The following is a 144179-nucleotide window of genomic DNA, read 5'->3' as shown; positions in this document are numbered from 1 at the left end:
GATTCCTGGCACTCACGTTTCTGGCTCCTTGGTGAGAATAGGAGATGATGTCTGCCCCTTACCTGTGGACCTTTCCTGTCTCGTAGGTCCCCACAGGCAGGAACATTCCCTTAATCCAGGTTTCTGGGAGATGAATACGGGAAAGCTGATGGGTGTAACTTCAAATAGCCCTGGTTTCTTAATTTCAACATCTGTCACGTTGGCTGGCTCCAGGGCCCAACACATGGTTTATCTTTATTGATTTCCCACCATTTTTCTTTTCTTTTCTTTGCTTTTAAAGATTTTATGTATTTATTCATGAGAGACACACACAGAGAGAGGCAGAGACACAGAGGGAGAAGCAGGCTCCATGAAGGGAGGCCGATATGGGACTTGATCCAGGGACCCCAGGATCACATCCTGGGCCAAAGGCAGGCGCTAAACCCCTGAGCCACCTAGGAGTCCCTCCCACCATTTTTCTTAGGAACCCCAGATCCTGCAAAACTCTCATGGACTCCCTGAGTTCATCATCTTATGTCAAAATGTCACCCCCTTTCTCTGACCCCATTAGAGCACGCATTATCCCGGGCCAGTAGAACAGAACCAAATTAGGTTTTTAGTTGACTAATGCACAGGGGCTTGTTCAATAAAGAGGAGCATACAGGGAAGCTAGAGTTGTTAATCAAGTAGAAATCCAAGTCAGGGCATTCTGAGGACAGCTTATTTATATGCTGTAATAATTTTTCTGACGAAGACTTCATACATCTATTAGGAACTTTTCATTTTTTAAAAAAAGATTTATTTATTTATTTGACAGAAAGAGAGCAGGAGCAGGGGGCAGGAGGAACAGAGGGAGAGGGAAAGCAGACACCCCACTGAGCAAGGAGACTGACGTGGGGCTTGATCCCAGGACCTGAGGCCATGACTAGCTGATGGCAGATGCTTAACCAATTGAGCCAACTGGGCGCCCCTATGAACTTTTTATAATTTTTTTTTAAACCCTGGGCTATTGTTCTTAGATACAGGTCCTCTTTTTTCTTTTACAAATGGTGGCCCTCACATGATACAAAAAATCTATTCCAGATATAAGTGTAAAAGGCTCCCTCCAAAAAATCCTAAGTCAAAAACATAGGAGGGGTGCCTGGGTGACTCAGTTGGTGATGTGTCTGCCTCTGGATTAGGTCATGATCTTGGGGTCCTGGGATCAAGCCCTGCATTGGGCTCCCTGCTCAGCGAGTGGGGAACCTGCTTCTCCCTTTCCCTTGGTCTGCTGCTCCTCCTGCTTGTGCTCTCTATCTGTCAAATAAATAAATAAATAAAATCTTTAAAAAAACCAACAACATAGGAAAACATACTGGAACAGACAAAAATGTTACAAAAAGGAAATAAAGAGCATTTCACTCACCAAAGAAAAATGAATAAATTGGATTATATTAAAATTAAGAAACTCTGTTTATCAAAGATGGGATCCCTGGGTGGCGCAGTGGTTTGGCGCCTGCCTTTGGCCCAGGGCGCGATCCTGGAGACCCGGGATCGAATCCCACGTCGGGCTCCCGGTGCATGGAGCCTGCTTCTCCCTCTGCCTATGTCTCTGCCTCTCTCTCTCTCTCTCTCTCTCTCTGTGTATGACTATCATAAATAAATAAAAATTAAAAAAAAAGATGGCAATAAAGAGAATAAAAAAGTAAGCCATAGATTAGGAAAATATATTTACACTATGTATATCTGACAAAGGATTACCAACCCCAATGTGTAAATTGATTAGAGAAAGGAAGCCAAATGAATACAAAATGGGCAACATATTTGAATAGGCACTTCATTAATAAGGTAATGCAAAATGTCAAAAACGCATGCAAAGTTTTTCAACATCACCATAACTAGAGAAATGTAAATTAAAACTACAAATGTAAACTAAAACTACACCGGGACCACAGTGGCAAAAAATTAAATGGCTGATAACAAGTGTTGGCAAGGACGTAGAACAATTAGAATGCTCATACTGTCCTGATGGGAATGTAAATTGATGCAATCATTTTGGAAAAAAGTTTGATATTATTTCTCAAAGATGAACACACCTATAATCTATGACCTAGAGATTTGACTCCTAGGGATAATTCCAATGGAGATATGTACACGTTTACCAAAAGACATGCCCAAAAATATTCAGAGGAGTATTATTTGTAATAAAAGCTAGAGGCTAGTGTTCATCTTCAGTAGAACAGAAATATGAATTATGGCATATTAATACAATGAAAATATACACAAAATAAATCAATACATGTTACAGAATAGATGCATTTCACAAACATAATATGAATAAAAAGAGCCAGACCCCGAAGAGTATGTGATGTATAATCCTTCATATGTAAAGATCAGAACCAAGAAATGAATCTTTGGTGTGAGAAGCCAAGCAATGGAAATGATATGGGGTGGGCTTCTAGGGGCTGTTGTTATTCTGTTTCTAGGTCTAGGTGTAACTAAAGGGGTATAGAACCCATTTTGAAAATTCACTGGAGCAGCCGGGGGTGGGGGGGGTCAGTGTTTTAGTGCCGCCTTTGGCCCAGGGTGTGATCCTGGAGACCTGGGATCAAGTCCCACGTCCGGCTTCCTGCATGGAGCCTGCTTTTCCCTCTGCCTGTGTCTTTGCCTCTCTCTCTCTCTCTCTCTCTCTCTCTCTCTGTCTGTCATGAATAAAATAAATAAAATCTTTAAAAAAAAAAGAAAATTCACTGACCTATACATTTAGGATTTGTGCAGGTTCCAGTGACGACTGGACTCCATTAGAATTTTCCAAAAAATATTGGATATTTATTCTCCAAATTCTTGCATTTCTTCAGGATGGTTTTGTCAAGAAATTTTCCTCAGGCTCTTCCTGCTTTTCACTGTCATTTTTCTTAGATTAGTTTTTGTTTGCCTGAGTATTGGTGACGAGGTTTTGCACACAATAAATGGTGGTGTTTTATTTCCCTCTTACATAATGGCTACAAGCCTTCTCTCTCTAAAACAGGAAGCTTATCTTCCCAGAGCAGGACAGGGTGAATGTTTGGCCTCTTTATCAAGGTGAATGATTTAAAATTAGTGTGGCTAGGGAGAAGATGCGGTGTTCACTCCCGAGCTTCTTTTAGCCCCCAAGAATGCAAGATTGAGAGCCAGCAGCCCTGCCATGGATCTAAAGGGATGAGGGTAAGATGACCCCACTGCCTAGATCTCCTGGTCAGGGGCCAGGTGGACAATGTGGTAGTGATTCAGTGGAGCCTGGGCCCTGGCTTCTGGTGCCCATAGCTGAACCCTGTGCTTGTTGTAACCTAGAGTCCAGCCTTACTTCTCCTGGTTAGAGCCTGAGGGTTGCTCTCCAGCTGGCTCCACCTCGTCTTGGTTTTCACTGACCTGTGGGCTTGGACTAATTGTCCTGGAAGAGACTAGAACACATTTGTTTCCTTGTAATCTGATCAGTAGGATCTGGAAAGACCAAATCACTTAAAAATAAATAAAGGAGCTGTATTTCTTCAGCACTTCTGACGATAGTATGAATAAATTTGCAGCTCTCTTCCTCTCTTTTATTTATTTTTCTTTACTTTTTCCAACTTGTAAGCTTTCATTGCTGCTGAAAAGAGTTAGTTTTAGGAATTTTTCTAAGTATTTGAATAGAATTTGAGAAGAAACCTCCTGACATTGCAACTCCCCACCATCATCCCTTTATTCATGAGTATAACAATTTAATTGTGTCTCTTACTTTGTCAATTCATCATCCAGCCATCAATAATCATGTGCAAGGTTTGTTTGTTTGTTTGTTTGTTTGTTTTTAAAGATTTTATTTATTTATTCACGAGAGACACACAGAGAGAGGCAGAGACACAGGCAGAAGGAGAAGCAGGCTCCCTGCAAGGAAACCAATGTGGGACTCAATCCTGGATCCCGGGATAATGCTGAGCCAAAGGCAGACGCCCAACCGCTGAGCCACCCAAGTGTTCCACAAGGTTTTGATCTAGAAGATGAATAGTAGTCTTGGGGCGCCTGGGTGACACATTCGATTAAGTGTTCAACTCTTGGTTTTAGCTCAGGTGATGCTCTCAAGGTTGTGAGAGAGAGCCCCACATCGGGCTCCATGCTTAGTTCAGAGTCTGCTTAAGACTCTCCCTCTGAAAAAAAAAAAAAAGACTCTCCCTCTGCTCCTCCTCCCTACTCTCTCTCTCTCTAAAATAAATAAATAAATTTTAGAAGATGAATCACAGTCCTTGCCATCAAGTTTCAAGTACAGAAGGTATGCAGACAACGAACACTGCTCCATGGTCACCTTTCCACCTATCTCCATGGACTTGTTTTTGGTTTTGGTGTCTAGGCATTTTCATTGTCAGTCATCGCTCAAAACACTGGGTTTCTGAATCGTAGGACACAAGGGCAGTAGTCTTTGAGAGCTTCCTTGCTTTGTAGTATGTCAAGATGTACATCTGCTGTCCCAGAACTGGAATCAGCCTTTTCTCTAAGGAACCTCAGTTCCCTTTAGGAGAAATATATTTAGAAACCAGAATCTGTCCTCTAAGGAAGCTCATTTATTCTGGGTTGGTTACTATTTCTAGTTCCCCTCAGATGGGACAGAGATGAAAGAAAGAAACTCAGGAGAAGAGCAGATTTTGGAAGGTAAAGGAAAACTAACTTTTCTCAGTGATTTGTCTATTACTAATCATTTAGATGGTATTTTTATTATAATAAGAAACATATCTACATATCTTTATTTGTAGTTTTTTTCTCCCTCTCAATGAATTTGCTTAGGATGATTTACTTTTGTAGGTTTATTAGGACATGGGCAGGAACACGCAAGTGTCTTCTTAATCTTCTTAATTATTTCCTCAGAGACTCTATACAGGACCAGCTGCATGATTTATAGCCCCCTAAAAAATGAAAATGCAGGCCCTGGTCCAAAAACCATTAAGTTACTAATATTAAAAACTTTAAAAATTTTTCTTGTCTTTCCCTTTTATCCCCTCTCCACCTGTCCTGCTGTTTTCTATTTGCTATTTAATTTGCCTATCCTCTAGACACAGGGATACGAACAGGTCAGCCCACCTCCCGGTGCCCCCAGGGCCCATCCCCTGGCAATATATAAGGACCATACCAGCTGATGGCATCTTCCTTCCAGCCAGGCCCCTGAGTGATGCCAGGGATGTTCCCCTCCCATAGATCTGCTCCCCAAGCCACAGAGATGGGCACTCAAAGGCACTGCAGCCTTCATGCCAGGACTTGGTAGGTAATACGTCTGGGGATGGGTGAGGGATTTGCCCTGTTAATTGTCTGCTTAATGCACCACAGCATTTCCACTCTTGGGTGGGGTCAGCTGCCACCAGGCCTTCCCCTGAGTCACCATAGGGTGTATGTGCCTGACTGGGATCCTTTCCATTCTAAGCCAAGGCCCCCACCATGGATGAGGGTGACAGTGGTTGCTGGGCAGAAGCAGGGAGGGGAGGCCAGGTAAAGCCTGGGGCATCAGGGGGTGAGGAACAGGTGGCTTGAGTTGGTCCCTGGGAAGCAGGGAGGCAGCAGGAGGTGGGGCAGTGCATGAGCCAAGGCTCTGAATCTCAGTGCAATCCCCCATTGTCCCATTGGTCTTCACCTACAAAACATAAATCAAAGATAAAATTCTTAGGAATTTGGGCAGCCTGGGTGGCTCAGGGGTTTAGTGCTGCCTTCAGCCCAGGGCATGATCCTAGAGACCTGGGATTGAGTCCCAAGTTGGGCTCCCTGCATGGAGCCTGGTTCTCCCTCTGCCTGTGTCTCTGCCTCTCTCTGTGTGTGTCTCTCATGAATAAATAAATAAAATATTAAAAAAAAATTCTTAGGAATTTAAAGATGAGGATTGTAGAACATAAAACCCCAAATTTAGGGCTCTCCAAGCATAGGGTCCCTGTGTGATTGTGCTGGTCCCATGCCTGTGAAGTTGTCCCTTCCTATACAGCATTCAGCGGCAGGTTTTAAAATATGATTGGGGCCCCTGGGGTTCTTGGGGGACCCTTCCAGGGGTTCTGTGAGGTCAAAACTACTTTCACAGTAAGGCAAAGACATAATTTACCTTCTTCACATTTATTGCCTCAGGAGCACACGCTGAGGTTCTTCTAAAGTTGCCTGACAAAGGAGAGGTATAGGAGAGATGGGTCATCATTAGATGTGATGTCTGCAAGGGAAAGAGTGCAGCTAACCCGAGGAAGGCTTGAAAAAGAGGTATCCTTGGGTCGATCTAGACTCAGGTTTGCCAGGCTGGCACGACAGTAGAACAGAAGTTAGGATAATGTCTGGGATGCCTAGGTGGCTCAGCAGTTGAGCTTCTGCCTTTGGCTCAGGTCATAATCCTGCCATCCCAGGATCAGACTCCCTGCTTGGAGCCTGCTTCTCCTTCTGCCTCTCTCTGTGTGTCTCTCATGAATAAGTAAATAAAATATTCTTAAAAAGAAAAAAATATATAAAGTTGCCTGACAGTGGGATATTTTATTTTATTTTATTTTTTTAACTTTTCCTCTTTTAATGTTTGACCCCGGTGCACATACCCAATATACATCTGAACTTTTTTCACTCGGATCCCATCTTGCCACAGGCCAACTTTCTGTTTAAAAGCCGCCACCTTATCTGCCTCGAAGGAACCTAAGCCCTGAAGCTCCTGTAAAGATTCGGGTATTTCTCAGGTCTCAGAGTAATTCTAGAGCTGAAGGAGTAATCATCAACTTCAGATTCAGAATACATGCCAGCTCATCATCGACCACAGTGGGGTATTTTAATAGGTTGAAAACAGAAGAGAGAATCCTGCTGTCTTCCATTAAGCCAGGCATTCAAGAGGTTTTTAAAAATGTAAAGCAATATTACTCTTTTCACTAATCTCTGTCGTGGAAAATGTAGTTATTTTCCATAAAATCATTTTGCTGTTATTTTAAAATTTTCCATATTTATTTCTACATATTCGTTTTTGTTTTTTGCTTTGTTTTGTTTCTGTTTTCATTCTTATTTTAAAACGAATACCTAAAGATATTTTACATTTCCCAGTTTTGATTCCTAACACAACAAAAATTGATAGATATAATCCGTGTAAATAAGAGCTGATGCGCATCCTCAATACTTCCTTAAATGAACACATTTTAAAAATTAAGGTTAAGGAGGACGCCTGGGTGGTTCAGCAGTTGAGCGACTGTCTTCGGCTCAGGTCATGATCCCGGGGTCCTGGGATGGAGTCTCACATCAGGCTCCCGGAAGGAGCCTGCTTCTCCCTCTGCCTGTGTCTCTGCCTCTTTCTCTGTGTCTCTCATGAATAAATAAATTCTTAAAAAAAAAAATGCATCTGCCTTCTTTCACTTAGCACAATGTTTTTGGGGTTTACCCACAAGGTAGCATGTATCAGTACTTCATTCCTTTTTATATTCTGTTGTACGACCAGTATACCACATTTTGTTTATCCATTCATCAGTAGATGGATTGGGGTTTTTTCCATCCCTGTGAATAGTAATGCTATGAACATTTGTATGCAAGGATTTGTTGGAATGTGTGTTTTGAGTTCTTTGGACTATGAAACCTAGAATTAGTGGATCATATGATAATTCTACATTTAATTTTTTTGTTTGTTTGTTTAGAGAGAGACTGCATATATGAGCTGGAGGTGGGGTGCAGAAGGGAGGGAGAGTGAGAAAATCTTAAGCAAGCTTCACACCCAGGGTGGAGCTGGATGCGGGGCTCCATCTCAGGACCCTGAGATCTTGACTTGAGCTTAAATCAAGCCACCCAGGTGCCCCTTTAGGTTTAATTTTGGAGGGAACTGACAAACTGTTTTTCAGAGCAGCTGCATCATCTAACATTCTTACCTGTAATATAGGATGGTTCCAATTTCTCCTTGTCTTCCACACTGGTTGTCTCCCATTTTTTTTTATTATAGTCATTCTACTGGGTGTGAAGTGGCATCTCATTTGTGGTTTTGATTTGCATTTCCCTACTGATTAGTGATGAACATCTTTTTATGTGTTTACTGGCCATTTGTATGTCTTCTTTCCAGAAATGTCTATTCAAATTCTCTGCTCATTTTTAAATTGGGTTGCCTTTCATTTCAGAGTTGGATTGCCTTTTTGTTACAGAGTTTTAATAATTTTCTATATTACAGATACCAGACCTTTATCAGATAGATAGATGATTTACAAGTATTTTCTCCAATTTTGTAGGTTGTCATCTTTCTTGATAGTCTTTTTTTTTTTTTAAGATTTTATTTATTTATTTATTCATGAAAGACACAGAAAGAGAGAGGCAGAGACACAAGCAGGAGAAGCAGGCTCCATGCAGGGAGCCCAATGTGGGACTTGATCTCAGATCCCGGGATCACACCCTGAGCCAAAAGCAGACGCTCAACAGTTGAGCCACCCAGGTGTCCCTAGTAGTGTTTTTTGATGTACAGAAGTTTTAATTTTGATTAAGTCCATTGGTTTGGTTTCTTTTTTGTCACTTGTGTTTTGGGTATCATTTCTAGGAATATCTTGCCAAATCCAAACTTATGAAGATTTGCCCCTATGTTTTCTTCTGAGAGTTTTTAGTTTTAGCTTTCATATTTAGATCTATTAGCCATTTTGAGTTACTTTTTGTATATTGTGTGAGGTAGGGGTCTAACTTCACCCTTTTGCATGTGGATACCCAGTTCTACCAGCACCATTTGTAAAAGAAACTTCTTTTCTCTACTGAATGGTCTTGGCACTTTGTTGAAAGTCAATTGACCAGAGATCTTTGGACTTCTTTCTGGACTCTCTCAGTACTATTCCAATGATCTATATATATATATATATATATATCTGTCCTTATTCCGGTACCACACTGTCTTGATTCCGATAGCTTTGAAATTGGGAAATAGGAGTCCTCCAGCTTTGTTTTTCTTTTTCAAGATTATTTTGGCTATTCAGAGCCCCTTGCAATTCTGTATCAATTTTACAATCACCTGGTCAATTTCTGCAGAAAAGAGCATTAGGATTTTCCCAGAGCTTGCAATGAATCTGTAGATTACGATGGGCAGCTTTACCATTTTAACGGTATTAAGTCTTGTAATCCATGAACCCAGAATGTCTTTTCCATATTTTTAGATCTTAATTTTCTTTCAGCAACATTTTGTGGTGTTCGGTGCATAAGTATTACACCAACTTGGCTGAATTTATTCCCAAGTATTTTATTCTTTCTGGTGCTGTTATTACTGGAATTATTTTTTTGAAAAATTTTATTTTCAGATTGTTCATCGCCAATACATAGAAATACAACTGATTTCTACGTGTTGATCTTCTATATGATGATTTTGCTAAATCCATTAATTAGCTCTAATAGGTTTTTGTGTGTGTCTTCTTTGGGATATTCTATATATGATGCTATCTGTTAATAAAGATAATTTCACTGGGGCGCCTGGGCTGCACAGTCAGTTTAGCATCTGACTCTTGGTTTTGGCTCAGGGTCATGATCTCAAGGTTGTGAGATGGAGCCCTGCGTCAGGCTCCGTGCTCAGCATGGAGTCTGCCTGAGAATCTCTCTCCCTCTGCCCCCCACCCCCTTGCACACACTCTGTTTCTCTCTAAAATAAATAAATAAATCTTAAAAAAATATATAATTTACTTCCTCTTTTGCTTTTATTCCTTTTTTTTTTTCCTTCCTCTTTTCTAATTTGGATGCCTTTGCTTCTTTTTCTTCCATAATTGCTCTGGCTAGGACTTCCTATACAGTGTTGTTGACTAACAAGTGGTGAAAGTAGGCATCCTTACCTTGTTCCTGATTTTAGGGGTAAAGTTTTTCCTCTCTTATTGTTGAGTATATGAGCTTTGGGTTTGTTGAGTGTTTTTATCATGAAAGGCTCACTAATCTGAAAGAATGTAAAGGAGTCCTGCTGGTAGAGAGTATTAGCTAAGAACAGGGCCTTTGAAATCCATCTGCCTGGTTTGAATCACAGCTTGGTCACTTCCTTGTTTCAAGACCTTGGACAATTTGCTGAACTCTTCCGTTTGTTTATTGGGACAAAGTTTCCTTATATGGAAAATCGAGATGCCAATAGGGACATAATCTACCTCGGAGAGTTAAGTGAAGATTAGATGAATACTCATCGAAACAGTGCCTGATACGGAGCAAATGATCAGTAAATGTTAGCAATTACTCAAAGAACTGAACCAACTTAAATATTTACTGGCACTTTCTGTATTGCTATTTTCCTGAAGTCTACCTCTCATAAATTTGATAATTTGACTTCACTTTTGATTATTTAATAAATGGTACCTCATTTTCAAATTAGATTTACATTCCTGTAATTACGGTGGAGCTTAAACAGTTTTTACTTTTATTCACTTTTTTTTATTCACTTTTTTAAAAAGTTTTTGTGACAGAGAGGAGAGAAAGACATGTCGAGCTCAGTAGTGGTAGGGGCAGAGGGAGAGGGAGGAGACGACTCCTGGCAGAGCAGCGAACCTCCTTAAGTCTCCATCCCTGGATGCTGAGGAAGTTAAACAGTTTTTAGATTTTTGCCACATTTGCGACTTTTTCCCCTTTTCACTTGATTTTAACCGTCCAGTTGTACTCTCATTATTAGCTGGCTCACATCCTATTTTGATGCAATCAGGAATAAGACAAATAACCAAAATTAGTCCAGTTTACACCCCATTATCAAGGCTGTTGTCATGTTCATAAAAATAGTATTAGGGATCCAAGGACAGTCAGGACCTGGAATGATCTGCCCCACATGTTCTGAGCCTCTGAAAGAAGCCACTGAGACTGAGCAGTTGCTGCGACTCTGCTGCAGGGATCTAAATATGACCTTCCACGAAAAAGCATGTCATGTCCAGAAATGTGATTCAAAACAGCAGGCTGGGTTTCAGAGTCCACATCCCTAGGACATGCTGCCTCTCTGGTTACAGGAAAGTAAATATAGACCAGGCTGCTGATGTGAACACATTTCATTTCACTTTGCCCATCTCTACTCATTTCCCAGCAACAGAAACTGGATTAATCCAGTTCTAAGTAGGTCTGCTTCTTATTTTCCCTTCCACCTCTGAAACTAAACTTTATGAGGTTGATTTTTCCCTTTGCTCTCACGTTCATTCCCTCCCAATCTTTTTTTTTTTTTTTTTAAGATTTTATTTACTTATTCATGAGACACACAGAAGGAGAGAGGCAGAGACACAGGCAGAGGGAGAAGCAGGCTCCATGCAGAGAGCCCGACGCGGTACTCAATCCCGGAACTCCAGGATCATGCCCTGGGCTGAAGGCGGACACTCAACTGCTGAGCCACCCAGGCGTCCCCATCCCCTCCCAATCTCATTGTGGTATCTCTTTTCTCTCTGGCGACTTCAATGTCCCCACTGCTACTGACACTTTTTCCTGGTCCCCACAAATATTTAAGTATGTTCCCCAAAAGAAAAGATATCTTCAACTGGATATTTATGGTATATTGCTGCTACTTGGTTAAAAAAAAAGAAAATCCAGCTGAAATCCTGGCAATCAAGTAGAAAGAATGTTCTGCTGTTTGATATTAGCCTTTGGCCTCAATAGATAGATTGATACCAGAATGCAACAGAATTATGTTCTGTATGTCATAAAACTGTTCAGAGACGAGGGAGGCCACGAGCTGACACCCCTATCTTGGGTAATGGGTAATGCCAACCAGTCAGCAGCATGCTCTGGCCGCAAGTCCCTGAGCCCTGTTTCCTGGCCTGGTGGGCTCGTTGCTCACTAGGTTGCTTGAGGATCAAGAGAGACACCGGCAAGGACGCATCAAGCCCATCACAGAGCCAATATTTCCTACAACTGCTGCCCAACAGTTCTTCCTTTCTCAGTTTATAAAACTTGGTTTATTTGGGCAGCAGCAAGCACAAGGGAGGAGAGAGGACTGTCTTCCAGCCTTAGAGAGGAACCACAGTAGGTCTGAATATCTCTTTGGCCCTTGGTTCCCTGACTCTCTCCTTCCTGCCACCAGCTGCCATCTCTACATTCTTCTCTGGCCTGTGTCCCTCACATCCAAGTAGCCTCAAGCTCTGAGGAGACCAGTCCTAATTAGTTTCTCCTTTCTACCGTCACTGTGTCTGCCCTGGTCCCAGATCCCCTTTGTTTTTTGGCTTAGATAGCTGCTCCTCTCTCCGCTCTGCTTCCCATTTCATCCTGTCCTCTGCATCTCTGCACATCTAGCAGGGTAAGCTTCTAAAATGGCCCAAGTGAACATGTCCCTCTCCAGCTTCAAACCCTCACTAGGTCCCCTACCCCCCAGGGGTGGGGTGGGGGTGGCTGGTAGTTTCCACATTGTGCTGTGGTGTTTTAGTCTCTGTTCCATATATTCTAGGGAACTTCTTTCTGAGATGCTGTCTCTGCCCTGGTCCTTCCGGGATCACTTTCCTCTCTTTCCTCTCTGACTTGCCTGCCAACCTGGCTAAATTAATCACTCCTGCCCTCCCTGTGTGCCTTTGAACCTTATTCTTTTTGTCCTTCCCAGGTACAACTTTGTGATAATTTGTTTACAGGGCTGAGTCACCTGTACATTGTGAATGGATTGGTAACTCAGTTCAGACTTTCCATTTTTAGAACTACAGTGCCTGCTACAGGGTGTAGCACACTATATGCATTCAATAAATAAACATGTATTGGGTAGGTGAGTTTTTTTTTTTTTAAGATTTTATTTCTTTATTCATGGGAGACACAGAGAGAGAGGCAGAGACATAGGCAGAGGGAGATGCAGGCTCCATGTAGGGAGCCCAATGTGGGACTCGATCCCAGGACCCCGGGATCACGACCTAAGCCAAAGGCAGATGCTCAACCGCTGAGCCACCCAGGCTGCCCTGGATGATGAGTTTTAAATGTGGTCATTTGCATGGGCATTAAGCTAGCTCTCCAGTGCCTGGAGCTGGTTGTAAACTGTAGAGCTTGTGTAGCCCTTACCTATCTTTCCTTCCTATTTCTCCTTTCTAATGCATGTGGTTTTTTAAAAATTTAATTTAATTTATTTTTTAAATATTTATTTATTTATTCATGAGAGACACAGAGAGAGGCAGAGACATAGGGAGAGGGAGAAGTAGGCTCCCTGCAGGAAGGAGCCTAATGTGGGACTTGATTCCAGGACCCCGGAATCCTGACCTGAGCTGAAGGCAGACGCTTAACCACTGAGCCACCCAGGTGCCCGTTGGCTGCCTGCCTTTATGTTAATTTCTTTCAATCCTGTGTGTCAAGCTGGTGGTGAACCAATGAGCAAGCTGTGACTGTGCCCATGAGGTCAGCCAATTTTACCACAAACAGAATTCTTATGGAGTATTCATTTTTCAAGACTCCACAGTTTGAGTGTATATAAAGTGCCAAATGTCATCAACCTTCTAGCCTGTTCTCTAATGAACTGGTCCAGTATGAATATGATCCTCACTGGATTAGCCTCAGAGTCCACGCCTGCCCATTGAGTCAATGGCTATTTTTTTTTTCTAGTGGTCAGTCTGCCTCTCCTGGATTGTTGGGTTGCAAAATTTCATAAAGTTGATTAAAGCAATGTTGGGGAAGGGCTTTTCACAAATGAGATGTGAATAAAACTAATAAAACTAACAAATGAAGAACAAAGTCGCAAAGATAAACATGTGGTGTGTGCCTCCAAGATGGTGATTCAAACATCAAAGGATTAAGAGCGGCCTTTGGAAAATCAACTAATCTCTTGAACACTTACACCTGAATTGGATCTTGTATAGAATCTTGCTGCAAAACTCAAAAATGAAATGAATGTTGGGTCTTATGCCATCATACCGATTCTATTTACGTATTTGTTTTTATCAAAGTTATACGTGTATTTAATGAAAGTAGATTTAGAAGGCTGGATACAAAGGCAGGAATACCTTGCCCTCCTTGGCCCACTCCTGATTTCTGCCTCCAAGGTAATATCTTCCAATGCTTGCTTTTGCCCTCATATTTCCAAGTAACACACTGACACTGCTATTTCATGATTTTTTCAGGTTTTGATGTTATTTTTTTACTTTCTCCTATGGGGAAATGAGATGGCATGCTTGGTTTCGACTTCCTCTCACTACTTCAGCCTTAAACTCTGCTGTTTCTCTTCTCTAAGTACCTTCGCACACACTTAGCCACCTAACAATTCCATCTTTTTCTAGACACAGCTCTCCTGGAGTTGCCTTCCTCCTGCCCTAAGCTGAGCTGCTCATTCTCTCAGTGACACAGCTGTTATTCCTCATCCTGGGGACCCCTTGGACTCATTCACGAGCTGGAGCTCCTGCTTCTGAATCTCACATCCTCCTCTGTGTTGGATACTTCCTTGTTTGGATATACCATGTTCTCCAGTAGCTTTCTGAGAAAAGGCTCAAGGGGAGGTTGATTTTTTGAGAACTTGCATTTCTGAAAATGTCCTTTTTAGGGGCACCCGTTACTTGATAGTTTAATTTTAACTTGAGAGTTAAAGTTCTGGGCGCCTGGGTGGCTCAGTGGTTGAGCATCTGCCTTTGGCTCAGGTCGTGATCCTGGGGTCTTGGGATGGAGTCCAGCATTGGGGTCCCCTGCAGGGAGCCTGCTTCTCCCTCTGCCTGTGTCTCTGCCTCTCTGCATGCATAAATAAATAAATCTTTAAAAAAAGAGAGAGTAAAAGTCCTGAGCTATCCAGATAAAATTATATTTAAACTCTCCCACTAAAATACTCCTGAAAGGGATGCCTGGGTGGCTCAGTGGTTGAGTGCCTCCCTTCGGCCCAGGTTGTGATCCTGGAGTCCCAGGATCGAATCCCATATCGGGCTCCCTGCATGGAGCCTGCTTCTCCCTCTGCCTGTGTCTCTGCCTCTCTCTGTGTATCTCTAATGAATAAATAAATAAATAATCTTTAAAAAAAAATACACCTGAAAAAACTCATATACGATTCATATAACAGAACCACTTAAGCACATGACCAGAACTTGCACAAACCTAAGTGAAGCCCACAGAGGCTAAGAGGAAATCAAATTCAGGGGCCTGGGGTCTGTGAGTGATGAGGTACATGCACTCTAAGGGAGGTTGTCATTTCAATAACCTGGAAACTTGATTTTTATGTCTATACTAGGCTGGAAGACCTGGCTTTGAGTTCACCAGGTGAAGAAGGTTGAAGCTGCTGTCCCTGAAGACAGTTGGGACCTCTAAGGAGATACATTCCTGTGTTAAAAGAGTGAACCAGTAAAACATTTCCCATCACATAAGAGTTAAAAATGAAGCTTTTATGTTATGACTTGAATTCAGAGTAGGGGGAAAACTCTCCCTTGTAAAACTATAGCCATTCAATACTGCTGTTTGAGATCTGAATTTCTGCTACCAGCATGTTCTGGGGAAAATGACTGACCTTTCCCATCGGGTTCCTCTGATGATCAATCGTACCTTTTCCCGATGTCTGATTTAGGTTTGAAGGTGTTGTCTGTCTCTAGCCGTGGATTAAGACAGTTTCTTAGAGTACAGATTGGAGCAATTTGTTTTCCAGGCTCTGATGTTGTTACTGTTAGATGACAGTTCTGTTTCTCATCCTTTTGCAGGAAATCCCCCAAATTCTAGAATTTCCTATTTATATTTGGAGTTAAGAAATTTTACCATGATGTGTCTATCTAGATTTTATTTATTTTTAAAATTTTTTTAGATTTTATTTATTTATTCATGATAGACAGAGAGAGAGAGAGAGAGAGAGAGAGAGAGAGAGAGAGGCAGAGACACAGGCAGAGGGAGAAGCAGGCTCCAAGCCGGGAGCCCAACACAGTACTCGATCCCGGGACTCCAGGAGCAGGCCCTGGGCCAAAGGCAGGCGCTCAACCACTGAGCCACCCAGGGATCCCCTCTATCTAGATTTTAAATCAACACAAATATTTACTTATGCCTACTAGATGTCAGGTGGCAGGCTTCACCAAACAATGAATAAATCAGGAAAGATTCCTGTCCTCTTGGAGCTTACAATTTAGCAGGAAGAGATAGGCCATAGATTATATGCATAATGGATAAGAAAGTTGTATAGCATGCTAGCAGGTGGAAAGTGCTCTGGGAAAGGGGGATGAGTAGATTAGGGTAAGGGAGGTTGGGAGAGTTTAGTGGGAAGAGTTTAGTCTTTTCTTTAATCTTGTTCAGTGGGCCTTCTCAGTCTTGAATACTCATGTATTTCTTGAGCTTAAGAAAATATTGTTGTTTCTTCTCTGGTTAGTTTCTCTCCACTTTCTCTATTCTTTCCTAATCAGTCAGATGCTGGACCTCTTGATTCTTCTCTATTCTCTTATATTTTCTGCCTCTTTACTTTTCTTGCTTTATATTCTTTAAGATTCCATGATTCTAGATTAACTGCTCTTTAGCTGTGTCTAAATTATTATTCAGCTCATTAATTGAATTTTTCCTGTTGTGTTGCAATCCCATTTTTTTATTTTTATTTTTATTTTAAAAAGTATTTAAATTCGTTTTAGTTAACATACACTGTATTATGAGTTTCAGAGGTGGAATTTATGTATTTATTTATTTATTTATTTTTTAAGATTTTATTTATTTGTTCCTGAGAGACACACACAGAGAGAGAGACACACACAGGCAGAGGGAGAAGCAGGCTCCATGCAGGGAGTACAACGTGGGACTCGATCCCGGGTCTCCAGGATGTGCCCTGGGCTGAAGGCAGCACTAAACCACTGAACCACCGGGCTGTCCAGAGGTGGAATTTAGTGATTGATCAGTTTCATATAACACCAGTGTTCATTACATGAAGTGCCTTCCTTTTTTTTTTCATGAAGTGCCTTCCTTAATGCCCATCACCCAGTGACCCCGTCCTCCCCATCCCCCTCAACTCCAGCAACACTCAGTTTGTTTCCTAGAGTTCAGTGTCTCTTATGGTTTGCCTCCCTCTCTATGGTTTTCCTCCCTTCCCTTATGTTTATCTGTTTTGTTTCTTAAATTATACATATGAGTGAGATCATATGATAATTGTCTTTCTCTGACTGACTTACTTCACTTAGCATCATACCTTCTAGTTCCATCCATGTTGTTGCAAATGGCAAGATTTCATCCTTTCTGATGACTGAGTAGTATTCCATTGTGTATATACATTACATCTCCTTTATCCTTTCATCTGTGCATGGACACCTGGGCTTTCTCCACAGTCTGGCTCATTTGGACATTGCTGCTATAAACATTGGGGTGCACCTGCCCCTTTGGATCACTATGATTATGCATTCCCATTCTTAATTTCCAAGAACTTTCTCTTTTTCTCTGTTCCCTTCTGATGGCCACTCCTTCTGCTTTCTTGGTTGACACATCTCAAGTTTCTCTAAGGATATTCATTGCAATTTTTATAAAGTCCTCTCTTCTTTCCTAAATTGCTCTGTTAACTCCAAGGTCAGTTTTTCTATTGTTTCAACTTGAGTCTTCTCTTCCATGCTATGGATTTTCCTGATATATTTAGCAGACTGCCCACCTTCTGCAGAGAGAAGTCTTCCTGATTAATGCCCATGGTTCTGCCTATTCCATGTTATTGCCTGGAGATAGAGAAGGGCCAACCGCCTCCATGCTGTACCTCCCTGAGTGCTTGTCCAAAGCCTCCTCTACTTTGCATCTATTATACTCTGAACTGGGACTTGCTCCCTGTCTCTCTTGGGAGGAGTTTTGGTGTGTGAGGCTTACATTTCTTCTGCTCTTCCTCCATCACCACTTTCTGTTTCTCAGTTGCCTGCGGCATGACAAACCACCCCAAACTTCAGTGCTTCAAACACCAAAAACATGTTATTTTTAAATGATTCTGTGGGTTGATCATGCACTTGTTTTCCTTCATGGGGTGTTGACATTGAGATGGTAAGAAATTCTGAACCAACCTTCTCCCATATGGGTGCTGGCTACTGGCTGGAATCTCAGCTCAGGCTGTCAGCAAGGCCCCTTGTTTTTTTTCTATATCTGCCTTTCCATGTGGCTGCTTGGGCTTCCTCACTGCATGGTGGCTGGACTCCAAGAAAGTATCCCAAGAGGACAAGCTCTAACATGCAAGCCCTTATAAACTTCTATTTCAATTATGCTTTCTAAGGTCCCATTGGCCAAAGCGAGCCAGTCACACACCAAGTCCAGAGTCAATGCAGAAGGGATCTAAGATAGGGCACGAACAATGGGAAATGCGGGTCATGGGACCACCAGAGTAAAAGCCACCACAACCTTCTAGGTATCTGTCAAATTTCTGGTCTACCAGGAGCATCCTCTCCTGTTTTAAGCATTGGATTATTTCTTCTTTCTTGAAAAAATATATTTATTGGGAGCACCTGGGTAGCACAGTCAGCTGAGCATCTAATTCTTGGTTTTGACTCAGGTCCTGATCTCAGGGTCATGAAATTGAGCCCTGCATCGAGGTCTGCACTCAGCAAGGCATCTGCCTGAGATTGACTTTCCTTCTGCCCCTCTCCACTGCATGCACATACACGTGCTTTCATTCTCTCTCAAATCAATTAATTAATTAATTAAATTTTAAAAAATTTTACTTATTTATTTGAGAGAGAGAGAGTATGCACACATGAGCGGGGGGCGGGGGGAGGGCCAGAGGGAGAGGGAGAAGTAGGCTCCCCACTGAGCAGGGAGCCCAACCAGGGGCTGACCTGAGCCAAAGGCAGATGCTTAACCAACCAAGCCACCAAGTGCCCCTGCCCCCATAAATATACATTCATTGGCCAGTTAATTATGTTAATTATTCTATGTTACCTATCATGCCACCTCTTGAATCAGAGGTTAAAAAAGCATCTAGAGTAGGGAAGTAACTGTCAAGGAAGCCCCTCAACCTCCTCTCCAATCAGTGCTGTCTAACCCACACCCTAGCATATGAGGTCTTTTTGTTATCCCTCAGGAAAAGTCTGAATCCTGCAGCAACCTTGGGTTTGGATTTAGTCCTTGTCCAATGCTCAGCCCTTTCATGCAAGAATGTCAAGTTGCCCTCCATTTGTTTGCCTGTCTAACCATAATGTTCTGTCCTTCCTTATCAATGCAGATGATTTCTTCTTTCTTGACAGCTCCTATAATTTCAAACTCCCTATTGCCTCATTTGTGAAACATTATTATATGAATCAATATTCCTAGAACATTGCCTGAAGGATATTCCCGAATACCCTTTGATCAGAGCTGGCAGATGGATTCAGGTTGGCAGGTGAGAAGAACCCTACTGGTGTGCCCCATTGAGGTCTGTGGGGTGACGCTCAACCTCTGTGGGAGAGTTCAGTGATCACTGGTGATGTCTGCCCTGGGAAATGATGGTGTGCCTGTCAGGAAGGTATTTTCCAGCTTTTCCCCCAGATATTATAAAATGTTATCACTGCAGCACACCAAACCTTCAGAGAGTTGCTTATCTGTATGAAATTCTTTTGGCTCCTTGAGTATATTGAGTGGGTCTTGGCACCATGCCGATCACCTGCACTGAGGGTGTACTGAGAGACAACTGTGCAGAATTTGATTCTATATTTATTGTAGGAATGTTGCTAAGGACATACTGTATGACACAGTGTTCCCTTTAAGAGGAGCCATGGAAGAGCTCTTCTGAACATCTGATCTGTTTTTATCCTATGGATACTGTGAATGTTATATTATGTTTCCCTCTTTGCTTTGGTTGCTAGGAAACCCAGGGGCATGGTACAAACCTCATCTGGCAACTGCACTAGACCTTTTGACAAAACATTTTTTTTTAAATTTTTTTAAAATTTATTTATGATAGTCACACACACAGAGAGAGAGAGAGAGGCAGAGACACAGGCAGAGGGAGAAGCAGGCTCCATGCATCGGGAGCCCGACGTGGGATTCGATCCCGGGTCTCCAGGATCGCGCCCTGGGCCAAAGGCAGGTGCCAAACCGCTGCGCCACCCAGGGATCCCGTCAAAACATTTTATATCCTAACTTTATCTCTCCTTTCAACTTGTTTTCTTATCACTTTCCTACAGACTTATGTCCTTCCTTCCCCATCTCTTAACCTCCTTTTTTTTTTTAAACCTCCACCTTCCCTTCTTCCTCTCCCCTTTTTTTCTCTTCAGCTAACATTTATTGGGCATCTGCTCTATTCTTGGCACTGTGTTACATGCTGGACAGACAGCAGTCATCACCCCATAATATCCACGTTACTAGCTGCAGCCCTTATCAGGGCACTCATGGTTACCAAAGAGAAACCTACTCTTTAGTGTGACTAAGTGTTTAGAGTAACTTAGTGTTTCTCTGAGGGGACTCATCACTGTCTGGTGCCTTCTCAGGACAGGATCCTAGTGATCTACCCACCAGGGTAGGTAGGGTAGGCTATACCAGCCTTACCCTGGTCACTTTCAGGTTGTTTGATTACCCCTTGCACATTCATCTAGAGTGTGCAGCCTTTCTTAAAAACACAAACACAACTTCTATGGGAAGGATTAAAAAGGGTGGAACTGAAGCATGTGCAGAGTGAGAGCTCTGGAGTTGGGGGCCAGAGCAACCTGTGGGCTGACTTCTACTTTACTCTTTTAGAAGAATTATTCTGTGCTACCCTCAGCCCCCACCTGTGACATTCATTCTTAGTTCCTAGTGACCAGGTTACCTCATGTTCTGCTTTCACTTCCCCTCTGTGGCAGAAATGGGCATCATGAGGGGTGCTTCAATTTAATTCCTGATTTGTCAAGTGTTTTGAATCAATGTAACAAAAATCTGTGTCTTTCTCACCAGAGAAAGTCAGTGTGTGTACCTCCAGGGGTCTATTTTTGCTTGCAGGAAGCCTGGAGTCAAATTTCACAGCTACAGTATTAGTCTTCATGGCTTGCAAGGTTGATACTCCTTAAAAAAAACATACACACATACAAAATAAAATACAAACAAAATAAAAAAACAACTCTATTGTCTGAATACCTTTTAAGTCATATCCAACCCTTTTTCAAGAGGGGAATTTAATACTTACTAATCAGCATGGAGTAGAACTCCAGACCTCAGCTTCCTGAGCAACGAGTCCACTGGCTAAATCTGTGGTGTGTCCATCTGCTATTTTTAAGGCATCCAATGTGGTGCTTGGTTAGCCATGGCATCGTGGGGATAGTGACTTAGATTCAGTTACTGGGTATATATTCATGGATATAGTGATTGAATTCAGGTTCACCACCTCTCTTAGCCTTTTGAGCTTGTGCAAGTCATCTTGAGCCTCTTTGAGCCTCAGTTTGTCCATCCATAAAGGGCTTTCTATATTCTTCAGAGAGGTGCTGTAAAGATTAGAAGAGGTAATATTAATGGCAATACACTTGACCCTTGAACAACATGGGTTTGAATTGCATGCACTTATATGTGAATTTCTTTTTTGATAAATACAGACTAGTCCTGTAAATGTATTTTCTCTTCCTTATGATTTTCTTAACATTTTCTTTTCTCTAGCTTACTTTATTGTAAGAAAACAGTGTATAAGACATATAACATACAAAATATACATTGGTCAACTGTTTATGTTATTGGTAAGGTTTCTAGTCGACAGTAGGCTATTGGTATTATGTTTTTGGGGAGTGAGAAGTTATATGCAAATTTTGACTATGCGGGATGGGGTGGGGTGCCTCTAAGAACCCCCCCCCCACACATTTTTCAAGGGTCAACTGCACTTTGGAGTCTATAGAGTATATTACTATTGCAGAATGAGATTATATTCACTAGGTTTGTACAGGTTTTCTGGGGAGGGTTCCTATCATACAGGGTCCTCAACCACAAGTATTCTGACCACTCATATTTTCAGCAGTAAGAAAAATTGTTATCAAGAAAATCATAATCTCCAATATGTATATCACAGTATCCAAAGCTTTGCTGTGGCCTTTGGGTCTCTTTCAGACTCTGAGGGAACAGCTCTTGGGGTTGAGATATTGGATGCTTCTGGCATTGTATTCAGATGACCTTGGGCTGCTCTGCTGGCAGCGGTGCTCACCAACCCCTCTCTAGTGGTGGCTGTTACTATTCTCTTTGACTCTGCCTTCTTTCGGGGACAGTGAATTCATTGTCTTGATATTCAGACACACCTCTAGGCTCATGGCTCCCCAAATCTGTATCCACAGTTTGTACCTCTCTTGGTGCTATGGGCTAGTATCCCCTAATTGCTTAGTAACCCCATGGGCACTGGCAACCCAACATGTTCAAACCCAAACATGTGCTCAGTCCCTGCCTCCTGACTTTCTCCCCTTAAAATCCCTATCTAGAACTTTCTGCCCCTTTTCTTCCCTCACATTGCTTTGATTCTGGTTCTCATCATCTCTTGCTGGACAATTGTCATAGCTTCCTAATTGACCTTCCTGCCTCTTTCTAAACTGTGGTCCACACCAGCTGCCAGGCAGGGCTTTAAAGATGGTACTCTCTTCCACTCATAAATCTTAAATGCTCCCTGCACAGGTCTTCTGAGGTCAAGGCCCTGGTCACCTGTCTATCTTCATTTCCTGCCAGCCCCTTCATGCATGGCATCCCAATATTTTCAACCAGAGAAAATGACTTGAAGTTCACCAAGTGTCATGCTCCCACTCATTTCTGCCTTTAACATGTGTTGTCTCCACTGCCTGGGAAGCCCCACCTATTCCTCATCTACTCAGCTAGCTTCTGCTTGCTCTTCAAGTCTGGGCTTAAGCCTCACTTCCTCTCTGAAGCTTTTCTTGACTCCATCAGACAGAACTGGTGGTTCCTATAGCAATCTGTACATATATCTTTTACACTTTTTATAGTAATATTTTACATATCTCTTTCTCACACTGGATTGTGGTCTTCTTGGGCAAGATGTGTCTGTAATTCATCTTTGTGTGACCACTTCTTAGAACAATGCTAGAAACATGGTAGACTCTCTAAGGATATTTGAATAAGCTTATTAGTGATTTAACATCGCACCCATTCTTAACAGTAGCTAATAGAGAGCACAGCTGGAGTCAGTCAGTATGGTAGGAGGAGTAAGTCTAGAACCATGAGTCCAGTACAGATGCCACTTGCCACGTGTGGCTGTTGAGTGCTTGAAATGTGACTAGTCTGAAACAGGATAACTGTGAGTGTAAAAGACATAACATTTCAAAGACTTAGTATGAAAAAGAAATAAAATATCTCAATATCTTTGATATTGATGGCTTGTTAAAACAATAATCTTTTGGACATATTGGCTTAAATAGAATATATCATTAAAATTAATTTCACCTGTGTTCTTTTATGTTTTAATGTGGCTGCTATAAAATTTAAGAGTATAGGGGCACCTGACTTACTCAGTTGGTAGAGTGTGTGACTCTTAATCTCGGGTCTTAAGTTCAGGCCCCATGTTGAGTATAGAGTTTACCTAAAAAAAAAATTAAGATTACACATGTGGCTCACATTATATTTCCATTGGACAATGATGATCTGAGCATTCATTCATTGAACGAAGATTTCTTGAGCACCTCCTTTGCACCTCCTCTGCTAATCTAAATGATAGGAACGGAACTATAAAAAAGATAGACCAGGGCAGCCCAGGTGGCTCAGCGGATTAGCGCTGCCTTTGGCCCAGGGCCTGATCCTGGAGACCCAGGATCGAGTCCCACGTCGGGCTCCCTGCATGGACCCTGCTTCTCCCTCTGCCTGTGTCTCTGCCCCCCCCCTCTGTGTGTGTGTGTGTGTCTCATGAATAAATAAATAAAATCTTAGAAAAAAAAAAGATGGATCAGTACCTGACCTCAAGGAGCTTACATCATAATGGAGAGAGAGACACACACAGAACAGGAAACAGACATGTAAACAAGATGATTTTGGATAGTATAAATGCTATGAAGAAAGCAAAACTTGAAGGAGAGAGTGAGGGAGGTTCAGGAGGGCGTTCATGTGAGGTCTTCTTGAGTTGGTGGGATCAGAACCAGAGAGACAAGGGAGGGTGTAGGACATGGGATATGGTACAAATCTGAATGGACAGTTTGGATGCAAATTTAAAAGGTATTTGGACAGGAAAACTCATAGGACTATTGTAATCAGAGGAATTTGGGATTGGCCAGAACTGAGGTAGATTCCCAGGTGTCTGGCTAGGACAGCCAAGTGAGTGGTGGTGCCACAATATGCGAGAAAGCTGGCATGGTCTTGTGGCAGATGAGGAACTCCATTTTGGCCATGTTGAATGTGAGGTGTCTGTAGGATGCCCATGTAGCAGGGCTGAGGGAGGAGGCTGGTGCTAGGGACCGTTAATCTGGGATCTCTCAGCATAAGCATGGGCACCAAAACCAAGTGTGGATGAGAAAGCAGAGAGAAAAGGTGGCAAATGGAGAGGAGCCTCTGGCCCAGGGAGCACATGTGAACATGTTTGTGCATGTGCCTACATTGAGGGGAAGTCACAAGGCAGCCAGGGAGTTCAAGATATGAGAGAGAAGGTAAAACTCACACAGCCAGGTTTGGGTGTTGGTGGAGGGGCTGCATTGGCCTCAGGGATTGGCTGGGAGGAGACAAGGGGGCTCAGAGGAGGTATTTGTTGTCTAGAGGAAGAGGGAGTTTAAGGATAGTGACAAAGGAGTAATTGTGGAAGAGGGTGATATCCAGGTCAGAGGTAAGGACATCTCTCGAGAAAACTTGGATGTATCACAATTTGGGCCAAGCTTTTTTTTTTTTTTTTTTTTAAATTCATGAGAGACAGAGAGGCAGACATAGGCAGAGGGAGAAGCAGGCTCCATGCAGGGAGCCGGATGTGGGACTCCATCCGGGGTCTCTAGGGTCACACCCTGGGGCTGAAGGCGGTGCTAAACGGCTGAGCCACCTAGGCTGCCCCTGGGCCAAGATTTTATCATTATGTCCTCAGAGTTGGACATAAGCCTCCCGGAAGTACCAGGAGAGGGGATTAGGAGAACTGGCTTTGGAAAAGTTGAGTGGCCCAGGAGCAGGTAGGTCACAGCCTCTTTGTGGCTCATTTTCCTCATCTCTAAAATGAGCCGAATGATGTCGTCAGCTCCCTGGCAGCTGCACGCTTAGCACACTAAGTACATGTCACCTCTCTGGGTCGCTTGAGCTGCATTCTGTCTAAAACTCTCGGTCCTTCCTTTTCGGGGACAGTAGACCAATCCAGGCTCAGTCCCAGGGGGCTTGCTGAGACCTAGTTACCAACATGGTCAAGCAGCCAGGGCGATACTTGGCACCCTTCTTCTCTACAAGCATGGGGCTTCTGTGGGACTGTGGTCTGAGGGCAGAGCCTTTGCCTTCCAGTCCTGTTCCCTGCGTAGGATCTCCCGCAGCCTGTCCTGTGGCAACCTGGCCTCCAGGAACCCTGCCTGGAATAGAAACGAATTCCCCACGCTCTGGTCTCACTAAATCCGCATTTCTCCCAGTGTCAGTTTCAGTCCAAAAAGTGGGAATTGCAGGAGACAGCGGCGTTCCGAGCAGCGCAGGGTGACCACTTCGTGCCTACCAGCTCAGCTAATCCCACCCTACCCTGACCTGGGTCACGCCCGTTGGACACAGAAGGGAAAAGAGCCGTGGGTTAAGTAACTTGACCAAGGTCAACAGCAAGTGAGCGAGCACCAGGGTTTGAACCGGGGATTCGGACTCTGCACCGAGTTGTGCCTGCTGCCCGCTGTTGGCTGCTCTCAGAGAAGATCCAAGGTTTCAGGATCCTCCGTGCCTCCTGTCCCTGGGCCTAGGGCTCCCCACGCGGACGATCCCGCGGCCCTTCCCGCTCGGACACCCCGGGGGGGCTCGGCCCCAGAGCCCCCCAGCTGGTCCACGACCGGCTCCCGGCCGGGCGCTCCCCGCCCCCCAGGGCGCGCGCCTCGGGGGACACCTGTCCCGGCAGGGTCTGTCTTCCCCTCCCCCCGGCCCCGGCCCCGCACGGCTGCACGGAGCTCCCGCGCGGCTGCGGGCCGGCGCGTCGAGGGGGCGCTGCTGAGGGCGCGGCGCGGCGCGGGACGCCCCGAAGGGCACGGCCGAGGGGCGCGGGCGCTGCCGGAAGCTGGGGCGGGGCGCCGCGCGGGATGCGCTGAAGGGCGAGCGGCGCGGCGGCGGCGATGAGTGCGTCTGCGGCCACCGGGGTCTTCGTGCTGTCCCTCTCGGCCATCCCGGTCACCTACGTCTTCAACCACCTGGCGGCCCAGCGCGAGTGAGTGGGGCGCGCGCGGCGGGGGTCGCGCCGGGGCGGGGGGTGGCGGCCAAGTGGCCTCCGCGCCGCGCGCGCCCCAGCAACTTTTCCGCTGGGGCAGGGGCAGGGGCAGGGGCAGGCGAGGGGAGGAGAGGGGAGGGGAGGGGAGGGGCGCGGGGGGCGCGGGGCCGGGGCCGGGGGCAGGGGTCGGGGCGGGGGGCCTGGCCCGGGCGGCGTCCTGGACCTGCGGCAACGGTGCAGGAGCCAAGGCTGGGGCGCGACCCTGCCCGCGCGGTGCTGGGGGTCCGTGTGACGGAGGTCAACGAGGCCATGCCCCTGCCCTTGAGCAGCTCTGGGGCAGGGCTGTGGGGGTGCAGACCCCATCAGCGACCAGTGTGGCCAGGTTCTCTCGGGTCATGCCGTGCGCCTTTGCCATTTCCCAGGGACCTTTCCATGTATGGACACACACATACTTCTCATTTCTTATTAATTTTAGAAACTGTTGTGAATGACTAGCAGAAATAGCCGTGGACCAGCAGGCAGAGACCTGGGTTCGGGGTGTGGCTTTGGCACTACCCGGGTGGCCTGGCCTCAGTTTTCTGGTCTGTCAAATGGCCCGTATTTGTATTGTGTTGTCCGGATCCAAAGAGACCTGTTTGTGGAGGAGCGGAGGTGGGGCGGGGGCGGGGGGAGGGGGGAGTGTAGGACAGCGCAGGGAAGTGAGGCAGAGCGGTTCAAAGCCAAGGAAATGGGTGGGGCTGGCTTTTGGGTTTAGTTCAAAGCAGTGCCTCAGTCTTGTGTGAGGGATCCCTGGCTAAGCCACCCTGCACCAGGCAGCTGCAGGCCTGCCCAGGCAGCGGGAAAGGTGCCAGGCCTCCGTGCCTGCTGGTGCTCCTTGTTGTCTGTGGGGACGAGGAAGTTAACCTGTTATGTTTCCCACAGCAGTTGGTGCTAAGGAAATTGCATCAGTCTGCATGCAGCAAACCCTCTCCAGACCTTCAGGCTGCAGATAAGTGTCTGCCTATAGGGCAGGGACTTCTTTCTCCCCTTCCCTCTCTCTGCGGGGACCACCACTTGGGGACAGCCTTATCCAGATGGGCCCCATCCATAGTGAGCACTCCAAGGAACTGGCAGTGACTGCCCTTGGTCTGTCCCAGTCTAGGGGTGCAACTCCTGGAAGACACAGCTCTGGGCAGCAGATGTCACATGGCTGTGAATATAGTGCCCTGCATTTCTACAATGGCATTATAGGCAGCTCAGCAAATATTTATTGAATACATATTCTGTGCTTGACACTGTTCCAAGTGTTGGGGATATAGCTATGGACAAGCCAGGAAAGGGGGAAGGCAGGTGTTGAGACAGACATCACTAAAATGTGGCAACATGAGTGACTGAGAAGGGGAATGGTGGTCAGGGGAGGCTTCTTGGAGGAGGTGACTTGAGGTGTAGGAGGTGACACACAGGAAGTTGTGGAGACAGAACCTTCTAGATAGGGGAACGGGGAGCAGTAAGAGGAGATGGGCATGGTGGCTAGGCAAAGGGGTATTTTGGAGGGGCAGCAGGGCCAGTTTGAGGATGACTCTGAGATTTTGGCCTCAGCCGCTGGCAGGATGGTGATGGCATTTACTGAGCACACACTGAATTATGTATTGCCGTATATTATTGAGCACATTGCTAACCCTGCAGAGTTTTGAATAATTGGTTCCAGTCATTCTTCTCCTCCCCTTGCAGGTTAAAATCGCAGTGGCTCTGGCTCCTCTGTCTTCTTCCTCCACTCCCCTCTCCCAAGTCCCCTTACACATTGGCCCCAGGGCTGGACTAGCATGTTTCCTCCCTGCGGTTCCCCCTGGCACTGGCACTCTCTGCCCCGGGGCCATGGCACAGCCTCCCCAGGAGCTTCCTTGCCCTGGCCCTGGGATGCTTCTTAACTTCCTGCCCCCTTGCCCTTGCTCACGCTGTTCCCTCAGGACCTGACCTGAGATCTGACCTGACGGTTGAAGCCATTCCTGGACTTCATGGCCTGGGGTAAAATGCAATGTCTTTCTTTTCCAGACCCTCCCCCCAAGCACGTGTGTGCTCTCCCTCCACCTAGCCCTCTTGGATTGTACTTTTCCCACGGGAGTTACTTTCCTGTGGTCAGAACGTACCTTCCCAGGCCACAGCTCATCTTAGTATCGTTTGGCCCTGCTCAGGGCCTTGTGCACCCCGGGCATTCGCTTAGGTCTGTATTAGTTGGATTAGTCGAAGCTTTCTTCCCACCACACCTTTTACAAAAGTCTAAAAAACAAGAAGCAAGGCAGGGTAAGGAGTCAGAAAAGATTGGGATCTCTGTCTCTGTTTCTGTTTCTCTCTCTCTCTCACACTTTCTCTCCCTCTACTCATGCTCACCCATAAATATCCCCTCTGAGTGGGTGTCCCTCATGGAAGGACGTCAGTAATCCCCCTCATTCCCAGACTAGCAACTTTTTCACCCTTGGGTTTGTCTCAGCCCTTCCCCACACCTCGCTCCCCCCGCCCCCCAGTCCCTGCTGGATCCATCTCTCCCTGTTCTAGGAGGTTCTGTACTTGGTAGTCACTGGGATGCATACAGGATCTGCTGCCCCAGTTTCTCTTCATTCTGTGCTCCTCCCCTAGGTGGCGAATGTGAGAGGACAGGTGAAACAGTTTACACTGCTCTTGTATACTTCAGAATAGTGCTAGCTGCGTGGTGGTGCTGGTGTAAGTGTAGGCCCTTAGTAGGAGCAGGGATGGGGTTATTCCCTGGCCACCACCTGCCTTGGGCTGTGATTAAAATGCTTGTCAGCTTACACAGCACACCTAACCTCTTCCCTTTTCATGGAATGCTTCAGTCCAGTATCATGTTCCTGACCCCGATCAGCTTCCTTTTCCATCCTCTGCTCCTTTGGCTTTCCCCTACTGGAGGAGCCTAGAGCAGGCACTAATGTGCACCACTAGAAATTTCCTATTTCAACATCTTACCTGGACATTGACACAGTCATTCTCATCCTTATCATAGAAGTGTGTCATCCATCCACCATCTGTCATCCATTCCTTCCGCCATCCATCCATTATCCATTCATTCACCATCCACCATCCATCTATCCATCACCCATTCATTCACCATCCACCATCCATCATTTGTCATCTATTCATGTATCTTTCCATCATCCATCCATTCATTCATCCACCATCCATTCATTTGCCATCCACCACCCATTCCCACCATCAATCATCCACCCATCATCCGTCCATTCATCCAACATCCATCATCTATCAATTCATCCACCCATCCACCATGCATCATTCTTCCATGCACCATCCATTTATCTATCCATTCATCCACCATCCACCATCTGTCATCCATCTGTCCATCTATCCATCCATCATCCACCATCCCCCATCCATTATCCAGTGTCCATTCATTCATTATCTACCATCCATCCATCCATCCATCCATCCATCCATTTCTCCTTCCTGGCTTCTTTTCCCCCTCCTTCCCTCCCTCATGCATTCATCAATTCTTATATGCACTCATAGAAGTCCCCAGACAGACTTTCTTTGTCATACTCATCCAGGTATCCTGAAAAAAGTTGCATGTTCCCATGCCCCACTCCAAAGCATTTTGTAGGTGGAGGGTGGCATTTGGAAATCTGGGTGCTCCTGATGTCCAAAGCCTTTTTTTCCCCCAACTCTTGGGGCCTGGGGCCAGGGGCCAGGGATACAGCTTTCCTGTACGTGTGACCAGTCTCCTGGGGGCCCATCTATCTGCAGGTTGGATGGATCGCTTCCCACCTCCTGACTGACCTCTCTTATGCTGAGGGCAGGTTTTTAACACCCATTACAGCTGCAGGGGTGTGGAGTGAAATCTAGCATGAGTGTGTCCCTCAGCTGTTGGTAGGTACTGTTAGGTTGTAGAACCCGTGACTGAGAAAGGTACTTTCAGAAGTTCCAGGGGCATATGGCAAAGGTTATCCAGAAGTTCTCTTGTCAAACTGTGGTTCTGTGCAGGGGTTTCAGCTGAGGAGTGGTGCTTGTGGCAGCCCTCAAGGGCTTTGAAGAGGCTGTGGTGTGCAGGCCATTGGAGAGGGCCACAGGATCCTTTGTCTAGAACTGAAAGCCCTGTTTGGTAATGGAGCTGTAAGAGAGTATCCCTGTAGGACCAGAGGTGACATCCTGGGTGAGAGAGCTCAGAGTCCATTGAAGTAGGACCCTCCACATAGACAGGGACATCCTCCATTCATCCTCAGTGCCTGGCAGATAGGAGTGCATCATAAATTTTATCCTTACTATGTTTTTTTTCCCTTACTATGTTTTAAGATTAATTAATAAGCAGATGATGAAATGACATGACTTTACTAAGGTTGCAGAGTTAGGCGGTAGCATAGTAGGTGCTGAATCCAGGTGTCTTGACTGCAAACTCAACCAAGCCTCATGCCCTAGTGCTGCCCCACTAGGGAGGGGCCCTGGCCCCCGGTCTTCTCAGTATGGTGTCTTTTCCCTATGCCCATCCTTGCCTCACCTTACTGTCTGGGTGAGGGGTTAGATGCTGGCTTGCCGGCCCTGGGTGTGGGCAGCTGGCTTCATTGTGGCTGCAGGTCTGGCCCAAACTTTTCCTTGTTCATCCTTTGGCTCCTTTGATTATACACATGACCTGTGGCCCTCCCTCCTTGTCCTCCTGGAAGATATGTGTAGTCGGGACTCCTCTGGATTTCCTGGAGCTCAGTCTGAAGGTTTCTGGCTAACCCTGAGGGAGGGGGCAGATTCAGTGGTTAGGCCCATCAGCCACTGGGGAACAGGATTTGGACGAGCAGGTAGGTAGAGGCAGGGGGGCAGTGGCCATCTTCAGGGGTGGGATGGTGTGGAGGATGCAGGTCTGTGCAGGTGCACAGGATGGGAAGATTGAGGACCTGGTGGTTCCAGTTTCTGAAAGTCACATGGGTGGCCTGGGGGGGCAGGGGCAAAGTGCTGCAGCAAAGCCAAACCTCACTAACCCCACAGCTCTTGAACTGTGGGCAGAGGCAGAGGTGGGAGCGAATGCATTCAATAGCCAGGAAATTCCACGCACCAACATGTTTATTTCGATAAGTGACCACCTCCCTGTTCTGGTCGTTGCAGTTCCTGGACGATTGTAGGGGTTGCTGCCCTCATCTTGCTCCTGGTCGCCCTGCTGGCTCGTGTCCTCGTCAAAAGAAAACCACCCCGGGACCCCCTGTTCTATGGTACGTCTCCCTTGGAAGGGAACTGTTGGTGTCCATCAAACGGCACAGCTCTTGGGCCTTTGCCTTCACTGGGTTGTGCCTCCATGAAGTTGGTCTCCAATTCCCTGAGCTCCCTGGTGAAGTGGCAGGAAGTGGAGGAGTAATTCAGGACAACACAGTCCTCAGCTCCAGACCAACAGGGCCTCCAGGCCACAGACCCCGCCCCTTCCCAGTGGGGATCATGGAGGAAAGTCTTTGGCAGGGCTAGGCAGGATGCCCCTCCATGCCTCCCCCCACCCCCTACTCCCCAGCCGTGCTCTGACCTCTGACCTCCACTCTTGCAACATCTTACTGTGCTTCCTGCCTGTGCTTTGCTTCTTGCCGCCCCCTCCACCTGGCCTGGAGCTTTGCTGCACAGTGTCTTGGTCTACACGTTTGTATAGTGAGGAAAATAATATTGCTCGCCATGGACGGTTGCTACAAACATTCAATAATATTTATAAAATACTCCCAACAGTGCCTGAAAAATACACATGTGCATTGCATAAATAAAAACTCCACCAACCAAGCACCTGGTCTGGCCCTGAGCACTGTAGCCATATCAGCTTATTCAGTTGGCATAACAAATACCCTCCACTTACAGATGAAGAAGCTGTCTCAGAGACACTGAGAATTGTGGTCAAGGTTTTCACTAAGAACATCATTGACCCCAGAACCCAGAACCCACACTCTGCTTTGGGCCACACTGCCTCAGGCTAAGCTGCCCCCGTCTTCAAGTGCTTCCCTTGCCAGAAACTTGACCTGGCATTTCCTCCTTCAGTTTCTGCTTCAGGGATGCTGCATATCAGATGCCCCCAGATCGTGGTGTCCTGGAGCAGAAACAGACTTTTTCTGTTATCTCCCCCTGCCCCCCTGCCAGCTTTACTGAGATGTAATTGACATCTCACACTGTACAGGCATGAGGTCTACACTGTGATGATGTGATAGGCATCTACACTGTGAGGTGGTGACCACAACAAGGTTGTTCACCATAGGGTCCCTCGCCTCACATAATGACCTTTTTTTGGTGTGTGATGAGAAGAGTAAGTATGCAATGAGGTGTCGTTAACCATAGTCACCACACTGTAAAGTAGATCCCTATGACTTACTCATCTTTGAACTGGAAGTTTGTAACCTTTGACCAGCATCTCCCTATTTCCTCCAGTTGCCAGCCTCGCAACCACTGTTCCAGTCTCTGAGCTCAACTTGTTTAGATTCCACAGATAAGTGAGATCATATAGTCTGTCTTTCTCTGAATGTCTTATTTCACTTAAGATAATGCCCTTGAGATCCATTTATGTTGTGATGGATGGCAGGATTTTCTTCTTTTTTTATGGCTGAGTAATATTCCATTATGTTTATGGATATCTTCCTTATCCATTCATCCATCCATGGATGCTTAGGCTGTTTCCATGTCTTGGCTACAAACATTTATTTTCTTTGCTCATGGGTCTGCAGGTTGGCTGAGACTGCTGTGCTTCGGGCTCTGGGGCATGTTCAAAGCTGTACCATGTTTCTCCTTGTTCCTGGGCCAGTAGCTCCCCAAGATGTCCCCTTCTCATGGCAGAGGAGACTTAGAGTTGGCCATTCCATTGGCCAAATCAAGTCATGTGGCTGAGTCCATCATCAGTGCCATGGGGAATATTCTCTGCCCACAGTGGATCTTGGCAAAGATGGGGAGGGAAGAATTCTAAGTAACTAATTTCCCAACTTGCGTATAAAAACCCTGGCCCTTAGGTCAATGATGTAACTTGCCCAAGGTTGGATAGCCAGTGGGTAGATGAGCTGGACCTGTCTGACTTCCGGGCTCACACCACCTGCCTTTGTCTGACCCTAGACTACCTTTCTAGGGTGGTCTCCTGCCACTGTCTTTCCACTCCACCCCATGGAGTCTACACTTAGCTGCCTTCTGTCTCTCCCAGCTCCCCAGGGTTGGGCACCTTTGCTCCAACACTCTTAGTCCTGTGCCCTAGCGTGAGCACACTGTGGCCTCAGAACCAGGGCCTGTCACCTCTGACCCAGCTCTGACACTCCCGTCAGCCTGTGATCAGATGCTGAACGCTTTCTTTCCCTGGAGACATATGGTGGCTGACTGCCTGCTGGCTGATCTCAACTGCAAGATCTGGGTCACAGGCCTGGGAAGCGCAGGGAGGCAGGGCCTACAGGGCAGGGCACATGGGGGCCTTGCACTCCTGTGGAGGGTGTGAACACTGAGGCCCTGGCTGCAGACTCGGAAGGGTTGGCTTCCCTTCTCTGGGACGTCACCTCTCCATTTATTTTATCGTGGCTGTTCGTATGTCCACCTTTGAATTCTTGTACTCCCCGTGCCCACCACATGGCTTCTGGTTTGTTACAGTTTGAAAAGGTAGCCTCCCTGATAAACTGACAGGCACAAGTTTGATCCCTTGCCTTATAAAAAGTCTAATTCCTTAGCTGTTTGTTGCTGGTGGTTTTAAGCCTGTTTAGGAGATTCTCACCACCTGAGAGATTCTTAGAGACAAGGTGGCTTTGCTTCTTTCATACTCAACTATGCCATCTCTACCCATTTTAAACACCACTGGCCTTTCTTTTTAAAACTTGCACACCAAGGGGATCCCTGGGTGGTGCAGCGGTTTGGTGCCTGCCTTTGGCCCAGGGCGCGATCCTGGAGACCCGGGATCGAATCCCACATCGGGCTTCCGGTGCATGGAGCCTGCTTCTCCCTCTGCCTATGTCTCTGCCTCTCTCTCTCTCTCTCTCTCTCTCTCTCTGTGACTATCATAAATAAATAAAAATTAAAAAAAAACTTGCACACCAAAAAATAAATAAACAAATAAATAAATAAAACTTGCACACCTGGGATGCCTGGGTGGGTCAGAGGTTAAGTGCTTGCCTTTGACCCAGGGTGTGATCCTGGAGTCCTGGGATCGAGTCCCGTGTCAGGCTCCCTGCATGGAGCCTGCTTCTTCCTCTGCCTGTGTCTCTGCCTCTCTCTCTCTCTCTGTGTCTCTCATGAATAAATAAATAAATAAAATCTTAAAAAAAAAACCAAAAAACTTGCACACCCACTATTGTCCATCTGTAGGATCTGCAGTGTGGAATAGAGCAAACAGCAGATATGCTGTGAGCTGGCTGCAGGTGCAGGTGGGACACAGGTGGGGTCCGGGGTGGCCGCTTATAGGTTGTGGAGGATGGATAGGGTGGCCTGGTGGGATCCTTTGGGTAAGTGTGTCATTCTGTCCCCGTGGCAGGTGTCCTCTTGGAGAGAGCACTTGGGCAGTGCTGCTGAGATCCATAACACAGACGAAGGTCCTTTTGTGCAGGAGGGACCTTCTGTTACTCCATCTTGACAAGGCCCACGGTGTCTTCTGGAAAAGATTAAAAACAAGTCATTGTTTTTGGTAAATGCCAAGGTCTTAGTCATTGCCTCCTGAGCTGCTCCTTTTTAAACTACTGCTTTATTGGGGTGCCTGGCTGAGTGCCGGTGGAGCGTGGGGGTCTTGATCCTGGGATTTGTGAGTTCAAGCCCCACGTTGGGTGTAGAGATTACTTCCAATAAATAAAAATAAGTAAATAAGTAACTACTTCTTTCTTTGCTCTAGTGTATGCAGTTTTCGGATTCACCAGCGTGGTGAACCTCATCATAGGACTGGAACAGGATGGAATCATTGACGGGTTCATGACGCACTACTTGAGAGAGGTATGGGATGATTTAGCGAATGTGAGCCTTACGCCAAAGGATCAGCCACCCAAGTCACATTGCTCACAGATGAAATCACTTTATGTAGTATAAGGGGATGAGATCCATGGTATTTCTTTTACTGCTGCATACGTAGGTGGTTGATTCATGTGGAAAGTGAAGTAAAAAGTTAGGATTAGATCATGGGAGGCACTTTTTCCAGCATTCGGTTTTATATCTCCTCCCTCACACCTGGTCCACTACCTTCCTCCTTTGCTTGTATTTAACATACGTGAAGTGTTCTAAGTGAATTTAGTACTTGGTGTCTTATTATTAGAACATTACTATATCCGAAAGCCCAAGTCAGTCTTATGTGTATAAACTAGAGAACACTGAGGCGTTAAATGAAGCCATTTGATTGTGATGAACCTTCCCTCACTGTCATCATATTATAGTGCTACTTGCTCTTGAGAGAGCTAGTCCTCTTTCCCTATCTTTTTGTGTGATGAATCCAGCCCCAGAGAGGTTAAGTAACTCGCTCAAGATCTCACAGGAAAGCACAGTCTTAATCTGTGCTTTAAATAATGGAGAACTTCATATGTAAGCAAAGGAAGTTTGGACTTTATCTCACCTTTGAGGGAAGATTTTAAGTCAGGGAATGATGCAGTCAGCTCTAGGAAGGATGAGCTTAGAGCAGGGTGTCAGTGCTGTGAACTGGGACACAAGTCAGGAGGCTTTTGCAGGACCAGCAAGCACATGAGGATGGCCTTGGCAGAGCCAAGCATGGGAGGTAATGGGGAGGGAGGAACTTTGGAGACTTTGAGTGGTTGGAGTAAGTAGGACTCAGGGATGGGTTGGGGGTGATGGGGAGGGTAAGATCCAAGAAGACATCCTGCTTCCTGCTTTTGGAAAAATGCTGGTGTTATTAAAGCAGAAGAATTCAGTCCTGTAGACAGTAGCTGGAGTAGACTCTAGGGCCCAGGAGCTCTCTGACCTGGCAGGGAGATGGCACAGTCCTAGGAGCAGTGATGGAGACACACACAAGGCACAGAGTATGGGCACTCCTTGGAGATACTGTGGGTTGCGTCCCAGACCATCCATTGCAATAAAGCAACAATCACAATAAAGTGAGCCACATGAATTTTTTAGCTTCCCAATGCATTATTTATACTATAGTGTATGACGTGTGCATAGCATTATGTCTAAAAACCATACATACCTTAATATTAAAACAGTTTATTGCTCAAAACTTGCTAACCATTATCTGAGCTCTCAGCAAGTCATCATCTTTTTGCTGGTGGAGGGTCTTTGCCATGAGGTCGATGGCTGCTGACTGATCAGGACAGTGACTGCTGAAGTTTGGGATGGCTGTGACAGTTTCTTTGTATTTTTTTTGGAAATATTTAACATTCATCTGAGATAGAGAGCATGAACAGGAGGGAATGGTAAAGGGCAGAGTGAGAAGCAGACTCTCCACTGAACAGGGAGCCTGACATGGGTCTCAATCCCAGAACCCCAGGATCATGACCTGAGCAAAGGCAGATGCTTAATTGATTGAGCCACCCAGGCACCCAGGCTGTGACAACTTTTTAAAATAAGACAACAATGCAGTTTGCCAAGGACGAGGAGAGTGATGGTGAGACATAGGCAGGTGAGGCAGTCAGACCGCACCCAACAGTCACTATCTTATATGAGTGCAGCTCATAGGGCCTCCAGACAGTCACAGTAGTCCATCAGAGATCATGGGTCACAGATCAACCAAAACACAGATCACAGATTGAAATATTGCCAGAATTACCCAGATGTGACACAGAGACACAAAGTGAGCAAATGCTGTTGGAAAAATGGCCCTGTCAGACTTGCTTGACACAGGGCTGCCACAAACCTTCAACTTGTAAAAAAAAAAAAAAAAAAACAAAACAAAACAATGTCTGCAACACACAATAAAGTGAAGGGCAATAAAACAAGATCTGCCCTTGTGCAGGGGAAGAATTGAGTCTGGAAGCAGTCAGAGGAGTCCTCATTGCATTAGTGACACTGCTCTAGCATTTTTTAAAATGGCAATGACATGGGATGATAAACATTTTCCAGATAGACAAGGGCCGTGGAGGGCATTCCAAGAAGGGACAGCTGTGTCTCCTCACGGTCAGCCTGGGGTGGAGGTGTGCAGGGATGATGCCAAGTTCATCTGGGGACACGTGGAGTTGTGGGTGGTTGAGGGACATATTGGCAGATGTTCCAGCTGGCAGGGCTTCGCAGGTCTGCTCTGAGGAACGTTCCTGATAGGGAGATTGGGAGCCATCTCAGTGTAGATAGTACCTGAAGTCTGGAAAGAGAGCTTGCTTGGGAGAAGGAGGAGAGAAGATGGCTGAGGGTGGAGTGAGTGGAACTTTGGAGGCCGTGGCTAGAAGAAGAGCCCTTGCCGTGCACTGTGAGGGGATAGGCCAAGAAACAGGAGGAAACCTGGAGAGTCTGGGACCCTTGTGTCCAGAGTGGGGAGGTTTCGAGGAGCTTTCAGCTGCTGGGAGGCCTGTGGTTGAGCTGGTGAGGGTGGCAACCGGTGAGGCACACAGGGGCTGAGAAGGTAGGATGGGGTGTCGTGTGAAAAAGTCTGCAGGGCCAGGTTCTGGGTGCCCAACTGTCAGATGGAGGAGGCGGGGCCTGGGCCTGCAGTTGGCAAGCAGCTTTGGGAGCATTTTGAGCAGAAGAGCGATATGTTAAGAGCTAGGCCTCATGAGTCTTCATTTGGCAGGTGGATTGGAAAGAGGAGGGAGACAGACTGTTTGGGACTGGCTCGGTGAGGGGCACTGTGGGCTTGAACCAGGCTGGGTGGAAAGGGAGGGTGGCCTGGGTGACCTCAGAAAGAGAGAATTGGCAGGACTGGCCCGCAGACTGCATAGGAGAGAGGGATGACAAAATGATCCTGGGGTGTTGAGCCGGGTAGGCTGACTGCTGTCCTGTTCATCCAGAGGGCTGGGCAGGGCTCGAGTGGGGGCAGAAGCTGAGGGGTGAAGGGAGTCCAGGAGAGTTTGAAAGGCCCATGGGCTGTCCAGTTAAAGATGCCCATCAAGCCAGCAGGAGTGGCTCGCCTGGCTCCGGGGGCCAGGTGTGTACATGAACGACCAAGTCATAACATTGGATTGTACTGTTGAGTCAGAGCGTGTTAGAGAGAAACGACTTGGTCCAGGCATGGGCACATAAGTCCAGATGCCGTGTTATTTCTACACCCCACCCCCCTCTTCATGCCCTTGGATCATGGGGACAGACAACAGAGCTCTGTTGCCTCTTTGGTAGAGCCGAGTCAGTTGTGTGCGTCCCATAAGGGAGTTGGGGTGCCCATCTGTCTGTCATTGGGTGTGGGAAAGATGTGCCTTCCTGGGGGTCCATACAAAGGTGAATGATGGTCAGCTGCTGGCTGTGGGAAGCAGGGTCTTCCCTGGCCACCCCTTTGGCCAGAGCCAAGGGCCTCAGTCACAGATTTGACTCAGCCTTGGTGAGTTAGCCGAGCAACCAGGGCTGCCCATAATGCCACCTGCCTTGTCTGACCCAGCGGGTCTAGGTGCTTGATCCAGCGGGTCAGCTCACAACCAGGTGTTCTGCAGGGCCCTGCACTGCGGACTAGTTGCAGCAGCTCCAGCTCACCACTGGGATTCCGCATAGCTACGTCTGGGCATGCTGACTCCAGCCAGCTCTGCTGTTTTACGTGCCTTGAAGTCCAGGTCTGCTGCTTTGTGTGGAGGTCTACTGACAGCAGATTCCTCTTTTTATCTTTCCCCAGGGTGAGCCGTATTTGAACACTGCGTACGGGCACATGATCTGCTACTGGGATGGCTCTGCTCATTATCTGATGTATCTGGTGATGGTGGCAGCCATAGCCTGGGAGTAAGTGAGTCAGTCTGCTGGGTGTGTGTGCCTTTGCCACCTTGGCAGCCCATACGTGGGTATGTGAGGAAGCCACACGTGTAGAGGGAGAGACACAAACGGGACACGCACGTGAACACATGCTCTGTGGACACACGTGAGACATAGTTAACACAGGTTCTCTTGCTGGCACAGCTGCCTTTTGGACATGTCCCTTTGGATGATCCCACACCGTGGTGACAGCTTGGGCAGCCCCTTCAGCTTCTGACTGTTCTCTAGGAAGTCTTATTTGCAGCTGGCTTCTCAGGGAGTGTGCATGTATGCACACAGGGATAAAGATAGAGGAGCAGAGTCTTACATGACCATTTCTGTTTCTGGGGATTGGTGCCCTAGGTCTGCCATGTGGAGCACCGCTGTAGGCTCCTTGGAGACCCCTGCCATGGGAGACTGTGTTGGATAGACCCCCGAAGTGAGCAGTGCTCTCTTTGGCTGAATTTATGGGACCTCCCTGTCCATGGTGGTTATACCCACAGCTGCTCCCTGCTGGTGTCCCTGTAAACCCAGAACGTGAACCTTTTGGGGCAGGGTCCTTTCAAGCCCAGCCAGCTTCCCAGGCCTCCCCGTGGCTCCAGGTTAGAGAAAATGATGCATTTTTGCACCATAAGAGTTTGAAATTCAGCTTGACCTCGATCTTGAGCTTAGGGACAGCTCCAGCTGAGTTTTAGACTCTTCCAGGTACTAGCCTATCTCTTCGTGAATGTTCCTAAGCTTCCAGGGAACACATCAAGTGTTTCTGAGAATGCCTGGGCTCTGCTTGCAGGCTGCCAGGAGTGGGCTGTAGTTTCTTTGGCTCAGTTAGCATCCTGCTGGGGAGAAGATTCTTGTTTTGTCTTGCTCACAATTCCAGTCTTTATGAATTGGCCTCATGGGAATCAGCTGCACTTGGCTTGGGGCGGTGGGGCAGGGCAGAAGCAGTATTGTCCACCTCTGGACAGAGATAATCTCTTTTTGCTCTCTCACTGCCCCTTACAGACGTGGGTTATCAGGGTTATTGGCTGAAAGAGCTTTTTGTCAACACAGCCTATTAAGATTAGGGGTCTGTGTCTAGCAGCTCCTTTAGAATACGGGAAAGGTCTCAGGATCTCCATCTTTAGGGCTCTGGCCATGATCCTGACACCAGGGAAAGTCCATTTAACATCCTGTTACTCATACTTACAGTGCTTTAAAATACGGGTCCAACTTCCTTTCTTTTTTGAAACTTCTCTTTCCTTTTCTGCCATGAATTTCATGTGACCCAGTGAAATGCGGGACTCCTTTGAATGTGACTGACCTTGCCGTAGTTTAACAGATGATCAGGGCAGCAAGCATTAATTCCTATTTGGAAGGACACAAAGAGGGCTCTGTAGTAGATCACAGATGGAAATGAAATTTGAGCACTAGGGCTCCTTAGGGTTGATTTATTACTATCGATTCAGTAAGTTTCGATTCATATACTTTACTAGTTAGGATAACACTAATTAGATCATCTTTTGCTAATAGTATTGAGGATAAGTGCACCAAGCCAAGATTTTTTTTTTTTTCGTTGCAGGGAAAGTTATAGAACCATTGGCCTCTACTGGGTTGGATCTATTATTATGAGCATTGTTGTTTTTGTGCCAGGAAACGTTGTGGGTAAGAAACCTTATCTTAAAAAATTCACTTTCCTCTTCTGAAACAATGGGGGAGCACTTGTAAATAGAGAAGTTATCTTGGTTGTTATTCCAAGCTTCCCAAGAAGCTGTTATGCAGAATTCTTCCTTTTCCCCTCTGTCATCTCACCACTTAAGAAATGCTTTTGAGCAACTCTCAGAAGTGTACACTGAACAATTAGACAATCTAAAACCAGTGATTCCTGACATTTAGGATCTAGAGGAAGTATTTGTGGCTACATGCAGTGTGCAAATATTTCTTACAACTTTTTGTATCATATGTAACTCTTGACACATTCGATAAATGTATATGAGAATTAAGACTCTCGAAAGCTAATGTAAAAGAGGTTATTATTTATGCATGCAAAAAATCAGGGTTTTATGTTAAATATATTCTAGACATATAGTAGCTAGGACATGCCTGGTCATAAGCACCTTGTACTTTGAAATTGTCTTATTTTATTTGGCCTCGTGAAGAATATTGTCTGGTCTACAGCACAATGTTAAATGACTTGAGGTTGGTGTCCTAAATGTTACTGGTGTTTTGATATGCTTTTTGGCAAACTTTTGACTTTCTCTCTCTCTTTCTTTTAAATAGGGAAGTATGGAACTCGTATTTGCCCTGCTTTTTTCTTAAGCATACCATATACTTGTCTTCCTGTCTGGGCTGGTTTCAGAATCTATAATCAGCCATCAGAAAATTATAATTATCCCTCAAAGGTGATTTTATTATGTTAATTGTAACCTGTTGCCAAACTCACAGGGCTCACTCATATTTGCTGGCTACTGAATGGGACCATGCCTCTGTGTCCTGGAGCACTTGGGGCAGCCCATATGACCGTGCTGATTCTGTGCACTGGTCATGCCTCACTTACAGTGGCAGAGATGGTCTGTTTCTGGCTGAGTATGTCTGCTTCCATCGGCCTGGCTGTGCTTTCTGGAACTTCACACTGGCTGTTCCCATCAGATGCTCCATTAGTGGGTGGAGTGTATGGTTTGTCTGGGGCTGTTAACAGCCTGGCGTTTTGAGCATCTGGACATCTCATTCAGAGGTACCAGTGCATTTACTGCCCCAAGGGGAGGCTGGAGACATACTGCTGTTTGAGGCAACACACAACAGCCTCAGGGTGTAATTTACCAAGAGATCCAGGCACAAGGACATCTGAGACACCTCCCTTCCATTCACAGCAGAGGTGGTCGAGGTGAAGCAATGCTGGCTGGGCAGGTACTCTGTTAAGGTCTTCATTTCTAAGCTAGTAACATCTAAGTTTCTCTTCCTTTTATAGATATTAGATCCTTAAGCAAGATCCTTTCAGCAAAGTGATATATGAAAATTTGAATTACTAGAGATTATCAGAACATGATTATTCATTTTTACTATAAGATTTACAGTAGAGTTCATTAAAATACGTGGTAATTTACAAACACTTCATTTGTAGAGTTAGACACCTGATGTGTAAAGTCAGGTTGGCAGAATGACAGCCAGTACTCCCTTACATCCTTTTGAGGAATGAGGTGGTTGTTCAAAAGAAGCAAGCAGTAACCATCGCCTTGGGCTCCAATGCTTTTACACTCTCTTTGTCAGTATGTCAAGCGTTCATGCTGCAAGACACATAAAACTGTTTATCATTTTTTAAATGTTAAAACACAGTGATGGCCAGGGAGAAATGGACATTGTCATACAGTGCTGTAGGGAACATAAATTCAGACTCACTCTGCAGTCTGGCAGTGTTATCAACCTTAACAAATTTAATCCCTTAACCTAGTAATTCCACGTCTAAGCCCCTGTTCTCAGATCATCAGAGAGATGGTATCAAATATTTATGTATAGAATTGCTCATCATCACATTAACAGTGCAAATGCCTAAATGTCCAACAATGAGAGAACGGCTGAAATATGGTGCTTCCACATGACATTACATTTTAGAAGAGCTTTTAATAATGTGGGAGAGTACTTATAATATAGGTAGATGTTGAGTGTCAAAAGAATGAATACAAAATTGGTTATATATAAAGTCATAATTTTGTAAAAAGTAAATATAAATTATATATAGATATAGATCTCTCTCTTGAAAATTGTAGAGACTCCTAATAGTGTTGGGTTAATGGTTTACCTTACTTTAAAAAAAAAAAAAAAAAAGACTCAGAGCTCGAAGGGCCCTTTAAGATGACCTGGCCCAATCTCATTTCTCAGATGAGCAAACTGGAAGTGGAGGTGAGGAGGGACATGATCTCTGTTAGGTGGCTGGCGGTTTATGACGTGAATCACCCATCTGCAGAATTCTCTTGCCATCCAGCACCATAGCACTTATGCGTCAGTAGATCTCAGAGACTTCTTTGGCACTTTGGGACCTGCTCATTGGTTACAAACTCTGTTTTAGGTTGTTCAAGAAGTCCAAGCAAAGGACCTGCTGAGAAGACCATTTGATTTAATGTTGGTCGTGTGTCTCCTCCTGGCAACTGGATTTTGTCTGTTTAGAGGCTTGGTAAGCACAACAGATCAAAGTAACATAAAAAAAAAAAAAAAGTATGTATTGAATCAGACTTCCTAATGCCCTAACAAAACATTCCTCCTACTGGAGCCTGGAGAGCTGGCCCTGCTGGCTGTGGCTCTCTTGCCTGCTGGCTCAATCCCCAGCTTCCCTCTCATGGGGTCGGCCCAGCTGGGCTGCTGCATGCCCCCTCCTTCAGGTCTTTGGATTAAGCCCACCCAGAAGTCTCCTCATTCCCTGATTTTAGGGTGCCTGAAAAATTAGCTGGTAGAGTCTCATTCTTTTGGTTTCTTTGATGTTTCTGACTTAAATGTAAATGTCTTTGGGAAGGGTGGTAACAGAAGACTCCAAGACCACTGTGGCACAGAGCGTGTGTTGTGTTCTCAGGAGTAGGGAGGTGGGGTTGAAGATGGGGCCAGAGTAAGGAGTTAGGATCCTGGCTATTTACCAGCTGTGTAGCCTTGGAAAAATGATATAACCTCTTTGACCTCAGTTTCTTCTATAAAACAACAGTACGTATCTTTTGGTACTGGTTTGAAGATGAAATAAGAGAATAAACATCAAACACTTATGGAGGGCCTTATATGTGGTAAGTGTTCAATACATGGTGTTACTATTTTCATTGATAGATCATTCTTTGCAATGCCCAGAAACAAATTTGGGCAGCTAGAATCATATGGGTAATTATATTCAGCTTTAGTGACAATTACTGTTCTAAGCTTGCTGGCATTGCACAACAGCTGAGTTGAGCTAGCTAGTGGGAGGAATGGCAAAGGGAAGGGATGTAAAGGAGAAAGAGCTGTAGGCTTTGTTCAGACCACAGAGCAGTAAAACTTTTTTTTTTTCCTTAAGTAATCTCCATCCCCAACATAGGGCTTGAACTCATGACCCTGAGATCAACAGTCACACACTCTACTGAGCTGGTCAGGCATCCTTAAAACTGTTCTTTGGTTAGTTTGCTCTAATTTTCAAAGCGAAAACAATAATAGTAGCAATGAAAATGGGCCCCAGCTGTATTCTTGCACAGCCATATCCATTCCTCTGTGCATGAGAAAAAGGTGTGCATGTGGGTATTTGCATGCTTGGTGGGCTTTTCAGTTTGGGTCCACTTTTACCAACTCTGCCACTGGCCTGTGTTCATAGATGTTATCTAGAAGGGACATTTATGGCCAGGGACATGAGAAGTGATGCATGAGAGATGTGACTCAGAGGGGACCTGGTTATGTGCCAAAGATACAAAGATACTGTGTTTCTTCTGTGGCGAAGAGTCTGCTGTGCTCCCTTTTAAAGTGGACACAGGATTGGCTTCACACAGGAGGACCCTGCTTTCAGATCAACCTTCACTGCCCCCAAAGGCCATGTACTCTGTAAGGCACTGGAGAGAGGAGGTGGCTGTTTCTTAAATTCTGCAAAGCATAGTAGGATGAATTTGGTGTAAGAATGTCCTTTTCTTTCTGCAGGGAATAGCTGGCTAGTTGTTCCCAGGAAAAGTCAAACTGGTAATCTAGTGGGAGCTGTGCTTCAGCTGGTTGAAACCTAGAGGCTTAAGAGATACCCAAGAATACAGCATTAGTTCTTTCCTACTCCACTATTCTTCATCTCCTTTGAGCAGATCCGTAGAATATTTCTTTTCTTCCTCTTCTACAGTACACAGTTTTTGTTAAATAGCAAAACAGCTTGTGGCTGAGCCTGGAACAGTTAGCCTTATCAGTAAACACTGAGAATAAGATGTGATTGTAACTTTATAATGAATTCGTTTTTTGTTCTCAGATTGCTTTGGATTGCCCAGCTGAGCTCTGCCGATTTTATACACAATTTCAGGAGCCCTACCTAAAGGATCCTGCTGCTTATCCTAAAATCCAGGTCAAGTAGTTATGAAGCCTATGGTTTTCCTTTTTAAAAAAAAGATGTTTAAAATTCATTTTTTTTTGTTTTATTTATTCATGACAGACAGACAGACACACACACACACACACACACACACACACAGAGGCAGAGACACAGGCAGAGGGAGAAGCAGGCTCCATGCAGGGAGCCTGACGTGGGACTTGATCCTGGGTCTCCAGGATTACACCCCGGGCTGAAGGCGGCGCTACACCACTGGGCCACTGGGGCTGCCCGCCTATGGTTTTTCCAAAGTTAATTTTCACTCTTTAAGAATGGGAACATGTAGGCCCATGTAGGAAATAGGAATTAGTGTTCTCCAAGATAAAATTGTTAATCTTTTGTGCTTTTCATCAGGCCAAGTTAACTGTTAAGTTGCTGACAAGGTTATTTCTCTGTTAATACAGATGCTGGCATATCTGTTCTATTCTGTCCCTTACTTTGTGATCGCGCTTTATGGCTTAGTGGTTCCTGGCTGCTCCTGGATGCCTGACATAACACTGATACATGCTGGAGGTCTAGCTCAGGTACGTTCTGAATAGAACGTCCACTGGGGATCTGGCTGTCCGTGTTGAGTATCTGAGAAGCATTTCTGCTTGGTGTTTTTTTTTTTTTTTTAAAGATTTATTTATTCATTCATTCAGAGAGAGTGAGAGAGAAGCAGAGACACAGGCAGAGGGAGAAGCAGGCCCCAGGCAGGAAGCCCGATTCGGGACTCGATCCTGGGTCTCCAGGATCACACCCCAGGCTGCAGGCGGCACTAAACCGCTGTGCCACCGGGGCTGCCCTCTGCTTGGTGTTTAAGGGTGGAAAACAGGTACTAGACACATCCCCTTTTGTTCTACAATTCTTTAAAGACATTTCTGCATATGCATTTTATTCAGATCTCACAGTAACTAAAAGAAAAAAAAAAAAAGATCTCACAGTAACTACTTGGTGAGTGTGCCATCCAGCTGTACAGGTGAGGGAGCTTCTGAGGCCCAGTGAGGACAGATCTGTCCCCGGTCACACACCCAGCAAATGGCACCGCTGTTTTAGTGTGCTGTTTCCCAGTCTCTGAACACCATGGCTACTAAAAAAGAATTGAGAGCCGTTATCTTTAAGACGTCTAAACATAAGAGGTCAGAATTCGGCTATACTGCACTGCACTGAGCCAGGGAAACTGGGTTTGAGGACATTCTCCTCCTGGGGAAGCAGGGCCAGTCATGCCATTCCTTCCCCCTTGCCACTTAGCCAGTCCCTGGCCTAAAGTAGGTGTTCAGTGAATGCTGACTTCATTGGACCGGAAAGAAAGTGATCTATACAAGTGTATTCTTACACAAAGTACATTTTTACAAGCTAACAGCTAGCAAAACAAACTGATCTTACCAACAAGGAAGAAAATCATTAAGTAATTTTATCCCCCCCCCTTGCTATAAATAAAAGAGAAACAAATGTCTTGTAACATCATTCTCTGCATCTTGCTCTTTGAGCAGGCCTAAGGATGAGGCTCATTTGGAAACTGTCAGCAAATAGTTAATTACAGTCATGGTGTAGGAACTAGGATGGCAAAACCATACTCTGGCATTTCCTGGAAAAACAGCTACAGTCTTTATGGGTTAACAGTTTGGGCTGAATCCTTGCAGTCCGAGGTAATTCTTAATTACAGAATTCGAATATCACTATCAAAAAAGTTGGTGCAGCACCTGAAGTAAGGGTTCCTGTTCTTCCCTTAAAGGATCAGTGGGGGAGAGAACTAGTAATTACCCTCTTTGCAGATCTCTGAATAGCTGGTTCCTTAGGCTTTGGTTTGGGGTCTTTATTTCCATATCTGTCAATACCAACTATAAGCTTTCAGTTTTTTTTTTAATCTTAGCCCAAACTGTTCCCAGACTCCTATGCCTAATCCCAATTTCAGTGTTTTCACTTGGCTGTCTTGCAGTGTCTAAGATAGGACCCCTGACCTTCCCTACACCTCATCCCCGTCTTCCCTCATCCCTGCAAACAGCTCTTCCCCGCTTCCAGCAGCTTGTCACACATGCAGTGCTTAAGCCTTCCCATTCTCTTAGCCCTACATCTAGCCTGTCACCAGGTCCAGATAGTCTTTCTCCCGAGTAATCCTCAATCCCACCACTGACAGCTCATTGCCCTGCAGTGGTCCGAGCTGTCATGGGAGGCAAGCCAGCCTAAGTGTTCTACTTACCATTTGTGTGAGGATAGGCTGTGTGCTCCGCTGGAGAGACAAATACTCAGTGGCTTAACACAGTAAAGACTTATTTCTTGCTTGTGCAAAGATTATGTGGGATATTTTCAAGAGTCCGGCCTGGCACAAGCCCAACTGCAAGGGAAGCAGGTAAATGTAGTCTTTCTGTGTGACCCAGGAGAAAGTTTGATGAAATAGCATTATCCTGGCAGTGCCTTTTTTTTTTTTTTTTTAAAGCCTCACTTAAAGGTAAGAAAGCAGAGGTTTAGGGCAACTTGTTACTTGCCTAGGGTCATAGTTACTAAATGGCAGAACAGGGATACGGAATCCTTTCTGATCCCAATGCCCATGTTCCTCTCTGCTGGTTTCCGTCTTCTCATGCAAACAGTTAGCTATGGTAGAGTCCTACAGCACAAAGCTAGACTTTGTATGAACGTGGGGGGTTGGACAGCCCCTGGGGGGTGGCAGGCGGTGACATGTGAGCGGGGCTCCGTGTGCAGTTAGGCTGGGGAAGCATTTAAGTGTTGCAGTATGCAGCAGTTCAGAGGGTAGAGTAAGCCTGGGCTTCTGTTTTCTTGGCCTTACTTTCCTGTGCTCCCCAGGAGAGGGGGCCTCCCACTAGCCTCACTCTTATCAGTCCCTTTCTTAGAGTCTGACACAATCACGGTCCCTCTATATGCCCTATACCGGGCCCCACTGTGGGAACACTGGCCATCATGACTGTCATCGTTGAGGAGGCTGACAAGAGTGAGGCCACTGCTGGAAACCGGTCACGTGGACAGTCAGTCGTCAGGAGGTATGGGGGCGAGCAGGTGCTTGACCTGATAGCAGTTAAGGTGAACGAACCCCAGACTCTACCTGCTGGTGAGGGCTAGGCTTGCAGATGGGCCCCTGTGGCTCCAGCCAGGTGGTTCTGGGAAGAGCAGGGTGGACAGCAGAGCTAAGGGCAGCAGCAGGAATCTCTGGGTTCATCCACCAGTGCCCAGTGTGACAAGGTAACCGGAGGCCACAGACTAGATCCTGCAAATGTGAGACAAGATCCTGCTAATCTACCCCAACCTGGCGAGTGGGGTCATCTGAGAACTGTGTCTGATGTTCCCATGACTCTGGGCCAGGTGTTCGTATCTACCTACTCAGAGTGTTTAGTGTAAGGAAATGTTACACAAAACAGATCACACAAAACATGTACGAAACAGGGTACATGATGAAAATGTTGAATTCCAGTTATGTGATTGGTTTTCTACCTAGCCAGTACTTGCTTATCAAATGAGTTCTCGTGTTGGGAGGGCATGTGACACATTTATCACAGAAAACACCCTCTGTAACCTGACTCGCATCCCTTATTTCCTAAAACTGCCATTCTTCATTGAGAAGCTTTATGCACCATGATCCCACTAATTTTATCAAAACCTGCATTTCTTGAAAGGCCTAGTGAACTCCCAAGACTCTATGTGACTTAGTTAAAAAAAAAAAAAAATCTCTGAAAAATTTCTAGATCAGTACAAGTCGGTAGAAAATTTAAGTCCTTACTGGGTCCCTGATTTCAGATCATGCAGTAATCTGCCAAATCTGCTGTCTTGAGAAATCAAAACATCAAAAAGTAAAATAAAATAAAATAAAATAAAATAAAATAAAATAAAATAAAATAAAATAAAATAAAATAAATAAAATAAAATGTGCCAAGGACATTTTACACTAAAGCCTTCCAGTGGGGACTTTTCATAACTCAAATATCTTTTCATATAAAATTCTTACTGTAGGATTAAAGTTGCAAGTCTAGTTTGAAAAGTATTCCAGGCTGGTTAGATCCAGTTATTTTTAGTACTTTGTAGCAACTGAAGAGTTTTTCTCTGCTAAAGTATCACTGAAAATTAGAAGAAAACAATCAGAGCCAATATAGTCAATATGGTTAAGAGCATGAGCTCTGGAGACAGATGGGTTCATATATCACCCTATCCCTGATGAGCTTGTGACCTTGGCCACCTTGGATTCCTCTTCTGTAAAAGGATGGTACAGGAGCTTTCTCATAAAGCTGCTACAAGAGGATTAAATGAGGGAATATATGTAAAGGGCTTAGACAGTGCCTGGCACAGAAGACGCCTTGGATCTCTGTTGCTGTTGTTACAGGTAGAAGATTCTCAACAAGAGTCTTAGAGGAGAAATGCCTTGTGTTGCTCAGAAGATTCATTAATCTGTAGCCATGTGTAACAGATAGTATTGCCTAAAAATCAGAGAGAGTGGGAGAAAGCTCTGGGATAGAGTCAGTGGGTTTGGCAGGGAGCCTGCTGCCCATCCAGTAACACCACGGCTTTGGAAGCAGGAACAGTCCCACTTTGGTTGGGCAATACCCCTTTCCTCTTGCTGCTCAGACTCTCCCACTCCCTGGTTACGCGGGTGCCATGTACTTTCTCACAAAAGGGTCTGGAAGCTTATCTGTGGGTAATTTGGTTGTAGAGTTGACTCTACTGGAGGTGAATTTTATGTTCTTTCCTTATGGAAACCTCTAGGAAATATCTGAAAGGAAAGATTTAGGAAGAACATGGATAATTGGGATACTAATGCAAATCCTGTTTTAGTAGTTTGCTTCAAGTATAATTCATCAGTAAACATCTTGATTTAGTATTAAGACTAGACTTTGGGTTTAATATCTTCACATGTTTATCCTTTGGTGGAGATAGACAGTCTTGAAATTGTCCAAAGGCTGGCAAGGGGATCTAAAAACAAAGAGCCCACCTGAGTTCTCAACTAAGCAGAATGCCAGATCATGAACAGGTGATCTCTTGGCACTGTCGTGATTATTCCACAAAGAGCAACTTCTTGAACCGGCATAGGAATCCCTATGAGATAGGCTCCATTATTATCCTACTTTTATAGATGAGGAAACCAAAGATGTTACGTACCTAATCAAAGGTCCTACTGCTGGTGGAGCTGGGTTCTGACACTGGTGGTCTGGCTCCAGATTCAGTGTTTTTAATCCCTCAACTGTGCTGCTCAGAAAACCCTAAAAAATGACACAGTTCTGGATTAACTACTTACATTGTATCAGCCAGTGTTCATGTTAGTTTTGGCCTATAATACTTATGTGGACACACGATACTCTTTCAGCTCCTTTCTGGAACTGAGACCATGACTTTTAGGACTATCTCTATAAATATAAGAAAAAGGAGCTATTAAAATTGAACCATTCTTTGCTTTTTTTTCCCCCTCATTTTCCATTCTAATCATCCATTAAAAAAAAAATCAAAGCATATCTTTTAGATTTACTTAAGGTGAGAATTTAAAAAGGTAAGAAAGATGATTAGGGGCCAGTGTCACATCATTGAATTTTGCAGAAATTTCTGGGCTCTATAAAGTTGTCCCTATGATTCTGAGTGACAAGTCACTGAGCAGCACTGAGCCCAGAGCCACCAGATCCCAGCCTGGCACACAGGCTGCCATCGGGAGGCCTCATGTGCTGGGGGGCACATCACCCAGGAGACACTGTGTAGGCTGTTAGCAGCTATGTGCTTGGGAAGGGCACTGTTCTCAGGGGAGACGGAGGTTCTTCCGAAACTTCAGAACTCTGGGAACTGGACACCGTTAGGTGTCTGGGAGGAAGCTATAGTTGGACGCTCACTCATGGCCACCACAAACACACCTGTTAGAACTACAGGCAGTGCCAGAAACTGCAGAACACGGGCCTTAGGCTTCTCTCACGTGCAGACACCTCTTTGCATTAGAAACATCAATCTATACCCCTCATCCAATAATTCTGGTGAAGAAAGACCTACTAAAATAGGTATAAAAATAGAGAAATGCCGTGTAGAAGCTTTTTGTATTTTGACAGTCACAAGACGTTATTGTTTAATGTTTATTGAGCTCTAACAATGCGAGAGGCGCCACACAAAACATTAGACACAGTACCTGCCCGGTGGGCTTACAATCTAATCTAAGGACATGATCATTTTGTAATGTTGCCATGATTTTGCTGTTTTTGAAAATGAGGTATTAACTGCACTGGGGAGTGCAGGAAAAGAGCCTATGGAATCACTGGCTTTTTATGCCAGTTTCCCTATGCAAGTAGGCATGATTGCTCATATTACTTCATCTCTCAAAGTATGGTTGGCATTTCCCCACACCTGGTGATTTTTTTTTTTTTTGTCACATGTACAAGTGTCTATAAAGACAAAGACACCAAACCCACATTTTTGAAGATCAAGGTTCATATCTGGCCTCTAGTCCAGAAGTTTGGTTATATTATTCAGAAAAACACTGTTATTCAAAAGAGGCCCTAGGGAAAAACAGCAACAGAGGCCAAGCTCCTGGTCCATTTTCCTAGAACTGCACAAGAGCTCTGCAGGGCAGCCTCTCCAACGCCGTTTGGGCGTGTGCGTAAGGGACATGTGTTTGAGGGCAGAGCCCTCATAGAGCCCTCACAGAGCCTCATGGATCACAGTGCAGATGTGTACACTTTCTGTATTGGTCCTTGGTAACACACCACACTAATTTCTTATCTCTAGAGAGTAGCACATTGAAGGAGAGGTCCCTAGAATATATCAATAATTTGTAAAAACGTAGCCTGTGAAAGTACCTGTGTTACTGATACAAATCCACACACACGCTGCTGATGAAAGCTTGTCCTTTTCTTGTCATGGTCAAGTCAAGTGCTAAGGAACACTTTCATCTGCTAAGCATTGAGCAGAATAAACTGATTTCATACAGAAGGAAATGTAACATATGTATTTAAAGCAAATTATCTAAATTTTTCATTCTTGTTACTCTGTGACTTCTTTAGGTTATAATATCTTCTTTCTTCACTTGGATCCTGATAAACTAATAATTCATCACTTGTTATATTTATATTTCCAATCTTTTATTCATGTATAGCTTAGATTTCAGTAAGATATGAAAATGTAGACTCCAGGGTTGCATTTTGTAACAATATGAGAATCCTGAGGAAATCCTCACACAGAAGCCTTTTCTAATACAGTTTTCCCCTGTGCTTATGAAAAGTATCAAAAAAGACACATTCTGAATGTACGCTATGTATACCAGTACAAATGGGAAGCTCGTGCCTCAGATAATGCTGACAAGCTATACTTCTAGACAAATTAGAATTTGATTTGAAAAGGTTGCCTGAATGGACATTTACCATTTTATAAAGAGCAACTACAGTCCTACCCCCACCCAAGTTGGTAACGACCTTACTTACAAAACAACGCTTAGTATTTTTAAAATTGTGTAAAAAACAAATACATGAAGAAATAAACAAAAAAAATATATAACGAAGGGTTCTGAGCTCTTGTTCCAAGGAATAGGTAAAAGACTGACTAATGAAGCTGAGGTCCTCAGTGCTTCTCTTTAAATAGCTATATTAAAAATATTTTTACTTTCTAAACTCTGTACTTTCTTCATTTTTATTGGAACACATTTAGTAAGCCACAAGTGAGTGCCTGTATAGATCTCCAGATGCACATCAGAAACAAAAATAAAACAAAAAAACAACCCTGAGATTTTATTCAGTTTTTCTTTTAAATTGAGCCCCTAATGTTCGGTAAGGGTACTGGATGGGTGAATAGACAGCTGGCATGATAAAGCCACGCTAAGGAGGGTATACTTGATTTGAACAGTTATGTTAAGACTGGCCCTATATTCAGTGAAATCCTGAAGACTATGGATTGTTTGAGAGTACTGGTTTTGAGGGGCACAGGAAACACGGTCTGAATGAATCATCCAGAACACAGAATTCATGCTTACCTCCTCCCCCTTTTGTTTTTTAAATGCAACAGGCTCAGTTTGCTCACATCGGTGCTTCTCTTCATGCTAGAACTGCTTATGTCTACAGAGTCCCCGAAGAAGCGAAAACCCTTTTTCTAGCATTAAACATAGCATATGGAATTCTTCCTCAGCTCTTGGCCTATCGCTGTATCTACAAACCAGAGTTCTTTATAAAAACAAAGGCAGATGAAAAAGTCGAATAAAATATTATTTCATGTTTCTCCTCTCTAGATTACTGACTTGTTATCCTGGTACTGATAATTTGTCCCATTTCACTCCCTCCTGAAACGGGGATACTTCAGCATATACATACAAATTCTTGCTCTGCACTGTATATGTGAGCTCTCATATGGTATTGTGTGGGTAAATTTTCTTTTTTTGAAGGAAGAGTGAAGTTGAGAAACAGTTTGTTTAAAGAAATATATTCAAAATTATTTTGTGAATAAACTTGACCATCTATTTCAATATTCTGTTTGCACATATTAAATATAACTGTAAACAATTACAATTTAGCTCCTACAATAGTGAGCATGAAAATGAACCTATCCAAAAGTGAATATGGCCTATGCATATTAAAAAATTCAAAACAGCAAATACATACTGGAGAGATACTTTTTGCATATAAGATATATATGCATCATTATCAACCTCAATATAAAAAGCAAATCATCACAATATTTTAAAATGTTATTTGAAAAATGTCTTCCCAAGGAAAGTATAATTATTTACTGCTGTTTTAAAAATTGCTTTTAATAAAACTTTTTTTGTGAGTCTAAATAGCTAAGGAGGGATTGGTAACTTTATCATTACCCTTAATGAATACTTGTTTTATTGGTGACTGGAAATATTTCTATTGTATTTCTGTGTATTTTTTAATAAATCTTTGGGGCCTTTTATGAAAACAAATCTTATTAAATTTGAAACATTTTGTATTTTTCAGAAGCAATTTTGTAGTCTTTAGGATTTTATTTTAAAAATCTGTCAGTTACATGTTATAATTCAAAATGTCATCTACATTCTCCTTATGTTTTAGTGTGAGCAATGAAGAGGACTTTTGATGAATTAATTAAATTTCATTAATTTGAAATTGAAACAAAACACTCAAAATTAAAAAGTACTTTTCAAGGAAAAAGAACTGGATTGGCATCCCTATTATCTTTTAATGAATTTTTTGTATTTGGAATTATGAGTATAGAGGAAAATTAGTATTTGTTAAGTGAGAAAGACAAACTGAAAATACAGCCGCCTTCTCAGTGCCCTGGAGGGGTAAGTAGACTCATAACCATCACCACCATCACCATCCTCATCCTCAATGGCCCTGGGCTTTTAGAACAGCTCACACTTTATCTTCATGTTATTCATTAGCTCTTCACCAAAATAAGGAAACAAAAAAGAAAATGGGAGTCCAAATCAATGCATGGATAATGTTAAGTATGCAAATTTAGAGTCAACAGAGCTGGTAAATTTTCTCTGAGCTGTGCAAGCAATCGTGTGGCCATTCCTCTCCCTCCCCCATGGGTACAAAAAACCTAAAACCCACACAGTGTTCAAAAAAAAAAGGAAAAGAAAGAAGAAAACCCCTCACCTGCACTTGATTCTATTGTCAACTTGCTGTTAACAATTTTTGCTTTAATATATGAATTACATTAATACCTCACGTTACATAGATGAAGCCAAATTACACTAACTTAGTTGTTTACAACCTCAAAATCTTACTCCCAGTACACATTCCAATAAATTTATTCTGTAAAAACAATACATTTTTTTGTTTTTGATTTTTTTTTACAGTAAACTTTTCAACTACAAACCTTGAATACGCGAAAGATGTTCCAAGGACAAGCATAACAGGATTGATAAAACCCAAACTGACTAAATGTGTCCTCACAATATAAGCTGGCATAAAAATAAATAAAATTCTCTATTATCACAATAGCAACAATAATGTACACATAATAATGGTTTGTGGATGAGTATAACTATACTAATTCTAGTTCCAAAAGAAAACAATAGTTCATTTAAAAGTCAATGCTTTGTCTGGTTTCCCATAGGGCTACTGCTGATTCCAGCTTTAAAATGTAAATTATCCACCTTGAGTGATTAGCTCAAATTGTATTGGCATTGGGGAAAAAAATAAATCACTGCCTTTATTTTGGAATAACACAAAAGACTCACTAACTTCACATATAAAAACTGAGTTTGTGTATGTAACAATATGAGTTTTGAGAAGTATAAGCTGTCGACTAGCTATTTCTAATATGGAATAGATATCTTACAGTATGATTAAACTTTACACATGGCCTCAAAACTGAAGGACAATTTTAATTTCATCTTTAATATGCCAACATTATGTGTTTAGGAACTGGTTCCTGGGTTCTGTCAAAGAGAGGAAATCCCTTAAGCATTATGTTGAGTGGTCATCTTTAAAAAATGCTAATTTATATTTAATGGAGTGTCTGGTGATAGAGGAGTAAAGGCAGGAGAATGATGAACGTAACTGCCTTGATAAAAGGATCCTAGACATGTATAAGTTTGTGCAAAAATCTTGATAATCCTTAGTGGTTAAGGGCAACTTCATGCAACCAAATAACGAAATCAAATCAATAACCTTAAAAAAGGCTAAAATGTCTTTTTTTCCCCCAAACACAACAGAGAGGAATGTGAATAATGTACATACAAACTGGGGTTCTGTCAATGACAACAAGGAATATGTGTTGGTTCATATCAAATCCAAGATTATTAGACAACCAAATGTATAACCTTCTTGTGGTTTCTCCTAATATGCAGCATTCATTATGGTAGTTAGGTCTGTAAAAAAAGAAAGAAAACAAGCCTTTAGATGATTTAGGATATTAACAATAAAAGCTATCCATACCTATAAAGTATATAGCTGGGATTTTCTGAGATTTTAATCTGTACTGCAGCATTAAAAATACTAAGCAAGAATAGCCTGTGAGGAGGCTTTTAAATACTTATCACTTCAAAAAGCTAAAGAAGGTGCTAGGGCATTTTTAGTGTTCTGTTAAAAAAAAGGGAACAAAACAATAAACTTTGTCTACTGTCTGGCAGGGCAGAGTGCAATAGTGTGCACTCTATGCAACTCAGGACAATGTGTATTGCTGGGATAAAGTCAATGGAGAAATTGAGATAATCCATCTTTGTGAGGACTATGGTGTCAGAAAGAAAGGTAAGCTGCTTAAAATTTAAAAAGCACTTGGAATGTATGCAAATTATTCTGTATAATATTTATAGCTTAATTACTTGGGACATATGGCTCGAAGAAATTAGAAGTTAACAAAATCAAGATGTACGAAAAGAAAGGAAGTTTAGATTTCTTTTAAAATATAGATGGCATCTGTGTGACAAAATATTTCCATTTCCTAAAAGAATTATGTTTCAGTCTGGGTCCTACTTTAAATCTGGGTCCTACTTTAAATTGTATCAGATTACATTTCCTCATAGGGATACTGTTTTTGTTTTCTTTGTCATTAACCCAAATACGTTACTCCCCCACCCCCAATACTCCCAAGGGATGAACAAAAGAGGGAACTCGGGCCCCAATATTTTTCCTAAAACCACTTCCATTCTTTCCTTCGCTAAGTGAATGAACTTGCTTGTGAGCACAACAGTTCTCACTCATGGGTATGTTCTCACATACATAGCCAAAATCTATAGTGTATATTCTCCCATATATAAATAATTCTAGGACCTTCAAATAGGAAACCTCAAGATAGCAGAAATACATTTCTCTTACTGTGTGCTCTGTTCCTACCAGAATGAGAAAGTAAATTAAAAAATAAATAAAACTCATGTTTAAAATCTGTGAACCTGCAACATGCAGTGACTAGTGACTCCTAATTATTTATTAGATATGATTATACCCACTGACTTAGGGGATTCTCCTCCCCTGTGAAGGAGGAAGATAGCCATTTAAAGCAATGAAAAATTGTTATTCAAAGAAATTTATTTAAGTGTCTTTTTATTAATATCAATGTGAAAGGCAATAAAATCTATATTTACATTGGTAGAAAATTCATAGTAACAACTACTCAAATTGTATTGAAGAATATTTTTGGGAAGACGGTCCCATGCAGCCTCAGAATATAATTAATGATCCAAATAAAGTAAAGGTGGTACTAGAATGTGATGACAACTTTAAGGACATGGGTGGGGTTTTTTCGGTCTTTCAACAAGGTACTTGTAAGTGGTGCTTATAAAAAGCAAATTATAAATCCATTTTTTTAACTTGTCATACCATAATCACTCTATTTGCATGCCTGCATCAAAAAATATCTTGCTAGTTCATAATGATATATATCCTGGACATGGGGCTTGGAGTATTTACTAGACCGGAGGTCTCCTCCAAGTCAGCAACCAGAAGTGGTTCGTTATGTGCTGGCTGCCATGCTCTGAGCCACACCACCCGTGCCACTCTCTTATCAGATAATGGCAGACTAATCCAATGAGATTCGCTTCTGAGGCATGTGAATGCAAGGCACATTAAGAGACTGTGGGTGGACGCAAAGCTGAAGGATACCCAGAATGCAGAAGTTTTGAGACCATGCAAGTCATAGGATCTTTTCATGGACTGCCATTGCCACTTGAAAAAACGATGACAGATAAACTATGGTTATTCAGACACTTTCTCAAAAATAAATGAAATGAGGCTATTATATCAAGGAGGACAACTGGTAGTATTTGCTGCCAATGACAAAGTTTGAGCTTTTAAATAAAACTTAGAATTCTGGAAAACGTAATCAAAACTTATCAATAAGGATTTTTCTGACAAGATACACCTGATATTTAAAAATGTGATTAAAAATACTTTGTAATGAAATAATTGGAAGATTCAAATGAGAACCAATATTTTCCAAATGGGTAAAAGCTAATTAAAGTGCCAGACAGTTCAATGGACTTTAACAGAATACAGAAAGTTGAGAATCCACATTGCAACTAACCTTTAAGAAACTACCACTTATATATTTGGTGTAATATCAAAGAAGAACACTTGTGACGATCTGAAGAAACTATTAAAATACTACTATTCTCACTTTCCAATTACATATCTGTGTTGAGGCCACATTTTCTTCATATACCTCAACCAAAACACATATTGCAAGAGACTGAATAAAGAAGCAGATATGAGAACCCTGATAAAAGAAATTATTTTATTTTTAAAGCTTTTATTTATTTGAGAGAGAGAGAGAGAGAGCGCGCGCACAAGTGGGGAAGAGAGGGAGAAGCAGGCTTCCTGAGAGCAGGGATCTGGAGGGGGGGCCTGAACCCAGGACCCTGGGATCATGACCTGAGCTAAAGGCAGATGCTTTACCACTAAGCCACCCAGGTGCTCTGAAAGAAATTTTTTTTTTTGAAAGAAATTTTTTAAAATGCAAAACAATATGGGGCGCCTGGCTGCCTTTCGGTAGTGTTTGACTCTTTGATCTCAGAGTTGTGAGTTTGAGACCCATGTTGGGCGTAGAGATAAAAAAATGAAATAAAAGCTTAAAAAAATAAGTAAAATGTAAAACAATGTCATTTTTCCAAAACAAAGCACTTTTTGAAAAATGTAGTTATTTTTCATAAAAATGTGTTATTTATGTTAAGTAATGAATATTATTTTACAACAAATTAATAAATATTTTAAAATTAGTTTTTATTCCTAATTAAATAAATATCCAAAGGTTTAAAAAAAGCTTTTTAGGGCCCTCAATATTATAAGAGTATTAAACGGGTGCTGAGACCAAGAAGTTTGATGAACCACTGGCTTAGAAGGAATGAGAGTTCATGGTGAGAAGTGAGGCTGTGCATTTTGAAGGAAGGAGTCTGGACTTGATCTTGAGGATGGGGAGACAGAAGAATGTAGCCCATTCTACAGAAAGAAAATAGGTCAGCATCAGAAGAATAAAAGCACGGACACTGGTTAGCAGTTATAGCAAACACAGTGACAGTCCTCCCAGTTTTTATTCTCTCCTCTGCTCCTCCCTGTTATTATGTGTGGCCTTGTGATTTGGGGACTTGAGTCCAGCCCCAGGGATGGGCAACTTTCTGACATGGTCTCCAACTATCCCTGCCTCCAGGTATCCATACCCTTGTGTAATGCCCTCCCCTGGAGGGTGAGCAGGACTTGTGACTTGCTTCTAATGAATAGGATGAGGAAAAAGTGATGGGAATGTCACTTCTGAGATTAGATTATGAAGGACTAGCTTTTGTCTTGCTAGCACTCTTATCTCTTGCTGATGAAGCTAGCTGCCATGATGGAGCTGCCTTATGGAGAGGTTAATGTGTCAAGGAACCTATGGGGCCTCTGGCCAAAGTTAATGAATTAAATCCTGCCAACAACTACTGAGTGAGCTTAGAAGAGTGCCCCTAGCTGAACCTCAAAATGATTGGAGCCCCTGCTAACACAGTAATCGCAGGTTTTGGAGATGCAAAGATAGAGAACTCAACAAGTTATGCCTGTCTGGATTCTTGATCCATGGAAAATGCCAGATAATAAATGCTGTTTTAAGCCACTATGTCTTGAGGTAATTTGTTACATGGCAATAAACAACACAGCAGGCTCAAGCCAACAGCACACGGTATTCTTGTAAAGATTAGTAACCTCTACTTCATAGCCCCATGAATTGAGAAGGGAAGCTCCAATGTTCTGAAGCCTGTCCTTTTCTGCCTCATGCTTCCATGGTTAGGAGTGAGGATGTCATCAGAGAGACTCTGAAAGTAAAGGGGGCCCCAGAACTCTGTGGGTTCCTCGTAAGAACCTCTCCTCTCCTTCCCTTCCCAATACTCATAACTTTAATATCATCTGCCTCGAGATGGCCTTTTTATCCTTATGGCCTTCTACTTATTTCAGTTACCACAGATGGGCTCTAAGCATCTGTCACTTCCTAGACTCTCATCCCCAGTCAGCTTTGTACATGCTGGTTTAGGACCTCATCTCTTAAACTCTCCTCACCCAGATTCCTTTAGCTCTTCCACTAGACCCTTTGGAAATCCGTCAGCTACTAGCAAATCTCCCCTATCCCCAACTTGCATTTCTCATATATTCTGCCCCCTAATTTGTTCTAAAGGAAAGCCGGTTCTCCTTGGGGACTGTGCTGCTGGTTCTCCTGCCACCCTCACATGCTCTTTCTTCTGCCACAGCTCTTGTATCTACTGGCCTGGAGGTGAGGAAAGTGTCCTTCCTGATCTTCACTGCTGTTTCTAAGCTGCTTCTCCTCTCTCCTGTGCTCTCTCCCAACCACCCAATCCTCCAAGTTTTGAACCTCAGTCTTGTGAGTTGCTACCCCCTGCCCCCAAGTGCTGTCACTTCCAGATCCCCTGGGTTACTCTTTAGTCTTTAAAGATGTCAGCCCTGGTCCACTGTCATTCAATATCATAACCACTGAGATGTCTCTCTATGTAAATTGTCTTTCTAAAACTCTGACCTCTCAGTCCCTTGACTTTCTCTCCTCCCGGATCTTGTCCTCCACACTACCTCAGTCACTCATCCTCCCATGGTTATTTGTTAGGCAAGTGATTCCCAACCCCTGGGGTACAGGAGTCCTTCACAGACCCGCAATTTCACTTTCTTGGTCAACTGTGATTGGGAAGCAGATGTTCTTCCTTCTGGCTTTCTTTCCATCAGAAGGTCAACAGTAGCTTATGTCACAGGGCTACGGCATCCCCCTCACTTCATCTCACCTGTAGGCATTCTCTCATCTCCCTTCATCAATCACAGCAAGAAGGGTGAGAACTGCACAGGAAGGTATTTTGAGAGTCACCTTCACTTAACTTCTATTACAGAATATTGTTATAACTGTTCTGTTTTATTATGAGCTATTGTTGGTAACTTTTACTGTGCCTAACTTAAGCTTTATCATAGGTCCGTACATATAAAAACACATATATGGGGTTTGTACTATCCATGGTTTCAGGCATACCCTGGGAGTCTGGGAATGCATCTCCTGCAGATAAGGGGGGGGAACAACTGTATTTGCAAACATGGTTTTTAAGTCACTGTTTTGGGGGGCAAATTATGGGAGCATGTCAGGCTGTACTAAGAACTAGGTAGGGGGCTGTCTGGAATTTTACAAGCAGGAATCCAGGGAACTTGCTTAAATGGTGCTCACACAGTGAACCATCCTACCTGAAGGTCAGCAACAGACACCACAGCTCTTCCATAATTTGATTAAACATTTCACTCTTCCACCACTACTTATGTCTCCAGCTCTCTCTGTTTAGCTTGGACTCAACCTCTAATCATTCTTTGATATTCAAAATCTGTTGACCCATTCCCTTCCTCAGGCCTTTCTTTTTCCTTCCAAACATATTTCGAGTTCAGTGATCCATCACTGTCACTGCTCTCTTCCTTGCACAAAATCCATTTCCTGCCTCTCTCCTCCTTCACTCTACTCTCTGGGCAAACCCCAATTCTAGTCACACTCAGTTCTCTGCCTTTCTGAGGCTGCACAGTTGAATAAGCCTGGAGAGAACCACACCCCCGTTCCTTCGACAGTTTTCACTAAATCATGACCACTAACCTCAAGTAAGCCCTCACTGTTGCCTGGCAACTCCACTTCATTCCCCAACTCTATTCACTCTTCTCTTCTTCTAAGTGACTACTTTGTCCCATTTCCTATCCCTCGAAACTTCTAACACTTCTTCACGTTATCACGCTCAAATGCTGATCTTGCTTCCAAAGAAAACAGAAGCAATCAGATGAGAACTTTTACAAGCTCTCGCCCTGAGTACCCACGTACCTGCCTTCTCTCCTGCTTCAGTAACCCCTCTAGATGTGCTCTGGATCTTATGCCTCCTTGTCTTCTGAAGAGCACTGCTCTGGCAATTCTTTCCTACATTATCATTTTGTGATCATTCCTCATTTGAATCATTCTTACTAGCACATTGACTTTCTATCTTGGTCCATGATGATTAAGTATTTGAAAAGAAGTTTACGATTAGTCTACTAGCCCTACAAGACACTGGGACTCATTATATAGCTTCTATAACTAGGAAAAGTATGGTACTGACCAAGGGAACATAACAGAGAACCCAGAGAGTGAGCCATGGCTATGACAGATGACACTGCAGGTCAGAGAGGAAAGGAGGGGCAATTTAATAAATGGTGCTGGTTCCCATGGTTGTGCTCTGGGGAAAAAAGGCAACAGGATTCTACCTCATACTATACCCCAAAATCAATTCCAGATGGATCAAACACTAAAATGTTAACAGAGATTTAAAAAGGAAGTACAGGAGAGTATCTTTCTGATCTTGGAAAAGGGATAGATAAAAGAATACTAACCATTAAAAGAAAAGTTTGAGACAATAGAGAAAGTACATTCACCAAAAGGAATCATAAAAAAAAAAATCAGACAAGCCACAAATGTGGAAAAGATATGTACCATGCACATGACCAACCATTCTACTTAGAATCCAGAATATGTAAAGGAGTCCTACAAATCAGTAACCCCAAAAATCCAATAGGAAAATGCGCAAAAATACAAAATCAAGCACTACACAGAAGAAGAAACATGGGTGGTCGATAAACATGTGAAAAGAAGCTCACCCTATTAATCAAAGAACTACAAATTAAGACTATAACTTACTCTCTATTAAAGGCAAAAATTTCAAGTCTGACAGTGACATGTCAGCCACAGGGAATCCATACCTTGATGGTGGTGGGAGAGTGAACTGGCCCAGATACCTAGGGATTTAATTTGGCATTATCTCACAAAGTTAAAAACCATGAGCTCATAAGTTGGCATGTCCATTTCTCGTTTACATCCCTAGAGAACCTCTTGTATATGTGTATGAGGAGGCAAACAGGAGGGTGTTCACAACAATGCAGTTCATGATTGCAGAAAGCTGGAAACAAGCAATATGCCCATCAAGAGGAGACTAAATAATAATGTAGTGTATTCATAAGGTTGGGTCTTACACAGCAATGGACAGCGAATAAGCAACTCTGTGCACAGCTGTGAGAGACTGCTGGAAGCACACTAGTAAGTGAATGTAACCATTGTTTAAAAAGCTCAAAATGACCAAAACTAAACAATATATTATTTAAGTATTATATAACTATATGTTATATATGAGCTAAAATTTTGAAAATGAAAGGAAATAACAATACTAGTGGTTATTTCTGGGGAGGAGGAAGATGAGACAAGGGAAGAATATCTAATTAGATATAAGTTACTCTGCTTTAGTTTTCAGGTTGAGTGGTAGGGTCACTGGTATTCATTAGAATAATGTTTATTATTTTATATTTATATTACATATATATTCTTTTGTATAGGACAGATATACCATTAAAAATGGGTTAAAAATAAAAGATAAAAAAAAAATAAAAGATCAGACTTTCAACAGAGTGGGTCTAAAGGGAACATACCTCAACATAACGAAGGCCACATATGAAAAACTCATAACTAATATAATACATAATAATGTTTCTCTAAGATCAGGAATGAGACAAGGATGTCCATTCTTGCCTCTTTTACTTAATGTGGTACCAATGTCCTAGCCATAGCAATTGGACAAAAAAAAAAAAAAAAAAAAAAAAAAAAGCCTTCTAAACTGGTAAGAAGTAAATGTGTCACTATCTGCAGATGATATAATACAACAGACAAAACCCTAAAGATTCCACCAAAAAACTAGTAGAATAAATGAGTTCAGTAGAGTTGTAAGATACAAACTTAATATATAGAAATCTGTTGTTTCTACAAACTAATAACAAAATAGCAGAAATAATCCCTTTTATAAAGACACCAGAAAGAATAAAATAGCTAAGAATGAACAACCAAGTTCATGACAGACCTGTACTATGCAAACAATGAAACACTGATGAAAGAAACTGAAGATAACACAAACAAATGGAAAGATATTCTGTGTTCATGGACTGGAAGAACAAATATTCTCAAAATATCCACACTACCCAAAGCAATCCACAAATGCAATGCAATTTCTATCAAAATACCAAAGCATTTTTCACAGAACTAGAACAAATAAGTACTAAAATTTGTATAGAACCACAAAGGATAACACACAGCCAAAGTAATCTCGAGAAAGAACAACAAAGCTGGAGGTATCACAATCCCAGACTTCAAGATATACTACAAAGCTACAGTAATCAGAGTATGATACTGGCGCACATGTACGTGCACACGCGCACGCGCACACTATCTATCATCTATCTATCTATCTATCTATCATCTATCTATCTCATATCTAATCTATCAATGGACCAGAATAGAAAGCCCAAAAATCAACCCATACTCATGTGGTCAGTTAATCTTTGACAAAGGAGGCATGAATATACAACAGGGAAAAGACAGTCTCAATAAATGTTGCTGGGAAAACTGAGTGGCTACATGCACAAAAATGAAAGTGGACCACATTCTTACACTGTACACAAAAATAAACTCAAAATGGATTAAAGACCTAAATGTGAGACCCAAAACCATAAAACTTAAAAAAAAATTTTTTTAAAGACTTTATTTATTCATAAAGACACACACAGAGAGAGAGAGGGAGAGAGAGAGAGAGGCGCAGACACAGGCAGAGAGAGAAGCAAGCACTATGCAGAGAGCCTGACATGGGACTCGATCCAGGGTCTCCAGGATCACGCCCTGGGCTGCAGGTGGCGCTAAACCGCTGCGCCACTGGGGCTGCCCTGAAACCATAAAACTCTAAAAAGAAAACATAAGCAGTCATCTTGAACATCAGGCTTGGCAACATTTTTCTAGATATGTCTCCTTAGGAGAAGGAAACAAAAGCAAAAATTAACTACTAACACTTCACCAAAATAAAAAGCTTTTTGTACAGGAAAGGAAACCATCAACAAAGTAAGAAGGTAACCTATAGAATGGGAGAAGGTATCTGCAAATGATATATCTGATAAGGGGTTAATATACTTTTTTAAAAAAGATTTTATTTATTCATGAGAAACAGAGAGAGAGAGAGAGAGAGAGAGAGAGAGAGAGAGAGGGAGAGGTGCAGAGACACAGGCTGAGGGAGAGGCAGGCTCCATGCAGGGAGCCTGATGTGGGACTCGATCCTGGGACTCCAGGATCACACCTTGAGCCAAAGGCAGATGCTCAACTGCTGAACTACCTAGGTGTTAATATTAATTAACCCAGGGGTTAATATTATATATGTATCTCCTACAACTCAAACCAAAAAAACAAATACTTCTATTAAAAAATGGGCAGAGGGGCAGCCCAGGTGGCTTGGCGGTTTAGCACTGCCTTCGGCCCAGGGTGTGATCCTGGAGTCCCGGGATCGGGTCCCATGTTGGGCTTCCTGCATGGAGCCTGCTTCTCCCTCTGCCTGTGTCTGCCTCTCTCTCTCTTTCTCTCATGAATAAATAAATAAAATTAAAAAAAATGGGCAGAGGACCTGAATAGACATTTTCCAAGGAAGACATGCAAGAGACAGACATGTGGCCAACAGACACATGAAAGAAAGTTCAACATCACGAGTCATCAGGGAAATGCAAATAAGAGAACCTCAGACTGGTCAGAATGACTAACATCAAAAGGACAAGAAACAATAGGTATTGGCAAAAAAATGTGGAGGAAAAAAACCCTCATGCACTGCTGATGGGAATGTAAATTGATGCAGCCCTGAAGTTCCCCCCAAAATTAATAGTAGAACTGCTAGATGATCCAGTAATTCTACTACTGGGCATTTACCCAAAGAAAATGAATAGTCAAAAAGATATATGGGGGTGCCTGAGTGGCTCAGATGGTTAAACAGCTGACTCTTGATTTTGGCTCAGGTCATGATCTCAGGGTCCTAGGATCAAGTCTCACATCAGGCTCTGCATTCAGCAGGGAGAGTGTGCTTGAAGATTCTCTTTTGTTCTCTCCTGCACCCCCACCCCTGGCTCATGCACTCTCTCTCTCTCAAATAAATCTTAAAAAACAGATATATGAACTTTTGTATATACTGCAGCATTACAATAGCCAAGTTGTGGAAGCAAACTAAGAGTCCATTGATAGATGAACAGTTAAGTAAGATACAGTGGATATACATACACAATGGAATGTTACTAGCCATAAAAAAATGAGATCTTGCCATCTGTGATAACATGGATGGACTTAGTGCCTATTCTGCTGAGTGAATTAAGTCAGACAGAGAAAGACAAATACCATATGATTTCACTTATATGTGGAATCTAAACAAAATCTGGGACGCCTGGGTGGCTCAGCGGTTGGGCATCTGCCTTTGGCTCAGGGAGTAATCCCACAGTCCTGGGATCGAGTCCCATCGGGCTCCCTACATGGAGCCTGCTCCTCTCTCTGCCTATGTCTTTGCCTCCCTCTCTGTGTTTCTCATGAATAGATAAATAAAATCTTTAAGACAAAACAAAACAAAATCAGACCCATAAGCACAGAGAACTGATGGCTGACTCAAGGAGGATGGTTAGGAGATAGGCAAAATGAGTAAAGGGGAATGGGAGGCCCAGGCTTCCAGTTATGGAATGAATAAGTCATGGGACAAGGTACAGCAGAGGGACTATAGTGAATGGTGTTGCAATAGCATTGTGTGGTGACAGGTAGTGGTTACACTTGTGGTGAGCACAGCATAAGTCTACACTGGTCAAATCACGATATTGTACACTCCAAACTAAGGTAACATTGTGTGTCAGCTATACTTTAATTTAAATGAATGGATCTCAGGCTCCTGCTTTACATTCAGGCTCCTACCAGCTATGTGACCCTGGGCCAAGCTTTCCATCCTCAGCTTCCCCAGGTATTATTTTATAGATATATAAATATAGATATATATCTATAATAGATATAGATTATCCCTCCATCTCTATCCTGGAATTTGTATGGGGATTAAATGAGATAGTGCACAGACAACATTTAGCCCAATATATGGCACAGAGTAAAGATGTTAGCATTACTACTGAGTCTGCTACTGTTGCTACTTCTAACAGCAAGTATTTCCTGAAGCGCTTTCAAGATATTCAAGTAGAAATGGTTTCATTAACTGTTAGAAAAATGGGTCTACAATGCAGGCGATACAGAATTATAAGTCATCAATAATATATAATAGGTGAAACCATGAGAGTGGATAAGATGGACACAGGAGAAGCTTCTAGAATAGCAGTACGCCAAGACAGATTGAAGGAAGGAGCTCTAGAAATAGAATGAAAAGGAAATGGATGCAGATGCAGAAGTGACTGGTGACCTGGAGGCAAAGTTAGGAGGGTAAGTTGGCTAATGGCATTAAATGCTCCACAGGTAAAATAAAGACAGACAACCCTGGGTTTGGCAATGAGAGGATCACCACGGACCTTTACAAGAGCAGTTTCCATGAAATGGTGAAGAAGCAACACGAGTGCGATTAAGTAAGGCATGAGTAGGTGAGGGAGTGGACACAGGAGGGAAGAGAACTCTTTCAGGAAGTTTAAAGATGGGACACCTGGGTGGCTCAGTGGTTGAGCATCTGCCTTTGGCTCGGGGCGTGATCCTGGAGTTCCAGGATCAAGTGGATCAAGTCCCACATTGGGCTCCCTGTATGGAGCCTGCTTCTCCCTCTGCTGTGTCTCTCCCTTTCTCTCTGTCTCTCATGAATAAATAAATAAAATCTTAAAAAAAAAAAAAAGGAAGTTGAGAGATGAAGAGAAAAGTGAAAAGAGTAGGATGTATGAGGGAAGGAGGCCTAACACGGTTTCTGGGCAGATGGAGAAGAAGATAAAGGTCCAGGATGACAGGAAACCACTGAGTAGGTGAGGCCTTGGAGAGGAGGAAGAGACCGTACTCTGGACCCTGGCAACAGAAAGGTGCAGAATAATGCTTCTCAGACCTTAATGTGCATGAGTGACCTGTGCATGAATCTATTTTAACTAAAATAGATTTTAGAAAGTCTGGGGTCAGGCCTGGGATTCTGCATCTCTAACAAGCTCACAGGTGATACTGCTGCTACTTGCCCACAGATCACATGCTGAGCAGTACAGGTATAGACTATCTCTTCCTCTGTCATAGAAATTACAGATAGAAGTATAAAGGGAGACAAATTGTGAGGGTTTTGCTGTCTCCATATTGAAGCCACCTGGGATAAAGATAGCAGGTAGGATAAAAAGAAAATCAAACCAGTCAAGTACTCAAGGCTTTGGTGACTGTTAGCAAGCCTGTTCCTGGGAGGGCTACTGGCAAAGGTAACGATAGAGGGCTCTTTACTGCAAAGAGGTCAAGAGAAGAAAGATATGCAGAGGACTGAGTAGAGCTGAGTGGCTAAGAGGGATAAGAGAACAACTGGAATCACAACTGGGGAGTAATTTTGGAAAACTGCATGAAGGAGGAGTTGAGAAATAAACAGTACTGACAAGCATAGTTAAGAACTCAGCTGAAACCAGAATCTCACAGAACAGTAATAACGTATTTTGTGGATTACTGTTTCAAAATGATTACCACTATCCGATTAGAAAAGACTTAACAGGAAATGACCAAGGGCAAAATGTGCCTTCACTAACACTTTTAAGTTAATAGAAGTTAACAAAAGTTAAGATCAAAGATAGCCAGATGGCCAATAGACACATGAAAAGAGGCTCAACACCCCTCATCATCAGGGAAAAATGCAAATCAAAACCACAATGAGAGATCATCTAGCATCTGTCAGAATGGCTAGAATCAAAAAGGTTAAGTAACAAGTGCTGGTGAGGATGTGGAGAAAAGGAACCCTTGTGCACTACTGGCGGGAATATAAACTGGTGTAGCCACTGTGGAAAATAGTATGGAGGTTCCTTAAAAAGTTAGCATTTCCACTTCTAGGTATTTATCTGAAGAAAATGAAAACACCAATTTAAAGAGATAGATTCATCCTTATGTTCAGTGAAACATTATTTACAATAGCCAAGATATGGAAACCACACCAAGCGTCCATCGATAGATGAATGGATAAAGATGTGGTGTATCTATATACAGTGGAATATTACTCAGCTGTAAAAAAGAATGAGATCTCACCATGTGTCATAACATGGATGGACCTAGAGGGCATTATACTGAGTGAGAGAAGTCAGGCAGAGAAGACAAAAAACACATGATTTCATTCTTATGTGGGACCTAAAACAAAACAAAACAAAACAAACACAACAAAACACTGAGTCCCAGATATAGGAGACAGACTGTGGTTACCACCAGAGGGAGGGGTTGAGGGGTGGGTGAAATGGGGGAACCAGTGGCAGGGGATGGAGAGGCAAAGCCTTCCAGTTATACGACATGTGAGCCACAAGGATGTCAAGTGCAGAGCAGGGAACAGAGTCAAGAACACCGCAGTAACTGTATCATGAAGGTCTGGAACCAGACAATCACAGGGAACATTCAGTAATATCTGTAAATGTGGATTCACTGATGTGTGCCTGAAACTAATACAATATTTTATGTCAACTGTCAACTATACTTTAAAATAGAGTTGACAAAATTCACAGTGGACAAGTCTTCCCCTTCTGTACTTTAAATACCAGTCTTCACATTTTGCTGGAATACTTAAATATTTAAAGTCTCCATGGGTACATTAAAGTACAAACTGCTTCAAGTAAAGAAGCTGCGGTATGAAATCCCCTATTTTGAACACGCCATTCATCTCATAATAAACGAAGTGCAACTGTAGATTTCTGAGATGGCATTTCATAATTTCACTATTTCACACCTTACTTTTTAAAAGACTCTCAAGTTGAAGTTAGTTTAAAAAAGAATAAACATGTTCATAGAGTTCCAAACTGAGAGGCAGGTATACTCCCCGCATCCCCGCCCTGCTCTCAGGTGTTCTTGGACACTAAGTGGCTCCTTGTTCACCAGGAGCTGTGGTGGGTCTTCCCGTGAGGCTGTGACCGTCTTTCCGTCTACGAGGACAGGATGTACTGTCTCATGCCCAGGAGCACAGTGGCGTCTAGGCTAGAAGGTGAGGGAGATCACGTGCCCTCCTTACCCCTTCACTGGTTTTCTGCAAGTCTGAAGTCGTGTTCCTTGTGTCATTGCCAGCATCTCCACCCTCAGAGCTGCTTTTGTTTTCCTCTTCTTTGCAGTCCTTGTCATCTTCATCTCCTGGAGATTTCCGGGACTGTTTAGAGGATTTCTAAACGTTTGGACAAGTTAAAAATTATAGTCAAAAGTACAACTCCGATGCACAAGGGTAAGTAAGAAGTGTAGAAGTGGCTGATATGCCTCACTACAGGCCGGAGCAGCATAACAGTGCTGGGTGTTGAGGCTGGGCCTCAGTGTAACCAGCTGGAAAAGGAGATAGAGGTGTGCTTGATGATCTCCTAGTTCTTTCTAGCAGTGCAATGTTAAAAGCAGAAAATAAAGATTCATGTACCCAGAGCACTGCTAATGGATAAATGATAGCTGAATGGACACCACAACACCCACTTAGGAAGCTATAGAGCTACAGGGCATCATAAGGCCATCTTATCCTTCCTCATCGTTTTACAGGAGAAACTCAGGTCCAGAGGGTGAGGTGAACTTTCTAAGAGGATATATAAATATTCCTGTTAAGACACCTGTTGAAGCTGTTTGGTTAAGAGAAGACATTTCTATCATCATGTGATAGAAACTAATCTTTAAATTATGGATGGTTATTGAAGAGCCCAGGGGAACTAGCCCTTTTTCTTATCACCTTGCTTTTGAAATCAAAATGAACTCTAAGGAAGATGAAAATACAGTTCTAGTTTACAGCTAGAGTTGTTTTGCAGAGCAGCATTAAAATCAAAAGCCAGCCCCATTGTGCACCTTTAGGAAAGTAAAATGTACCATTTCACTAACATGTCCTCTCTGAGGAATTTTAAGAATCTTTAAGCACACGGCAAATAAGAGCTGAGGCAAAATTGATTTAGCCACGTCACTTTTGGTCTTCCAGAAATGAATTAGCAAACTGGAGCTTCCTCAGACAATCAACATTTTAAATACAACTCTCAAAGAGAAAGTATCTTCTAGTTATGCAACAGAGCATATAATTACATTGCTTCTATTTTACTTAACTGAAACCAGCAACCAAGCCCAAAATGTCAGTTTAAAGTGAGGTCATCTTTACTTTTTGCAGGAAGGAAAGCAGAGATTTAATAATCCAAATGTGGAATGTCTACAGTGAATGCTAAGATCAAGTATGATGATACAAAAAGCAAACTACTTTTTCTTTTCCTAGTAAGTATAATTATTAAAATGTAGTAACTGCTTTATGTAGTAATTCGCAAATAATAGTCTCTGGCCTACAGTCCTTAGAGGTAATAATACACATCCCTAAAGTTCACAATGCTTAACTAAGGATCCTAACGAGCAACCCACAGTGAATTTGTAAGTGCTATAGTCTGGCTCGAGGACCAGAACTAGGGAAATACCAAAGTTCTGCTGAAGAGTCACACTCAGTATTCAAAGAAATCTGGCTGCCTGGCTAGATTTGGTAACCCTGCAAAGCTCTTACTGTGCTGGAAACCCACATCATGGCAATTCTTGTAATTCTGGGGAGGGACCCTCCATCTTTTTCAGCACTGTAGTCTTGAATTGGTCGTGTGTCCAATTGTTGCCAACCTTTTTTTTAACTAAGATTACTGGTGGTTTAACATCATAACCAGTTTGCTATGTTGTGAAGCTCTCTGATTTGCCCTACTTTATATGGTAAATAATGTATGTGCAAAATATTTTGACCTATAGTTTTCCAGTATCTGTTACTGCCAAAGAGATATACACATAATCCCCTTCAAATCTGCTTTTTGACTGAGATGCAGTCAGAAGTTTGTGAACCACTGGTTTTAGTGGCAAAGGAAGATTATTCAACCTTAAGAAACAGGTGTTAAAAAAATCACTACTATTCAACAAAAAGGAAACATTTGTGAAGCCAAGGAGAAAGGATATTATGTCAGGTAAGTGCTTCTCTACATGTGATTCTCAGGTCACTAGCATCAGCCTTCCCTGAAAATTTAATTCTCAGACCCCACACTCAAGACCTACTGAAACAGAAATTCAGGCAGTGAGGCTTAGCAACATGGGTTTTAACAAGCCCTTTTAATAATGTGTATTTTAATTCTGATGCATGTCCAAGTTTAAGAACCACTGTGTTAACTTTCTCAGTCAATATTAAAAATTAAAAATCATTTGTGCTCTTCCAAAGTCTTTGTGCATAATTTATCTTGACAACAGACAAAATAGTAAAGTCAAAAAAATTTAAAAATCATGGTTCTTAAGTGATCATAGAAGTTGTGATCTTGAAGGAAAAGCAAAAAAAGATGATCCCTTAAACTAAAATAGATAAAACTTAGTAAGTAAAGTATGTCTTCTTCACTGCTTTAAATTATATATCCACATCAGCTATAAGCCTGATGATTTCTGGTCTTCATAACAAGGGAGGAAATGATGACATTGAAAAGTCGGATATCCACACTATCAAATGCCTCACATGGCTCAGGCAGCTTGGTTAATTTACAGGGGTACAAAACATCACATAGCTCAGTAGGCGATCATTAAATTAAAAATATCAATTGAACTGGGTAAAGTGAAATCCAAAATGCTAAAAAAAATTTAAATCCAAAATGCTAAAAAAAATTTAGCTTAAAAAAAAATGCAATGGAAGATACAGTCTCAAAAGGAAAATTCTAATTATTTTTTGGTGATTTGCAAACTTTATCCCCATCCAAGGCAGATACCAGGTTTTTCATTAGGTGCACAGGAAGTAATCCGTATTCATACAATTTCACCTGGATGCTAGTTGGGTGGATTTTATAGATTGTAAAATAAAATGCCAATAATCTAATCAACTCCTGGTGCTTGGTTTTTAAGGAGTTGCCAAGTCTGCCCAGCCAGTAAATAACAGAATCTAAAGGGAAGTAATTTGTCCAAGTATTCAATCGTGTGACAGACCAATTATAGTGAAACCTGTACTAATCTCTGGTCTTTAAAGATCTATTTGTCTTGCTTCAGTTTATAAAGGTGAAAAATTTTTACAATCTCAGTTTGTTCAACTGCGTATCTGAATTATGGTATGAAAATCTAGACTTTCAATTTGTAAATCTAGGATCATGTCACTCCTCTGTTTAAAGCCTTTAATAAATTATCATTCAAATTATCATTCATATAAATCCAAATTCCTTAACATGGCACCCAAGTCTCCATCACTGAACTTTTTCCTGCCTCTCCTTCTTTGTCATGACACCCCAACCATGCTTGTCTTCTTTCAATTCAGGATGTGCCAGACCCTTTCTGCCTCAGATTGTGGCTGCTCTGCCCCACCTGGCCTTCTTCCTCTGCTCTTTCTTCAGGCCTCCATATAAACTGTGCATCTTCAGAAAAGCCTGGCCACTCTACCTGAAGCACATTTTCTTTCCATTCATTTCCTTCAGAGCCCTCTCATAATTTATATTTATTATTTGCATGGTCTTTAAAGCAGAAAGACAGACCTAGCATGTATCTATTTACATATACATGTCCTGAATGGTACTGAATTTCCTATATTCCTAAAATCTTCAGAGCTCATTTGGAGGTTCTTGTAGGAGACATACCTACTACTCTTGTACCCTTAACGAAAGAACAGTCCTTTTCCAACTGAGAAGTGGTATCTTCAGTGCCAGACCAGCCCTACATCGCCTTCACATCTAAGGTTATCCATCCCATTCCCTTGCTTATTATCTTCCTGTCTCTATAGGCAGAGGTCCCCAGAGCTAGTATACTTCTATGGGCCCAATGAATGATTAAAGAATAATCTAAAGCCTTAATGAATATGCAAATAACATTAATAACAATGGAAAAGGTTCTTGTCACCTTTGAAGTGTAGGACTTTTTCCGTTTTGAGCCTGCTTTTTCATTCTTTCTTTTGCCTTTTCCATCTTCTTCTACTCTGTCCCCTTCCTCCTCACTGCTTGCATCTGCAGTATTCCCGCCTTCTCCCTCAGTTTCTGAGGAGCTCTGCTGCTGAATTGCCTAAGAAATAGTAAGATATTGGCTAATTATATTTTTGAAAAAATAGCAGAGAACACAGACTGTGAAAAGAATCATTCTATTTTAATCTGAAAGGGTTCAGCTTACTTTTAAGATTTTAAAGATAAAGGATTGTCAACTTCAATTTTCCAGTGACCACTTGACTTGAACCTTCTTGGGTAACAGAATTACATTTAATCCAAAATGTTACTGGAGCTAAAAAGAATTTTGATTTCAAATAGATGGAGGGCAAGTACTAGTACAAAGGACATGTAAGAAAGACCCCAAAGAGAGTTAAAACCAAAGAAATGAATTCTAACAATGAAGCAAACCATTACCTGGTACCCAGTAAACTTCACTCCCGGGTTATTCTCTATTTCCCACAATCCTTCATTAAATCCTTTCCGTTTGTTTGACTTTCCAAACTTGTCTTTGTATTCCTTATATGGAAAAAGGTCTTTCGGACCTAAAAATGCACTGCAGAGATACATTAGAAATAGAATTGATACTTTAACCTTCAAATGTAAGCTATTTTTAATATCAATATCAACTAAGGTGTCACAGCATATTTCAGTAAACCAAAGTATACAGAAACCCTCTGAGTTGGGCACATATCACAAAATAGTTTATGTAAATGGGGTGCCTGGGTTGCTTGGTCAGTTAAGTGTCTGCCTTCTGCTCAGGTCATGATCTCAGGGTCCTGAGATGGAGGCCCAAGTGGGCTCCCTGCTTAGTGGGGAGCCTGTTTCTCCCTCTTTCTCTCTCTCTCTCAGCCCCTCCTCCTGTTCATGCTCTCTCTCAAATAAAATAAATAAAAACTTTAAATGCTGATCACTTAAATCATCATCTTAAACTAAGACTTATTTATGCTAATCTTCCATAGGTTAGGGTTTTGTGAGACAGTAAAAATATAAATACTGGATTAAAAAAATGACTTTAACTCTATGTATCACATTAGTACATTTATTCATTATTCTATAAATTAAAAAATCATATTAGTGATTAATGAGGCACAAACAAGAAAACAATCAGAAGTAGCAAACAGACAGAAGGTTAGACAATTTAAACTTTATCCTAACTTAACCACAACCAGAAAAAGAAAATGAGTTTGAATAAATCCTGGGACTAGCTAATAGATCTGAGCATTCAAACTAGAGTCTTCAGCATTATTACCTATAATATATTAACCTGGTGAATAACACCCAAGAAGCTTACATTTGAAACATTCCTATATTACTCTGTTTGACAAATCTGAACACACATCTATAATGTGTCAGACACTGCTGAGCTGTTGTGGGTTCCACAGGGAACCAACAGATGAGGATCTCTAACCTCATGGAGCACACGTTCTAGGAGTGCAAGTAGGGCTTGGACAAACAGAAAAGAAAAAACATAGTACCCTGTGCTAAAATAAAGCAGAGAAAGGGGATGGTAAGATTGAGAGTGGATTTGATAATTTCAGATATATGGATCATGGAAGGCCTCCCTGAGAGAGGGGAGCATCCACCAAGCACAGGCAGGGAGGGAGTTAAGTCCTGCGGTCCCCCAGGGGGAGAGCAGGAGAGGGGAGCAGACTTCAGGAGGAGCAAGTGCAACAGGCCCTGAGGTGGAAGTGCTTGCTGTGTTTAAGAAGGAAGAGGCTGGGGTGGCTAGAGTGAGAGGAGTGAGGGCAGAGCAGGAGGAGAGGTCAGAGTGGGGACCTGGTGGGAGCACAGATCATGTGGGCCTTGAAGGCTGCTACTGAGGCTCACAGTCAGATGGGAAACCATGAGAGGTTTGAGAAGAGAAGTGACAATTTGTGTTTTCATAGGTGCATCCTGGCTGCTGTGCTGAAAAGAGACTGAAGTGGGTACCACCGTAGGAAGAAGCAGGAGAGGGAGAGGCCTGGGTGCCTCCGCGGTTTAGTGCCTGCCGTTAGCCCGGAGCATAATCCTGGAGTCCGGGATTGAGTCCCACATCAGGCTCCCTGCATGGAGGCTGCTTCTCCCTCTGCCTATGTCTCTGCCTCTCTCTGTGTGTCTCTCATGAATAAATAAATAAAATCTTAAAAGAAAAAAGAAAGAAAGAGGCAGGAGACAAACCACACTGCTGAAGTAAGGATGAGGACTCAGGCCAGGTTGTAAGCGGTATAGTGGGAGAGAAGCTGCTGGATTCTGAATTCGTGCTCAAGAAAGAGTCGATGTGACTGTTAATGGGCTGGCAATGGCACGTGAGAGAAAGGGAGGAGGTGAGTCTGTCTCCAGGGTGTCAGACTGAGAAATTAAAAGAATGGAGTTGGCATTTACTGAATTGAAAGATTTTTGAGAGAATAAGACTTGAAGGTGAAAAGCTCGGCTTTAGATGTGAAGTTGACAAGATCCTGGTTTGACATCCAAGTGAGGAGGTCAAGTTGGCATTTGGAGAGGTGATTCTGGAACTCAGAGGAAGGTCTGAGACTGTAAGTTAACAGTTCACTCTTGATCTTTATAAATTCCATTTTCTGACTGGTTCTTAGTACTCATTCTTCATCACCTAGCTAATAAAAAACTTCCAAGTTGATGAAAATACCTGGGGAAGCTTTCTGACCCCAACCACCAAAACTCTCTTGACCTTTAATTGCCTGTTCAGCAGGATTCTATCTCTCTGAATCCAGGCATAATTTATTAGGTTACTGGACATTTTAATCAAAGGCATATCACTGTCTTGCTTGACAAACAGAACATGAGAAAGAAATGGACTTCGGTATGTCCATTTTACTTTTAGAGAAGTTTGTCATGTATTATTAGACTAAGGTTTTTGACCTTTCTCCAGCATTTGACTCTGTGTGTAGGAATTCACATAGCTCCGGCTGCTAATCAGGGCTGGCCTGTACTCTCATGATGCCACAGAAGACAGGGTTCATGGTTCAGATGGGCATGTTAGCTGCTGCCAGAAACAAGAGCCCTGAATGAACTGTTCTAAAACAACTTATTTTTGATACACAACCTTGTTTTTTCCTAGATTATAGAAAGATAATTCCACAGATCAAATCTCTCAATTGGTTAACTTTCCTGCATGTTTCACAAATCTTAAAGCATAGGCCAGGAAATAAAATTTTTCAAAGCTTCATGCTCTAAGGATGTTATTTATTTATTTATTTCCTGGCCAAGACTGCCTTGAAAATTGTCCAGACTAAAACTGCTGGGGTTAAGTTACACAGAGCAGAAGAATTTGAGGGCTCCAATTACCTATTTGTGCTTTAGGATAAATTCAAGGTCATGGTCTGAGGAAAATTCTTGTCTGCTTGGGGGTGTTCCTCTGGCTGACCTGCACACAGCTTTCTTGTTAAGTTCCTCACCTTTCATATACTTTTCCCTCCTTTCATATATTTCATTTCAACTTAATTTAACTTAAATTCATCCAACAGCTATTATTTTGAACACTTACCATTGGCCAGGCACTGTGCTAAGCAGCGTGTCTCCTGGAGCAAGCATGCCCCACCCCCAAGTCAGCCTCCAGAGAGGCTGAAAACTAGGTACCTCCTAAGGCATACAGTCTTAGGGGCAGGGACACTCAGTACCTAATAAATGCTCTGCTGAAGCAAACTTATGGCAGGTTTTATGAAGTTCATTTTCCTCCAGATGTTTCAAAATCTACTTTTGGATGATCAAACCAGCAAAAAACTCACATATGGACTATATTATACTGCTCCGTGGTGGAACTGCCCTTAGTGAATTGAGCCTTGGAAATACTGCCATTGGCTTATATTAAGGATGCTATAAGAAACAGCTCTGTGAAACCCTTCACATTGTTCACTGAAATGATCCTGTTACATTCACCAGCAATACACTAGGTGGCAAGCTCGTTATTTATAGTGCTTTAAGGAATGCCTAGAAAATGTTACTAAGTAAATAAAAATGACCACATAATATTAGTAAATGGTTGATTTGTCCTATATAGTGGAAATGTGATAATCTTGTTTATTAAATCCTGCCTGGTCCCAGAAATACATTCAAATCATTTGGAAACAGGTCCTAGAGAAAAAAGCAAAATAATGGTACAGATTAACATGGAAATAGGAATGAGGCAAATAGAAAAATATGTATCATAAAGCCCTTTACCCTTATAGGTAAAACATTTATCTTTAAGCTCTCTAGCACTCTAAGGAGGAAAACATGGTAAGGTGCATAGTATGTACACAGTGTCTATTCAATAAAAACAAAAGAAAATAAAACCAACTTTCTGAAAGAAACACAACTATTTCTTACATGAAGCCAAGAAATAAATATGTCTTAAGGGCTCTCTCTCCTGGTTAGCTCTTTTTCTCTCTTTTTAAAAATTTTTATTTTTTTAAAAAGATTTATTTTTATTTAGAAAGAGAGAGAGCACAAGTTGGGGGAGGGAGAGAGAGACTCTCTAGCAGACTCTGTGGTGAGCATGGAGCCCAACACAGGGCTCAATCTCATGACCCTGAGATCATGACTGGAGTCAAAATCAAGCATCAGACACTCAACCAAATGAGCCACCCAGGCGAAAAGGTCAGAGTTGCAGAGACAACAAGCTAAGAAAAAAAATTCATGCCTGGCTCTACTATATTCAAATGAACATATGGGATGACCCTGAATTTGAAGACTTGTGAGACTTCATAGTAGTTTTTAGCTTTCCCCACATATGCAACTTCTATTCCATTTATGTCCTTGTTGTGACTGACCATACACATTTTTATTGTGTCAAGACTGCCAACCATCTCCTAGGATCTACCATCTTCTTTCTTTTATTTATGGATTACTATTTCCAGCTTTTTCCCTATTTAAGTTGCCCAGCTAGAGACTAGGTTTCCCAATTCCTTACAGTATCATGTGGTCGCATGACTGAGTTTTTGCCACTGCAAAGAATAATGAAAGTGTAAGTGATATGTGCACCTTCCTTGTCATTTCCTTACAAAGAAGTTGCTTGTTGGGCAGCCTGGGTGGCTCAGCGTAGGTTTAGCGCCTGCCTTCAGTCCAGGGCATGATCCTGGAGACCCAGGATTGGGTCCCACATTGGGGTCCCTGCATGGAGCCTGCTTCTTCCTCTGCCTGTGTCTCTGCCTCTCTCTCTCTCTCTCTCTGGGTTTCTCATGAATAAATAAATAAAATCTTAAAAAAAAAGAAGTTTCTTGTTCATGTTTTCTCTTTCCCCCTTCCCTCTACCTAGAAGCTGCACAGATGTTGCTAAGCCCTGTTTTGTCAGTTTGTTTTTAAATAAGCAGGCAAGGGCAACACTCCAGGGAAAGGCAGGACTATGTGACTGACCCAGAAGGAACCTGGGTCCCTAGAGTAGAGTAGCCTACCCTCCTTGATCTACCTGCACATTTCTGGACTGTTTCAAAAGAAAGAAAGAAATTTCTATATTATATGAGACACTGTATTTTCAGGTTCCTTTACTTAGCAGTTTAGTCTGCACTTTAACCAATAAAATGTTAGAACCTTATTAAGTTGGTATGTTTGCTTCAGGATTCAACAAATTGAAAGAGCCTGAGACAACATAACTTTATTATACGAAATATAAATGGGAACTATACAAAAGCGGGGAAAGGAATCACTGAGAGTAGTAAGGAGACTATTCTAGGACTTAAAAGTGTCCTAAAGGAGATTCTGGGTGATGTCCAACATTTACACAGAAAGAACATTCAAAAGCAAAATGAATGAAAAATCTTCACATTAAGAAAAATACATTATTAAGCTCGGTAATTTTATATAATTGTGATCCTTTTAAGAACATATAAAATGGGGATCCCTGGGTGACGCAGCGGTTTGGCGCCTGCCTTTGGCTCAGGGCGCAATCCTGGAGACCCGGGATCGAGTCCCATATCGGGCTCCCGGTGCATGGAGCCTGCTTCTCCCTCTGCCTGTGTCTCTGCCTCTCTCTCTCTCTCTCTCTGTGACTATCATAAATAAATAAATTAAAAAAAAAAAAGAAATGTTTAAAAAAAAAAGAACATATAAAATGTTATAGATCAGGTATAAACAATATAGTCTGGTAGAGCCAAATTAGAGCTCTTGAAGCTTTAAGCTGTTTGTTGACTTACGTTTCATGGGTGCCAAAAAAGAAGATAGGATACTTGTTTGCTGGGGGCTTCACAGCTCCCTCTGGGAGTTCATCAATCTGTGAAAGACAAATTTAGTTATTAAATATTCATCTAAATCATGTAAAAATAGCATAAACATGATATAAACATTGTTCTGATAATTTCAAAATAAAATTATTCTAATCAAAATTCCAATATTTTTTTTTGAACCTTACAAATGATTCCAAAGTTCATATTTGATCCATCACATGGAGAGTAACACTATAAATTGATTATAACCATTATGGTAATTTATAATCAGGAGCCAAAACTACTCATTTCTTTTGACTTAATAAAATTACTGCTGGGAGTCTGTCCTAGTGAAATTTTAAAAAGTATCAACAAAAAAACATAAAAAGATACACTTTGGAGACAGTGAATTTTTATACACACACACACCACACACACACACACACACACACCCAGAAACGTGTTGCATCATAGAGATTATGGAAAATTAACTTGATGGAATATATTATCATTAAAAATTATCAACTCTTGCCTAGACTACTGCAAGTCTCTCCCATTTAAGCTAGAATTTACCTTTTTAAAAATTTTTAATTCTTTTAAAAATAGGTTTGACTCCAGTATGGAGCCCAACATGGGTGTCAAACTCAGAACCCTCAGATTAAGACCTGAGCTGAGATCAAGAGTCTGATGCCCAACTGAATGAACTACCCAGGCACTTCTAGAATCACCTTTTAAAATGCACATTTGATTATCTCACTTTCTTGCTTCAAATCCTTCTATAGCTTCTTATTGCTTATAGCATTTTTAGCTATGCATATGAAACCTCTGGAACTTAAAGAAATATACACTTCCATGCTCCCACAGAGACCTACTGACTCATATATGGCTGGGGTTGAGAACCTCTAATAAGGTAAAGTTGAAATTCCTTAGCTATTATACAGGCATATTCATAATTCCTTACAGTGTTTCAGGAAATGGCCCTTGACTCACAAATCTCCATCTGCAGCTCCAGCCTTTCCTTTGAACTCCTAGAATTCTGACAGGATTATGTTGAACTGCAGGCATGTAACTGCCAATGTCTACAAACCACATGCATTTACAGGTCTTTAAGCTGCCAACATCAAAGAAAAGGCTACGAAGAGGAGGAGAGGCACACCTGCAGTTGAGAGAGCAAGAAACAGGGCTTGTCTCCTGAGGAGACCCATAGGCCTCCTTTCCTCACACAGGGCAGCAGCCTGCAGATTACACTACCGCACGTTCACGTCAGAGTAGACACTCTGTGTACAGAGGAAAGATGAACTTCAAGTCTAGAAAACGTTAAGTCCTGCTTCTGATTTAAACTGTGATAGCAAAGGTATTACCTCATATCTTGGGGCCTTGACTTTCACATCTCTCAAATGTGGTGGGTGCAGTTGGTGACTTCTAGATTTCCTTCAAGTCCTAAAATACCATGGCTTGTCAAAAACTAAATTAATTTCCCCTGTTTTTGTTTACTATCTTAATTACTGGTACAAACCTTAATCTTGTTATTTCCTCAAGCCCCGTATTCAGTTTTTCACCTAATTCTCCCAGTTCAGCTCCAGAAATGTCTCTTAAATTGATCACCATTCTCTTAGTGAATTTCGTTCCCTAAACAAGTTCTTAGGCTCTTTCAACATGGCCACTATAGTTGCCTTCTGAAGTATTTTCTTGTCTCCAAGCTTTTTCCTGTTACCTACTCCATAACTTCTGTGAAAACCTTGTGGGTGTTACATTCAATACTACCCTAACAAAGACAATTTAAAATGAATTAATTTCATTTGAATCAATTCATTAAACATCCAAGAATGCATGTGAGATAATATATGGTAAAAAACATGACATAAAATTTTCTATTTTAGCCATTTTCAAATGTACAGTTCAGTAGTAATGATATTCACATTACTGTGAAACAGATCTCCAGAAAGCGGGTACCTAGATTTTTAATGGAGAAAAAATAGAACTTAAAATGGCAATGCATGTTAAGTATGTGGTAAGCATACCATCTGACAAAACACCACCACATCATGTTTTTGTCACTCTTATAAAATAACTAAAAGTAAACAGTTCAAAAATAAATCTTTTAAAATTTTCTTTCCAAAAAAAAAAAATACAATTTTTGGTTAAACTTTTCATTTACTATAATGTTACATAAGTAATATCTACTGCAGAGGTTGCAGAGTGATGGCCCTTGGGCAATTTCTGGCCTAAAGGTAAGTTCTGTTTGGCTCATACAGTGTTTTGTTTTTTTTTTTTTAATTTTTTTAAAATTTATTTATGATAGTCACACACAGAGAGAGAGAGAGAGAGAGAGAGAGAGAGAGAGAGAGAGAGAGAGGCAGAGACACAGGCAGAGGGAGAAGCAGGCTCCATGCACCGGGAGTCCGACGTGGGATTCGATCCCGGGTCTCCAGGATCGCGCCCTGGGCCAAAGGCAGGCGCTAAACCGCTGCGCCACCCAGGGATCCCCAGTGTTTTGTTTTTTAAAGTAAATTAGTTCCAACACTTTAAAATGAGAAGATTCACATTAAAATCCAGATTAATAGTTTCCGAAAAAAGAAACTTAAAGACAAGGATAAGCAAGCATTCCCACAAGGCAACAATTCGCCAACATTTTCAATAGTATGTGCCCTTTAGACAAAGTATGTGCCACCTTTACACAAAATATGTGCCCTCAGTATGTTACATACCCACCACTCTCTTGATGGTGTTGTAAATGCCTGCATTCCTTACTCATATTGCTTACCTGGCCCCTTGGACTATGTGAGTTTGTGCCCCTGTAATAAATACTGTCAAAAATAGAATGGGCCTTACCACCATGCTGGTTCCACAAGAAAGGTGTTAAATAATGTGTTGACATGTACTCACTGCATTTTATTGAGAGTCTTGCTTTTAACTCTTTCGAATTTATACTTTGGCAATTTTGGAATAACAAGTTATTCAAGTATATACACCTTCCTGAACCAATTAAAAAGTGTACCTCTCAGGACACCTGGGTGGCTCAGGGTGTGATCGTGGAGTCCCAGGATCGAGTCCCACACTGGGCTCCCTGCATGGAGCCTACTTCTCCCTCTGCGTCTGAGTAAATAAATAAAATCTTAAAAAAAAAAGAAAAGAAAAGAAAAGTGTTCCTCCCAGGCACTGTTTTTTGGCTCCTATAATGTATAGCAAGTGGCAATAGAACTTTATTTTCAGGGTTGTTTTTTTTTTTTTTTTTTTTTACTGTTTCTGTTTTCCTGATTTTGTACTTTGTATTTTTACTTTTGTTTCTAGTTTTTGGCTATTTTTTTTAAGATTTTATTAATTTATTCATGAGAGACACACAGAGAGGCACAGAGACACAGGCAGAGGGAGAAGCAGGCTCCATGCAAGGAGCCTAACATGGGACTCGATCCCAGGCCTCCAGGGTCACGCCCTGGGCTGAAGGCGGTGCTAAACCGCTGAGCCACCCAGGCTGCCCCTATTTTTGGTTCTGATTCTGGTTTGCACACAGCCAATGTGTTATTATTCCCCATTACAAGATGATATGGTGACCTCTTGTCTTTTGAGTATGACATGACAAAGAGTCTGGTATATTAGTGTTTTAGTTTGTAGAAGAATGTCTTGCTTCTACTAGAAGAAAAGCCCTTTGGAGACCTAGATCAGTGAATGTGTGTATTCTATTTCCTTTAACCTGTAGTCAAGTTTTAGACCTGAAGTCATAAGCTCTCTCTGTACTTGAAATAGCATATTTTATCCCTCCTTCTGTGATTTTGAAACATTTTTCTACTTTGGGAGAGGGTCTTAATAAATTTGATCTAATTTTCTTAAAAGAGCTCTTTTTATTGATTTAGAGATACTAATACAACTTAGAAAAATCTAATGTAAATGAAAAATATGTAAAAATATACACATTTATATATATATATAAGGTTTCCTTATATTAATATATAAAATAAGGAAATATAAAAATCTAATATAAACTAAGAATCCTCAGGGGGAAAGAAAAGTGAATGTACAGTACTTTAAATATGGTAGCCTTATTGTTCTTTATTTATTTGTCTGCTTTGATCATTGCAGAGATACTCAGAGGATGTCAGATGGAAACCAAGCTTCTATCCCTTGAGTCTACAAGTCTACAGCCCTATGGGAGGGAGGCAGGTAACCTCTTATTTCCTAGGAAACCTCAGAGCTTCATCCCTGGACCTTCACCATTAGTGTTACCTGGAACTCATTAGAAATGGTAGTTCTCAGTGCAGAACCCTGGCCAACTGACTTAGACACCTTGGGAGTTAAGTGTTTTAAGAAGCCTCCAGCTGATTTCGAAATACATTATAAGACTTTTCATCCTCTTACTGTTGTTCCGTGGGTGGATTGCCTTCATTTCTTGTGATTAATATGAGTCCCACCATATCTGTAGGATTTTTGCACTGAGATTGCAAAAATGCACCAATGCAGGATTGCTTTCCTAATGTTTTAAAATGTATAATATCAACATTTCATTTTTTGTTAAAGATTGTATTTATTTGAGAGAGAGGGAGAGCACAAGCAGGGGGAGGCAAAGGGGAAGAGGGAGAAGGAGAAGCAGATACCCCACTGAGCAGGGAGCTTGACACAGGGCTCCATCCCAGGACCCTGGGATCATGACCCAAGCGAAAGGCAGATAGATGCTTAACCGGCTGAGCCACCCAGGTGCCCCAACATTTCTATTTTTTATTAAAAGAGTATTGTTTTATATTAAATGTGGTGACCTTCTAAGAAAAACATCCTTCTCCCAGAAACTAATAGGTTAGAGGCATCTGTATAAAAAAAAAAAAAATCCAAATTTCAGTAATCAAAATGAACAAATCAGACTGGTTGATAATTTTGATGTAAAAACAACTTTGTCTGGATTTAATCATTGTAGAATGTAATATAAGCAAATGTTTTATTTTTTTAAGTAAAATTTGGGTTTATTTTCTCATGACGACACTTATTACGTTGGAACTTCTTAAACAGGTTTACTAACAGGCTACTATTACTTCCATATAATGTTAAACATTAAAGAAAACGTAAATGAACTATATTTCTGACAAACTTTTCTATATAACAGTAATTACATTCTGTGGTATGTTAGATTAAACTTAATTTCCAAAAAAAATAAATAAATAAACTTAATTTCCAATCGTTAACTTTAGGATGTTGGACTAGTATTGAATTGAATTAATTAATGGATAATCTTTGCATCCTTGAATAATTTCTAAATAAAATAGAATACTGAAACATTGGTAACCATGTGTAGTTTTAAAATACATAGAATTTTAACTTTTATGTGTTATGTAGTGACTATTTTTGCTACTCCTCTAAGAAGGCAGAGAAAGAATGTGCATTATATTTGTCCATAAGCTTTGATGGTTTGCTGAAACAGTGTTTATGACAATTCCTCAAATAATTGACTTTCTGTGAAACAGAGGTTACTTTGTTTAAATGATAAATATGGAGATTGAGGCTATACTAACAATAATGGCACAGAAGTTTAACCAGGTAGGCAAGGCAATGGGATGTATTTGTGCTTATTAGTGGGAAAAGATTAGTTTTGTACTTGAAGTCAAGCACCTGGGTTGTTCCAGCATGTGGGAAAGGATTAAGGAGGATAAAACCCAGATGAATATTGAAAGCTGTAGGTTTGTGGAAAGGAAAGTTTATTTGCTTTGGACTATAAAACTGCAAATAGTCTAAAAATGTTGCCAAAGTTGGTTCAGTTTTTTTTAATTGAACTGCAACTGACATACAATATCCTATTGGTTTCTCGTGTACATCATATCTGTCAACATTTTTATATATTATGAAATGATCCACACAGTTTGTTGCCATCTGTCACCACACAGAGTCACCACAGTATTAGGGACTCTACATCCCATGACTTGTCACTAAATTTGTACCTTTCAGTTCTCTTCACCTATTCTGTCTGCCCCATCTTCTACCCCTCCTTAGTCTTGTAACCAACAGTTTCTTCTATGAGTCTCCGTTTTGTTTTTCAATTTTATAAGTTTCTGGAATTTGCCCATTTGCTTTTTAGATTCCACATACAAGTGAAATCATATAGTATTTGTCTTTCTCTGGCTTTCTTCACTTATAATACCTTCTAGCTCCATTCATGTTGTCACAAATGACAAGGTTTCATCTTTTTTATGGGTGAACAATATTCCACTGTATACATATACCAAATCTTAATCAAATCATCTATTGACAAATATTTGGATTACTTTTATATTTGGCTTTATAAATGATGCTACAATAAACAGGGATGCATATATCTCTACAAATTGGTATTTTCATTTTCTTTGGATAAATACCCAGCAGTGGAATTGCTGGCTTGTACAATATTTCTATTAGTTTTTTGAGGAAACTCCTCACTGTTTTTCATAGTGTCTGCATTTACATTCCCACAACAGGGTATAAGCGTTCCCTTTTTTCTACATATTCGCCAAAACTTGTTATTTTTGTCATTTTGATATAGCTGGCTCAGTTTTTATGACTTACTCATAAGATTAAAAAGGGTGAGCTTAAAAATCCACTAATACTTATTAATACAAAACCAGAATTTGGTTTTCTCTGTTAAAATAACAAATTGGTGTTGGAGTATCCTGTCTATTGCTAACAAGATATGGTTTAAAAAAAACGGGGAGGTACTCCTTACTCTCAGAAAATCAGCATAGATAGCAGATACCATATTTCACTAGAATAACTTCCTAGACTTTGTGCTATCATATCCTTAAATTTGTTTTTAAACAAACAAAAGTTCCTCGCTAAATAGTTAAGGGTTAAAAAAAAAAAGTTAAGGGTTCTTAAAAAAAAAGTTGAGGGATCCCTGGGTGGCGCAGCGGTTTGGCGCCTGCCTTTGGCCCAGGGCGCGATCCTGGAGACCCGGGATCGAATCCCACGTCGGGCTCCCAGTGCATGGAGCCTGCTTCTCCCTCTGCCTGTGTCTCTGCCTCTCTCTCTATCTGTGTGACTGTCATAAATAAATAAAAATTAAAAAAAAAAGTTGAGTTACTATCATCTGTGTTAATTTAAAACATTATAACTTGAAGCCATTATTCATTATTCTCAAATTTCTAAGTTCCTGTCCTAATCAAGTGACTCTCTCTGAGAACTCTTGTGATGCTGCTGAGATCAGAGTACTCCCTGGGAAACAAATTATTTGGCTCAGATTGTGGTGTAAGGTCTGAAGCTCAATATTGCAAGCCGACCACATTATTCGAAAAAGTCACCCACATTGTTCTATGGGAGCCCTGCTCTAGATACTACAAAGCCCACCTGCTGGTTGTTCACTTTCTTCCTCAGTGCCATTCGCGCATGGCCCTGTATGGCACGTGGTGTCCTATTCCTCTGGGATGTGAGTGTATGTAATTAATAAGCTGTGGTCGGTCTCATCTGTCCAGATACACATTGAGGCAGTCCCATAACTATATGGTAGGGATCCTTCTCTCAGCAATAGGGTGAATGAGAAGGGATGAGAACACAGATAGGCACCAACACCAGGGAATCTAATCAGGATACTGGGGGCAAGGAGTTCCACACTGTGGCTCAAATTTCTAAGTGTGGTAGCTTAATGGTTTCATTCATTGTAGTCCACACAGTAGGTGAAGGTGAGGGTAGAGTGGAGGGTGAGGAGTCCTAAGAGCCAGAAGGGTAAACAAAGATACCCCAAGCTCTCTCCTCCAGTAACGCCTTTTCTCTTCAGAAGTGCCCTTGGCCTATTCCCTTACTTTGTTCAACTCTGCTTAAAGAGTGCCTCATCGGAGACACTTCCTTACAACGCAATTAAAAATGGCACCTCTTCCCCTGTCATTCTCTATTTCCTTATTCTGCTTTATTTTTATTCTGAGAATTGTCCTGACACTGAGTATTTTGTTTGCCTCTTCACATTAGAATATAATCCCTATGCAGGGGAAACGTGTTCTTCATCACAGCAGTTGCTCAACTGCCTTAAAGCAGTGCCTGCTACATGGGAGATGCATAATAAATATTCCTTGGGGACCAAGGTTTCTTTACTGTCTTAAGACCTGAAGAAGTCTCACTCACAAAGGGAGAGAATTAGAGATCCCAACTAAGATGGAGAAGAGAAAGCATCAATAGTAGATTACTAAGAAAAATTGTTCTGAAGTTATAATCTATATATATATATTTTTAATATTTTTATTTATTCGTGAGAGACAGATAAAGAGAGGTAGAGACACAAGCAGAGGGAGAAGCAGGCTCCATGCAGGGAGCCCGATGTGGGACTTGATCCCGGGACTCCAGAATTACGCCCTGGGCCGAAGGCGGCGCCAAACCGCTGAGCCACCCAGGGATCCCCTGAAGTTATAAAGGAGTCTCTATGCTTAAGAAAAAAAGTAGGAATAACAAGCAAACTTGTCTGAGTATGCCAATAAGAAAGATTTGGGGGGCTAGCTGAAAAGAATATTGAAAAGAATACAGAGGGGAAAAAAAGACTATTTTAGGCATCAAAGTGTATAAAGTGAAGTTACAGAGGGAAAAAAAAAACTTGTGATGTTGTAATAAAAATGGCTTTAGATAAAGAGAGTACTACAAAGGAGTCAAAAGATTTACTGCATGGTAGGTAAGAGGAAAGCACATTATGGAAAAAGGAAATGTGCACAAGATAAAGGGAAAAGAATTCTTAAAATGTGACTATATTTGGCTTAATAAACAGGTTATTCATCAATTTAATATTTGAAAGTACCACTCTGTTAAAGAATCACAAACATAAGTATATGGAAATAGTTTCCAAAATAACAATTCAAAAAAATCTCTAGTAAACTAGACACTAATCTCTTTAAGTATATAAAAACCACCACCTATTAGCTGAAAGAGCAGTTTTATAAAGACATTTTGGTTTTTACTCCATAAAACTTTCATAAACTTTGACAATTTTATCTTTAAAGCATTAAAATTTTTTTTTATTTATTTGACAGAGGGAGCACAAGACAAGCAGGGGGAGCAGTAGAGAGAGGGGGAGAAGGAGTCTCCTTACTGAGCAAAGAGCCCGACATGGGGCTCAATCACAGGACCCTGGGATCATGACCTAAGCCAAGGGCAGACACTTTACTGACTAAGCCCCAGGTACCCCCAACAATTTTATCTTTAAGAGAATTATAAATAATTTTGAGAAGTAGAGATATACTTAAAAGGCAGTGTTTTTAACATTGTGGTAGGCTCTATGGAAGGGATAGGACAGATGATTTATTGTCATCCCTCATTAGTATTGCTGATTCTGGAGAAGGAGCATATGTTGGGTATTATGACTCATCCTTCATTCTCAGTATACCTTAGGGAGAGCCAGTCTCTGACAATTGGAAAAATTCAGGTTGAATAGTAAGAAATAAAGGATATTCCCTCAACTCTCCCTCAGTCCCCAGTCTTCTAAGCAACTGTCCACATGAATTCTATTTTGAAGAGGTATAAAAAACACTCATTCTTAGGGTTTATGTTCACTTTTATCAAGGTAAAAATTTACATGTAGTGAAATATACTCATTTTAAATTAATAATAATTTGATACATCATAAACCCATATAACCAAACCTAATCAAGTACGTAACATTTAAGTCATTTCAGAAAGTTTCCTCATACTCCCTACTAGTAATTTCCTGCCCACCAAAGGCAACCACTTTCCTGATTTCAATCACCACATGTTAGTTTTGCCTGTTCCCAAACTTAAAATTTAAAAAAAAAAAAAAAAGTAAATAAGGAAGAAGTCTTTGGTTATTGGCTTCTTTTGCTCAGGGTATGTTTTGTTTTGTTTTAGATTTATCTATTTATTTTAGAGAGAGAGAGTGAGAGAAAGAGCACAAGGAGGGAGAGGCAAAAAGAGAAGAAGGAGAAACTCAAGCAGACTCCACAGGGAGCTTGGAGCCCAACACAGGGCTTGAACCCATGACCCCAAGATCATGATCTAAGCCAAAACCAAGAGTCTGCCACTTAACTGACTGTGCCACCCAGGCACTTGCTCAATAAATTACATATATATAAGTAGTTTATTCTTCTATACTGCCAGGTAATCTTCCGCGGCAGCTCTTCACCTGTGGATGTACTGATGGACATTTGTATTGTGTCCAGGTTTGGCTATCGTGAATGAAACTGCTATAAACATTCTTGCACTTTTTTTTTTTTTGGACATATGCTTTCACTTCTCTTGGATAAATATACCCAGGAGTAGGATTACAGGGTAAAGCACAGGTAAATGTTTAATTCTGAGAGAAACTGCTGGACTATTTTCTAAAGTGGTTATTCTATCATATTGTTCTCTCAAATAATATGTGAGAGCTCCGGTTGCTCTACATCCTAACCAATATTTATTATGGCTAGCCCTTTTAATTTCAGCCATTCTATTAGGTATGAAGTGAAATCTATTGTGATTATCTTTTAACATACCAAACTGTCACAATACTCTATGCATTGACCCCAAAGAAATGAAAGTATGTGTCCATATAAAGATTTGTACAAGGATGTACAACAGCAGGTTTTTTTTTCACAGTAGCTCAAGTCTGAAAACAGCCCAGGCATTCATCAGCATGAGAGTGGCTACTAAACAAATGGTAGTATACTTATACAAGGGAATAATATTCAACAATAAAAAAGAATGTAGTGATAATGACACAGTAACATGGATGAATCTTAAAAATACACTAAATGATAGAAGTCTTACATAAAATAATAGTGGAATACTGCATGATTCCATTTATATAAAGTTCTAGAAAAGGAAAAGCTACTTTATGGTGAAAAAAATTTCAACAGTGTTAACTTTGGAAGACTTAGGGGTGGTGAGTGATTGGGAAGAACCATGAGAAAATTTTCTGGGGTGATGGTAATACTACATATATTGACAGGGTTTGGGTTACACAGGTGTATAATGGTGTCACAACTCATCTTACAAAACACGAGATTTACACATTCAATGTGTATCAACTTTCCTCAAAAATGTAAATAAATGTTAAATTCTACTTAATTTTATGCATGCTGAAGTGTATAGGATGAAATAATATATGCAAATTAATTTAAACACATAAAAAATAAAATGGCTTGATGGACGGAGAATGCCAGAAGGATAGAAGTGTGATAAAACAAAGCTAGCAAAATATTAATTGTAGAATCCAGGAGGTGGGTATATGGTGTTCATATTTAAGCATTTCTGTTACGTTCAAAATCTCCATATTTTGGTAAAAATAAGTTAGGAGGAGAAGGGAGAGAATACGAGGTAGCAGAGCAAGTTGGTTACACCCTTGTGTCTTATGATAGGAAGTTAACAGACACTGTCTAGTCAATAAATTAAGACAAGAAAGGAGACTGTTGTACTTTATTATAAGCAAAGGTAGATTTGTAAAATTACATACAACACTTTAGCTAAAAACAATTCAAAAAGAATTTTTTAAAACCACCAAACTGCCAATTAGAAAGACTGTACCAATTACACTTCCACCTATAATAAGGGTTCCTATATCCCTGTAGCTTCACTAATAATGGGCATTAGCAGTATATCTTATTTCAATATGCTATGTGAAAATGGTGTTTTAATTTGTACTTTCTTAATTATTGATGATGTTGAGCATCTTTTCATACATTCAGAGTTACTTGTATTATGTTTTTTATAAGCTGCTTTTCACATCCAATACTCATGTTTCTATTGGGTTGTTGGTCTTTTGTTATTGATCTGTAAAAGCTCATTTTGTGTATATCTCAACCCTTTTTCTATCATATGCTACAAATGTTTTTTACCCATTTATCATTTGTCTTGATTTCATCTGCAATATTTTTTTGGCCAGCAGAAATTCTTAATTCTTATATAGTGAAAGTTATTAATCTTTGTCTTTAAGGCTTATGGGCTTGTATCTTGCTTAAAAGGTCTTTCCTATTCCAAGACTACAAAAAAGTTTTCTCACATTTTCCCTTGTATCACTTTTGTGGTTTTAATGAATTATTTTCTTAAGCTAGAAATGTGCTTAATAGTAAATGTAGAGAAATCAGCACCCACATAAACGATTATATAAACAAAATGTGAACTGCTACAAACATCTAAGAAGTGGGTATGATTTCATATATTATAAAATTAAAAACATACATACCACATGCCTAACAATTCTACTTCTAGGAACCAACCTATTCTATAGAAGAGCATGAGCATGTAAAGATAAACAATCCAAGATGTTCACCAAAGTTCTCCTGCCAAAAGAAGAAACGACTAATGGGCCATCAGTATAGAAATGATTAATTAAATTATGCCACAGCCATACTAGGCACACATCCATAGCCAAGATCTATATGTATTGACTTGGAAAGATAGCAGTATATCAAGACAAGTGAAAATAGCAAGTTGCAGATTAGAAAATGTTAACTACATCAAATTATGAGTGTGTATATATCTCTATGTATATATACAAACGCTTACAAGCATAAGGATACATTGCCAACTATCAATGCTAATTACATCAGGGTAGTAGGAATGGTAGTGTTACAAAACTACATTTCTCCTAAAATTAAAAACAAACCAAATATTAACTATTTTTAAAAAGTAAATCAATAAAAGTATATAAATGCTTAGAGACTGCCTCAGAAAATCTGATTTAAAACAAAAACAAAACCTGCAGAATGGAATTTTTTTTTTCAGAATGGAATTTTTATTAGGTAAATAACGGCTAGACAATTAAACTTCTCAGACTCTTCTATCTATGTCAGTTGAGGACGACTTCTCCTTAAGCCCATGAGAACCTTGTCTGATTGGATAGAAAGAGGATCTTTTCCCAACGTAAAGGGGGTGTGACACAAGCCTCCAGTTCCAAACCTGGTTTGAATTCCTAGGAAACTATATTTGTAAAACTTTAATCTTGCCTTTCCCATTTCCCCAGCAAGGATTCTTAGCTGGTCCTCCAACAGGAAAACTTCTGTAGCTATACACAAAATTTTATGTAGTTCATTCATTCATTCAAATATTTATTTATAAAGATTTTATTTACTTATGAGAGACACCGAGAGAGGCAGAGGGAGAAGCAGGCTCCCCATAGGGAGCCTGATGCAGGACTTGATCCCAAAGTCCTGGATCATGACCTGAGCCAAAGGCAGCCGCTCAACCACTAAGCCACCCAAGTGCCCCTGTAGTACGTTTTAATAGAAACAGAATTTACTGCTTCACCCAGATCTTCCAAACCTTGCTTCCTCCACCAAAAAACTTAAAGAAAATCATGTAAAACTAAATTTGGATACTTGTGAATCCAGTTCATAAAACTTGTGCCAATTTGGGCACATCTTTTATTTTTGGTGTCGATTTCATCAGACTTTATGTTGTCAATATAAAATGATATGCACTGTCTGCTTTCCTCCCACTTGAATTCTATTTTGTCTGATATAAATTACTGTCATTTTTCTGTTGTATTCAAATCTGATAAATAGACCTTTCCAATTTGGGAATAATTTTTACCTTCTACTATTTTCTGTTAGGTCAGTTTCTTACAAACATTATATTGTTGGATTTTATTTATAGGTCTAAATGAAGAATATTTATGCTTCCAGTATAATGTTTGGCTTTTTATGCCTCTTTTCTCTCTTCATGTTTACTTTTATTCTATGAATTAAACTCAAATATCTCAATTTTAATTCTATAAGTACCTCAAATATTTCAAGAACACTATTAAAACAATAGTAATTATACAATAACATTAAGACAATATTTACCTATTTATTCTAATCTGAAACCAAATAAGGTATCTAGTGCTTTCTCCTATCTTCTTCCCTTCCCTTTCTCATTATTTATTAATCTTTCTCCCATTTCTTCTCTATTATGTTCCACTGTTTGATTTAATAAATTGGTAATCATTTTTCTTGTTACAATGACTGTAGACAACCACCCAAAGCAAATGCTTTCAGAGGATTAGGAAGAAGGCAAACAGCAGATGAAACAATGTCAATATGGAACTACTTGAATGTCAGTTTTAGCTGCAGATCCAAGAATGTGGTCAAAATTCCTTGTAAACTTTAGCTCTAGCAAAAAAAGTTGGAGGTAAAGAGTTCAGAAAAGGCCCTCCTACCGCAAGAGCCTTGACCTAGGGAAAGAATCTTCAACAAGACCACTGGAAGAGTTTGACTGTAGAGCTAGGGAGTCACAGAAGACCAGTGATTGACTCAAGACTGAGAAATCTTGAGAAAGAGTACCGATTTTTTGGTAGTTGCTCTAGTGGCAGACTGAAATGGGTGATGATTACACTGGGATTGGCCTGTACTCCCAAATTTTTCTTTTTTTTTTTTTAAGATTTTATTTATTTATTCATGAGAAAGAGAGAGAGAGGCAGGCAGAGATACAGGCAGAAGGAGAAGCAGGTTCCACGCATGGAGCCCAATGTGGGACCTGATCCTGGGACTCCAGGATCACACCCTGGGCCGAAGACAGGCGCTAAACTGCTGAGCCACCTAGGGATCCCCTCTCCCAAATTTTCTTACAGTAGAGGATGCAAATTTTCCATGCACCATTAGCTATGGATAGATAATAGTATAGACGTTGTCTTAATCCTGTTCAAGAGGGCCATCTGGAGGTGAGGGGACCAAGCAGAAAGATGTTCAAGGAGGAGGGAGTTATAAGTGACTTAGAGAGAAGTGAAGATGAGATAATCCCAGGAATACTGGTGGTAGAATGGTAGGCTGCTTCTAAAATGGCTCCCAATGATATTTCCTGGTATTCATGGCCTGTGTACTCCTCTCTTTTTGAGTGTGCACTAGATCTAGTTACTTTCCTCAGATGAATGAAATATGGCAAAAGTGACAGGATGTAACTTCCAAGACTAGGTTACAAAAGACTGTCATTTTCATGTTTTTAACTCTTCCCCTCTTGCTTTAACGAAGCCAGATGCCATATTGTGAGTTGCTCTATAGAGAAGCCTATTTGGTAAGGTTACCAAGGGAAGGTAATGAGGCCATGAGGCCATTACCGCATGAGGAATTGAATCTTGTGAACAATTACTGAAGTGAGTTTGGAAGCAAATCTATACCCTAGTCAAGCCTTAAGATGACTCTGATCTTGTAGAGACATAGAGGTAGAGGGTTCTGGTAAGCCATGCCTACCTATATTCTTGATCCACAGAAATAAAAAATGTGTGTTATTTTAAGCCACTAAATTTTGGAGAAATGTGTTATGTGGCTAAAGATAATATTGGGTAGCTCTGAAGAAACTGCAAAAGAGTTCATTAGTCAAACAATCAGCTCTAAACAGCTGCCAAGTCCAAACAAAATCAACACCAGCTCACAACAGTTACAACTGAGTAAGAATTTTCCTGCCACCTTCTAGCCCACTGTGTCCCTAAAGGGCTGAAAAATGCTGGAAGAGCAGTCAGTATGTTAGGTAGAGGCAGAAAAAATAGTTAACCCCTCTTTCCCACTAAGTAGGCTGTTATAAGGAGTTATAGGCTTCTTTGGGAGAGAAAAACTTTGCCTTTAAATAAAGTTTGAATTTTTAAATTATTACACAGAATTGACCATATTAATTATTGAACTTAGTCTGCTTGTGACTAGAACTGATTTGGGGGCTTTTCATTAGCAGACAGTGACCAGAATAGTTATAAGACCTTATCCAAAGGGACAGGAACATTGCTAGCATCACAAAATGGCTTTGAACACAGAGTAGAGGCAAAACAGCTTCAAATAAGTACAATGAGGAAAGACACAGTAGCTAAATCAGAGAGAGAAAGAGCAAAGGTGGGAGATCTGTTAAGATTAACACCAAGTAATGCACAAAGATAAGACTTCAGAGAAAATTAGCCAGGCTAGATCCAATCTTCTGTACACAGTTTTTCAGCCCACCGGCTCCCACAGTGCTCTGAGAAGTCACATAATTAATGACAGTCATGATGTCTGTTTTAATTTCAATTTAAAAATCAATAAATACATTTACACCTGTCAGAATGGGCAGAATCAAAAAAGACAAGACATAACAAGTATTAGGATATGAAGGAAAAGGAACCCTTGTTCACTGCTGGTGAAAATGCAAACTGGTGCAGCCACTGTTGAAAACACTATGAGGTTTCCTCAAAAAAATTAAAAATAGAACTACCATATGATCCAGTAATTCCACTACTGGCTATTTACCCAAAGGAAATGAAAACACTAACTTGAAAAGATATATGCACTCCTGTGTTTATTACTTAAAATAGACAAGCATTACTTATAATAGCCAAGATATGGAAGCAACTCAAGTGTCTATTGATAGATGAATGGATAAAGACATAGTATATATGCACAATGGAATATTACTCAGCCATAAAAAGAATGAGATCTTGCCACTTGTGACAACACAGACGGACTATAGGGTATTATACTAAGTGAAAGCTAAAAAACAATGAATAAACAGTAGAATGAGACTGATAAACACAGAGAACTGAAGATTGCCAGAAGGAAGGGGAATCAAGGGACAGGTAAAAAGAGTGAAGGGGAGTTGGAGGTCCAGGTTTCCAGTTACGGGATGAGTAAATCACAGGAATAAAAAGTACAGCACAGGGAATATAGTCAATGATACTGTAATAGAGCTGTATGGTGACAGGTGGTAGCTACACTTGCAGTGAGCTCAGCATATGGTATAGAGTTGTCAAATCACTATGTTGTATGCCTTAAACTAATGTAACACTGTGTGTCAACCATACTCAAAGAAAAAAAAAGCATACAATATTTGAAAAATCAGTATCATAATTTAAATATTTTCTCTCTAAAACTGAACAGTATGAGAGTCTTTCTACCTCATGAACAAATATGTACAGTAAATATTAGATAACTGTGTTCATGATTCAGATATTCAGTGAGGTTTATCACTCAATTGAACACAGCTAGCTACTTGCGGGTTTGACTGCTAATCTATTCTAATTTTTATTTTAGTTTATACCCAAAACAAACTGCAGGTTAAAGACTGAAAGCTAAGAAAGCAAGAGGAAAATGGATCTTGAAATAGAAGTTAATGAAGAGCATAAAATGGTGCTAATCCTGTAAATTAATTGAAAAATTATTTAAATAAAAATTAAAATAAAAAATAAAAATTCTTTTGAAAATAAAATTTATCTGGTTAATATCAAGATTCTCCATTTGAACTGGCATTCAAAGGAGGAAAAAAAAAGTGACAAGAATACCAATTTAGCATTTTATTTTAAAAAGTTAGTTTTACTTTAGAATTATAATTTTGGTGACTATCTTTTCACGTCTTTATATATAGGCACATATATTTTACATAAATGTATCACAGAAGCTGTTTTATCCTGGAGATCCTTTTTCTTTTAAATAGAGATGTGTGTGTTTATTGAGTGAATGTGTAGAGGCTTACCTCCACAATCTCCCTCAGATTTACTTATCCCCAGGCAATCATTACTTAGAACTATGCTTTTCTCCACTTCATATATATAATCATATATAAATGTTGTATACACAGGCAGATGTTTTTCTGGAAAGAGGGAGACTATTGTGTTTCACACGTGTGAACCTTATTTTATAAAATTGTCTGCATCATGAGAGGTCCTTGACTTCAACTGATTGTATAATAATCCAATAATTGGATAACCTATAATTATTCAGCTTTTCCCTGAGAGATGGGCATTTACCCTATTTTTACTGTTTGTGCCCTTTAAAAAGGCTATAGTAAACATACTTAGATTTTTATGCACTGGTGCTTCTATTTCCAGGAGACAGATTTCTAGGAGTGAAACTGTTGGATCACAGATCAGAGATATTTTTCACTTTAATAGATATTGCCAGGCTGCTTTCAAAAAAAGGTTGTAATAATTCACATTTCTACTAAGGTATGAAGATGACTTCCCTTCCAATCTTTGACAGCATTAAAGTATTACTGCTCTTTTAAATGTGCATTTCTCTGATTAATGGTGAGGTTAAGCATCTTTTCATAGGTGGACTGGCCATAAGGACTTACCCTTCAGTGAATTACCTATTCAAATCATTTTTGCATTTCTCTACACAAGTCTTTCTTTTTACTATTCATGTGTGATATAGTAACCTGATATCTGTAATTTCTATTGCAAATATATTTTTCCATTACATAATATGTCTACTGACACATTTTCTTCTTTTGAGTTCCCAGACACCACATCTCCTGACACTTCTCCCCTTTCCCTCCCATCCACTTCTCAGTAGCCTCCTTTCCTAGTTCCTCTTCTACACTTACCCCTCAGTGGTCTTTTTGGACCCCAAGGTTATGAATGCCATCTGTATGTTAATGAAACTCATATTCCTACCCCTGAACTCCAGACTTTCCTTCTGAGGGCTTCACTCTCACATACCTGGGTGTCCCACAGACATTTCAAATTCAAGAGATTTAAGAACAAACTCTTAATCCTATGGCCCAATCTGCTTATATTTCAGTATTCTCCAAGTGAGTAAATGGCATTACTGTCCAACTATCTGCTCCCAGTAGGAAGCTAGAAGTCTTTATTGATTTATATCTCTCCCATATAGATATATTCATCTATAACGGAGTCCTTTCAATTACACCCCCCAACTATATCACTGAACTAACCACTGCTTTCTGGAGCTGTTGTCGATCCCTCTGGTCCACACTACCACCACCTAATGCCTGCACTTCAACGAAAGCCTCCTAACTAGGTCTTTTGTGTCTACCTCCCAACTCCCCAATTTAGCTCCCAACAATCAGTTCTTCAGACCTTAAATATAAAACAGATTATGTCATTCTGCCCCAAATTCTCTGATGATTATCCCTATTTTTAAAAATCTTATACTACTAAAGCTGTAAGACCCTATCTGGTATGAATTTTGTCTATCCCCTTGAACTCCTCTCCTACCCTCTTCCCCTAGTCCGGTCTCATTCTATACCAGACTCATTTGCCTTCATCTCTTCTTTGTATAAATGCCAAGCTCATTCCTACTTTCCCCCCAGAAAGTAGTAACACTTCTCCCATAGGACATTTAACTCCTTTCAACTGTTATGTTTTCAAAAAAACCCTTCCTTAATCTGCAGAAATGCATGCCACACACACACACATTCTCCATCATATGCTATCCTCTTACCCTGATTCATCTTTCTCTACAGCTTTTATGAATTACATTAAATTACATACTGCTTTGCTATTAATCTGTCCCCCTTCTAAACTAAAATGTAAGCTTCATGAGGATAGGAAATTTATCCACCTTATTCACTACTAAATCCCTAGCACCCAAAATGCTGTCTGGCACACAGTGTTTTTCTTTTTTTCTTTTTTTTAACAAATGAGTAAATGTTGTTTTATTATTTATTTTTTGACACTGATCATTGTAAAGCTAGCCTGACTATACACTGAAAGCAACCTATGTATAGCTGTAGGTCATTCATTTTTAATGGTGAATAATAATAATATTTTTATGTCAATATACCATAACTTAATGTTCCATTCTTTGTCAAAGGACATCTGGGTTATTTACAAGTTTCTTTTTGCCATTATGAATCGTGCTGGTATGAATATTTTCGTATATACCTTCTAGTGCACATGTTTTTCTAATTTAACTTTCTAACTAGGAGGTTAGATGCCTAAGTCAGTGGGGTGCCCGGGTGGCTCAGTTGGTTGAGGGTCCAGACTTCTGATTTTTAGCTCAGGCCTTGATCTCAGGATCATGAATTCAAGCCCTGTGTTGGGATCCCTGCTAGGCAGGGAGAGGAAAGGAGGGAAAGAGGGGGAGAGAGACAGAGACAGAGAAAGGGAGTGAGGGAGGGAGATGGGGAGAGAAAGCAAGAGAAAGCAAGATAAAGAAAGAGAAAAAGAAAGAAAAGAAAGGGTGAGTCAGAAAGTACACAAAATTCCAACTTTATAACATAAAGTGAAATTGTTTTTCAAAGTGGCTGGACCAATTTATATTCCTTCAGTGGTGTAACAAGAGTTCCTGTTGATTCAAATTCTCTCTAACATATGATACTGGCAAATCTCTTAATTTTGGCAATCTCAATATGATTATTAATTTGCACTTCCCTAATCACTAATCAAGTCAAGCATCTTTTCACAAATTATAGGCCTTAATGTATTTCTATGAAATGGCTATTCATGTGGTTTTGCCCATTTTTCTATCAGGCTGTTTGTCTTTTTCTTACTGATTCATTCTGTATATTAAAGCTCTATTTGTTCTGTGTGTAGCAGGATCTTCTCCCGATATGTGGCTTCTATTTTCCAGTTCATGAAGGAACCTTTTTTTTTGTTGAATAGAGCACCTGATTTTAATATACTCAAATTTATTATTCTTTACTTTCATGGATAGTCCTTTCTATATCTCGACAGGAAATTCTTCCCTATTCCAGGGACATATTTCCATATGCCCTAAAAGCTTTTCAACACTTTCATCTATGTAGAAATGATTTTTGTATACTCTATGATATAGGGATCTAATTTCTTTTTTTTTTAAGATTTTATTTATTTATTCATAGAGACATAAGAGAGAGAGGGGGGGGGGCAGAGAGAGAAGCAGCCTCCATGCAGAGAGCTGAACGTGCGACTCGATCCAGCGTCTGCAGGATCACGCCCTGGGCTGCAGGCGGCGCTAAACCCCTGCGCCACCGGGGCTGCCCAGGGATCTAATTTCATACAGAAACGATATCATTAACCCACACAGATATTTAACTCATGACTTCCCCCATGTGCAAATGCCACCCTTGTCACATATCATGGTTCCATAAATCTGTGGACTAGTTTCTAGGTAGTCTTTCTGTTCTACTGTTCAATGCATCTCTCCTTGAAACAAATGTTGTCTTAATTTACTATTAATTACCATTTGAAGAATTCTACATTTTGATATCTGGTAGGCTAAGTCCCACTGTGTTATTCCTGTTTAGAAACATCTTGTCTTGGCTCTCCACTCATCCATATACATTTTAAAGGGCAGAAACAAAAAGAAAACATCATTTAGAAACATACACACATTTATAACAGCAATAGAAAGTATAAGATACCTAAGAATATATCTAAAAACAGATGCATACAGAAAATTATAAAACAAGTTAAAAACATTTAAGCAAGCCCAAATAAATGGAGAAACAGACCACATTCACAATATTAGAAACCTCAGTATTATAAGATGCCAATTTTCCCATATCAATCCATGGATATAATTCAAGTGCAATCAAAATCTCAACATACTTTTTATTGTGAATCTCAACAAGTTAATATGATGCTTGCACTCCACTCCTTGATTAGAAGCATAGAGAATTACAAGTTTAGCATAAGATATAAGACTCTGACCAAAGTATGTCTTGGAATCCAAAATGTGGCAGGCCTTATTTATATCCAGTTAGGACTGTTTTTTTTTTTCCTATTAAAGTCTAGAAAGTTTCATTGTAATTCTGATAATCCATTTTGATCTGCCCTGTCTTCTTCTTGAGTCCGTGTTATTTGCAAGCTGACTCTGAGATATATTTGATGCCTAATTATCATCTCTTTCCTTATGTTTGTCTCTAACCACTTCTTTTGCTTTCTAGATATGTTCCACAGAGTCTGTCTTCTATTTGGCCAATTTATTTTCTATACCACTGATTCTGCTTGCTGTTTGGGGTGTACTCTCAACTCTTGCCTTTCTTATTTGACAGACTCGCTATATACATAACTATTTTTCTTCACCGGAAAAACATTTGAGGTACACAGATGTCGTAGACTACCAGAAAAGAAGGGCTTTGGACTATCCTAAGGCATTGCACAAAAAGACTTTTTTCGTTTTTTGCACAAAAAGACTTTTAAAAGCCTGGGGGGAAAAATAAATAAAAGCCTGGGGAGAAGGAAGAAACAGTGGAAAGGCTAAAGGGAGAGAACATGTACTTTCAAAGCTAGGATAGCAGCACTTACTCTGAATACCTTTGGAAAGGGATCTGTGCTCTCTCGACTGCTGACACCAGACAAAAGGCAAAAATCATTGAATCAAAGTACAACTATGATAATTTATCAAATGCCTGAAAAATTTAACTATAGAATTATGATAGAGTTTAGAACCATCTGTTAAAAATGCATCCTACTGTAATCTATCTCTTCTTAAGGATAAAAATGTGAAGATAGTTTGTCTTTCTGTCAAAAGCACCAATGTAAAAATAAAAAACAAAAGCGAAGAACAAAACAAAAAAAACTTCGATGGACATGTGTTCCTGACAGGGTTGCTAAACAAATATTTAGTAATAGAAGGCAGGCTGTAGGAAGAAAACAGCAATATATGCCACAGTGAAGAGCAGACAATGGCAAGTACTCTGATGCGGTCACTAATGTTAACTTTTGATGTTTCAGTGTAATTGTCCATAAAATAAGAACAAAACAAAACACAAAGAACAAACTGTTATAGTTCTACAAGTAGAGGACAAGACTTAGTACCTGTCACAATAGCATCCAGAAAATATAACACTTTTTGTATAATTTTCTCAGAGGCTCCTTCCTTCAGTTTCTGCATCGGGATGAAATTCATCACATGAAAATTTCAATAATTCTTGGTATAAAACAAAATTAAACCATATTTAGTCTTTTTAAATTAAGTAGGCTCCACATCTAACATAGGGCTTGAACTCACAACCCTGAGATCAGGTGTCACATGTTCTACCAACTGAGCCAGCCAGGTGCTCCATAAACCATATTTGTGAACTATGCTTGTTTTTGACAAATAAACGTGGTGGCTTAGCTGAACCATCTTGACCACCATATCTGTGCAAAAACTCATTTGATCATTTAAATAATCAGCCACAGTTATTTTCTAAATACTTCTTGTTTCCCTTGTTATCAATTCTATCCAACTGCCTCATCTAAGGCTAAGACTGGACAAACTAGGGATGTTTGTCTTCAGTCTTACCTTTTCATCTGTAACTTCCTCTCTTGTTCCAGTCTATGTATTTGATAACGCAGATCACAATGACCCCAATGCCTTATTCCTTAGCTCTGGCCTTCCCTACATATACTACCATAAAATCTGTCTTGAAAACAACTCTTCAGAGTCCTGTTCTTCGCTTATTTAAATAAATTACAATGAGCACAACAATCAACACAGAAAAAAGACAATCCACAGAGTAAAGACAATCCACACGATGGGAGGAAATATTTGCAAATCATGTTACTGATAAGTAGTTAACATTCAGAGTATATAAAGAACTCCTACCACTCAAAAACAGAAAATGACCAATTAAAAAATGGGCAGAGAACTTGAGCAGATATTTCTCCAAAGATATACAAATGGCCAATAAGCACATGAAAAGATGCTCAAAATCACAAATCACTAGGGATATGAAAATCAAAACCACAATGAGATATATACCACCTCACACCCATTAGGATGGCTACTATTAAAAAAAAAATCCAGAAAATAACAAATGTTGGCAAAGATATGGAGAAATTGGAAATTTTGTGTACTGCTGGTGAGAATGTAAAATGATATAGTCCCTATGAAAAAAGTCCCTATGTCATTCTCTTAAAAAATTAAAAATAGAATTATCATATAACCTAATAATATAATCATATATCATTCCACTTCTGGACACGTACCCAAAAGAATTAAAGGTTGGGTCTCAGAGATATATCTATGCCTTCATGTTTATAGCAACATTATTTATAATAGCTAAAAAGTGGAAGCAACCAAATATTCATCAATGGATGAATGGATAAACAGAATGTAGTATATACATAATAATGAAATATTATTTAGCTTTAAAAAGGAAGAAATTTTTTAAAAAATAAATACATAAAAAATAAAAAATAAAAAGGAAGAAATTCTGACAAATGCTATGATGTGGATGAACCATGAGGCCATCATGCTAAGTGAAATAAGCCAATCACTAAAAAACAAGTATTGTGTGATTCCACTTATATGAGGTATTTTGAGCACTCAAATACATAGAGACAGAAAGTAGAACTGTGGTTGCCAGGTGTTTGGGGTGGGTAATTAGGAGTTATTGTCTAATGGGTACAGAGTTTCACTTCTGTGAGATGAAAAGTGTTAGAGGGATGGTTGGTGATGGTTGCACAACAGTGGGAATATACGTAATACTACTGAATTACACATTTAAAAATAGTTAAGATGGTAGATTTTATGCTATGTGTATTTTGCCACAATTAAAAAGGAAAAAAAAAAGATAACAAACATATAAATAGCTCATCCCAAGTCTGGTTTTGATCCTTTCCTTACCTGAACTTTTAATTTTCTAAATTAAATCAGGTTTCTCTCTGTCAAAATGGTTAGTGTGAATTCCATTATGTCCTTTTTCTTCTTCCTCTCATCCCATGAAGGTGAATAAAGGGGGCAATGGGTTTTAGTGCAGTTCTTTCCACTAATTAGCTCTGTCACCCTGAGCAAATCACTTAATCAAAAAAATAAACGCATTTTAGTTTTCTTGTCTATCCCCCCAAAATAACAACAATGTAATAACAACACTGGAAGTCATCTTAAATCCTGTCTCAGGAGGTACTATCATTTAACTTTTCATTAAATACTTCAATTGTCTGCAGGGAGTGAAGAAGCAATAGAACAAAATGTAAGGTAAGGTTCATTTAGGATGCAGTGTTCTCTCTCTAATGAATAAAACTATATAGTCCTATCACAAATAATACACAAACTTTCAAGAAATAGACGAGAAGAAATATCCCTCAACTCATTTTTTGGGGGTCAATACTCCTGATACCAAAACCAGACAAAGACATCACAAGAAAACAAAACTATAGGTCAATATCACTTATGATTACAGATGCAAAAATCTTCAACAAAATATTAACTAGCAAACTGAATCCAGCAACATATAAAAAGAATTATGCCCCACTAACATCAATGGACAGATCGTCCAGACAGAAAATCAGTAAGGGGCAGTCACTTTGGATGACACTTTAGACCTGATAGACTTAACACACACACACACACACACATACACACACACACACACATCACACTCCATCCCAAAAGAGAATACACATTCTTTTCCAGTATACATGGAACATTCTCCAGGACAGATCATATGTTAGGCCACAAAACAAGTCTTAATATATTTAAGAATGGAAATCCTATTAGCATCTTTTCGGACCACGATGGTATAAAACTAGGCATCAATTACAAGTGAAAAAAATGGAAAAAACAAACACATGTAGTCTAAACAATGTGCTACTAAACAATCAATGGGTCAATAAAGAAATTCAAGATGAAATAAAAAAGTACAAGGAGACAGATAAAAATGAAACACAACAGTTCAACATCTTTGGGAAGCAGCAAAAGCAGTTCTAAGAGGGAAATTTAAAGTGATACAGGCCTATCTCGGGGGATCCTTGGGTGGCTCAGCAGTTTAGTGCCTGTCTCTGGCCCAGGGTGTGGTCCTGGAGTTCCAGGATCAAGTCCTACTTCAGGCTCCCTGCATGGAGGCTGCTTCTCCCTCTGCCTGTGTCTCTCGTGAATATATAAATAAAATCTTAAAAAAAAAAAAAGTGATACAAGCCTATCTCAAGTAGCAAGAAAAACCTCAAACAACTAACCACACACCTAAAGAATTATAGAAAGAACAAAGCCCATAGTAGAAGAATATAATAAAGATCAGAGCAGAAATAAACAAAATAGGGACTGACAACAACAACAGGAGTAAAGATCAATGAAACCACAAGATGATTCTTTGAAAAGATAAAATTGATAAACTTTTAGCCAGACTCACCAAGAAAGAAAGAGAGGACTCATATAAAGAAAATCAGAAATGAAAGAAAAGCAACAACCAACATCACTGAAATACAAAGGGTTATAAGAATCTACTATGAAAATTATATGCCAACAAACTGAACAACCTAGAAAAAATGGACAAATTCCTAGAAACACACAATCTGAACTGGGCAATTAGTAGTAACTAAATTGAATTGGTAATCAAAAAACTGCCAACACACACAAGTTCATGACCAGATGGCTTCAGAGTTTAATTCTACCAAACATTTAAAGATCATATACTTTTTCCTCTCAAACTATTCCAAAAAATAGAAGAGAAAGCTTTCAAATTCACCCTATGATACTAAAACCAGACAAAGACATTAAGAAACAGGTACAAACATAAAAAATCCCACTTCAGGCGAACTTCCCTGATGAATACAGATGCAAAAATCTCCAGCAAAATATCAGCAAACTAAATTCAACAATACTTTAAAAGGATCATTCACCACAATTAAGTGGGATTTATTCCAGGGATGCAAGGATGGTTCAATACCTGCAATGTGATATATTACATTAACAAAATGAAGGATAAAACTGTATGATCATCTCGATACAGAAAAAGCATTTGACAAAATCCAACATCCATTCATGATAAAAGCTGTCAACCAAGTGGCTTTAGAGGGAATATACTTCAACATAATAAAGGCCACATGTGACAAACTTATAGCTAACCTAATACAAAATGGTGAAAAACAGAGCTTTTCTTCTAATATCAGGAAAAAGAAAAAGGATATCCATGCTCACCACTTCTAGTCAACATAGTAATGAATGTTGCAGCAGTAATCAGACAAGAAAAAGAATAAAAGGCATCCAAATTGATAAAGAATAAGTAAAACTGTCACTATCTACAGATGACATATTATAGAAAACCGTAAAGATTCCATCAAAGGGTAGCCCTAGTGGCTCAGCAGTTTAGTGCCACCTTCGGCCCAGGGCCTGATCCTGGAGGCCCAGGATCAAGTTCCACGTCAGGTTCCCAGCATGGAGCCTGCTTCTCCCTCTGTCCATGTCTTTGTCTCCCTCTCCCTCTCTCTCTGCATCTCTCATTAATAAATAAATTTTTAAAAATTCTAAAAAAAAAAAAAAATTCCATCAAAAAACTACTAGAATAAATGAATTCAGTAAAGTTGTAGGATACAAAATTAATATAAAGAAATATCTGTTGTGTTTTCAAATACTAATAATGACGTAGCAGAAAGGGAGTTTAACAATCCTATTTACAATTGCACCAAAAAAAAAAAAAAAAGCTAGAAATAAATTTAAGGAAGTGAAAAGACCTGTACTGTGAAAACTATAAAACATTGATGAAAAAACTGAAGACAACACAAATGGAAAGATATACTGTGTCCATGGACTGGAAGAATTAATATTGTTAAAATGTCCACGTTGCACAAAGATTCAATGAAACCCTTTTAAAATACCAGTGGTATTTTTCACAGAACTAGAGTAATCCTAAAATTTGTATAGAACTACAGATTCAATGAATCCCTTTTAAAATACCAGTGGTATTTTTCACAGAACTAGAGTAATCCTAAAATTTGTATAGAACTACAGAAGACCCCAAAGAGCCAAAGCAATCTTGAAAAAGAAAAAAAAGCTGGAGGTAACACAATCCCAGATTTTAAGATATACTATAAAGCTACAGTAATCAAAACAGCATGGCACTGGGACTAACACACAGTTCAATGAAACAGAACAGAGAGCCCAGAAATAAACCCATGTTTATATGGTCAATTAATCTATGACCAAGGAAGCAAGAGTATACGATGGGTAAAAGTCTCCTCAATAAATGGTGCTGGGAAAACTGGACAGCTATATGTAAAAGAATGAAACTGGACCATTTTCTTATACCATACACAAAAATAAACTCAAAATGAATTGAAGACTTAAATGTGAGACCTGAAGCCATAAAACTCCTAAAAGAAAACATAGGCAGTCATCTTTTGAACACTGGCCTTAGCAACATTTCTCTAGATTTGTCTTCTTAGGCAAAGCAAAAATAAACTACTGAGACTACACCAAAATAAAAAGCTTTCTGAGAAGGAAATTGTCAGCAAAATAAGAAGGCAATCTACTGAATGGGAGAAGGTATTGGATATATGTAATAAGGGGTTAATACCCAAAATATATAAAGAACTTACACAACTCACAGCCAAAAAAAAAAAAAAAAATCTGATTAAAAAGTTAGCAGAGGGGATCCCTGGGTGGCGCAGCCGTTTGGCGCCTGCCTTTGGCCCAGGGCACGATCCTGGAGACCCGGGATCGAATCCCACGTCGGGCTCCCGGTGCATGGAGCCTGCTTCTCCCTCTGCCTATGTCTCTGACTCTCTCTCTCTCTCTGTGACTATCATAAAAAAAAAAAAAAAAAAAAAAGTTAGCAGAGGACACAAATAGACATTTTTCCAGAGAAGACATACACATGGATAACAGACATGTGAAAAGATGCTCACCATCACTAGTCATTAGGGAAAAGGCAAATCAAAACCACAATGAGATATTACCTCATACCTGTTAGAATGGCAAGGATGTTAAAATGTTAAAATGACAAGAAATAACAAGTGCTGGCAAGAATATCAAGAAAAGGGAACCCTCCTGTGCTGTTAGTGGGAATGTAAACTGGTGTAATTAATCACTGTGGGAAAATAGTGTAGAGGTTCCTCAAAAAAATTAAAAATAGAAATACTCTATGACTCCAATAATTATACTACTGGGTATTTACCCAAATAAAATGAAAACACGAATTCAATAAGATATATACACCCTTGTATTTGCTGCAGTATTATTTACAATAGCCAAGTTATGCAAGCAACTTAGGTGTCCATCAGTAGACAAATGGATAAAGATGTGGGGGGGGTGTGTGTGTGTATAGCTGTGTATATGTATATATAATATACATAGCCATATACAAAAGAATGAAATCTTGGTATTTGCAATAACATGGATGGACCTAGAGGGTATTTTGCTAAGTGAAATAAGACAGAGAAAAACAAATCCCATAATTTCACTTATGTGTAGAATCTAAAAACCAAAACAAACAGAAACATCTTAAATACAGAGAACAAGCTGGTTGTTGCATGAAGGGATGGGTTAGGAGGATAAATGAAACAGGTGAAGGGAATTAAGAAATACAAACTTCCAGTTATAAAATAAATAAATCACAGGGATGAAAAGTATAGCATAGGAGAACAGAGTCAATAATACTGTAATAACATATACATCTGTATAGTGACAGATGTAACTACATTTATAATGGTCAGCACAGCATAATGTATAGTACTGGTGAAACACTGTCATACTTCTGAAACTAATATAAACACTGTGTGCTAACTATACTTCAAAACAAAACAAAACAAAACAGCACCAAGCACCAAAGGACTTAGATGCCACTTTTGGAAGGAATTTCAGAACACAAGATAAAAAGTGACAGTAAGGAAAATAATCAAATTGCTAAAACTAGAACCTGCTCCAATGTAACAGAACATTATAAAGCAAAGAAATGAAACCAAATCATTTAAGAAGTGAAGAAATAAATTCACCTGTAGGAAGACCAAAAGAGAAGACAAGTTGTAAAGACATCATTTGGAAGAGAAAGTATTTAATTCTATTGAACAGACGGGAATGAGGTAGACACTGATTCACTGACATTTTTAAGATTAATTTTTAAGATTTCTAAGAGGACATTTTTAAGATTAATGGGTTATGACTGTTATCAGGTTTCTCTCTCTTTTTTTTAAATTTATTTATTTATGATAGTCACACAGAGAGAGAGAGAGAGAAGCAGAGACACAGGCAGAGGGAGAAGCAGGCTCCATGCACCAGGAGCCCAACATGGGATTTGATCCCGGGTCTCTAGGACCATGCCCTGGGCCAAAGGCAGGTGCTAAACCGCTGCGCCACCCAGGGATCCCTGTTATCAGGTTTCTCATTCATGAAACAATGTATAATAAGGGTCAATTTGTATTTAATTTCATGGGTACCCATCCATGTGTGCTTGCAGATTCGGAAAGCATGAATGACAGGGAAAAATAGGACTCAGACTTCTTTAATAAAAGTGGTTTTTGTCTTTTTAAAATAATTACGTATCATGACCAAGAGACTTTATCCCAAGAATGCAAGGTCGGTTCAACATATCAAAATCAATCAATACAATATACCATATTACTAGAACCAAAGACAAAGACCACACAATAATCTCAATAGACACAGGAAAAACATTTGAAAAGATCCAACAACCTTTCATGATAAAAACATTTGACCAACTGGGAACAGAAGGAAATATCCTTAAGCTGATAAAAGGCATCTATAAAAAAAAACCTCACTAACATCATACTTAATGGTGAAAGACTAAAAAATATCCCCATCAGATCAGGAACAAGACGAGGATGTTCATTCTCATCATTTGTCAACATTGTACTAGAGGTTCAGCCAGGTCAGTTAGGTTACTAGGAATGTAAAGTAGTAAGCAGAAATGGGAAAAAAAAAAAAAAGTCCAGCAATTTTTCAAAGGGCTAAACATAGAGTAATAATATGACCCAGCAATTCCATTCTAGGTATATCTTCAAGAGACTGAAAACATTAGATCCACATAACAAACTGTTCCAAGAATGTTCATTGCAGTATTATTCATAACAGCCAAAAGTGGAAACAACACAAATACCCACAAGCTGGTGAGTGATTTTAATGTGGAATATCCACACAATGGAATGTTATTCAGCTATGAAAAGGAATGAAGTACTGATATTTGCTATACATGGATGAAATATGGATAAACATGATGCTAAATGAAAGAAGCCAGACACAAAAGGCCACATATTCTATGATCCGATTTAAATGAAATGTTCAGAACAAGTAAATTCATAGAGATAAAGTAGATTTGTGACTGGCAAGGGTATGAGTGGGTGGGGAGTGACTGCTTTATGAATACAGGGTTTTCGTGTGGGGTGATGTAATGTTCTGGAATTAGTGATAATGGTTGTACAACCTTACGAATGTGATAAAAACCACTGAATTACATAGTCTAAAAGGGTGAATTTTATGGTATTTGAATTATATCTCAACAAAGAAAGAAACATACACATATATATACCAATAGAGCGTAGGTAAATTCCAGGTATGCAAGTACAATTTAACATTTAACATCTAATTATATAATCAATACAAAGGCTAAAAGAGAAAGCTTATATGATTATTACAATGGATGGTCAAACAGGCATTTGACAAAATTTAACTTCTTAATAAGAATTCTTAGAAAAACAGGAATAAGAGAATATTTCAACATGATAAAGACTATCTATCTGAAAATAGCCAAAATTATAGAGTAATAAAGACATATTCCTAAAAATCAAGGAGACAAGGATGTCAATTACCTCCAGTGCTTAACACTGTTCTGAAAGTTCTAGTTAATATATTAAAAGAATTCCCACCCCACCTTCCAACAAATACTGAAACAGGAAAAAAGAATAATTATTTGTATATAACTAGAAAAATAGAATTAAGGTATATAGCAGAATGGGGTGCCTTGGTGGTTCAGTCAGTTAAGGAGCCAACTCTTGATTTCAGCTCAGGCCATGATCTCAGGGTCCTGGTATTGAACCCTGCATTAGGCTCTGCACTCATCAGGGAGTTTGTTTTAGGATTCTCTCTCCCCTTCCCCCCTCTCCCCACTAGCTCACTCTCTCTAAATAAATTAATTAGTTAATTTTTAAAAAACCACACAAAACACCAAAGTATAGCAGGATGACAAGTGAGTAAAAATAAAAAGCTTTGGCATATATCGCCAGAGACCAGGTTGAAAATATAAAAGACTGAATTCAGTCTTTAAATAAGTATTATTTTTTTGTGAGCCAGGCACTGTTATAGGTGCTAAGATACAGCAACAAACAAGGGGCAAAATAAAATAGAAAATAACTCATTAAATAAGTAAATTATTTAGTACATAAGAATGTAAAAACAGAGCTATACAAAATTAGAGCCAAGGATGAAGATGGGGTTGTGATTTTAAACTGGATGGTAGGGATACCTAGGTGACTCAGTGGTTGAGCATCTGCCTTTGGCTCAGGGAGTAATCCCAGGATCCAGTCCTGCATCAGGCTCTCCTTGCATGGAGCCTGCTTCTCCCTCTGCCTATGTCTCTGCCTCTCTGTGTCTCTCATAAATAATTTTTAAAAAGAATCTCACCCCCCCCCCAAAAAAAACTGGATGGTAAAATTTCTCAAAATGTGACACCTGAATAGAGAATTGGAAGAGATCTGGGAGGGATCTAGGGGGAGGGCCTGAGTAAAGTCCCTGAGGCAGTAGCAAGCCTCACCCTTTAAGGAGCAGGGAGGAGGCCCTGGGCTGGACTAGAGTAAGGAAGAGGGGAGGCTGCTTGTTCATTCCATTTTACCAGGTGGCCATGCCCACACTGCTAAGAACAGACTTTCAGAGGGCAAGCATGGAAAGGGAGACCACTAGAAATTGACTCAAATAATATTTTTAAGAGGCAATGGGGACTTAGATAAGGATGGTGGCTATGAAAGTTTTTGGATTGTACATATACTTTGAAGTTAGAATTAACAGGATTTGCCAGCACACTAGGTGTGGGAGAAAAGCTATGATGTCGGGTTAAACCAAAGTGTTTGTTCTGAGCTACTAAAATTTCATGTATAATTCCATCAGGAACAGGAAAAAACACCCAGTAATTTGTGTGTGTGTATATATCCTTTAGGAAGAAAACTACAAAACTCTGAAACAGAAAAATAAATAGAAACATTCCATGCTTCTGGCGGGAATGTTTCAATACTGGAAAAAGGGTCCTTTTTCCTATTAATTTACAATTTAACTCACTTCAAACTAAAATTCCATTGAGATTTCTCTTGAAACTCAAGGTGTTTCTAAAGTCAATCTAGAAAAATAAGTGAAAATAGTTAAGAATAATTATTCTTAATAAAAACATTCATTATGAGAAACTTGCTCTTCTCTGCCTAAAGTGAATATCCACGAGGCTCCCTCCTTTCCTTCAGGTCTCTGCTCAAAGGCCACCTTATTCGAGGCTTTCCCTGAACATTCTATGTAAAACACAGCAAGATCCTCTTTACTCTGTACTACTGCTAGCACTCCCTGTCCCCTACAACTATTTTTCATCTTAGAGAAAAGTCACTGGAAGGTAGGTTCTTTGTCACATTCTGTACTGGAAACTGCTGTGGAGCACCAGGAGTAGAGTAGGTGTTCGATCAACAGCTGTTGAATGAATGGATGAATAAACGTGCATCACCAGAGATCAAACACAGTGCACTGCAGTGGTTCAGAGTACAAGCTTTGGAGACAGGAAATCACTTACTGTAACTGGGTAATCTTTGGGAAAATGCTTAAAATCTCTCTGAACTTCAGGTTTTTACCTGTAAAGAGGGGGTATCAACTTGAATAGCACAGGCTTACGTGATGACAAATGAAGTAATGACATACAAACTCTCAATAATTAATGTGAATACTTCCTCTCTCTTAGTTGTTCTTTCCTACAATAAGCCTACTTCTAAATCAGTTCCCCCAAAATTTCTATCCCCTAATTCTAGTTCTACCCTTTTAAAAAAAAGAAAGGAAGAAACTAGCATTTGTTTATCAGCTTCAACTATGTGTCAGGTATTAAGTTCTCTCATTAACCTTGTGGGGGTAGTAATACTAACTCCACTTTAGGAAAGAGGAAATAGGCTAAGGGAGAATTAGGTAATTGCCCAAGATCACACAGTTGTCAGTGGTAAAGCTATTTGAACCTATACCTTGACTCCAAAGTATATGCTCTTTCTGCTACCCCAACATCCTATTTCTTCTTTCATATGAGTCCTTTAAATATTTGAAAATCACTATTAGCACAGACATCTTTCCTTCTCTGACTAAACGTTCAAATCTCTGATTATCTCCTTATATGTCTTTATTTCTAGGTTCCTCATCAAGAATTCATTCTAATTTGTTAAGGCTCTTAAACTATGGCATCTTAAATTACAACTGACCCTTGAACACATGGGCTCATGTACACCTGAATTTTTTCCAATAAATACAGAACTGTAAGTGTATTTTCTCTTCCTTATAATCTTAACACTATTTTCTTTTCTCTAGCTTACTTTATTGTAAGAATAAACATATATATGTATTAATCAACTGTCTATGTCATTGACAAGGCTTCTGGTCAACAGTAGGCTACTTGTACTTAAGTTTTTGGGACGTCAAAAGTTCTACTTGGGTTTTCAACTGTGGGAGTCAGTGTCCCTTACCCCTCCCTCCTCGTTCAAGGGGCAATTGTAATCATTTTTAAAGGGAACAAAATCATGTAGACCCCCAGCTGTCACAAAAGTTTATCATTTTAAATATCAATTCTAAAACATGCACAAATATAACAGCAGTACTATTAAAACCATATACTAAAAAACCAAGATTAATCTATATATTAAGTAGAAATAAAATAACATCAATAAAATCCAAATTAATCTTAGTTTAATGTCTTATTATTCTGCTGAAATTATATCCTGTGTACAACACAAATCTGCCTCAGGTTCTCTTGCATTTAGCGTCCTTACTTTGTTTTTTTGTTTTGTTTTTGTTTTTGTTTTTAAAGATTTATTTATTTATGATAGACACACACAGAGAGAGAGAGAGAGAGGCAGAGACACAGGCAGAGGAAGAAGCAGGCTCCATGCCAGGAGCCCGATGCAGTACTCGATCCTGGGACTCCAGGATCACGCCCTGGGCCAAAGGCAGGTGCTGAACCGCTGAGCCACCCAGGGATCCCCTTAGTGTCCTTACTTTGCTGTGGGCTGTGTGATTAATGAGATTTCACACTACTTTTCTCTATCTGCACTACCAGCAGGCCTTCATTTGCATTGCCCGTCTAGATATCATTAGGTGACCAGTAGGAAGTGGGAGAGGAAGGAAAAAGAGGCTCTAGGATAATCTGAAGTGTCTTTTTTTGGTAACTAGTGGAATAGTAATCTTCCACTGAAATAGAAATATTTAGGTGGGGAGGGGCAGCTAGATAAGTTGTGACAATGAAGTTGTGGTACCTGACAGACGGCTATATAGAGCTGTTTAGACAGTAAACAGATGTATGGGTTTGAAGCTCACAATAGTTGAGTCTAGGCCTGAAACAGGTTTAGAAGATATTACTCTGCAGAATGGTGGCTTGAACATAAGGAAGATCCTGCAAAGGCACAGTAAGAGAAGGAGAAGAACCTTCTGAGAAAAGAAATACATGAGGGAAGCCAAGGGAAGAAAATGTTTTAAAAGGCAGCATTAAATTCCACAGAGGCAAAAATAAAGACTGAAGTGTGTTCCTTGGATTGGGAGATCATGGTGACCTTTGGGAGAGCGGCAGAATGACAGTAAGGTCAGTTATTTAAGAAGCTGAGCTACCAAGGAAAGTAGAGGGAGCAGGGCCGAGAAGATGGGAGAGAGGATTATTTCTGGTCTGAAGAGAAAGAGCCAATGGAGGAAAAAAGGCTGTTGAGGTCACTTCTCTACTCCAAGGATCAATTAGAGCACCTATTAGGGACATAGCAAACATTTCAAAAATATTTACTAACTGCTGAACACAAGAAGGAAAAGGGTAGAGTCAAGCAAGAGGAGGGTCTTGGTAGGGAGGACAAAGAAGAGGTGAACAGGAGGGAAACAAACATTTTTTAATCATGTTAAATTCCAGGCTATTTATGTTCCAAATCCTTGATCCCAAAAACAAACCTGAACTGTCTCCATTTTACCGATGAGTCCACTGAGGCCGAGATATTAGGTGATTTACCCAAGGTCGTTTATCTGCTGAGGGACAGAGGTGACAGGCAGATACTGCTTCATCTGCCCACTAAGCTCTCGCTCTTCCATGACACCTTGAAAATGAACATGTGGAATATGAAGATAAAATGATTTGCTGAAAACGAGGGGAAAGCACCAGAGTTGGAAGAGAAAAGTAATGGTATCTTGGAGTACCCAAGAAACATGGACAAGGAGCATTGAGAACCTAGATGCAAGCAATCCTGGGGCAGGCCCAGGTTGCATGTCTTTGTGAGTACATCCACTGGTTGCAGTAGGCCACCTGCTTGAGCAGACAAGGCAGACTCGAAGAGTGACCCAGGAAGGGGTTTCTAGGATGAACATACCAAAGTAAAAAAGGAGACTAGGGTGAGAGCAGTTCAAGTGATCATGTGGGTTAAATCAGGATAAGGAGTGAAGCCCAGAGGCAGTGGACTTAGCAAGAGAAAGCGGAGAGGTCCAGACTCACTCAGAATATACAAGAACACCGAATGAGAGACACCTCTACTGAAGCAATGGAGGCATCCTCAATCACTGTCCACTCAGTGGCAAACTGCTCCAACTGCCCACTCTCGTTGAACTGCTCTACTCCTGTAATTTGCTCTTAGGACAACATAAAAATAAGGGATACATTTGTTTTGAGTTACCTGATCCCTTGTAGTTAAATAAATCTTTGCCCTAGACAAGGAGCTTATTAAAAACAAACAGTGGAAACCATCCTATTTCATGGTTCTACCATGGGCTCTGTCTTTACTCTCCCACCTGGCCTGGCACAAGGCAGGGCCAGCAGACCACAAGAGCAACATAGGACTGGGCTGGGACACCTGGGTGGCTCAGTGGTTGAGTGCCTGCCTTGGGCTCAGGGCGTGATCCCATGGTCAGGGATTGAGTAGCGCATCAGGCTCCCTGTGAGGGGGCCTGCTTCTCCCTCTGCCTGTGTCTCTGCCTCTCTCTGTGTCTCTCATGAATAAATAATTTTAAAAAACAAAACAAAGAAAACACAAAGGACTGGGCTGGCGAACAACCAGAGATCTTGAATATCTGGCATAGCACAAACACTAACCTAATAGTATCCTCTTAGTTACAAGATACTTCCATTTAGTACAGCGGGGTTAGTTTCTCATAGAAGTATACTTATTTTGTGAGTCAACCTGCCAGATGTGAGATATAAAACTTTGCTTACTATACCCTTTCAGAAAGGTATTTTTTTTTTAAGATTTTTTATTTTTTAAGATTTTATTTATTTATTCATGAGAGACAAAGAGAGAGAGGCAGAGACACAGGTAGAGGGAGAAGCAGGCTCCATGCAGGAAGCCCGATGCGGGACTCAATCCCAGGACTCCAGGATCACACCCTGGGTTAAAGGCAGGTGCTAAGCCACTGAGCCACTCAGGGATCCCCCAGAAAGGTATCTTTTATAGAAACTTTAGAATGCCTTACTATCATCAATATTAAGTTTTCTGTACTGAGGCTGTTCTATCCAACAGTAGCAAGGAAATCTTTTTTTTTGATTGGATAGTGATTTAAAAAGAAAATACAGAACCATTAGAAATGTGTTAGTCCCATAACTTTACACCCACCTCAGAAGGTACCACTCACGCCCCATGTACATGTCTTCTGGACATCACAAAAGCACCTCATCCTCAGTCATGGACAGCCTAATACCCTCCAGTCTAGTCCCACAAACCCAAGAAGACCCCAGAGCCTCAATACCATCAGCCAGTGAACACTACCTAGTCCAACAGTATACGTAGCTGGGTAATTAAATGCAGAGAACTTATCATCTTTAAGAAGACATATATATGGGCAGCCCGGGTGGCTCAGCGGTTTGGCACCGCCGTCAGCCCAGGGCCTGATCCTGAGCCCCGGGATCGAGTCCCACGTTGGGCTCCCTACATGGAGCCTGTTTCTCCCTCTGTCTATGTCTCTGCCTCTCTCTCTCTCTCTCCCTGTTTCTCATTAATAAATAAATAAAATCTTAAAAAAAAAAAGAAGAGGGATCCCTGGGTGGCGCAGCGGTTTGGCGCCTGCCTTTGGCTCAGGGCGCGATCCTGGAGACCGGGGATCGAATCCCACGTCAGGCTCCTGGTGCATGGAGCCTGCTTCTCCCTCTGCCTGTGTCTCTGCCTCTCTCTCTCTCTCTCTGTGACTATCATAAATAATAAATAAAAAAAAAAAGAAGACATATATATGAAACTAGTTTTGAAAGAGTTGTAGATTCATGTACAATTCAAAGATTAGAAAAGAAGATGACAATAGCAACACTGGATTTATACACCAAGCCTTTTGAGATCAAGGGCAATACTGTTCTGAATGGGTAAATGACCTAAAATAATATAGCTTTCATTGTTTATGCTCATGTGATCTTCATGTAAGATTGTGGCTACAGCAGAATGAAAAGCTCAGGACTGCTACCTTATCTCAAAAATCCAACTACTGTCGGGGCACCCCCCTGTGGCTCAGTCAGTTGAGCACCTGCCTTCTGCTTGGGTCATGATCCCCGGGGTCCTGGAATCAAGCCCACATTGGGCTCCCTGCTCAGCAGGGAGTCTGTTTGTCCCTCTCTCTCTGCCCCTCCTCCTGGCTCATTCTGTCTCAAAGAAATAAATAATAAACAAATAAATATCTTTTTTTAAAAATCCAATTACTGTCATACACACACACACACACAGAACTCACATAGATTAATTTCCCTTTGGCCTAACAGACCAGACCTCTGCTTTTCAAACTGTAGGTAGTGAAACTAATTTAGTGGATTGCAACCTGATTTTCTGCAAAATAAAAATATTAAAATATCAGAATGTATCACATATAGTATGATTTGGTGAAGACTTATTTCTCGTGTATGAAATTAGTAGGTATTTCTTACTATGGGCTTTATTTCTTACTATAGTAAAAAAAAAAAAAAAAAAAAAAAAAAGGTCTGAAAGCCACCAGACCTAACTGCATCAGAATCAATCAGCAACAATGACTCATTTCCAAGATCTAAATATTTTCAGAATTATTGACTTAATCCTCACGTAGCAGTTAAGTGAGGGAAATAAGAACAGTTATGCCTTGTTTGAAAGCAGCTGGTCTCATTTTGAAAATCAAACAGAGGCCTAGAGGGATTTAATTTTCAATCCATTCAACATATAGAACTCAAAAAAATGAACTGAGGATCTGTCATACTGCTCCCTCTGAATATGCATTTCCTTCAAAGTTAAAGATGTCATTAACACAGAAGTTCTACTTTGGTGACAAAAAGGTAAAAGAGCTCTAAAGCCATTAGGGTTTCTTTTTTTAATGTTTCTTCCTACATAAAAAATTTTTAATTTTCTGTGACATTCATTTTTATATTGGTAACTTCTTCTGAACCTAACAAACCCAGCACTTCTAACACACTCATCTTAAATACATTTTGCAATAGAAACTGAGAAGTTAATGCTATGTTATTAAGAACTCTCCAGCCTCATGGAGCCAACTTTTTTGTTAGCATGGACTTCCCTCCACTTTTCTTTCTCTCCCCTCCACTTTTGACACCAGATAACTTCCACTTCTGCGTAGGCTTACAGATTATACTCAGAGAGTCCACTCAGAACTCTAGTGTCCGTGATCAAGTGGGAAGAGTAGTTTTCTCACAGATCCTTTCTATAGGCCTACATAGTCTAGTTTAGTTTGCCCCAAGTACTAAAGCTATCTGGAACCTCTAGAAATGGCCCACCACATGCAGGACTCTGAGGGACAAGGACCAATGAGAAGTGCCCAGAGCCAACTCAATATTATAAAGCCACAAGGAAACTACTGAAAGACACCTGGTAAACCACAAAAGCATTTACTGAGACTTCACTAGGTTTCTACCATTGTAAGATAAGGAGTTTGGTGCTCCTGGTAGGTAATTGTTAGGTACATCTTAACACATGATGACAGGGAAAAAGAAGGGAAACTGAGTAAGAATTCAATAAACACATTTTTAAAAAATTTAAATTCAAGTTAGTTAACATACAGTGTAGTATTGGTTTCAGGAGTAAAATATGGTGGTTCATCATTTACATATTAACACCCAGTGCTCATCACAAGTGCTCTCCTTAATGCCCGCCATCCAGTTACCCCATCCCCCCTCCTAGCTCCCCTCCAGCAATCCTGTTAGTTCTCTATAGTTAAGAGTCATTTATGGTTTGCCTCCTGTTTTTATCTTATTTTTCCTTCCCTCCTATGTTGATGTTTTGTTTCTTAAATTCCACATGAGTGAAATCATATGGTATTTGTCCTTCTCTGATTGATTTTGCTTAGCATAACACATTCTAGTTCTATCCACGTTGTTGCAGATGGCAAGATTTCATTTTTTCCCCAAGATTTTATTTATTTGAGAGAGTGCACGAGCAGGGGGAAGGGCAGAGGGAGAAGCAGACTTCTTACTGAGTGGGAAGCCCAACACGGGACTCAATCCCAGGACTCTGAGATGACAACCTGAGCTGAAGGCAGATGTTCAACCTACTGAGCCACCCAGGCATCCCAAGATTTCACTCTTTTGATAGCTGAGTAGTATTCCTGTGTGTGTGTGTACATACACACCTTCTTTATCCATTCATCAGTTGATGGGCATTTGGTCTCGTTCCATAATTTGCCTATTGTTGATAGTGCTGTTATAAATCCTGGAGTGGCATGTGCCCCTTAGAATCAGCATTTTTGTATCCTTTGGATAAATACCTAGTAGTGCAATTTTTGAATTGTAGGGTAGTTCTATTTTTTAACTTGGAGGAATCTCTATGCTATCCTCCAGAGTGGCTGCACTAGTTTGCATGCCCACCAACAATGCAAAAGACTTTCCCTTTCTCCACATCCTCACCAACATCTGCTGTTTCCAGAGTTGTTAATATTAGCCATTCTGACAGGTATGAGGTGGTTATCTCATTGTGGTTTTGATTTATATTTCCCTGATGAGTGATACTGAGCATTTTTTCATGTGTCTGTTAGCCATTTGTGTGTCTTCTTTGGAAGAAATGTCTGTTCATGTCTTCTGCCCATTTCTTAACTGGATTATTTATTTTTGGGGTGTTGATTTTGATGAACTCTTTATAGATTCTAGATACCAGCCTCTTACCTGATGTCATTTGCAAATATCCTCTCCCATTCCATTGGTTGTCTTTTAGTTTTGTCGATTGTTTACTTCACTATGCAGAAGCTTTTTACTCTGATGAAGTCCTAATAGTTCACTTGTGCTTTTGTTTCCCTGGCCTCCAGAGACATGTCTAGTAAGTTGCTGCAGCCAAGGTCAAAGACGTTGCTTCCTGTTTTCTCCACTAGGATTTTGATCATTTCCTATCCTACATTTACGTCTTTCCTCCATTTTGAATTTATTTTAGTGTTTGGTGTAAAAAAAAAGTGGTCCAGTTTCATTCTTCTGCATATTCTACTCATTGATGTCCAGTTTTTCCAACATCATTTGTTGAAGAGACTGGTAGATATTCTTTCTTGCTTTGTCTAAGATTAGTTGACTATATAGTTGAAGGTCCATTGCTAGGTTCTCCATTTGGTTCCACTGATCTATATGCCTGTTTTTGTACAAGTACCATGTTATCTTGATGATTACAGCTTTGCAATACAGCTTGAAGTCTGGAATTGTAATGCTTCCCACTTTGCTTTGCTTTTTCAACATTACCTTGGCTATTTGGGGTCTTTTCTGGTTCCATACAAATTTTATGACTGTTCTAGTTTGTGAAAGACACTGGTGTTACTTTGATTGAGATTGCACTGAATGTGTATATTGTTTGGGATAGTACAGACATTTAAATAATATATTCTTCTAATCTAGAAGCATGGAATGTTTTCCCATTTCTTTGTGTCTTCTTCAATTTCTTTCATAAGTGTTCTATAGTTTTCAACGTACAGATCTTTTACCTCTTTGGTTAGGTTTATTTCTAGATATCTGATGGTTTTTGGTGCAATTGTAAATAGGACCAATTCCTTGATTTCATTTTCTGCTGTTTTGTTACTGATGTATAGAAATGCAACAAATTTCTTTTTGTTGATTTTATATCCTGCGACTTTGCAGTATCAGTTTTAGCAATTTTTGGTGGAGTCTTTTGGGTCGTCTACATAAGAGTCTCATGTCATCTGCAAAGAGTGAAAGTTTGACTTCTTCCTTGCTAATCTGGATGCCTTTTATTTCTTTTTGCTGTCTGATTGCTAAGGCTAGGATTTCTAGTACTATGTTAAACAACAGTGGTGATAGTGGACATCTCTGTTATGCTCCTAATTTTAAGGAAAAAGCTCCCAGTTTTTCCCCATTAAAGATATTAGCTGTGGATCTTTCATATATGGCCTTTATGATGTTGTATATTAATAAACACAAATATTTAACTGAATTAATGTCTTTGGTTACAAGTTAGCAGACTATAATATAGGGTCTATGATCCCTAATTAGCAAACACTTATTTCATGTACATTTCAACATCTGATCCCATAGGAAAAAGGGGAAGAGAATAAGAATTATCCTCCCTGTTTTACAAAGAGGCTTTAATAAAAAAAGATGCCCAAACCTGACAAGCCAAGACAATGGTGGGATGGATGAAGTATGTGTCTTTTAACTCCTCTGTCTCATTGTTCTTACCAACATCACAGGAAATCTTGCTCGGTTATCTAGAGGATATCCTTCTAAAGGCTTAAACTCACCAATTATTAGATTACTTCATTCTTTTTACCTGTATGTGGTTCTCTGTGACCATACAGCTATTTACCTCAACTACAGCAAATTCCTATTTGGTAAGAAGATAGAATAGAAAAATTCACTTACCTGTACAGCTGAGAAGTGATTACATATATAAGTAGCAATGAAATAACACATGAGGATGCTATTATAGGAATTAAGAAGACAGTGGCTAGTAGTAGTTCTTATGATTTAGCTTCTAGGCTGTAGTGAACCAGGAACACTCATAACTGCCCTACTGGTGTTCAAAGTATATGTATTCTTTCACACATAAAGGTTTTAGAACCTATACTGAGTCAGCACTGTGCTATCCATTCATAATTGATTTTAATGGGTCTCTGCTTTCTCTGTATGCATAACTAATATCTTGTTTAGTTTTATACCGCCTTGTGTCAAAGGGCTTTCAAAGAGATATAGGCTAGAGGAAAATAACATAATAAATGTCACAATAAATGCTGACTTCCGAGTGCCAGCCTTCCACTAGCTTCTGAGTACTACATATATACATATATGGTCTTCTTACCACCAAATGCGTCTTAAGCCCCTTTACTTACTCTGCATTTCTTATGTTCCTGTGACATTCTTAATGGTCTGGGATTAACACTCTTACTCAGTGTATAACCTTAGGTGAATTTATTAAGTCTTGGTTTTCTTATGGGAGTATCTACCTTATAGCAGTGTTATCAGATATTTGTTCTAACTTGTAATCAAGACATATATGATACATTGTTCAATATGTTATATATGATATATATATATATATACTCTGCCTAAATTGTAAACAAAGAAATTAATTCAATTAAACATTTGTATTATTTTTTAATATTTTATTTATTTACTCATATGAGAGAGAGAGAGAGAGGGAGAGAGAGAGAGAGAGGCAGAGGTAGAGGGAGAAGCAGGTCCCATGCAAGGAGCCTGACATGGGACTTGATCCTGGATCTCCAGGATCACGCCCTGAGATGAAGGCAGCACTAAACCGCTGAGCCACCCAGACTGCCTGAACATTTGTATTTATTAAACTGACAAATATTTTTAAAAATTTGAATCCTCAAATTTTAATGAATATGTGAGAAAATAGATATTCTCTTATTCTCCTGCTGGGTAAGACAGTCAAAACTTCTCTGGAGAACAATGTGACAATAAAAATCCAAAGTTTTAAAACATGCACACACCCCTTGACTGAGAAACATAATTCCTGGAGAACTGTCCTGAGGAAATAACTAATGATTTAGCTAAAAGCGTATTTCTCGGGGATCCATGGGTGGGTCAGTGGTTTAGCTCCTGCCTTCGCCCAGGGCGTGATCCTGGAGTCCCAGGATTGAGTCCTACATAGGGCTCTCTGCATGGAGCCGGCTTCTCCCTCTGCCTGTGTCTCTGCCTCTCATGAATAAATAAATAAAATCTTTAAAAAAAAAAAAGCATATTTCTCAGAGTATTATTTTATAGTATGAAACTGAAAATAACCTAGATGTCCTATAACAGGAACTGGTTATAATTTATGACAAACAGATCTATACTATAAATTACCAGATGGCTATTATAAATAATGTTATAGGAATATATTCATTGCCATTGAAAGTCATTTAAGATATAGTGTTTTAGTGGGGATAAAAGGCTGCAAAACTGTATATATTACAAATATGTACTTACACATGAAGGTGCATATTCATGATGTTTATGACTAGGTAGAGGGGTATTAATCTTTCTACAATGAATATTATGACTTACGTAATAAAAACTTTTTACATGGGACACCTGGGTGGCTCAGCAGTAGAGCATCTGCCTTTGGCTCAGGGCGTGATCCTGGAGTCCCAGGATCGAGTCCCACACTGGGCTCCCTGCGTGGAGCCTGCTTCTCCCTCTCTGTTGTCTCTCATGAATAAATAAATAAAATCTTAAAAAAAAAACTTTTTACACAGATATTTATAACATAAAAGTCAATCCATTCTCTCTTTTAAATAATTAAAGATATTTTAAAAGTTTACAGTATGAAGAGGGGTGCCTGGCTGGCTCAGTCAGTGGAGAGGGTGACTCTTGATCTCAGGGTTTTGAGTTCAAGCCACATGTTGGGTATAGAGATTACTATAAAAAAATTTTTTTTTGGAGAGTATGAACAAGCAAGCTGGAGGTTTGGAGGGAGAGAGACAGAGGGAGAGAGAAAGTCTCAAGCAGGTTCTACGCCCAGTGCAGGCCCCAAGTAGGGCTTGATCTTATCATGACCTGAGCCTAAACTAAGAGTTGGATGCTTAATGGACAGCCACTCAAGTGCCCTCAAAATAAAATCTTTAAAAGTTTATAGTACGAGAAGATTGCTTTAGATGCAAGGAACACTAGTGACTTTTAAGGATCCTCTACAGTCAGTACTCTGTGGTAAAAGACCAGGTTTTTAAAAATCTCTAATTTGTTATAGACTGACATTTTTATAAAATAGTGAAAGATGAATTATTAGAAAAATAGAAGTTTCGTTTTAAAAACTAGATTCACAAACATAAAGTCATTCTATCAGATGGCTTTAAAAAAAATTTTGAAACTCTTACTCTCAACTTCTGCACCTATCTGGGCACTGACAGATAGCGTTCTGCAGACCATGCTCTCAGTAAGCAAGGCTCTGAGTGATTAAGAAGCCTTTTTGCATTGGACTAATCACTGCATCAAGTAGACTGGATTCTCACTGAACATCTGGACAAGCTTCTCCAGTAAACAGGAGCATTTGGGCTCTTCCCCTATTATGTTTATCATATTTACTAGCCTACAATGTTTTTCTTAAGCTAATAGACAATTTCAATTAAGTCATATATAATTTTAAACCACCAGTCATTTTCCAAAAGAAGCAAACACCATCTCATATAGTAAAAACCTGACTTCAGAGAATTAACATTTTCCAAATCCTGGGGAAACAATAGTCATTAGGGCACAGCAAAGGGATGATGTGCCAGAAATACAGATTCCTCTGGTTGAAATGGGAGCAATGAAAAATGTACATGTTGATACTGAGAGTTTAAGTTGCCTCTTTGCTCCCAGAGTTAAGCAGAAGAAAATGAGACAATTTACCAATCCCTTGGTGACATGAATATAGTCCCCGGGGGAAAGCCGAATGAATCCCTGCCACTCTGAGGAATGAAACAATGATGGACCTCTCTGGACTCATGCCAAAAAAATTGGAATTACAAACATCTTATTTTATGTCAAGATTAAAAAGAATTTAAGTCCCAAGTGATTCCCTGAAATTATGTAGCCTAGCCTCCAGAAATAAAGGTTCACAGTTTAGTAATTTATTGTCAAAAGCAAAAAAATTCAAACTGCTATGGATCAGAACTAAGGATTCTCAATCTGTATTTATACTAATAAAGGATATAGAAACACTTTAATTACGGAATTATATTTTTAAATTGCTGCAAATTTAATCTGTTTTAGAAAAATGAAACTCTACCTAGCACAGTACCTTACATACAGTAGGTGTTCAGTAAAAGTCTGGCTAAGAGTTTAGCTCTTCAAGCTGTCCTAGAATGGTTAAGTCAAATGCTTTATTTTTAAGTTGTATCGGGTAAAAAGTTGAGAGCTAGATCCTAGATCAAAAATATGATGAGCAGGGACACCTGGGTGGCTCAGTGGTTGAGCGTCTGCCTTTGGCTCAGGGCGTGATGCTGGAGTCCCAGGATCGAGTCCCACATCGGGCTCCCCGCATGGGGCCTGCTTCTCCCTCTGCCTGTGTCTCTGCCTCTCTCTCTCTGTGTGTCTCTCATGAATAAATAAAATCTTTAAAAAAAAATATGATGAGCAATAATTTAGTAGTGAAAGGAATAGCAGGACCCAAATACAGTTAAACAAAAGATAGGCGGAAACCAGAACTAAAAAGAAATGTAAAGAGAAAGCTGTGAAGTAGTAAATAAAGTTTCTAAGACAGTCAAAAGGGAACAGGAAGATGCAAATTGGGAGCACTGAAGCCTTAAACAAGAGAAACAATTTCTCACTGAAAGCTAAGAATACAATACATGAAGAATACAATACATACAATCCATGAAGAAGACTGGAGTATTAGATTCTTTCCCCCCAATTCATACGAAGTATGTATTTTTTAAATTGAGGCATAACTTACACATAGTATAATGTGCAAATCTTAAATGTGCAGTTTGGGAAGTCTTTACAAATGCACACATCCAGATCATGATAACGAACATTTTCAGGGCTTCCTCCCAGTCATTAACACCTTCCTTCACTCATCATGAACTGATCACTAACCAATTTTGCATGTTTTTGTATCGTACAGAATGTACTCGTGTTGGCTTTTTCCACCCAACCTCAAAATTTTGAAATACACCCATATTTTTGTGGGCATCAGTAGTTTGTTCGTTTTTACTGCTGAGCAGTACTCCACTGCATCAACAGGCTACAATTTGGTTTAGCCATTCTACTGTTGGACATCTGGGTGTTTTTCAATCTTCTGCTAATATGAATAAAGCTGTCATGTATTAGCATTCTTGTACAAGTCTTTTGGTGGACATAAACACTCGTTTCTCTCGGGCATATGCCTAGAATAGATTGCTAAATTACAAGGTAGGCATGTGTTTTACTGTAGTAGATTGGACCAGTTTTCTAAAGTGATCGTATCAATTTACTCTAGATTAGCAATGCTGGCACTTGAGTTCTCATATAAAGTTTTTATTTTTATTTTTTTAAAGTTTTTAAATTTAAAAAAAGCTCTCAAAAAATTAAAAAAAAAATTAAAAAAGCTCTCTGGTTGAAACACAAGTTTTGCTTTTTGTATTTCCATCTTTTAGAGCAGGGATAACATACAGAGAGTGCTCACACCTCAGGATATACAAGGTTTGGAGGGAGGGTGTGAGAAGAAAATAGTACAATTTCTTTTTTTAGTTTCTTCTTTTTTTACCTAAAAAGTAAATTTTACTAATATTTAATACATAAATTGACACTAGTGTCCTTATTCAGATGGTTATATTTATTCACTTTGGGCAAACTGTGATTTATTGCCATTTGAGAGTGCTTGGTTGAACAAAATTAGGGAATATTCACTTCTAAATGAACTCTTGCCAAATGAACAAGTGGCTAAAAGGAGTCCTGTAAAGATAATACCAATACTGTAAGCACAAGCGAACAAGAAATGGCCAAACTGACAGTTCTATTATGGAAAAGCTCTTTAGAAAAATTGTGACTATCTAGTCATCTCACAAGAAACAGGCAAAGAATATTCCAAAAGTTAATATTTAAAGAAAATATAGACTTAATCTATTACTATTAATATTTTGCTAATAAGAATTTTTTTTGCTAATAAGAATTCTAAAACACAAATTTTATCATGTCATCCCCTTTAGTTTCTTTTGTATTTATTTTATAATGCATGTAATAGTACAAAGTATAATTTAAAGTAAATTTACAAAAAAAATAAAAAAATAAAGTAAATTTACAATTAGGGATACATGTTCAAATTTTTTTTTTTTACTCATAGAGTCACAAAAGGGTTCATTCAGAGACTCTTGTTTTAGCGTTTAATCCTTAGATACAAATGAACTTGTATTTTTAAGTCATACGCAATATAAAATATACTCCATTAAGAGCAGCTAGTGGGGGCACCTGGGTGGCTCAGAGGTTGAGCGGCTGCTTTTGGTTCAGGTCGTAATCCTGGGGTCCTGGGATCAAGTCTTGCATCGGGCTCCCTGCAGGGAGCCTACTTCTCTTCTCCCACTGCCTATGTCTCTGTCTCTTATGAATAAATAAACAAAATTAAAAAAAAGAAAAAAGAGCAGCTAGTGGGCTACCAAATGTTAATACATCTGAACAAAGAAGAGGACAGAGATTAACTGGGAAGAGCCACAAGGGAACTTTCATGGGTACTGACACTACCCTTTTCTTGCAAGGGGTATGGATTATCCCAGGGCATACATGTCAGACTCACTGAATGGTACATTTGAGTGTATTTCAGTTTACATAAATTTTATCTCAAGAGGCAAAAAAAAAAGGGGGGGGATATATAAAAAATAGTGACCTCTAGTTAATGATAATATATGCTGAAGTGTCTAGGAGTAAATTATACTGCTGTCTGCGACTTACTTTAAAATGCATTAAAATAAGATGGACTGCTGTATGGATAAAGGGATAGATACACGAATAACATGATAAAGCAAGTACGGTAAATGTTAATTGTAGAATTTAAGTGGTAGAAGGTGTCCACCATACAATTATTTTAACTTTTCTATACATTTGAAGTTATTTCTATACATTTGAAGTTTGTATGTATTCTATACATTTGAAGTCTATACATTTGGTGGGAAAAATAACCTGTTTACTCAAAAGTTGAATATTAAAAACAGTGTGGTGATACAGGGGAAAAGTTAGAAATTCAAAAAGGAAAAAAAGGTAAGAACACCCAAGCACTGCTGTTTGGTGCTTTTACACACACAATCTGTGAGGTGAGAACTATGCCTATTTCTCAGACTAGTAAATTAAAATTTAGAAAGATTACAAAATATGCCTACCGTCACAACGTATGAAGCCCAGACAAAAGCTGAACGCAACTTGACCAAATGTGCTGGATGTCTGAATCCTCCAGGCCCATGTTCCATACAAGGGGCTGCCTCGGATCCAACGTCTTTCCTACAGCAGGGAAGTTGCTTCTCTATTCAAGCATGGACCTTCTCTGACGGAAAAGTCCTTCCTACAGTCTGAACTGCAATCTGTCCCCCCATGTTTTTCCTCCGAGGTCTGACCCCTTGGGGCCATACAGATTCTAATCCCCACATGACTGGCCTTCAGATCAAGTGACATTATTTGAAATTTGATTAAGCAGGATTTTCTGCAGTTAACATTTTGCAACATCATCTACAAAGCTATAGCTAGGTGTAAAATGGGGATAACATCTCACAGAACTGGAGTGGAAATAACATGAGAACATCTATGAAGCATAGAGCACAGTAACTAATAAGAGTCGGGACTCAAAAATCTTTTTCTTACACTTACATTTCCTTGGAAATTATAATATGCCACTCATCTCTTCTTACATTATAAAAAAAGAGAGAGATGTTCTTTCCTTGAGGAGTTTATGTTAAAAGGGAAGAGACATAGATTTCATGTACTTATTTTATCTAACAACCTGATTTTATTTTCCATTTTGCCTTGGTTTGGAATTATAACTTCTAGGAATTTCATGTGCAATTAGATCTACAACCAGAACTTCTTCTGCAGCACTTTTTTGTTCCAAAACTACTACAGGTGGCCAATGTACATAAGTAACTTGTTAATGAAATTTTAAGGTTTTTTTTTTTTTTTTGGACTCTCAAGATATATTTCAAAAGTAAGATTAAAGCAAGCTATTGGATTACAAGGAACTGACCAACTGGTGATAACAATCTTTAATTCGCTCGTGATCACCTACAGGCACATGCACCAAATAGCTATTTCTTGATAAATATATTCAGGGATCCCTAAAGGACTCCCGAAATCACAAGTCTTGCCCCTTTCAGCAACATGGCACAACAGTATGAAAAATAATCAGTTATTCCCCGCCCAATGAAAACTCTGCCTTGTTTGAGGACAACCTACAACTCACATGAAGACAAAAGTTATTTTCACAGCCTAAGGGAAACTGAACCTCACGTGAAATCTGAGGTTGTTGGCACTGGAATGAATCCTAGAGATGATCATTTTATAGTTGCAGAAATGGATATTCAGACAGTTGAAATGATTAGCCCATAACAGAGCCAGGGCCAAATACCAGGCCCCCTCTCCCCCAATTCTGGGCCCACTGTTCTTTCCATTTTACAATCTTGCCAAACTAAATACAAAAAAAGTGATTATGTCCATCCATTACTTCAACTTCACTAATTTCAGCCTGGCCACCCGTGATGTCACTTCCTTTTGTGAATGGGTGGGTGTGTTGTGGTTTTTTTTTTTTTTTTTTTTCCCCTTTCCTGGGTCTAGCTACCTTCCCTGGACTGTAATACAACATTTTAGAGCTCACACTCTTTATTTATACTATTTCCCACATCTGCTTCAGTTCCCCACGGATCCCAACGGAGCCTCCAAGATGCTCTGACCCTCCTTTTCACTGTATTTCTGATTCCAAACAACCGCCAACCAGGATTAAAAATCAAAAGTAAAAGCGATCCGTTTTTAAAGCACAAAGCACACACACACAGCGGTGTCGATCTCCTCCTCGCTCAAATGGCCTGATTAAAAATCATCATCATCATCATCATCTGATGCTGTGCATCACACGCAGATGCTTTCTAGAGAAAGCGCCCGGCGACAACCGCTGCGGGCCAGGAAGGGAGCGCTATTGTGGGCTGGGGCTGGGGCTGGGGCTGGGGCTGGGGCTGGGGCTGGGGCCGGGGAGGCCGGGGAGGCCGGGGAGGCCGGGGAGGTCTGGGATCCGACCTGGAACAAACATGGAGGTGGAGAGGCACGCGGAGCTGCCCGGACCCGCCGGCCGCGGCCAGGCTGCGAGCTCGCGGCCGCCGGGGCTCCCGGGACCGCGCTCCGGGAGAACTCAACAAGTCTGGATGGCGAACGAGGCGCCGCGAGACGGGTGCGCGGCTGCCAGGAGGCGCCCGCTGGCCTCCCGGTGACCGGCGGCCCTTTCCAGGACTGGCGGCCGCGGCCGCCGCCGGCTCGCAGACAGCCATTTGCATGACGCTCCCCTACGTGCCCCGACGTTCGCCCGGGACCCGGCTGCCCAGCCGCTTCCCTGCCCGCGGCGGCGCCTCCGCCCAGGCCCGCCGCCCGCCGCCCGCCGCCCGGCCACCCCGCGGCGGGCCTGCGCCGGCCCGAGCCGCCTGCCAGAAGAGGCGGAAGGATGGCCGCCCTCGCCGAGCGGGCGCGGCCCGGAGCCATCCCTGCGGCCCGGGCACGTCCTCCGTGCGCCGCGCCTGCAGCCCCGGCAGCCCCGGCAGCCCCGGCAGCCCCGGCAGCCCCGGCTCCGAGCCCCCCGCGCCCCGCGCCCGGCCGAGGCGGATGGCGAAAGGGGGCGGGCGCGCCATCATGAAGGGGAAAATGGTGGGCGGGCGGGCCCGCGGCCGCCGTACTCACCCGGGCCGGCCAGTGCGGGTAGCCCTTCATCTTGGCGAAGACCAGGTCGCCCGCCTTGTACTCGCGGGGCCGCGGACGCGCCATCCCGGCCGCTTCCTCCCCCGCTCGTCCTTGGTCGCCGCGAAGATGCCGGGAGGCCGCCCCCCCGCGGGCCGACGGACTGCGCCGCGCTCCCCGCGGGCCTCGAGCGGGCGGGCGAGCGGCCGCTCCGACGAGGGGAAGCGGCGAGGCGGCGGCTGAGGCGAGGGGTGGGCGGGGGGCGCAGCGGGCCCGGCAAATCACGGCCCGGCAGCGGGGGAGGGGAGCCCCCGGCCGCTCGGCTGTCGCCCGCGCCCAGGTCCCCGCCGCCGCCGCGCGCTGCTCACAGGCGCCGCGTCGCCTGCCTCATGCCGCCGCCGCCGCCGCCGCCGCCGCCGCCGGCCTCCCTCCCGGGCTCCCGGGCGCGGCGCGAGCGCCGGGCCTCGCGCCTCCTCCGAATTCCTCCTCGGGCAGCGACCGCAAACACGATCTTATTATTGTTCTCGCGCGCGCTCAGCATCCCCCCCCCCCCGCCCCGCTTCCCGCTCCCTCCCCTCCCGCGCCGGCCGGTTAATTCCTAGGTACACAGCCGGCTTTCGCCCAGAAACCGCGCGCGCCAGCCGGGCTGCTCGGCGGGCGGGCGGGCGGTGGGCGCGTCTTCCCCCAGCACCGAAGCCCGCGCGGGGCGGGCGGGAGCGCCTACTCCGGAGGACGCCCGCCGCCCGCTCTCTTTTGTTCTGAGCCCGGAGCTGCCCGCCGCAGCCCAGCCAATCACCACCTGGCCGCCCCCCTCCCCGCCGGCCCGCGCCGCTCTGGGGGGCGTCCCCCAGCCCCCCCGCCCTGCGCCCCCGGCCCCCGGCCCTGCGCCCCCCGCGGGCGGCTGCTGCGGGTGCTCTCCCGGGAGTGGGGTACAGAGGCGCTGCAGGCCTGGGAGACGGCCGCCCTGAGCATCAGGCTGACTGCACAGAGCCCCCCGCTCTGCACTCCGCGACCTTGGTGGGTGCTCGCCCCAGGTGTGCCCTTGACCATGCACTGTGACCGCCCCCCAGGGCGGGCTCTTCAGCCAGAGTCACGCGACGTGGCTCTCAGCGGCGGGCGGCACCGTCAGGATTCGAACGCGGAGCTGCGGTTCCGAAGTCCAACGCGGTTGTGCTGTTCCCTGAGTGGGTCTTGCAGGCCTGGAGTTCTGTGAGACGGACTTCCCTCTGGCCACAGTCACTGGTTTCCAATCCTGGCAACATTTTGGACAACGTGTTCTGAATCTGCCTAATGGTGAAGGCGGCTTCTTTTTCATCATCCAGAAGCCCACCTGCAAGCAATGACTGGCACAGCTCTTGAATGTACCCTGAGTGTGGCCATCATTTGTCCCAAGGACAGTTCTTGTCTGTCCCCTCTTCTGAGCTTTCCTGCTCTTCCTGCTTTTACAGAAGTTCTTCCTTCCTGTCGGCGTCCGCCTCCCTCACTTGCCTTGGAGAGTGTGTGCGCTGGCCTATGGAGTGGACCAAGCCCTGCACCTGTTCTTGGTGCCAGGCCTCCAATCCTGGGGCTTGAAAGTCTCCAGCCCCCCTGAAGATCGTGTGCGTCATTACTAGCGCTTGACATGACCTACTCATGCATTTCTTTCCTATTTGTGTCTGCTGATTTTCCTTTTTAGAGATCACGCCTTCCTCATAGGTCCTGCAGGTTCTCCTGTCCTCTCTTCTCACTGGAGAAGATGTGTCTAGGTCCTTCTGCCTCAGTTGTAATAGCCGGTGTTAGTCCCTTCAGGCCGCTATAACAAAATACCACAATAAGGGTGGCTTATAAACCAGGGAAAATTTATTTCTTAGGTTTGAAGACTGGGAAGTCCAAAAACACTGTGCGGGCAATTCTGTCGTCTGGTGAGTACCCACGTCCTGGTTCATAGAGGACAGTCTTTATCCTGTGTGCTTCCGCAGGTAAGAGGTGGAAGAGGGCATGCCAGCTCTCTGGGGCCTCTTTTTTTTTTTTTAAGATTTTATTTATTTATTCATGAGGGACATAGAGAAAGAGAGAGAGAGACAGAGAGAGAGACAGAGAGAGGGGTAGAGACACAGGCAGAGGGAGAAGCAGGCTCCATGCAGGGAGCCTGATGTGGGACTCGATCCCGGGTCTCCAGGATCACACCCTGGGCGGAGGGTGACGCTAAACCCCTGAGCCACCCGGGCTGCCCAAGGGGGCCTCTTTTATAAGGGCACTAATTCCATTCATGAGGTCTCCACCCTCATGACTCAGTCCCCCCCAAAGGCCTCACTTCCAAATACATGGGACATTAGGATTTGGCACATGAATTTTGAGAGGACGCAAACGTTCAATTCGCAGCAGTCTGCTAATGGGTCTCCCGCTTCCATGACCTGTCATGTGTATCTGTCATCATGCCCCATTCATGAACTTGTGAACAGTTCCTATATGCTCTTATGTCAAACTGAAATCCCTCTGATTAGTTGCCAAAGCCCTAGCTGTTGGCTGCTTGCCCCTACGAACTGGTCTCCCCGTGGGCACAGGGTAGGAATTGGGGAGAGGAAAGAAATGAGAACAGAAAGGTGGTCAGTTGGAAGCCACAGGGAGACTTTCAGCAGAGGAGGGACATGATCATGGTTTGGGTCTAGACAAATTACTCTGGTGGCCAGTGTGGAGGTGGATTTGAGGGTAAGAGTCTGGAGACAGAGGCTCAGTTGGGGGGCTCTCATAGGAGAGAGAGGGGCCAAGACAGGGCCTGCTGACTCACTGGGTAGGAAGAATAAATCAAAAGCCATTCCCTGGTTTCTGGCTTAAGCAACAGGATGATTAGTTTTGGCACTCGTCGAGGAAATCCATGAAGAAAGGGCAATTTGGGGATGAGATAATGAGTGGTTTTGTGTGTTGAAATTTCCATGGGGCATCCAAAAAGAGATGTTTCACAAACAGCTAAATATACAGCTTAGAGAAAGAAGTCAAGGCAAAATATAGAGATTTGAGGGACATCAGTATCCAGGTGGCAGTTGAAACCCCTTGGGAGGTTCCCAGAAGACTATGTTGAGTAAGAAAAGCAGTGGCCAAGGATGGAGCCAGGTAACACTAAACCTTTAAGCGTCAGGCAGAAAAGAGAAGAGGAGAGTAGTGCTGGAGAAGTTAAAAAAAAAAAAAAATTCAAGAATTTCCAAAAGGAGGGACCTGTCCAGATAGATGCCTCAGGAAGGTCAAGTGAGCTAAGAAAGGATGTGGATGCACTGAATCTGTGACTGAGACATCCTTGGTGACCTTGGTGAACACTATCTCACTGAAACAGTGATGGGAAGAAACCAGAGAGCAGTGACTTGACACATGAGTGAGAGGCCAGAATGTGGAGTCAGGAAGTATAGACACCTCATTCATTCCCAGCAGTGGAGAAAGACTAGCAAGAATGCATGAAGGGTGAGTTGTTCTGCTGTGATAGGCTACTTTGTCAAAGATTGGAGAAATGTAAGTTTATAATGAGGAGAAGCAGTCAATGGAGAGGATGAAGACAGAGGCCAAAGAGGGAATAATTGATAGGGTTTGATTGATTGATTTTGAGAATGTGGAGATTTCTCCCAGCTAGGCTTTGGTATCAGGGTTTCATCAGAGCCAGATCTCCCTGCTTAGCGTACACATCATCTGCCTGCCTCTCATGCCCTGACCAAATCAGCCTTAATAACCAACACACAGGGGATCCCCTTCTGACTGGTCCTCAGGAATCTCCTAATGTGCTTGGCTAAAAGCCCTTCTGTCTCCGCAGCCAGGTTGGATGCAGACCACCTTGTCAACACAGTGTTGCTGGGATTGAAGCATTGCCCTGTGGCTTTCACTGCAGACAGAGCTTTCAGACTGGTTCCTCTGCTTTTATGCAAACGGCTGTTCCTGTGGCTATTCCAGAACAATGCTCTATTCAAATATTTAACAGATAATAAGTAACCCTTTAGAGATACCACTAAGACCATTAAGAGTCTGATGTATTTTATTTTAGTTTGGCCCCCAAGAGCTGCTCTCTTTGCTATGTCAGAATAGAGCACATTAATTTTACTTCTGAAACTTGGAAAGAACACATTTCACAAATGATAATAATATCAATATCCTTTGGTCACTTTTGATTTTTTTAAAATTTTTATTTATTTATTTATGATAGTCACAGAGAGAGAGAGAGAGAGAGAGAGAGAGAGAGAGAGAAGCAGAGACACAGGCAGAGGGAGAAGCAGGCTCCATGCACCGGGAGCCCGATGTGGGACTCGATCCCGGGTCTCCAGGATCGCGCCCTGGGCCAAAGGCAGGCGCCAAACTGCTGCGCCACCCAGGGATCCCCACTTTTGATTTTATTATCCTAAGATCCCATAGAGATCTTCACCCTGGCCTTAGCACTTTGGTCTGCCTTTTGCCATTCTTCTTGCTCACACATATCCATACATTTTGTTGGCTCTGTCTTTCACCTTCTTTCTTTTTTTGTTTTTGTTTTTTTAAGAGATTTTATGTATTTTTTTATTTTTATTTTTATTTTTTTTTGAGATTTTATGTATTTATTTGAGAGAGAGAGAGAGCAACAGAGAGAACACAAGCAAGGGGAGGGGCAGAGAGAAAGGCAGACTTCCTACTGAGCAGAGAGCGTGACATGGGACTTCATCCCAGGACTCTGAGATCAAGACCTGAGCCAAAGGCAGATGCTTAACTAACTGAGCCACCCAGGCACCCCTGCCTTCTCCTTTCATATCAACTCAAGTTCCTAATAAAACTCTAACAGTTCCTTCAGATCTGTCCCTCAGATTCACCCACTCTGTGATGCTTTCATTGCCTAAAATCAATTCTTCAAATTATGTATGAGATGGTATATATAAAACACCTAGAACAATGCCTGGCAAATAGTAAATTCTCATTAACTATTGGTAGTGTTGTTATATTTGTTGTTGTTAACATGGTACGGTGAAAAGAACTGTTGAAAGGGACTTAGGAAAATTTGGTGTTAATCTCTCTCACACACACACACCAGGATGTCCGAGGGAACTCCATGGACCTTGCATCAGAGTCCCCTCTACTTCTTTTTGCCGCTAGAGGCATCTTTCAAATGCCTTCTAACCTGGTCCCAGAAGAACTGATCTCATATTCCTTGAACGAGAGAGGGCTATAAGATATTGACACTTTCTTGAAAGTCAGTGAAAGGACTGCCATGTACTACCTATGCTGAGAGAGAGAACACCTACCTTGGTGTGAGCATCAGGTGGTTGTCAGTTGGTAGAAGGAACAATAAAGTCAACATGAACCATGATAGGACAAGATAGGTGTCAAAAATAGAGGTCAGTTGGGCAGCCCCGGTGGCCCAGTGGTTTATCGCCATCTTCGGCCCGGGTTGTGATCCTGGAGACCCGGGATCGAGTCCAACATCAGGCTCCCTGCATGGAGCCTGCTTCTGCCTCTGCCTGTGTCTCTGCCTCTCTCTCTCTCTCTCTCTCTCTGTGTGTGTGTGTGTGTATGTGTCTGTCATGAATAAATAAATAAAATCTTAAAAAAAAAATAGAGGTCAGTCTCATTGGTAGCTATACCAGCAGCAACTGCACTCAGGCCACCAAGGAGAGAAGAGATACCCTGATAATGATCCCAAGAAGCATGGTATACTCTCTGAAGATACTATGTAAGTCACCTGTGATCTTGTTTGCAGAAGGAAAGGAGGAATGTTTCAGGTCCTGGGAAGTCTCCTCCCTGACACTCAAAGTCCAAAGGCTGTTTCCATTGCAATTGCTCTCCTTCTCACCCCCTCACTGTCCTGCCACTGAGGAGCAAACTAGAGAATGTTAATGAGTTACTAGCTTTTTGTGGAGGAAGGGATTCAAGATGTAAACGACATTAAAGGCTTGAAAGAACTTGCAGCGTTGGCCACCATTTTGGCTAGCATGATTCCAATCTTAGTGTAGATGCTGCTGAAGAGAGCATTGGATCAATAGTTCGTATTCATTTCTTTGCTTATTGAAAACATATTTGTTGAGTAACCCTATGTACCAGTCATTTCTTAGCTCTAGGAGCCATGGAGAACTAGGAGGATGGTGAAGGAGTCAAAACCATACTAGGTGAAATAGTGTTGCAGAAGTCTGGGGATGGTATGGTATCTAAGTTCAACCATCTGATGGGCTACTGTGTGGAGTGAAGGGTATGGGAGAAATGGTGCCTGACTAGTTCTAGGCCTAGACAGTAAGAGTGTAACAGCTTCCATTTTCACCCTCTTGGAGTTCCAATGTACCATATATATAATTACAAACATCCTGTTGGTATGGAAGGGGAAGGGCACAGGAAGAGAGGCCCTAGAGAATGAAAGAATTCAAAGAGAGAGAGAGAGAGAGAGAGAGAGGACACCCACCCAGTCCCCAACTCTTCTATTCCCCCTTGTTGAAGTGGCAGAAATGTGAGTGAAGGGGATCTTGGGTGGCTCAGTGATTTAGCGCCTGCCTTCGGCCCAGGGCGTGATCCTGGAATCCTGGGATCAAGTCCCACATCAGGCTCCCTGCATGGAGCCTGCTTCCCCCTCTGCCTGTGTCTCAGACTCTCTCTCTCTCTGTGTCTCTCATGAATAAATAAATAAAATATTTAAAAAATGTGAGTGAAGTCATTTTGGATCCCCCAACGGCAATTAAGCTACCCTAGCCCACATCACATGGCCCAGAGACATACTTTCCCCACTGAACTTTGCCCAAATTGCAGAATCATGTGCAAATAAGTGGTGGCAATTGTTTTAAGCCACAAAATTTTGGGGTAGGTTATTATGTGGCAACAGATAACTGAAATGGAGTTTAATAGTAGATTAGATACAGTTAAGGAGAGCTAGTGATCTGGAAGATAGGTTAAGAGGAAAAATATTCAGACTGAAACCCAGAAAGATAAAGGAAAAAAAAACCCCGGAATATACCCACATTAGCTTTTTATTGGTTTGTGTTTGTAAGGTATTTGTGTGATATGATTGGAAAGTCTAATATGGAGTTCCAGATGCAGAGGTAAAAAAGAGAATGGGACAAAAACAACATCTGAAGCCACGATGGCCGAGAATTTTCTAAAACTGATGAAAACTCTTATGCCAAGGGTTAAAAAGTATTTTGAGTGCCAAACCTGGTAAATATAAAGAAAACCACACCCAAGAACATTATAGTAAAATTGCTGAAACCCCTAGACAAAGAGAAGACAAACACAAAACCACATTCTCTTCAAAGGTGCAGCCAAAAGCCTGATTTATCAACAGAAAGAAAATAACCACAATCTAAAATTCCAAACCAAGGGAACTGTCTTTCAAATAAAAGAGAAAGATGATTGTTGGGCAAGTATAAATCTAGAGAATTCAGCAATCCTAGGTCTGCACTAAGTGAAAGACTAAAGGGAGCTAGTCAAGCAGAAAGAGAATAATCCCAGGTGGAGACAGGGAGATCCAGGAAGAAATGAAGAACAATGGAAAACATTAATATTTGAGTAAGTCTAAGTAAACGTTGACTATATAAAATTAAGAAATGATGAGTTACTTTGGTTCTATTTATGGAGAAATAGTCCACAAAATGTGAGATTGAGGTAAATAGAAGAAAAAGGTCTAAGGTCCTACTATAGAAGGTATTCAGGTACTAACACAGAAGGTGGCGCAAATACTAACAGAACCTTTTCATAAGTTAAAGATATATGTTGTAACCTCTCAACAACTAAAAGAATAATAAAAGAATGCTCAACTAATGGGAAGAATAACAAAATAGTGAAATAATACAGAACCTAAGTAAGCAGGAAAGGAGAGAAAACAGAACACAGAATGACACAAAAGGGATATAACAAAGAACATAAAACATGGGTTGAATATGAAATACATAGTCATATAGCATATTTAAACCCAAACATCAGTGATCACATTAAAGGTAAAAGGGACAGATACTCCAATTAGAGTGAAAAGATTGTCAGACTGGATTTAAAAAATAGTCAACCTAATACTGCTAATATGAGACACTATCATGAGTAGGGATATTGAAAGTTTGAAAGTAAAAGTTTTTCTATTGCAAATACCAATATAAAGTGTCTTTACTAATAATCAGATAAAATCGACTTAAAGGCACAAAGTATTGCTATACATAGATCAGTGGCTCTCAACCAGGAGCGATTTTGCCCCCCAGTGGACATTTAGCAATGTCTAGAGATATTTTTGATTGTGGCAACTGGGGGTGGGGATGCTACTGGCATCTAGTGGATAGAGAACAAGGATGCTGCTAAACATCCTACAGTACACAGGATGGCACCCCATCCCCCCAGAAAAGATATATTCTGCTCAAAATGTCAATAGTGCCACAACTGAAAATTGCTGTTATAAAGAGACATTACATAAAAATAAAAAGGTCCATTCACCAGAGAGAAATAAAATGTATAATTTGTATACATTAATAACACAGCTTCAAAATATATAAAGCAAAAGGTGGCAGAAATAAAAGAATAGACAAATCTACAATTATGATGGGAGATTTCAATACAGTTTTCTTGAGAGCTGATAGAACAAGTAGATGAAAAAATCAATAAGAAGATAGATGGTTCAAATAACAGAAGTAACAAATATAATCTTATTGTAACTCAGTGCCAAATATCTATAGAATCACAGCATTTTAAAGAATATTTACCAGATTTGACTATATGCTAGCTCATAGAGTTAGTCCCAACAGCTTTCAAAGGATTAAAATTACGCATGGTATATTCTCTGACCACAGTGGAATTAAGCTAGAAATCAACAGCAAAAAAGAAACTAGGAAATTCCCAAATGTTTGAAAATTAAACAATATTTTGTTGCCTAATCTTGAATAACCTATGAGTCAAGAAAGAAATCACAATGGAAATAGAAACATATTTTGAACTGAATAACACTGGAAACACAATGTATCTAAACTTCTAAGATGAAGCTAAACCTGTTTAGAAAGTCTTAAATGCATATGTTAAGAAAAAAGATAAAAAGCAATGGTTTACACATATATCTCAAGAATGTAGAAAATAACAGAAAGGTAAGCCCCCTCAACAATAACAATAAAAAAGACAAGGGAATAACAAAGAGCAGAAATTAATAAGCTATAAAAATATATCAAAGAGGGGATGGGGCACCAGTGTGGCCCATTCAGTTTAACATCTGACTCTTGATCCCAGCCCAGGATCTTGATCTCAGGGTCATGAGTTCAAGCCCCATGTTTTATTCCAAGTAGGCTGAGTATGGAGCCTTGGAGATATATCTATATCTATATCTATATCTATCTATATATTTATATATAGATATAGATACATAGTTTTTTTTTTTTTTTTTATTTTTTTTTTTTTTTTTTTTTTTAGAAAACCAGCCTTTGGTTCTGTTGTGAATGACATTGTTGATCCTGTAGGAGGGATCAACAGAACCGAAGGCTGGTTTTCTAAAAAGATTAAAATGGATAAGCCTCTGTCAAGACTGATAAAAAGAAATAGGGAAAGCCCAAATAACAAATATGAGGAATGAAAAAGGGACATCTTTTCAAATTCTACAGGTATCTAAAACAATAAAAAACAAAGGAAATTTTTATCCTGATATATTTGAAAATTTAGATGAAACTGAAAATGTCTTTGGAAAGTATACCTTACTAAAACTGACACGAGAAGAAAGAGAAGTTTGAATAGTCCTAAATCTGCTAAAGAAAGAAGTTTCTTCTGTAAGTAAAATCTTCCTCCAAAGAAAATTGCAAGCTTAGATGGCTTCACTGGTATATCATAACATACATTTTAGGAAGAAATAATGCCAATCTCACACAAACTCAGAGAACAGAAAAAGAGAGAAACCTTCCCAACTTGTCTTATGAGGCCAAACAATCTTTTTTTTTTTTTTTAAGATTTTATTTTTAAGTAATCTCTGTACCCAATGTGGGGCTTGAACTTACAATCCTGAGATCAAGAGTCGCACAGTCTACTAACTAAGCCAGCCAGGTACGCTCCAACACAATCTTAATACCAAAACCTGGAAAGTACAATAGAAAAGAGGAAAAATATATACCAATTTCTCTTATAACATAGATGAAAAAAAATCTCAGCCAAATATCAGCAAATCAAATTCTGACATATACAAAAAGAATAATATATCCTGGAAAATTTGAGTCTAGTCAAGAATGCAGGTTGTTTAATATTTGAGAATCAATTAATGTCATTCACAATATCAATAGATTTGAGGAGAAAAATCATAGGATCCTTTCAAGAGATGTAGGACAATGATAAAATTCAGCATACATTTTAAAAATAGCAAACTAGAAATAGATGGGGATTTTTAAAAAGATTTTATTTATTCATGAGAGACACAAAGAGAAAGAGGCAGAGACAGAGGCAGAAGGAGAAGCAGGCTCCCCCAGGATCACAACCTGAGCCAAAGGCAGACACTCAATCACTAAGCCACCCAGGTGCCCTGTGGGGATCTTCTTAATGGAATAAAGAGCATCTATAAAAAGATTACAACAAGCTTCCCACTTAATGGTGAAGTATTTTTTTATAATAAATTTAGTTTTTATTGGTGTTCAATTTACCAACATACAGAATAACACCCAGTGCTCATCCCGTCAAGTGCCTCCCTCAGTGCCCGTCACCCATTCACCCCCACCCCCTGCCCTCCTCCCCTTCCATCACTCCTAGTTCATTTCCCAGAGTTAGGAGTCTTTATGTTCTGTCTCCCTTTCTGATATTTCCCACACATTTCTTCTCCCTTCCCTTCTATTCCCTTTCACTATTATTTATATTCCCCAAATGAATGAGAACATGCAATGTTTGTCCTTCTCCGATTGACTTACTTCACTCAGCATAATAGCTTCCAGTTCCATCCACGTTGAAGCAAATGGTGGGTATTTGTCGTTTCTAATGGCTGAGGAATATTCCATTGTATACATAAACCACATCTTCTTTATCCATTCATCTTTCGATGGACACCGAGGCTCCTTCCACACTTTGGCTATTGTGGACATTGCTGCTATAAACATCGGGATGCAGGTGTCCCGGCATTTCATTGCATCTGAATCTTTGGGGTAAATCCCCAACAGTGCAATTGCTGGATTGTAGGGCAGGCAGGTCTATTTTTAACTCTTCGAGGAACCTCCACACAGTTTTCCAGAGTGGCTGCACCAGTTCACATTCCCACCAACAGTGTAAGAGGCTTCCCTTTTCTCCGCATCCTCTCCATTTGTGGTTTCCTGCCTTGTTAATTTTCCCCATTCTCACTGGTGTGAGGTGGTATCTCCTTGTGGTTTTGATTTGTATTTCCCTGATGGCAAGTGATGCAGAGCATTTTCTCATGTGCATGTTGGCCATGTCTATGTCTTCCTCTGTGAGATTTCTCTTCATATCTTTTGCCCATTTCATGATTGGATTGTTTGTTTCTTTGGTGTTGAGTTTAAGAAGTTCTTTATAGATCTTGAAAACTAGCTCTTTATCTGATATGTCATTTGCAAATATCTTCTCCCATTCTGTAGGTTGTCTTTTAGTTTTGTTGACTGTATCTTTGCTGTGCAAAAGCTTCTTATCTTGATGAAGTCCCAATAGTTCATTTTTGCTTTTGTTTCTTTTGCCTTCGTGGATGTATCTTGCAAGAAGTTACTGTGCCCGAGTTCAAAAAGGGTGTTGCCTGTGTTCTTCTCTAGGATTTTGATGGAATCTTGTCTCACATTTAGATCTTTCATCCATTTTGAGTTTATCTTTGTGTACGGTGAAAGAGAGTGGTCTAGTTTCATTCTTCTGCATGTGGATGTCCAATTTTCCCAGCACCATTTATTGAAGAGACTCTTTCTCCCAATGGATAGTCTTTCCTCCTTTATCGAATATTAGTTGACCATAAAGTTCAGGGTCCACTTCTGGGTTCTCTATTCTGTTGCATTGATCTATGTGTCTGTTTTTGTGCCAGTACCACACTGTCTTGATGACCACAGCTTTGTAGTACAACCTGAAATCTGGCATTGTGATGCCGTGAGATATGGTTTTCTTTTTTTATTTATTTTTATTTTTTTTAATTTTATGATAGTCACAGAGAGAGAGAGAGGCAGAGACACAGGCAGAGGGAGAAGCAGGCTCCATGCACTGGGAGCCCGACGTGGGATTCGATCCCGGGTCTCCAGGATCACGCCCTGGGCCAAAGGCAGGCGCCAAACCGCTGCACCACCCAGGGATCCCTGGTTTTCTTTTTTTAAATTCCCCTGGCTATTGGAGGTCTTTTCTGATTCCACCCAAATCTTAAAATAATTTGTTCTCACTCTCTGAAGAAAGTCCATGGTATTTTTTTTTAATTTTTTTAATTTTTTAATTTTTAATTTTTTTTATTTTATGATAGTCATAGAGAGAGAGAGAGAGAGAGAGAGAGAGAGAGAGAGGCAGAGACATAGGCAGAGGGAGAAGCAGGCTCCATGCACCAGGAGCCCAACGTGGGATTCGATCCTGGGTCTCCAGGATTGTGCCCTGGGCCAAAGGCAGGCGCCAAACCGCTGTGCCACCCAGGGATCCTAAGTCCATGGTATTTTGATAGGGATTGCGTTAAATGTGTAAATTGCCCTGGGTAACATTGACATTTTCACAATATTAATTCTGCCAATCCATGAACATGGAATATTTTTCCATCTCTTTGTGTCTTCCTCAATTTCTTTCAGAAGTGTTCTATAGTTTTTAGGGTATAGATCCTTTACTTCTTTGGTTAGGTTTATTCCTAGGTATCTTATGCTTTTGGGTGCAATTGTAAATGGGATTGACTCCTTAATTTCTCTTTCTTCAGTCTCATTGTTAGTGTATAGAAATGCCACTGATTTCTGGGCATTGATTTTGTATCCTGCCACGCTACCAAATTGCTGTATGAGTTCTAGCAATCTTGGGGTGGAGGCTTTTGGGTTTTCTATGTAGAGTATCATGTCATTGGCGAAGAGGGAGAGTTTGACTTCTTCTTTGCCAATTTGAATGCCTTTAATGTCTTTTTGTTGTCTGATTGCTGAGGCTAGGACTTCCAGTACTATGTTGAATAGCAGTGGTGAGAGTGGACATCCCTGTCTTGTTCCTGATCTTAGGGGAAAGGCTCCCAGTGCTTCCCCAATGAGAATGATATTTGCTGTGGGCTTTTCATAGATGGCTTTTAAGATTTTGAGGAATGTTCCCTCTATCCCTACACTCTGAAGAGTTTTGATCAGGAATGGATGCTGTATTTTGTCAAATGCTTTCTCTGCATCTAATGAGAGGATCATATGGTTCTTGGTTTTTCTCTCGCTGATATGATGAATCACATTGATTGTTTTATGAGTGTTGAACCAGCCTTGTGTCCTGGGGATAAATCCTACTTGGTCATGGTGAATAATTTTCTTAATGTATTGTTGGAT

General features: G+C 41.1%; 2 protein-coding genes, 2 long non-coding RNA genes and 1 other non-coding gene across 10 annotated transcripts; 2 read left to right on the top strand and 3 right to left on the bottom strand.

The window, feature by feature from the left end:
- Window positions 1-6647: 6647 nt before the first annotated feature.
- LOC129510653 (small nucleolar RNA SNORD45) lies at window positions 6648-6726 on the bottom strand. Its single transcript, XR_008664631.1, has one exon. It is a non-coding gene; the product is annotated as a small nucleolar RNA SNORD45 (small nucleolar RNA).
- Window positions 6727-25787: 19061 nt separating this feature from the next.
- On the top strand, window positions 25788-52938 carry TM6SF1 (transmembrane 6 superfamily member 1). 6 transcript variants are annotated; one of them, XM_055326326.1, is made up of 10 exons: window positions 25788-25981; window positions 31076-31179; window positions 34779-34876; window positions 38634-38737; window positions 40305-40387; window positions 41003-41124; window positions 42786-42890; window positions 44667-44759; window positions 45188-45307; window positions 48211-48486. In XM_055326326.1, the coding sequence occupies exons 1-10, from the start codon at window positions 25890-25892 to the stop codon at window positions 48349-48351; spliced, it is 1062 nt and encodes a 353-aa protein (XP_055182301.1). In that variant the 5' UTR covers window positions 25788-25889; the 3' UTR covers window positions 48352-48486. The 6 variants fall into 6 exon arrangements, with proteins under 6 accessions (XP_055182301.1, XP_055182302.1, XP_055182297.1 ...); XM_055326322.1 differs by lacking the exon at window positions 48211-48486 and adding an exon at window positions 52731-52938 and having other exon boundaries at window positions 25798-25981; XM_055326323.1 differs by lacking the exons at window positions 25788-25981; window positions 48211-48486 and adding exons at window positions 34428-34577; window positions 52731-52938 and having other exon boundaries at window positions 31104-31179.
- LOC129510292 (uncharacterized) lies at window positions 41138-52735 on the bottom strand. The gene is made up of 4 exons (XR_008664560.1): window positions 49863-52735; window positions 47821-47982; window positions 46963-47097; window positions 41138-42006 (listed from the first exon to the last, which is right to left on the bottom strand). It is a non-coding gene; the product is annotated as an uncharacterized LOC129510292 (long non-coding RNA).
- A 2-nt stretch (window positions 52939-52940) lies between the features above and the next one.
- On the bottom strand, window positions 52941-131301 carry HDGFL3 (HDGF like 3). Its single transcript, XM_055326328.1, has 6 exons — window positions 130822-131301; window positions 79633-79709; window positions 73943-74081; window positions 73449-73607; window positions 69631-69777; window positions 52941-55524 (listed from the first exon to the last, which is right to left on the bottom strand). The coding sequence occupies exons 1-6, from the start codon at window positions 130903-130905 to the stop codon at window positions 55519-55521; spliced, it is 612 nt and encodes a 203-aa protein (XP_055182303.1). The 5' UTR covers window positions 130906-131301; the 3' UTR covers window positions 52941-55518.
- LOC129510293 (uncharacterized) lies at window positions 69759-76396 on the top strand. The gene is made up of 4 exons (XR_008664561.1): window positions 69759-69834; window positions 70741-70841; window positions 71349-71557; window positions 75415-76396. It is a non-coding gene; the product is annotated as an uncharacterized LOC129510293 (long non-coding RNA).
- Window positions 131302-144179: the final 12878 nt, after the last annotated feature.

The sequence above is a fragment of the Nyctereutes procyonoides genome, unplaced genomic scaffold (assembly GCF_905146905.1).
Source record: "Nyctereutes procyonoides isolate TBG_1078 unplaced genomic scaffold, NYPRO_anot_genome, whole genome shotgun sequence".
Taxonomy (NCBI): Eukaryota; Metazoa; Chordata; class Mammalia; order Carnivora; family Canidae; genus Nyctereutes; species Nyctereutes procyonoides.
Note: the sequence above shows the minus strand (reverse complement) of the source record. Positions and strands in the feature narration are given on the sequence as shown.

Coding starts and splice junctions, on each gene's coding strand:
- HDGFL3 (XM_055326328.1), bottom strand. CDS start 130,905: ATGGCGCGTCCGCGGCCCCGCGAGTACAAGGCGGGCGACCTGGTCTTC. Junction 79,710..130,821: donor ACCCGCACTGGCCGGCCCGG/GTGAGTACGGCG, acceptor TGTCTTTCACAG/ATTGATGAACTCCCAGAGGG. Junction 69,778..73,448: donor AAAAGTCCTACACTTCAAAG/GTGACAAGAACC, acceptor CCAAACGTTTAG/AAATCCTCTAAACAGTCCCG.
- TM6SF1 (XM_055326322.1), top strand. CDS start 25,890: ATGAGTGCGTCTGCGGCCACCGGGGTCTTCGTGCTGTCCCTCTCGGCC. Junction 25,982..31,075: donor CACCTGGCGGCCCAGCGCGA/GTGAGTGGGGCG, acceptor TGGTCGTTGCAG/TTCCTGGACGATTGTAGGGG. Junction 44,760..45,187: donor CTGCTTATCCTAAAATCCAG/GTCAAGTAGTTA, acceptor CTGTTAATACAG/ATGCTGGCATATCTGTTCTA.